The sequence below is a fragment of the Lithobates pipiens genome, unplaced genomic scaffold (assembly GCF_037356315.1).
Source record: "Lithobates pipiens isolate NorthernLeopardFrog02 unplaced genomic scaffold, aLitPip1_a1.2 Scaffold_19, whole genome shotgun sequence".
Lineage (NCBI taxonomy): Eukaryota > Metazoa > Chordata > Amphibia > Anura > Ranidae > Lithobates > Lithobates pipiens.
Genome location: NW_027507764.1, coordinates 294962864 through 295107042, shown reverse-complemented (window position 1 = coordinate 295107042; position 144179 = coordinate 294962864). Strand labels below are relative to the sequence as shown.

The 144179-nt window shown below is 45.4% G+C and overlaps 1 protein-coding gene across 1 annotated transcript; it reads left to right on the top strand.

The window, feature by feature from the left end:
- Positions 1-34075: 34075 nt before the first annotated feature.
- Positions 34076-83365, top strand: MED10 (mediator complex subunit 10). Its single transcript, XM_077492009.1, has 4 exons — positions 34076-34347; positions 55049-55132; positions 81687-81789; positions 82663-83365. The coding sequence occupies exons 1-4, from the start codon at positions 34226-34228 to the stop codon at positions 82759-82761; spliced, it is 408 nt and encodes a 135-aa protein (XP_077348135.1). The 5' UTR covers positions 34076-34225; the 3' UTR covers positions 82762-83365.
- Positions 83366-144179: the final 60814 nt, after the last annotated feature.

Sequence of the window (144179 nt, the reverse complement as noted above, 5' to 3'; positions counted from 1 at the left end):
ACACCCGATGCCACCCAAAAGGCCAACACAGCGGACAGGGTGTGTCCGCCTGAGTGGCAAGATGGCGCCCGGGCGCCGCGCGCAGCCACACCCCCGGCGCACACGCCAGAGGACCATGACGCCAGAGCGGGCCCCGCCCACTCCCCCCACCGACACACAGTGACTGGTCTGGCGGACAGCGCATGTCTGCTGGAGCAGCAAGATGGAGGACAGACGGCATTAGAGATGCCAGTCAACGTTCCCATCCCACAAGCCGCCCAGAGAGGTAATCTCAGGCGGCTTGGTGTGCCGGGCGAACCCTGCCAAATGGCGCCCAGATGTAATCCACATATAAACCGACAAAATAATCCATATAAACCATGGGAATACCATGGATTTGGGGGTGACAAATAATGAAAAATAAAAAATGGTCATGTAATAGAGTTGCACAAAATGCTCGAGGCCTCCCTTGCCCTTAAAAGGTACAGAACAAAAAAAAAAATTATTAGCCTCAAACACTGGCAAAATAGAACAATAATCAGTTATTATAGTGCAATATAACTCTACTGCTTAGTTTAACAATAACACAGTCATACAACAGTTCATTTAGCAATAACCCCATTAAAATAAATAATAGTACATATTGGGTGACTTATATGTATAAAGCGCAAAAGATGACAAAAAAGATAGTGGTATAAATATCATAAGCATAAGTAAGTAGCTAATTCCCTATTGTTCTATACCCCCTGAGACGAACCCTTCCAAAAACGGTTTGAACCAAATAGTGTCGTTAGGACCCGTAGACTGAGTAGCTTTCAAGGAGTGAATGCATCTGGATTCCATCTGCAGGAGAATTTTGTTCCAATCACCCCCCCTGTGGTTTGAGTGAACTCTGTCCAAGATGAGGAACTTGATTTTGGGGAGTTTCCCCCCATGGACTAAGGTGGTGTGGCGGCCTAGGGGGAGATCCGGATCACAGGTGCGCATACTAGTAATATGCCTATATGCACGTTTCCAAAATTCCTGTTTGGTTTTGCCAACGAAAAAACAACTGCACTCATACAGGAGCAAATAAATTACTCTGAATGTGCGGCAGTTGGCAAAGTGTTTTGGGTGAAAGATTTTTCCATTGGGCAAAAGTGGATTTTTTTGTGTCAACATAAATTTGCAGTTATGACATTTACCGCACATAAAAGTGCCTTTGTATTTGCAGTGTGTAAAACTTGTAGCGTCTCGAAATTCACTTTTCAAAAGGGTGTCAGCAATGGATGTGGCTCGTTTGAAAGTAAAGGAGGGTTTTGATGTCACAAATTTGCCTAGAGACGGATCGCATGTAAGAAGGTGCCAGTATTTTTCAATAATTTTCTTAACCTGCTCTTGTTGGTTGCTAAATTTAGTTAGAATTCTGATATCCTCAGTTTCCTTTTTAGATTTGTTGCGATGTATAAGGTCGATTCTATTGTGAAGGCAAGCTCGTTTGAAGGCGCGCTTCAGGGAGGTATGGGAATAGCCCTGCAAAAGCAATCTCTAGCAGAGCTGATTGGCCTCCTCCCGAAAAACGACGTCATCTGAGCAATTACGCCTAACTCGAAGGTACTGGCTGGAATTTATTAGGGGTTTGGGATGAAAGCTTGACGCGTAGAGAATAGAGTTGCCTGCAGTTGGCTTCCTAAATGGTTTATTTAACACTGTGCCAGATTCACCCCTGTAAATCTCCACATCAAGGAAGGTGATGCGATCAGGATCGGAGTTCATAGTAAAATGTAGATTAAAGTTATTCTTGTGAATTCTCAGGAGCCACTGTTCTAACGGGTCATGGGGGCCGTCCCAGATGATGAAGATGTCGTTGATGTACCGGTACCAACAAATGTGGTATGTGGTCCGAGTACATCGACAAGTCCTCATCATCCAGAACCATTGCCTCCCACTCCCCCAGGTACAGGTTGGCGTAGGATGGGGCACAGCATGTCCCCATCGCTACCCCCTGCACCTGGAAGAAGTAGGAGCCGTTGAAGGTGAATATATTGTATTGTAAAATGAAATCTAAAATTGACACGATAAACTCCCCGTATCTCGGGTCGATCTCGGGGTTCTTGGATAGAAAGTGTTGAACAACTGCTATCCCCTCGTCATGAGGGATTGAGTTGTAAAGGGATTCTGCATCCACTGCTACAAAGATGGCGTCGTCCAGAATGATTAAGGAATCAATGATTTGAAGAAACTGAAGAGTATCCTTAACAAAGGAAGGCAAGGAGGAAACTAATGGTTTCAAAAATTCATCCACCAATTTGCTAGAGTTGTCACTGACTGAGCCAACTCCTGAGATAATTGGCCTACCAGGGGGGTTGTTTGCATTCTTGTGAATTTTTGGCAAAGCATAAAAAACGGGAACACGTGGAAATTTATTTTTAACAAATTCCCAAATTTGTTGGGTGATAATTTGATTAGAGAAGGCCGAATCAATAATAGCATAAAACTCAAGGGTGTACTTCTTCACAATGTTGGCAGGGACACAACGGTACCAGTCAGTGTTGCTGAGTATTTTAGTGCACATTTCGATGTATGTTGTATTGTCAAGAAGGACAATATTTCCTCCCTTATCTGATGTTTTAATTGTGATATTTTTGTTAAGTGAGAGTTGTTTAAGGGCTATGTGTTCCTGTCTACTGAGGTTGGCCGGGACCTGCGTTTCCGGATTTTTAACGCTTCCAAATCATTGTAGATGAGCTTCAAAAATGCTGCAGCATTAGGGCATGTACTGGGGGCAGGGCAAAAGTCAGATTTCTTCTTAAGATTGGATTTAGTTGACCTTAAAAGGGATATCCTGTGGATCTACTGTGTCCTCCAACAAGGAGGTCAAATCCAGTTGATCAATTGGATTATTTTCTTCCAAAGGGCCACTAGTTGTTCCAGGGCTTGTGTTTCTTGGGGGGGGGGGGGGGTGTAGTTTGAACTTCCTTATTGGAGAAAAGTTTCTTTAGAAGTAATTTAAGAACAAATAATTGAAGGTCTTTATACGTCGAATACATCAATATCTTGGTTAGGGCAAAAATTGAGGCCTTTCCTCAGGACGTTAATTTCATCAACAGAGAGCTTGTAAGAAGGAAGATTAACTATGGTTAAATCAGATAATAACTCGTGAGGGGGTGCTAAAGGGCTAGTGGAGTGTAAGTGTTGAGACAATTATGGGGGGGTGCCCGCAAGGATTCGTTCTAAAAATGAAGGATCATTGGAAATGGTGTCAATAGAAGTAATAGTAATTGGATTTTGATTTACAGTGCTAGTGAGGGTGTTAGGAGCGCCTTCCGGAAGGTGTAACCAACTGCCCAGGAAGTGATGTAGATGGAGGTGCAGATTGTGGATGTGTAGTCATATAGAGTGTGAGTTTTTTAGCTTGTTGCTTTTCAGTGGAATCGCCGGAATATAAATGTTTAGTACTCGGTGTGGTCTTGGATTTTTGATTAGGTTGGGAATGTGAGGGGTGCGACTGATACGAGGAGTTAGATGTAGAACGGGGAAAAGAGGAAGTGTTTCTAATTGGTTGAGTAGAATTAACCGAGGGGTGTGGTAGATTTAAAGGGCCTTTACTTAAATTGGGTTTGTTGGAGGTAAAGGTCCATGTATGTATATTGTATGTTACTTCCTTGTTTGTTTTATGTAATAAAATATTTTTGATTGTTTTTCAATCAAGTTGTATGTGCCTTTAAAATCCACCCCCAGGGGATTCCTTTTTATAAACCATTTTTTCCGGATGTGGCACAACTAAAACCGAAATGGGATCAGGAGATCAAGTCGTAGTCAAACATAATAACACATGGGGATTCATTTTGGATTTTCATATGCAATACAAAGAGGTAGAAGATAACTTCAAGCAGCATTGGCATGTCCTTTTGCTAGATAAAAAAATGAAATCCTGCATTACCATCTCAACCTCAATTTATTTATAGGAAGGCCCCAAATTTCGGTGACAAAATTATAAAAAAAGTGGTTGAACCCCCGAAATCTCCACCTACTCTTTGGGATCTAAATGGCTTTTTTGCTTGCTGGAGATGCAAAGCTTGCTGAGAAATCTCTAGGCCAGTTAGATCCTTAGACAATTTTTCCTCTCCATCAAATAATCAAGTGTTCAACATCAGTTTATTACATGTAACAGCACTCACGTTGTATATGCTTTAAAATGCCCTTGTGGGTTGATGTATATTGGAAGGACAAAAATAAAATTAAGAGTGAGAATCGCTGAACACATTCATAATATTAAAATTGGATTCAAAGATCATAATGTGTCATTACATTTCAAACTAAAACATAATATGGATGCCACTGGTCTCCAATTTTGGGGAATTGAACAAATCAAACCCTATTGGAGAGGAATCAATATGGTACGGGAATTGTCAAAACACGAGACTCAATGGATATATTTAGTTGATGTTTTGAGTCCTAGGGGCCTGAATATCGAATTGGACATCAATTGCTTTGTAAGTGACACTTAATCAGATTATATCAATTACATGGATGCGCCCCCTGTGGTGAATTAGATAACTTACGCTCTACTATTCATGCATTGTTAGAAGAGGTTGGATACATAGAATTATCTATATAAAGGAAAACCAGAGACGATCCTGTATAAAAGAACCACATCCGAGTACACACATAAGATCAATGATGATCGTAGAGTAGTGTGCATAAAAGTAATTACATAAGAACAATCATATAAAAAGAATGACACACGTACGGATGGACTTACTATAGATGCTTCTGTGAAATATATACACAGATTTTCATTTTAATTAAAAATCATTTTCCAGTTAAAAATAATTTTTAAACTATAATTTATTTCTTAAACTAAAATCAATTTAGGAGCGGCCAAAACCTCTGAATTATGGTACGAAATAAATGGTGTTGATTAGAGTATCTTGTAACAATGCGTACTTTATCCTCTATATTTTTGGATTTATTAGAAAAAAGAAGAGAGGTCCTGTCTTTACTTTTTACTCTGTTATATGACTTCTTCAAAGATGCATGACTATATCCTCGTGCTCTAAGCCGTCTGTATAAATCATCAGCTGCTACCTTAAAGTCTGAGACAGGTTGTGAGCACGCAATCCCGCAAGGGATAGAAGCCCAAGGCGCCGTTTTTACATCTGCTCCTGCAATGGCTTTTCCCTTTCCCGCCCCCTTCTTGGGCGGAGAGCCTCTACAGCCCCATCTCCGTAGCTGTCCATCAAAGCTAACATTCACGTCAGCACTGGGGAATTGTGGGGATTGTAGTATGGAGGCCGACGCTGCGGACCCTACGCGTGCGCACTGGCCTCCCCCCTATTTGTCCGCATCGAGCCGGTGACGTCAGACGCCGGCTCGATGGATGGAGGAAATAAAAGGCGGCGCTGTCGTTTTCACACATAGACTACAGACACTATACAGGCAGCGTATCCACGCCGGATCTCTTGGCTCAGGTATATACTAATACATTTTCTCAATAGGATTTTATGCTTACCATATGTCCCAATACTTCTATTCATTCTCTTTGCATTCGTTCTTAGGTTCAGTAGGCTCTGAGGGGTAGTAGTAAGCTGCACTCTGCAGCTTATAAAAGGCAGTCCAACGAATTGGCTAACCTGCCTTTGGCGATTCACTGCATATGTACAGCACTTTATTATCAAACAAACAATCCCTTGATTCTTCATTTCCTCTGCAGGTAAAATTATTTGAAACAATGTATTCACTTTTCTTTTATACATCGGTTCTATACAATATAAAATACATGCTTAATTTAAAATTTAAAATTCAAAAATCATATGTATAGCTGGTTTCATTTAACCATAATGCTAATTTAAAGGCGCATTTCATAAACTATCAGAAATATGTATTCCCAAAAAGGAGGCTTTTCAGCCCCGACCTTCTTATGTCATAAAGGACTTCTTTATTATTATTATAGTAGAATTAAATATTAATTATTATTTTTTTTAAATTGTTGTATTATTTTTGTAGCGTCCGCTTTCCTCCATCTGTGCCCTGCATTGGGCCTGGGAGGTCTTCAATTGATCCTACTCCAATTATTTCGCCATTTTTTACCATACTTTGGAACGGCCTCTGTATTGCGTTGCCTATATTCCTCCATTTGGGTAAGCATTGCTCCTTATTGGCCCAAGCATACTGAGAACATCATGTATTATAAATTTTGTATAGCATTGACTTATGTATTTGTATATTTTATATGCACATATAAAAATGCTCTTTTTTGTATGTTATTGCTAGCTGCACACTCCCCTGAAGAAGCACACAGCGAAACATGTCGGGAAGAAGTGCAACCAACTAATATTTTTAGGATCCCTTATACCTTGTAGCTATGAATGTGCAAATTTTGTACTATCCGTGTAGTCGTGTTTAATGTATTGATATAATATTTTTAATATATCTGAAATAAAATTCAATGAATTTTTATAAATATTTTGCTTTTTTGTAAATTGTACCGCACAAAAATCCCCTGCTGCATTTTTCCCTCTCTTTCCTTCCCCTTTCCCGAATATAGTATTTTCAAAATATTAGGGGATGAGGTACCTATAACATGAATGTGTCTCTAGGATAGTGTGGACCATCAATCTCTAAAATCAATTTAGATTTGAATTTGTTCTTAGATTTTTTGATTATAGATGGGTTATTTACTAATCAAAATAAAAGGGCATAATCTATCATGGTGTTAAATCCCCATAATTTCTAAACCAGTTCCGGATTTATTCATTTCATTCTTAAGGTACTCTAATTTTAAATGTTTTTTTAATAAATTAATTAGTGTAATTCATTAAATAATAGTGTGCTTGCTCTTACATTCACAGCGATACCTCACATGTGTGGTGCCATGGGCATAGCATAAGGGGTTGCAGGGGTCACAATGGCAACCCTGTCCCTAGCTTCAGGGGGCCCCAGCAGCCTCCCTGCCATATTATCATATCCTCCACAAAGTCCAGCTCTGATCTGCCATAGGGCCCCACAGCCACGCTCCAGTACTGGGTTTCCATTTTGCCTTCCACAATTGACACCCCTCCAATCTCATTGGCTGTGAAGCATTTCCTGAATGGAGAGGAGCATGAGGTAAGAACAATCCCAGGATGGGGAAGTGTCTGTGTTGTGTGCTGGCAACATGGAATGGTAACCGTGCTTAGCGAGGCAAGAGGAGGAGACTGCTGCTGTCCTATAGCCATGATGGGACCTTCATGTGTCTTCTAGTCACCAGCTGGGATACTCTGTATGCCCCCACTCGGGGATGTCTGCTTACCCCCACTTCCCCGACAACTGGGGAAAAGATATACACCTCCGGGAGGTGACCTTCCCCCAACACCTTCCAACACTCACAGAGAAACCTTCAGAAATTGCTAAAACAAATCCCTTAACACCTCATCAGGGGGCCCCTGAAGGGCTACAGGCTCCAGATTTTATGTCACATGGCTTTGCCCTCCCAGATCTAAGTTGCACCCCCCCAAAGCCCCCTGACCACCCCTCTGCCCTGGATACTATGCCTGGCTGCTGAGCTCCTTTCCCATTACAGCATTCTATACTGCTCCTCCTCTGCAGGGCTGAAATCACATTCCTTTACAACACAGCCAGTCAGCCATGATCTGCACAGGGTGTATCTGCCTACTGCAACTACACTGCCGTTCTGACCAGAGAATTTCGCAAGTCAGAAGGACAACATAAAAGCCAGAAACACCCTGTGAAGACTGAGAGACTGCGTGTAAAGGAATGTGAATTCAGACCTGTGTAGTGTGGGGGCCGAGGAACTGTATACAGTGCTGAGATGGGAAAGGAGCAATGTCAAGTGACCTGCCAGGGGTCCCTGTCCTCTGATTCTCCAACGGTAATCACTGTCCTCTCATGTAAAGAGGAACTCAAAACTCTTAAGCCACTTTGGGTATCTTGGCATGCAGTGGGTGTTTCTGCACGCACGGTTGAAGTGGTGGGTGGTAATGAGGGGGGGGGGTCCAGGCCAACCTTTGCATCGGGGCCCACAAGCTTCAAGCTATGCCTTGTGTGGTGCGATCACTATTTACATAAGTATGCAGGACCTACATGCATGTTTACATTTGTGCATGAGCATGGGTGTATGGGGCACTTACATTTTTTTTTTTTGGATCAACTTTATTGCTATCACAAGGGATTAACAACATTCATGGGCTGTGACATATCCAGTTTTTAAGCCCATATCTCTCCTTTTGCCTCCAAAGAATGTGATCAAAGCAAGATCAGTTTGATCAGATGCTGTACAAACCAGTAATGGCTTCTAATCAAAACAAAAGTAATGTAACAGAAGAGGGGAAGAAACTCTTTCACAGTGATTGCGATTAGAGCGGTTATATCGGTAGTGGGCTCCCGATGGGACAGGAGAGCCCAGTAAAGGTCGAGGGAGTCCCCCTTGCTCCATCTGTAAAAATGACCGAGAGGCTGTAGAGCCACTTGGACCATTTTTCCCCAAATAGCGAAACGCTCAGAGAAAAAGAATAATACCAAGACCATTGTTGTAGCTGCACTGATCCTGATCCTTGCTGAACTTGAATCCATGTATGACTGGCTTTAGTTTGCCTCTGTAAATACCCTGTGCTGTTATTCCAGGTATAACAGGCCCCTGTGCACAAATGGCATCCCACACTGTGTATTTTTGGCCCAGGGATGACATCTAGCACCGTGTGTCACGGGCCCACAGATCAGGTGGCAGGTTCGCATGAAAGGAGGATGGGAAAAGGGAAGTCTATTATAAAACATTTTCAGATGGGCATTCCAATCAGGTCCACCTATCAGTTTTTATGGCTGACTTGATTGGAAGGTCCATTCATCCCTATGGACAAGCAGCTGTACACAGACTTGTGTCCATTTACACCCGTCTACCTCTGGGTTCTATCGGGCCCTTAAAAATAAAAGGGTAGAGGACTCTCTCTTCAGTTTAAGGTGAAGCGGTTCCTACTGAACTGTCCGAGATTCAAACCATGTATGGGCAGGCTGATTGCACCCAAGCTTATTGAATGATCCACTTGGGTACAACTAGCCTGTTGGATTTTTCATGAGATCATTGCTAGAGGTTAAGCAATAATCACTGTGGCTCTCCTCATGAAGAGAACACGATAGCTCCATGGGATGGATTCCCCATCAACATCAGTGTTGATGGGGGAATGCACCTATTTTCTTTCCTGCAACCACTGGTTTTAAATCTAACCATCTATGGCTGGCTTAACAGTCATCGGAGGTGCACCTGCTCTGACTAGATGCTACAAGGTTGGAATCAGACCTGTGTTCTGGTGCATTGTGTTTAGAACGAATAAAAGAAAAAAATAATTCTTACACACACTATTTATTTTTATTTAATTTTATTAAATGTTTTGCACAATATAACAATAAAGTATATACATAATTTCTTCTGCCATGATGCACCACAATGCATTGTAGTGCGTTAAACTGGATTGTGTTGAATTGCACTGCATGTGTGTTGGAAGTGCGTTGGGTCAATGTGTTGGGGTACCATTGACGATGGATGGCACTGCAACACACTGATGCTTGTAACGTGAATTAAAAAAACATAGGTTGTGGTAATGCACATTTACCACAACACAATGGTGTGATTTGGCACTAAAGCATGGCAGTTCACAGAACAATCCAAAACACAAATTTCCCCAGCATACTTACCAGCTAGCCAGCTTAATATAAAGAAAAAAAGGCTAAACTGTTTCCGCAATTTACATTGGATGCAAATATATGTGAAGCCGCACTGTCACGTCAAGGCCCCTCTGCAAAGTGCGGTCCCTAATAGTGATGGCCGAACGGTTCGCCCGGCGGTCGTTTCGCGGCGAATTTCCGACTTTCGCCGTCCGCGGGTTCGAACGCCTTTTTCCGTCGTTCGCCCCGGCGGACTTACGTGTTTAATGTATACAAGAACTTTAACCTTTCGTGACACGTTTATCATGTGTTACAGGACAACCAATTGAGACATGACAGCTCATGGACACTTGGACATTCCCCCTAACCTATAAATACACCCGATCCGGTGGCCATTTTACATTCTTTCTTCTGTCACTGTAGGGAAAGGATCCTGTGTGGAGTAGGGACAGAGAAAACGCTAGCTATTTGGTACACAAAAGTTCTTTTCAGGACTGGTATAGGTGTTAGGTCAGCAGCCTGAGTTTCTTTTGTCAGTTTAGATAAAGGGACAGAGCGCTGTATGCTGCTATTTTAGGGACAGCTCAGCCAGATTAGTCTTTCTTCATCATCATCATCATCATCATCATTAGCTGTTACTATCAGGTCCACAAAAGAGCTGTTCCAGCTAATCGTTCCAGCCTACTCTTTTTTGCCAATTTGTATAGGGACAGGCAGGAAGCAGTGTGTCAGGCAGTGAGGATAATTTTAAAGACTTGCTGTTACTATTAGTTCCACAAAGGTTCTTTTCAGGACTGGTATCAGTGGTACGGTAATAGGCTTGTACACGTATAATATTCTTTCTTCCAAATATAGAAAGAATATTATACTTGACTGCTGCCCTTCTGCTGCAGTCTGCTAATCATTCACAACTCACTTGTTCCACAAAAGTTCTTATAAGGACTGGTAACTTGGTCTGTCTAGGGTGCTACGGTACATAGGCTTGGGTGCGGTACAGTCTGCTGTTCTGTAAGGACCGCTATCGGTCCACAATAGATAGGGTTGCCGTGCACTACTGCTGACCGCTGCCCTATACTGCAGCAGTCCTTCAGCGGTATAGGGACTGACGCACAGTCTGCTAAACACTAATACACAACCTGCTTGGTCCACAAAAGTTCTTATAAGGACTGGTAACTTGGTATAGGGTGCTACGGTACATAGGCCTGAGTGCGTTACAGTCTGCTGTTCTGTAAGGACCGCTATCGGTCCACAATACATAGGGTTGACGTGCACTACTGCTGACCGCTGCCCTATACTGCAGCAGTCCTTCAGCGGTATAGGGACTGACGCACAGTCTGCTAAACACTAACACACAACCTGCTTGGTCCACAAAAGTTCTTATAAGGACTGGTAACTTGGTATAGGGTGCTACGGTACATAGGCCTGAGTGCGTTACAGTCTGCTGTTCTGTAAGGACCGCTATCGGTCCACAATACATAGGGTTGCCGTGCACTACTGCTGACCGCTGCCCTATACTGCAGCAGTCCTTCATTGGTATAGGGACTGACGTACAGTCTGCTAATCACTAACACACAACCTGCTTGGTCCACAAAAGTTCTTATAAGGACTGGTAACTTGGTATAGGGTGCTACGGTACATAGGCCTGAGTGCGTTACAGTCTGCTGTTCTGTAAGGACCGCTATCGGTCCACAATACATAGGGTTGCCGTGCACTACTGCTGACCGCTGCCCTATACTGCAGCAGTCCTTCATTGGTATAGGGACTGACGTACAGTCTGCTAATCACTAACACACAACCTGCTTGGTCCACAAAAGTTCTTATAAGGACTGGTAACTTGGTATAGGGTGCTACGGTACATAGGCCTGAGTGCGTTACAGTCTGCTGTTCTGTAAGGACCGCTATCGGTCCACAATACATAGGGTTGCCGTGCACTACTGCTGACCGCTGCCCTATACTGCAGCAGTCCTTCAGCGGTATAGGGACTGACGCACAGTCTGCTAAACACTAACACACAACCTGCTTGGTCCACAAAAGTTCTTATAAGGACTGGTAACTTGGTATAGGGTGCTACGGTACATAGGCCTGAGTGCAGTACAGTCTGCTGTTCTGTAAGGACCGCTATCGGTCCACAATACATAGGGTTGCCGTGCACTACTGCTGACCGCTGCCCTATACTGCAGCAGTCCTTCATTGGTATAGGGACTGACGTACAGTCTGCTAATCACTAACACACAACCTGCTTGGTCCACAAAAGTTCTTATAAGGACTGGTAACTTGGTATAGGGTGCTACGGTACATAGGCCTGAGTGCGTTACAGTCTGCTGTTCTGTAAGGACCGCTATCGGTCCACAATACATAGGGTTGCCGTGCACTACTGCTGACCGCTGCCCTATACTGCAGCAGTCCTTCATTGGTATAGGGACTGACGTACAGTCTGCTAATCACTAACACACAACCTGCTTGGTCCACAAAAGTTTTTATAAGGACTGGTAACTTGGTATAGGGTGCTACGGTACATAGGCCTGAGTGCAGTACAGTCTGCTGTTCTGTAAGGACCGCTATCGGTCCACAATACATAGGGTTGACGTGCACTACTGCTGACCGCTGCCCTATACTGCAGCAGTCCTTCAGCGGTATAGGGACTGACGCACAGTCTGCTAAACACTAACACACAACCTGCTTGGTCCACAAAAGTTCTTATAAGGACTGGTAACTTGGTATAGGGTGCTACGGTACATAGGCCTGAGTGCAGTACAGTCTGCTGTTCTGTAAGGACCGCTATCGGTCCACAATACATAGGGTTGCCGTGCACTACTGCTGACCGCTGCCCTATACTGCAGCAGTCCTTCATTGGTATAGGGACTGACGTACAGTCTGCTAATCACTAACACACAACCTGCTTGGTCCACAAAAGTTCTTATAAGGACTGGTAACTTGGTATAGGGTGCTACGGTACATAGGCCTGAGTGCGTTACAGTCTGCTGTTCTGTAAGGACCGCTATCGGTCCACAATACATAGGGTTGCCGTGCACTACTGCTGACCGCTGCCCTATACTGCAGCAGTCCTTCAGCGGTATAGGGACTGACGCACAGTCTGCTAAACACTAACACACAACCTGCTTGGTCCACAAAAGTTCTTATAAGGACTGGTAACTTGGTATAGGGTGCTACGGTACATAGGCCTGAGTGCAGTACAGTCTGCTGTTCTGTAAGGACCGCTATCGGTCCACAATACATAGGGTTGCCGTGCACTACTGCTGACCGCTGCCCTATACTGCAGCAGTCCTTCATTGGTATAGGGACTGACGTACAGTCTGCTAATCACTAACACACAACCTGCTTGGTCCACAAAAGTTCTTATAAGGACTGGTAACTTGGTATAGGGTGCTACGGTACATAGGCCTGAGTGCAGTACAGTCTGCTGTTCTGTAAGGACCGCTATCGGTCCACAATACATAGGGTTGCCGTGCACTACTGCTGACCGCTGCCCTATACTGCAGCAGTCCTTCATTGGTATAGGGACTGACGTACAGTCTGCTAATCACTAACACACAACCTGCTTGGTCCACAAAAGTTCTTATAAGGACTGGTAACTTGGTATAGGGTGCTACGGTACATAGGCCTGAGTGCGTTACAGTCTGCTGTTCTGTAAGGACCGCTATCGGTCCACAATACATAGGGTTGCCGTGCACTACTGCTGACCGCTGCCCTATACTGCAGCAGTCCTTCAGCGGTATAGGGACTGACGCACAGTCTGCTAAACACTAACACACAACCTGCTTGGTCCACAAAAGTTCTTATAAGGACTGGTAACTTGGTATAGGGTGCTACGGTACATAGGCCTGAGTGCAGTACAGTCTGCTGTTCTGTAAGGACCGCTATCGGTCCACAATACATAGGGTTGCCGTGCACTACTGCTGACCGCTGCCCTATACTGCAGCAGTCCTTCATTGGTATAGGGACTGACGTACAGTCTGCTAATCACTAACACACAACCTGCTTGGTCCACAAAAGTTCTTATAAGGACTGGTAACTTGGTATAGGGTGCTACGGTACATAGGCCTGAGTGCAGTACAGTCTGCTGTTCTGTAAGGACCGCTATCGGTCCACAATACATAGGGTTGCCGTGCACTACTGCTGACCGCTGCCCTATACTGCAGCAGTCCTTCATTGGTATAGGGACTGACGTACAGTCTGCTAATCACTAACACACAACCTGCTTGGTCCACAAAAGTTCTTATAAGGACTGGTAACTTGGTATAGGGTGCTACGGTACATAGGCCTGAGTGCAGTACAGTCTGCTGTTCTGTAAGGACCGCTATCGGTCCACAATACATAGGGTTGCCGTGCACTACTGCTGACCGCTGCCCTATACTGCAGCAGTCCTTCATTGGTATAGGGACTGACGTACAGTCTGCTAATCACTAACACACAACCTGCTTGGTCCACAAAAGTTCTTATAAGGACTGGTAACTTGGTATAGGGTGCTACGGTACATAGGCCTGAGTGCGTTACAGTCTGCTGTTCTGTAAGGACCGCTATCGGTCCACAATACATAGGGTTGCCGTGCACTACTGCTGACCGCTGCCCTATACTGCAGCAGTCCTTCAGCGGTATAGGGACTGACGCACAGTCTGCTAAACACTAACACACAACCTGCTTGGTCCACAAAAGTTCTTATAAGGACTGGTAACTTGGTATAGGGTGCTACGGTACATAGGCCTGAGTGCAGTACAGTCTGCTGTTCTGTAAGGACCGCTATCGGTCCACAATACATAGGGTTGCCGTGCACTACTGCTGACCGCTGCCCTATACTGCAGCAGTCCTTCATTGGTATAGGGACTGACGTACAGTCTGCTAATCACTAACACACAACCTGCTTGGTCCACAAAAGTTCTTATAAGGACTGGTAACTTGGTATAGGGTGCTACGGTACATAGGCCTGAGTGCGTTACAGTCTGCTGTTCTGTAAGGACCGCTATCGGTCCACAATACATAGGGTTGCCGTGCACTACTGCTGACCGCTGCCCTATACTGCAGCAGTCCTTCAGCGGTATAGGGACTGACGCACAGTCTGCTAAACACTAACACACAACCTGCTTGGTCCACAAAAGTTCTTATAAGGACTGGTAACTTGGTATAGGGTGCTACGGTACATAGGCCTGAGTGCAGTACAGTCTGCTGTTCTGTAAGGACCGCTATCGGTCCACAATACATAGGGTTGCCGTGCACTACTGCTGACCGCTGCCCTATACTGCAGCAGTCCTTCATTGGTATAGGGACTGACGTACAGTCTGCTAATCACTAACACACAACCTGCTTGGTCCACAAAAGTTCTTATAAGGACTGGTAACTTGGTATAGGGTGCTACGGTACATAGGCCTGAGTGCAGTACAGTCTGCTGTTCTGTAAGGACCGCTATCGGTCCACAATACATAGGGTTGCCGTGCACTACTGCTGACCGCTGCCCTATACTGCAGCAGTCCTTCATTGGTATAGGGACTGACGTACAGTCTGCTAATCACTAACACACAACCTGCTTGGTCCACAAAAGTTTTTATAAGGACTGGTAACTTGGTATAGGGTGCTACGGTACATAGGCCTGAGTGCAGTACAGTCTGCTGTTCTGTAAGGACCGCTATCGGTCCACAATACATAGGGTTGACGTGCACTACTGCTGACCGCTGCCCTATACTGCAGCAGTCCTTCATTGGTATAGGGACTGACGTACAGTCTGCTAATCACTAACACACAACCTGCTTGGTCCACAAAAGTTCTTATAAGGACTGGTAACTTGGTATAGGGTGCTACGGTACATAGGCCTGAGTGCGTTACAGTCTGCTGTTCTGTAAGGACCGCTATCGGTCCACAATACATAGGGTTGCCGTGCACTACTGCTGACCGCTGCCCTATACTGCAGCAGTCCTTCATTGGTATAGGGACTGACGTACAGTCTGCTAATCACTAACACACAACCTGCTTGGTCCACAAAAGTTTTTATAAGGACTGGTAACTTGGTATAGGGTGCTACGGTACATAGGCTTGAGTGCGGTACAGTCTGCTGTTCTGTAAGGACCGCTATCGGTCCACAATAGATAGGGTTGACGTGCACCACTGCTGACCGCTGCCCTATACTGCAGCAGTCCTTCAGCGGTATAGGGACTGACGTACAGTCTGCTAAACACTAATACACAACCTGCTTGGTCCACAAAAGTTCTTATAAGGACTGGTAACTTGGTATAGGGTGCTACGGTACATAGGCTTGAGTGCGGTACAGTCTGCTGTTCTGTAAGGACCGCTATAGGTCCACAATAGATAGGGTTGACGTGCACCACTGCTGACCGCTCACCTATACTGCAGCAGTCCTTCAGCGGTATAGGGACTAAGAGTTTTGTCACAGGGTCATTTAAAAAATGACATGCAGAGGAAGAGGCAGGCCCTTCCGCAGGGGTGGTAGGGGTAGGGCAGGAGCAACAGGCTTGAGCCAAAGTGGGAAGTTGCAGAAGGTGCGTTCAATTACTTTAAAGGATGCACCAGACTTGGTTGAGTGGCTCGCTCAGCCTTACTCTTCTGCACCCTCCTCATCCTCTCGATCTGCACCCTCTTCTTCACTCTCTGCTATGTGCACCCCCAAAGACACTACCACCAACAACACGACCACCACCACCACCACCACATACCTTCCGCTTGAGTCACTGGAATTATTTTCCGATCCATATCAAGAGGACATTTCTGATGCGCAGCCACTCTTGGTATTGGATCAGGAAGAGGAGGTAGCAACAAGCGCTACTCAGCAGTCTGACGCCAGTACCCAGATCAGCCCAAGGAGGAGGTTGGTCCCCGGTGTTGCTGCCTACTCTACTTATAGCGGTGGGGAAGGTGACGTTGATGATGACGTGTCTAGTGATGTCACGTGGGTGCCCACAAGAGAGGAAGAGGAGGGGAGTTCAGAGGGAGATATGGACCAGCAGATAGGGAGGAGAAGCAGCAATGACTTACATTGCACAGCAGGGACAAAGCAGACTGCAAATGTATCAGGAGCGAGTCATCGACCATGTACGGTCACATCTGGCGCTCCCAGGACACCGGCACATGGCTCCGCAGTGTGGGCTTTTTTTAACGTGTCCGCTGCTGACAATAGCGTTGCCATCTGCAATCTTTGCAGTCAACGCGTTAGTCGCGGTAAGCCCAATACTCACCTAGGGACGACCGCCTTAAGAAGGCACATGAGCAGCCATCACCGAGCCCAGTGGGAGCAACGGAACACACAAAGCCACACTGCAGGCTCTCACCGTCCAGCCTCGTCTTCTACTTCTCCTTCTCCTCTCTCCTCACAATTGTCCTCCACTCCACCTTCCATCACGCCAAGCTCACATTTTTCTGCAAAAAGGCAGGCTTCCGTGGGCCTAATGTTTGAGCGTAAAAAAATGATGACGCCGGATAACCCTCTTGCCCAACGGTTGGCGGCTGGCTTGTCAGAACTCATAGCCCGCCAACTACTGCCATATAAACTGGTGGACTCGGAGGCCTTTCGCAAATTTGTGGCCATTGGAACACCACAATGGAAGGTCCCAGGAAGGAAGTATTTCTCAGAGAAGGGCATCCCAGAGCTATATGGCCATGTTCAGCGGCAAGTGAATGTATCTCTGGCACACAGTGTCGGTGCCAAGATACATCTGACCACAGACACGTGGTCTAGCAAACACGGGCAGGGAAGGTATATCAGTTTTACTGCCCACTGGGTGAACCTTCTGACGGCCGTCAAGCATGTAACCCGTGGCACCCGTGTAGATTTGGTTTTACCGCCACGGATTGCATGCAGGCCTGACTCTTCTTCTCCTCCTCCTACTCCATCCTCCTCCCTCTCCTCCTCAGCTGCCTCCTCCTTTTCCGCTGCTAGCGTCTCTTCCACTGCACCGCCCAAGCTCCCCAGAACCTATTCCACATGCCAGGTGAGACGTTGCCATGCCGTGCTGCGTCTGTTGTGCCTGGAAGCAAAGAGCCACACTGGCCCGGCACTCCTTTCAGCTTTGCGTTCACAGGCAGATGAGTGGCTAACACCGCTCAATTTGACAGTTGGTAAAGTGGTGTGTGACAACGGTGCCAATCTGCTTAGCGCATTGAAACAGGGCAAAATCACGCACGTGCCGTGCATGGCACACGTCTTAAACTTGGTCGTGCAGCGATTCCTTGTCAAATACCCTGGGGTCCAGGACATCTTGCGGCAGGCAAGGAAAATCTCGGCCCATTTCAGAAGATCTTACACGGCCATGGCTCGCCTTGCTGACATTCAGCGGCGACACCATCTGCCGGTCAGACGTCTTATTTGCGATTGCCCGACGCGATGGAACTCAACCTTCTATATGCTTGATAGGCTGCTCCAGCAGAAACGTGCAGTTAACGTCTACCTGTATGAACTCTGCGAAAGAAACGGTTCTGGGGAGCTGGGTTTTTTTTCACCGCGCCAGTGGCTGCTCATGCGCGACACATGCAGACTTCTGCGGCCATTTGAGGAGATCACCAAACTGGTCAGTCGCAGCCATGGCGCCATCAGTGACATGGTACCTTATGCCTTCTTTCTGGAGCGTGCATTGCGTCGTGTCATTGATCAGGCTGTGGAGGAGCAGGAGCGGGAAGATGAGGAAGTCGCAATGCTGGATGAATTCCCAGGGGGGGCTACTCTATCTGAGACAAGTCAACAACAGGAGTCTGATGAGGAGTCAGAGGAGGATGGTGCCGGGGCGGATGAGCAGGAGCAAGAAGAGCATGCTTTAAACCTTTCTGGGATCCCTGTTGTGCGAGGATGGGGAGAGGAGAATGAAGAGGACGACATTATCCTGGATGATGAGCAGGAGCCAGGCCACCACACCGCTTCCACTTTAGTGCAAATGGGGGCCTTCATGCTCCAGTGTTTTAATAGGGACCCCCGTATAAAAAGCATGAGGGTCAAGGACCAGTACTGGGTGGCAACGTACTTAGACCCCCGGTACAAACACAAAATGGCGGAAATGTTACCGCCGTCGCAGAGGGCTGTCAGAATGCAGCACTTCCAGGCCTTGCTTCGAGAAATGCTGCATTCTGCTTTTGCGTGCGCTGGCAGAGGAGCAATTCCCACTCCCAGAGAAGGATTTGCGGGTACCAATCCAACAGCGCCTGCAAGAAGAGGCCGGTTTGAAGATGTGTTGGTGACTTCGGATATGAGGTCATTCTTTCAGCCGACCCATCGACAGGTGTCATCCGGATCCAGCATCAGGGAACGCCTAGACCGTCAGGTGTCCGACTACATTGGGTTAACGGCCGATGTGGACGCTCTGAGGAGTGATGAACCCCTAGACTACTGGGTGGGCAGGCTTGACCTCTGGCCAGAGCTTGCCCAATTTGCAATCGAACTGTTGGCTTGCCCCTCATCCAGTGTCCTGTCCGAAAGGACGTTCAGCGCAGCAGGGGGGATTGTGACCGATAAGCGTACTCGCCTAGCTCACCACAGTGTTAACTACCTCACATTTCTAAAAATGAATGAGGCATGGATCTCGGAGGAATTCAACACATGTGATCAGTAGACCATGTATATGTCTATAAACAATTTTTGGAATCAAGCACACAGACCTTCTTAATTCATTTGGCTCACTTCCCTGACCCAAAAAAGCACACCGTACTATATGCCCCTACCCTCCTCTTTGAAGAGGTTGAGCGGTGTCATATTTCTACTGGGGCTGCTTATTATGAGGGGTTCCCACCATCCCTGTGCTGTGCTGACTTCCTCCTGGGTGTTCTTATTATGAGGGGCTCCCACCATCCCTGTGCTGTGCTGACTTCCTCCTGGGGGTTCTTATTATGAGGGGATCACACCATCCCTGTGCTGTGCTGACTTCCTCCTGGGGCTGCTTACGGTGCTGCTGTCAGCGCTGTATGTCACGGAGCTGCTGTCAGCGCTGTATGTCACGGAGCTGCTGTCAGCGCTGTATGTCACGGAGCTGCTGTCAGCGCTGTATGTCACGGAGCTGCTGTCAGCGCTGTATGTCACGGAGCTGCTGTCAGCGCTGTATGTCACGGAGCTGCTGTCAGCGCTGTATGTCACGGAGCTGCTGTCAGCGCTGTATGTCACGGTGCTGCTGTCAGCGCTGTATGTCACGGAGCTGCTGTCAGCGCTGTATGTCACGGAGCTGCTGTCAGTGCTGTATGTCACGGAGCTGCTGTCAGCGCTGTATGTCACGGAGCTGCTGTCAGCGCTGTATGTCACGGAGCTGCTGTCAGCGCTGTATGTCACGGTGCTGCTGTCAGCGCTGTATGTCACGGAGCTGCTGTCAGCGCTGTATGTCACGGAGCTGCTGTCAGTGCTGTATGTCACGGAGCTGCTGTCAGCGCTGTATGTCACGGAGCTGCTGTCAGCGCTGTATGTCACGGAGCTGCTGTCAGCGCTGTATGTCACGGTGCTGCTGTCAGCGCTGTATGTCACGGAGCTGCTGTCAGCGCTGTATGTCACGGAGCTGCTGTCAGCGCTGTATGTCACGGAGCTGCTGTCAGCGCTGTATGTCACGGAGCTGCTGTCAGCGCTGTATGTCACGGAGCTGCTGTCAGCGCTGTATGTCACGGTGCTGATGTCAGTGCTCTGTATTACGGTGCTGCTGTCAGTGCTCTGTATCTCCTGCACCCTCTTGTTTGCCTACCCTGGTCCCTGACCTTCCCTCTCCTCCATTGCCTTCATTAGCTCCATAGTCCTGAATTGTCAGAACAATTTCCCAAATAAAAAAAAAATGCTTGTAGTTATCGATCCCAAATTCACCTCATACATGTATTATGCTATTGTCCAGGTGGTGGGACTACGTGCTACCCCCTAATAATTACCCCGTGGCCGCAAATTCGACCTAAAGGTTTGCGAAATTCGCCTCCCATTGAAGTCAATGGAGCCCGCGGCGAACGGTCGTTTTCGCGAACGTTTGTGCCCGTTCGCGTTTCGCGTTCGCGAAACGTCCCGTCGGAAGTTCGTCCATCACTAGTCCCTAACTCTAATGTTTCCAAATTGAGAAATATATAGCAAGAAATAAATTGAGTGTCTAAACTAGTTAAAAAAATTGAAAAACAGAGGTTTTTATATATTTGCATTCATAAGTGAAGCTACATAGAGCTCCCAGGGATCCCATTAGATCTTCCTTATGGCTTGTGCTTTTTCACAGTGAGACCTCATATGATTGGGATTTCTGTGTCCCCCTAATGTAATGTTTCCAGGGTATATGCCTGTTAACCCTCTAAGTCTTAGGTGCTCGCAGTGATACTGGTGTTAGATTTAGAAAGTCTCTAGCACTCAAAAAGATTATTTCCACTTATTGTGAAAAAATTTCATATTATTCCAGACACTGTTTTATTGCTGGTTTGATAGTACCAGAAAAAAAAAAAAAAAAAAAAAACTGGCCTCCAACCTCCCCTTATAGCCAGTCCAACACACACCTAAAAAGTATCAGCCTCCCGCCTGCAAAAAAAAACCCCTGTGTCACTCCTTCTGGAGCCTGAACGGCCCACTCTTCTGGAGCCTGAAAAGGCCCATTCTTCTGGAGCCAAACTGGCCCATTCTTCTAGAGCCTGAACGGCCCATTCTTCTAGAGCCTGAACAGGGGTGTCACACTCTGATGGAGCCTGAACGGGGGTGTCACACTCTGATGGAGCCTGAACGGGGGTGTCACACTCTGATGGAGCCTGAACGGGGGTGTCACACTCTGATGGAGCCTGAACGGGGATGTCACACTCTGATGGAGCCTGAATGGGAGTGTCACACTCTCCTGGAGCCTGAAAAGGCCCAGTCTTCTGGAGCCAAACTGGCCCATTCTTCTAGAGCCAGAGCAGCCCACTCTTCTGGAGCCTGAATCTCCCACTCTTCTGGAACCTGATCGGCCCAATCTCCCGGAGCCTGAATCTCCCACTCTTCTGAAACCTGATCGGCCCAATCTCCTGGAGCCTGAGACTCGCACTCTGATGGAGCCTGATCGGCCCAATCTCCTGGAGCCTGAGACTCGCACTCTGATGGAGCCTGAGACTCGCACTCTGATGGAGCCTGAGACTCGCACTCTGATGGAGCCTGAACCTCGCACTCTGATGGAGCCTGAACCTCGCACTCTGATGGAGCCTGAATGGGGGTGTCGCACTCTTCTGGAGTCTGAACGTGGGCGACACACTTTGCTGGAGTCTGAACAATTTCTTCCAACTTGTTGGCAATCTTCACTCCCAAAAATGCTGCACCCCTCCCATTTAAGTGCAGTCTATCCCTTCTATAGAACCGGGAAGCGACCGCAAAGTCAGACCAGTTCTCCATGAAGCCAAACTCCTTTTCTCTGCACCAGTTCTTCAGCCACTTGTTAAGCTCTCTAAGCTCCTGCTGCCTTTCTGGTGTGGCTTTAGGTACAGGCAGTATTTCTGAAAATACTGCTTTGGAGGTCCTTTTTTTCAACATAATCCCTATGTCCTTGAAATCATTTTGTAGACTGCTCCATCTTCCTCTAACTTGGTCATGGGTACCAATATGTACCAAAACAGCTGGGTCCTCTCCAGCCCCACGCAACAATCTTTCCATCCGATCTGTAATGTCCCGAACCCGAGCGCCTGGTAAACAACATACTGTTCGTAGTTGAGGGTCTTTGTGACAGATTGCCCTCTCTGTCCCTCTAATAATTGAATCCCCTACCACCAGTATCTGCTTATCCTTTCTTGTAGCCTTGCCCCCATCTTTACCGGAGGAAATGTTCCCATGGTTCACCTGCCATTTTGGTTGAGTCTCAACGTCGGGTACAGTCCCAATATGCACATCACACTCTTCTGGAGTCTGAGCGGCGGCGGCGCGCTCTTCTGGAGTCTGAGCGGCGGCGGCCTCTTCTGGAGTGTGAGCGGCGCCGCGCTCTTCTGGAGTCTGAGCGGCGGCGGCGCGCTCTTCTGGAGTCTGAGCGGCGGCGGCGCGCTCTTCTGGAGTCTGAGCGGCGGCGGCGCGCTCTTCTGGATTCTGAGCGGCGGCGGCGCGCTCTTCTGGAGTCTGAGCGGCGGCGGCGCGCTCTTCTGGAGTCTGAGCGGCGGCGGCACGCTCTTCTGGAGTCTGAGCGGCGGCGGCGGCACGCTCTTTTGCAGTCTGAGCGTGGGCGGCACGCTCTTCTGCAGTCTGAGCGCGGGCGGCACGCTCTTCTGCAGTCTGAGCGCGGGCGGCGCGCTCTTCTGCAGTCTGAACGCGGGCAACGCGCTCTTCTGCAGTCTGAACGCGGGCGACGCGCTCTTCTGCAGTCTGAACGCGGGCGACGCTCTCTTCTGCAGTCTGAACGCGGGTGACACACTCTTCTGCAGTCTGAATGTCCCTTTCAATACTGCTCACTGGGGCAGGCCTGCCGTGTGAGCTGTGTCTGCAGTAAATCTCACCTTCATCTGCAATAAAACCAGAGGAATTGGATTTTGCATCTTTACCTACATTTCATACATTTTTCTTTATACAACATCAAATTGTGAAGAAAAAAATTCAAAGCTCCACTGACAAATAGTAAGGGCCGGTTCACACTGCGAGCCGCGGCGAGGCGTCTCCGACTTCCTCGCCGCGACTTGCAGGGGGGGTCAGCGGCGACTTGCAGAGGACTTCTGCATAGAAGTCAATGCAAGTCGCCCCCGAAGTCGCCCCAAAGTAGTACAGGAACCTTTTTTCTGAGTCGGAGCGACTCGAGTCGCTCCTCTCAGAACGGTTCCATAGCACTGAATGGGGGCGACTTGCGGGAGCGAGGCGAGGCGAGCCGTGTCGCCTCGCCTCGCGTCGCAGTGTGAACCGGCCCTTAACCCGACATGACAGTGACATAGGAAAAACTGCTGTTGGCTTTTGTATAAAAATGCTGATTGCCTGGCAGTTATGCTGACCGACTAAAATTTCATGATTGGAAGTTTAGAAGCCAACAACAAGTATTTTTAGCAGTATAATAAAAAAGCATTTCCCAAACATAGGTAATTGCTTTTTGCACATTGTGTGGGCGGCTAAGCAATTACATGGTGTTGATCACGTGGTGGAGTGTCAGATCATTTTATCAACTGAATATCTATCATAGAGATACTACCCAATATTAATATCACAGCTTATAGGCTCTCTCTGTTTTTTCGTATTTATTGTTTGCACATTGCTACTTACTGGGTGTGTAATATATATGTGTATTGTTTATGTTATCGCATTACCTAGCGCCACTATTTACTTTTAACCTATGTTTGGTAGATGCTGTTTTATTATATCATTTCTTTTAAAGTGGCTGCTCTATATGTATCAGGTTTGTCTTTGGCGCAGTGATAAGATCTTAGGTAGCGGCTCATTGTGATCTGGTTGTGTATTATTTTTAGCAGTATGATGATGCACTTTCATAGTTAAATGAGTGGGCAGGTCACAAAGGAAATTGTGACAGGAAGTAGTGGTGTCACCTGCCTGGCTGTACATTGTGGCAGGGGTTTGTGAAACATCAGACCAGCTAAGCAGGGGCTTTGTTGAGTGGCAGTTTTGTCAAGAAAGTGTGTCATTATCAGCCCTGAGATCAGAACACCACAGCAGCAAATGGAACTCCCTACATCTGAAAGAAATCTGGAGACATTAAAAGAAAAACTTTCCCTTACCCCATTAGTTCAGCGGGGAGGGGAGTGTGTGTGTGTTGGGGGGGGGGGGGGGGGGGGGGGGGGGGTGGGGCACTGCAGAAAGGAGACAATTTCTTCACATTCAGGCTGAGAGCTCTGCTGTTTCTTATAATTGAGCTAAAATCCCAGCCTCTTTTATATCAATCTACCGGATTGCTCTGGTGAATTTATAAACAAGAGGCTGGGATTGAAGAATCGGCTCAGGTGAGGACAGCTGTGGATGTTTGGACAGGTAAGTGTCTCTATATTAAAAGTTAGCAGCTATAGTATTTGTAGCTGCTGACTTAAAAATGTTTTGGGGTAGACTGGAGCGCCTCTTTAAAGTCCCACACCTTGCAAAACCTTGGGATCAGTGGACATGCGTCCTACAAGTGTGTTTTTTTATTTTCTTTAGCCATGACAACTTCAGTTCTCTTATATGGGTTCAATTAAAGTGCTTATAAAGGCAGAGGGATTTTATCTTGCTGCATTTCTAAAAAAAAAAAAATGTATGCATGCATCCCCCCCCCCCCCCAGCCCCCCTAGGCTCTCTTGCTCCTCACTGGCTCAGTAAAAAAATAATAATAATAAGCCAAAAAAGCCAATGCTGTAAAAAAACACTATTGCAAAAATGTTGAAAAACTCACTGCAAAGCTACTGCCATTTTTATAAAATTATTATAACGTCCAGTGTGCATGAGGAAACTTTACCATCACTAATGTATGGCATTGGTTTAACCACTTAAGCCCAGGACCAATTGTCAGCCTAAGGACCAGAGGTCTTTTTACAATTTTGCTCTGCACTGTTTAACCACTTAAGGACCAGGCCTCTTTTTCAGACTTGGTGTTTACATGTTTAAAACAGTTTTTTTTTGCTAGAAAATTACTTAGAACCCCCAAACATTGTATATTGTTTTTTTGAAATACTTTTTTTCACACCGTATTTGCGCAGCGGTCTTACAAGCGCACTTTTTTTGGAAAAAAATTCACTTTTTTGAATAAAAAAATAAGACAACAGTAAAATTAGCCCAATTTTTTTTTATATTGTGAAAGATGATGGTACGCCGAGTAAATTGATACCCAACATGTCACGCTTCAAAATTGCGCCCGCTCGTGGAATGGCGTCAAACTTTTAGCCTCAAAAATCTCCATAAGCGACATTTAAAAAATTCTACAGGTTGCATTTTTTGCGTTACAGAGGAGGTCTAGGGCTAGAATTATTGCTCTCGCTCTACCGATCGCGGCGATACCTCACATGTGTGGTTTTACCACCATTTTCATATGCGGGCGCTACTCACGTATGCGCTCGCTTCTGTGCGCAAGCTCGTCGTGACGGGGTGTTTTTAAAAAACTTTTTTTTTTTCTTATTTATTTTAATTGATTTTATTTATTCTTACACTGTTTTTTTTTTTTTTTTAAATGGATCACTTTTATTCCTATTACAAGGAATGTAAATAATAAGGGCTTTTGTTGCCATGGTTACCAAAGCTTCCTATACACAGTGATGGGCTGTGGGGGAGAGCACAGACACACCAATAGAGGACTATGATGGGGCAGTTTTGATGAGGCAATTCTGATGGGGCTGTTTTAATGGCGGCAATATGATGGGGCAGTTTTGATGGTAGCAATATGATGGGGCAGTTTTGATGGTGGCAATATGATGAGGCAATTTTGATGGGGCAGTTTTTTTTATATGTATAGAGGACTGTGAAACTGGATTAAAGTTATTATTATAAAGCCCTCTATTTTAAGGCATAGTGATAGGTTGAGTGGTCAGAATTGATATTGATGCAAATGTTATGATTACACACTTAAAAATTTATCATAATAGTGAGAAACATACCACTCAAAGTTTAACCCAAGTGGGATTCTGGTGTTCAAAGTGAATATCCAGTAGACCTTGCATTTACATAATAAACAAAATTTATCTCCTACTCTCTTGGGAGAAAAAGATTTTTTCAACTCCCTGTATAAATAAGCTTGATACATTTTTAGAGTGGACCAGGTTCCAATGTTTTGCAATGTTAGTTGATCTATTATTTTCAATGTCATACAAGTGATCGTATAATCGATCTTTTAACCACTTGCCGACCACCGCACGACGATATACGTCGACAGAATGGCACGGGCAGGCATATGGGCGTATATATACGTCCCTGCCTTCCCACGGGTGGGGGGCCCGATCGGGCCCCCCCCCCCGGTGCCTGCGGCGGTCGGTATTTGTTCGGGAGCGATCCGGGATGAGGGGGCGGCCATTCATTCATGGCCACCCCCTCGCGATCGCTCCCGACGAATGGAAATGCTCCGTGACATCACTTCCTCTCCTGTAATGTAAACACAGGAGAGGAAGTGATGTAATCTCTCCTCCGTTTCGGTATTTTTCGTTCCGACACCGAGGAGAGAGGATCGGTGAGTTGCACCAACACGACACTACACAGTAGAACATGCCAGGCACACTCACACCCCCCCAATTACCCCTGCCCCCCAGTCACAGTGACACCAATGTCATTTTTATTTTTTTTGCATTGGTGTAATTTGTGACTGTAATAACTGTTAGGGCAGTTAGGGTTAGCCCCCTTTAGTTCTAATGTACCCCCCTAACCCCCCCAATAAAGGTTTAACCCCCGTGATCACCCCCCGTCGCCAGTGTCACTAAGGCTGGGTTCACATTGCAGCTGTTTATGAGAAGGAATGTGATTCGCACCGCACTGCAGTGCAAATCACATCCGATCTCTGTGCGATTCGAGTTCAGCCATACAGATAGTATGGCTGAATTCGCACCGCACCCGCCGCAAATTCGCACGGGACCCTTTTTTTGGTCCGCAGCAGAATCGGATCGCATGGGTGTTCACATCGCACTGCGATATGCGAACTGATCTGGGGGTGTCATTAACATTTCACTGACACTCCCAGCAGTTCGCATAGGGCAGTGTGAACTGCCGCCGGGAGGCATGCGATGCGGGAACCCACCGTGGATTTGTGGCGTTCCTGCATCGCTCCAGTGTGAACCCAGCCTAATAAGCGATCATTTTTCTGATCGCTGTATTAGTGTCACAGGTGACGCTAGTTAGGCAGGTAGGTATTTAGGTTCGCGGCAGCTTTTTATAGCGCCAGGGACCCCCATATACTACCGCATAAAGCCCCCTGATTGCCCCCTAGTTAACCCTTTCACCAGTGATCACCATATAACTGTTACAGGTGACGCTGGTTGGTTAGTTATTTTTTTATAGTTTCAGGGCACCCGCCATTTATTACCTAATAAAGGTTTAACCCCCTGATCACCCGGCGGGTGTCATTTGTGACTGTAATAACTGTTAGGGCAGTTAGGGTTAGCCCCCTTTAGTTCTAAGGTACCCCCCTAACCCCCCCAATAAAGGTTTAACCCCGTGATCACCCCCCGTCGCCAGTGTCACTAAGGCTGGGTTCACATTGCAGCGGTTTATGAGAACGGATGTGATTCGCACCACACTGCAGTGCAAATCACATCCGATCTCTGTGCGATTCGAGTTCAGCCATACAGATAGTATGGCTGAATTTGCGCCGCACCCGCCGCAAATTCGCACGGGACCCTTTTTTTGGTCCGCAGCAGAATCGGATCGCATGGGTGTTCACACCATGCGATCCGAGTTTGCAGATCGCACTGCGATATGCGAACTGATCTGGGGGTGTCATTAACATTTCACTGACACTCCCAGCAGTTCGCATAGGGCAGTGTGAACTGCCGCCGGGAGGCATGCGATGCGGGAACCCGCCGCGGATTAGTGGCGTTCCCGCATCGCTCCAGTGTGAACCCAGCCTAATAAGTGATCGTTTTTCTGATCGCTGTATTAGTGTCACAGGTGACGCTAGTTAGGCAGGTAGGTATTTTAGGTTCGCCGCAGCTTTTTATAGCGCCAGGGACCCCCATATACTACCGCATAAAGCCCCCTGATTGCCCCCTAGTTAACCCTTTCACCAGTGATCACCATATAACTGTTACAGGTGACGCTGGTTGGTTAGTTATTTTTTTATAGTTTCAGGGCACCCGCCATTTATTACCTAGTCTCACTAGTGTACCCCTAAATTTAGGGGTGTCTACTTTCCAAAATGGGGTCATTTGGGGGGGTTTGTGCCATCTTGGCATTTTATGGCCTTCAAAACTGTAAAGCCCTTAGAAAGCCTGAAGGCGGTGCTTGGTTTTCTGGGCCCCGTACGCGGCTAGGCTCCCAAAAAGTCCCACATATGTGGTATCCCCGTACTCAGGAGAAGCAGCAGAATTTATTTTGGGGTGTCATTTCACATATGCCCATGGCATGCGTGAGCAATATATCATTTAGTGACAACTTTGGGAAAAAAAAAAAAAAAGTTTGTAATTTTCCCGCAACTTGTGGCAAAATATAAAATATTCCATGGACTCAACATGCCTCTCAGCAAATAGCTTGGGGTGTCTACTTTCTAAAATGGGGTAATTTGTGGGGGTTTTGTGCCATCTTGGCATTTTATGGCCTTCAAAACTGTAATAGGTAGTGAGGAGTGAAGTCAAATATTTACGCCCTTAGAAAACCTGAAGGCGGTTCTTGGCTTTCGGGGCCCCGTACGCGGCTAGGCTCCCAAAAAATCCCACACATGTGGTATCCCCGTACTCAGGAGAAGCAGCAGAATTTATTTTGGGGTCTCATTTCACATATGCCCATGGCATGTGTGAGCAATATATCATTTAGTGACAACTTTGTGAAAAAAAAAATAAAAAAAAATTAAAGTTTGTAATTTTCCCGCAACTTGTGGCAAAATATAAAATATTCCATGGACTCAACATGCCTCTCAGCAAATAGCTTGGGGTGTCTACTTTCTAAAATGGGGTCATTTGTGGGGGTTTTGTGCCATCTTGGCATTTTATGGCCTTCAAAACTGTAATAGGTAGTGAGAAGTGAAATCAAAAATTTACGCCCTTAGAAAGCCTGAAGGCGGTGCTTGGTTTTCGGGGCCCCGTACGCGGCTAGGCTCCCAAAAAGTCCCACATATGTGGTATCCCCGTACTCAGGAGAAGCAGCAGAATTTATTTTGGGGTGTCATTTCACATATGCCCATAGCATGTGTGAGCAATATATCATTTAGTGACAACTTTGTGTAAAAAAAAAAAAAAACATTTTTTTTTGTCATTATTCAATCGCTTGAGGCAAAAAAATAAAATATTCAATGGGCTCAACATGCCACTTATCAATTTCCTTAGGGGGTCTACTTTCCAAAATGGGGTCATTTGGGGGGGTTTTGTACTGCCCTGCCATTTTAGCACCTCAAGAAATGAGATAGGCAGTCGTAAACTAAAAGCTGCGTAAATTCCAGAAAACGTACCTTAGTTTGTAGATGTGACAACTTTTGCGCAAACCAATAAATATACAGTTATTGACTTTTTTTTACCAAAGACATGTGGCTGAATACATTTTGGCCTAAATGTATGACTAAAATTGAGTTTATTGGATTTTTCTAATAACAAAAAGTAGAAAATATCATTTTTTTCAAAATTTGCGGTCTTTTTACGTTTATATCGCAAAAAATAAAAATCGCAGAGGCAATCAAATACCATCAAAAGAAAGCTCTATTTGTGGGAAGAAAAGGACGCAAATTTTGTTTGGGTACAACATTGCATGACCGCGCAATTACCAGTTAAAGCAGCGCAGTGCCAAATTGTAAAAAGACCTCTGGTCATTGACCAGCAAAATGGTCCGGTCTGAAAGTGGTTAAACGGCGTGTAGTACACCCTACATACTGGATTTGGCAACTAGTGCATGTAATCACGTACACTATAATAAATGTTCCCTAGGAATGGCACTGGCAACTGCCAGTTTTAGACTGGTGGGAATACACACACATATATACTAAGGTATATAATACACACTGGTGGGAAGTTCTCCTTTCTAGACAGCTGTCACCAGAACAGGTTTGCTTCTTGGAAGATTTTCTCTCACCTCCTCTCTTTACAACTCAAATACTTTAAATTTTTCCATTACTTTCTGTATTTGAGAAAATGTTCACCAGGGCCAATAGTGGGGTTCAGTCTTCTGAGCAGGAGTTGGGAACAGACAGCAACAAAAAATAAAAAAATGACAAAGGGCCTAAAGCTTCATCACTTTATCCCCCGAAAAGTTTGGGCTTTACATATTTATTAGGTTCAGGTGTTTCTCTACACAAAAGTTCTCGCAAGACAAAATACATCCTCAACTCAAACCTGGTAGATAAACCCAGAGTCTGACTGCAGTTCCCTTTTCCAACCAAGGAACATTGAAGATACCTCAGGAGGAGGATGATCTAGAGCAGGTGCCTCCAAACTTTCAAAACACAAAGGGTCAGTTTACTGCCTTTTAGATCATTGAGGAGGTGGACTGCGACCTGTGGGAGTAGAAAATGGTACTGGTGAAAAGAATGCCCAACGTCAGCAAGAAGAACATTGGCCAATCTTTGATGCCAGGAGGAATCGTGCCTCATCATTGGTGTCAGTGAAGGAATCCATTTGCATTGTAGTGTCAGTGGGAGGAATAGTGCCTCATATCAGTGGGAAAAAATAGTCCCCCAAGAGCAGAATAAAGGGAAGCAAAGGGCCACATCTGGCCACACGTTGGTGACCACTAATCTAGAGTGGCCTTTCTAACCTTTTAACTTTAGAAAAGCCAAGGATTTTTTTTATGTCTTGGGGGACCCTTACTTCTATCAATTTATCAGAAGTCAGTCAATGGGTAAAATGCCCCTTGCCTTGGTGGTCAGTAGGAAGAATACAACCCTTTCAATGGTGGTCAGAATGCCCCAAAAGGATTACTAACCTGAGAGCCAGGAATTATTTTTTTAAAGGAAGCCCAAGAGCCCTTTGAAGATACCCTAGGGTTCTCTTTATTGAATCAAACAGGTTTTTATTAATAACACAACCAATTACAAGGCATTGACATTGAGGTAGAATTGACATCAACATATTATTTAACAATTGACAAAATCATAGGATAAAGTATAGTATATATTATTACATTAGCATTTACCTTGCCAATACAAACAGTGTGGTAGACACATTAGAACACCATGCAGTATGTTGCAGTCAGATAAAACACCCTAGGGTTCTTTGGAACTTGGTTGAGGGCAGATTATCTAGAGCAGCCATTCTAAACTTTTTTTAAACCCCAGAGAGACCCTTAAAATATTTTTAAGCCTCTGAGAACTTGCCAAAATCAATTTATCAGGAATCAATGTGTAAAATGCCCCTTACATTAGTGGTCTGAACACCCTAAAGGGTAACTAATATGAGAGGGAAAAAAAATTGTTCATTGCCCAAGCAACATTTGAAAATACCCTAGGGCTCTACCGAACCTTGGTTGAGAGAAGGTGATCCAAAGCAGCCTTTCACAATGTTTTTACCCCAGAAGAGTCCCTAAAATAATTTTCAGTTTTCTGGAACCCATACTAAAACCAATTCATGGAGCGAAGTAGGAAGAATGCAATCCTTACAGTTGTGGTCAGATACCCGAAAGGGTTACAAATCTGCAAAAGGCATGACCTGCCCATTGCCCAAAGAATCCCTAAGAAGTGTGAAGAAATGCTAGGGTTCCATAGAGCCCTGGTTAAGAATGATTTGAGCAGCTTTTCACAAATTTCATACCCTAGTTGAACCCTGAAAATGTTCACGTTGCAGAAAACCCTTACTAAAGCCAATTTTTCAGGGGTCACTAGGACAAATGCTCCTTGCACTTGTCAGTAGGAGGGATCCAACCCTTGCAGTGGTGACCACAGTGCCCCAAAGGGTTACTAATCTGAGAGGCATAAACTGCTCATTGTACAAACAATCATTTAAGATACCTTGACTTTCCCAATTATTTTACCCAGAGAAAACTAAAATAATTTTCAGGCCTCCAGGACCCCTAAGCAACCTCTGGAGGCACTCTAGGATTCCAAGGAACCCTGGCTTAGAAAGGATGATCTACAACAGCTCTTCCAAACCTTTTTACCCCTGTAAAGTACAGGAATTTGGTGATGTGAACTCCTGGAACCCCAGTAAGTTATCATCACTAATAACTTAGAATAACCTTTTTGGGGCTTTAAATCTGACATTAGCAGATAGACCCCTAAAATAATTGTCAGGTCTCGTGGAACCCTTGCCCATTTATCAGGTGTCAATGAGACAAAATCACCTAACGATAGTGGGTTGTAGGAAGAACACAACTATTACAGTGGGGCACAAAAGGCCATCTAAAAAACATTATGTGTCAACCTCTGATTTATGTGGGCACCAGGCCCAGGGAGGTCAATCAGTTCCAGTTCAAGGAACCCCAGTAACCTCTGGCTGAAAAAGGTTTATCTAGAGAAGCCCAAGAGGAAACATGAAAATAATTTTCAGCTCCATGGAAAGTGGAACACCCAGCAACCTCGGGAGGAACTCTAGGATTCTAAGGAACACTGGCTTAGAAATTATGATCTAAAAAAGCCTTTCATGCTTTTAACTTAACAGAAACACGTAAAATAATATCTAGGTCTCTGGGAACCCCCAGCAATATTTGGAGGAGCCCTGGTTGATAAAGGATGATCTAGGGAACCCTTTCTCAACCTTTTCACCCCAGAGGAAATCCTAACAATTTTTTGCTCTCCGGGAAACCCTCTGCAAATTTTGGGAGAACTCTACTACTCCACATAGCCCTTGAGAAGGGATGCTCAAAAGAAGCCATTCTTAACCTTTTTAACCCAGAGAAACCCCTAAAATAAATTTTCAGGCCCCGGTAAACCTCAGTAACTTCTGAAGGAACCCTGGCTGAATAATTTTGTGTCTCCGACAAGAGGAACACTCAGCAACCTCTGGAAAACTCCATGTAGCCCTGGCATTGCCAGGATGATCTAGAGAAACCTTTTTCAACCTTTTCACCCCCAGCGGAAACCCTAAAAATTTCCAGGTTTCAACCATTTTACCCCCAGAGGAACACCTAAAACAATCATTTTCCGATCTTGAACCCCAGCAACCTCTGGAGGAACTCTAGGACTCCACAGAACCCTGGTTGAGAAAGGTTGGTCTAGAGAAGCCTCTCTCAAACCTTTCCACCCCTGTAGACTACAGGAATTGGCTGTTGTGTACTCCTGGGAACCCAGTAGTTCACAGTAACTTATAACCTGGACTTGGATGGAATGACCCTTTTTGGGGTGTTAAATAGCAGATTATCCGATAGTACAAAGAACTACATCTGGTAGATCACTTCTCTGAGGAACAGCAGACAATCAAAGGTATTTCCTTGGGGGTCAGACATATTGGTAGAGGGAATTGTGGTACCCGATTTGGGGCACCTACCACCCTGGGCTGTGTGCTGATGGCACCAGTGTGATCCGGGGTGTTAGTGCCCTGGCACCTCCACCCATGATGAATGGAGTGCCACCGTGAATTGTAGGGTGAGGCAGAGCAGCAGAGAGGGGGGTGTAAGCAGCACTGAGCACGGAGGGATGCTGGCACCGCAGAAAGAGGGTGGTACATACAGCCAGAAGGCACACCGCCCGGGTGCCGCAGCCGTTCCTCCGCCGGGTAGCCGCCATGGCTAGGCTGTCAGGCGGTCCAGGAGCTGGCTCATGCCCTGGGCACCTCTCATCAGCAGAAGCCTCGGCAGGGCGGGCTGGGTGCGGGGAGGGACGTCGGGCTGTGTCTGGAAGGAGCTCGGGCTACCGGCCATCGCTGAGCCGAAATACACACAACACTACCAGCCACCGGCTCACTCTGCGGATGGAGAATGAGCTGACAAGCAGGCAACGCATGCGCAAGAACGATGCTTCGTCGGCTCCAGAGGGCGCATGCGCTGAGTGTTGCAGTGTGACGTTGCTGGTTGTCGTCTTGTGTCTCCCCTTCTTAGTGTAGAATCCGGGGGAGGAGTATAAACAGGAAGACTAGGAGGACACGGAAGTGGAATAAAGCTGCTCTCTGTGTGTGCGATTCTAATATGTAATGGTGGAGGAGGACAGAGGAGAGCACATAGAGTTATGACTGGTCATTAGAGCGGCTGACCAGGGCAGACAACATGGCGGAAAAGTTTGATAACCTAGAAGAACACCTGGAAAAGTTTGTAGAGAACATCCGGCAGCTGGGGATCATAGTCAGTGATTTCCAACCGAGCAGCCAGGCTGGCCTCAACCAGAAGCTGTGAGTATCCATCACTTTACTGTCCATGGAAAAGGGGGTGAAATAAACATAGCCAGGTGGAACTGCATTGCACACAAATTGCTACTCATGCCTGAGCCATTTCCTAACACTTGTTGCTTACAAGGTAAAGTTTGTGTGTATATGTATGTATGTGTGTGTATATATATATATATATATATATATATATATATATAATTTAAAGAGAGATATAGCGCAGAGACCCTAGAGAATAAAATTGCGATTGTTGCAATTTTATGTCACACGGTATTTACACTAGGGATGCACCAAATGGGTTTTTTTGGTGCCGAAACTGATACCGAAAATGAAAAATACACTAGGCCGAAACCGTAACAGCACCGATACCGAAAATGACTGTTTTTAAAAAATATTTTTATACAGGAGGTGGTCATGGACTGGGGACATGATACAGGAGGTGGTCAGGGACTGGGGACATGGTACAGGAGGTGGTCAGGGACTGGGGACATGGTACAGGAGGTGGTCAGGGACTGGGGGACATGGTACAGGAGGTGGTCAGGGACTGGGGGACATGGTACAGGAGGTGGTCAGGGACTGGGGGACATGGTACAGGAGGTGGTCAGGGACTGGGGGACATGGTACAGGAGGTGGTCAGGGACTGGGGGACATGGTACAGGAGGTGGTCAGGGACTGGGGGACATGGTACAGGAAGTGGTCAGGGACTGGGGGACATGGTACAGGAAGTGGTCAGGGACTGGGGGACATGGTACAGGAGGTGGTCAGGGACTGGGGGACATGGTACAGGAGGTGGTCAGGGACTGGGGGACATGGTACAGGAAGTGGTCAGGGACTGGGGGACATGGTACAGGAAGTGGTCAGGGACTGGGGGACATGGTACAGGAGGTGGTCAGGGACTGGGGGACATGGTACAGGAGGTGGTCAGGGACTGGGGGACATGGTACAGGAGGTGGTCAGGGACTGGGGGACATGGTACAGGAGGTGGTCAGGGACTGGGGGACATGGTACAGGAGGTGGTCAGGGACTGGGGGACATGGTACAGGAGGTGGTCAGGGACTGGGGGACATGGTACAGGAGGTGGTCAGGGACTGGGGGACATGGTACAGGAGGTGGTCAGGGACTGGGGGACATGGTACAGGAGGTGGTCAGGGACTGGGGGACATGGTACAGGAGGTGGTCAGGGACTGGGGGACATGGTACAGGAGGTGGTCAGGGACTGGGGGACATGGTACAGGAGGTGGTCAGGGACTGGGGGACATGGTACAGGAGGTGGTCAGGGACTGGGGGACATGGTACAGGAGGTGGTCAGGGACTGGGGGACATGGTACAGGAGGTGGTCAGGGACTGGGGGACATGGTACAGGAGGTGGTCAGGGACTGGGGGACATGGTACAGGAGGTGGTCAGGGACTGGGGGACATGGTACAGGAGGTGGTCAGGGACTGGGGGACATGGTTCAGGAGGTGGTCAGGGACTGGCGGCATGATAAAAGAGATAAGTGTGTTGTCCCCAGTGCAGCCAGTATTGTGACCCCTGTGTAGTCAGTGATGCCCTCGTGCAGCCAGTGATGCAGCAAAGAGAGAGGAGAGCCGCCTCCGCCGTCTGGTTCAGTAGAGCACCGGGAACATCACAGCTTTAATTTCAATAGCTGTGTGTTCCCCCGTCGCGCGCCATCGCATACAGCCCCTCCCCCTTGTTCGGGGAACTTTGATAGACAGATCACCCGTCCAGATTGGACGGGATATCTGTCTATCACAGTTCCCCGGACAAGGGGGAGGGGCTGTATGCGATGGCGCGCGACAGGGGAACACGCAGCTATTGAAATTAAAGCTGCGATGTTCCCGGCACTCTATTGAACCAGACGGCGGAGGCGGCTCTCCTGCGCTATACACCTCCCATGATGGGCGGCACTGGGGGCGGTGCTCTGCCCCCGCCCAGGCCCCGCCCCATTTTTGGCTCAATTATCGGCCGTTTTTTCCTTTCGGCAAATTGCCGAAAGGGCCATTTTCGGCCGATAAATCTCTGTGCATCCCTAATTTACACAGCGGTCTTTCAAATGCATTTTTTTGGTAAAAAAAAAATACTTTCATAAACTTAAAAAAAAAATAAACAATAAAGTTAGAATGTATGTGTGTGTGTACTATAAATATATATTGTAGACATGTCACTGGAGAAGTGATCGAGGGGGTGTACATCTCACCTAGGTTGCTACACAGTGTGAGATGGTAAATCCAGGATGGATCAGTTTCTCAGCAGCGATATGCTGCTGAGTTGTTATTTAATTTTGCCGGGCCTGGGTTTATATGGAATGGCAGGTAGGTTTGGTAGAGGGACCTGTCATTCCACATCCCCCGATCCAGTTCTGGGTTTGGGATCAGGTGAGCTTGGATCCTAATTAGCCTGGGAAGCTAAAGGCTCTGTAGGGTCTGCAGGTGATTGCTTCTCAGCCAGGGAATGAACAATCTGTGTGTTGAAGGAAGCTGCAAGCACAGCCACTGCTGGAGCTAAAACTCACCCTGCGATGTCCAGGCGAAAGACGCTGTGTTTGTAAGTGTCAGATAGGTGAGCAGAACCTGTTAGTAAGCGCCCAGCCGGGCTAGGACTTTTATTTTTGTTGTACTTAGAAAGCACGGTGTTGCTGTATATTTTGTTTGCTGGACTGTTTGTACCACGAATAAACGCCAAGATCTGCTTTATCAAATTCCAAGTCTGCTGTGAACTGTGTCCAAACACACCCTACCCCGGGAAGATCCCTTACAATTGGTGGAGGTAGCGGGCAACGCGGTTGCTAGGGGCAACGGTGTGGACAGACTTGGCTACAGCTGCTGATGTCCTGGGTGAAAGCTGCAACTACACTCCAAAAACAGTCCAGCAACATGGAGGAGATGCTGAAGCAGTTTATGCAAGTGAGTTTGCAACAACAGCAGGCTCAGACAGAGGCCAATAGACGACATGAACAGTCCATGGCTGAACAACAGCAGATGATGGCTGCACAACAGCAGGCTCAGATAGAGGCCAATAGACGACATGAACAGTCCATGGCTGCACAACAACAACTTATTGAGCACCTGATAGCAAATCGAGAGGCGCCTGTGGTGATGGGAGCCGCTCCAGAGATTTTTTCTGGGAGAAGGACTGTGCAGAAAGCGCTGCAAAAGATGACTGCTGAGGACGATGTTGAGGCCTATCTAACAGTATTTGAGCGCGTGGCTGAGCGAGAGAAGTTACCAGCCGCTGAGTGGGCAGAGGTAATTGCGCCCTATTTAACAGGTGAACCTCAAAAGGCCTACTATGACCTCAGTGAGCAAGAGGTTAAGGACTATACTCGGCTAAAAGAGGAGATACTTGCCCGACTAGGAGTTACTACTGCAGTCCGTGCCCGGAGGGTACGCAACTGGAGCTACAGTCTGGACAAATCAGCGAGGTCCCAGATGTATGAACAATCCATTTGGCAAGAAAGTGGTTGGAGCCAGACACTTCTACTCCTGCACAAATCCTAGAGAAGGTCGTGATGGATCGCTACCTCCGAGCGCTTCCTACTGACTTGCAACGCTGGGTGGGACAAGGTGATCCTAAGAATGCAAACGAACTTGTCAACCTTGTGGAGAGGTTCCAGGCGACTGAGGACTACCTCCGTGATGTTCCTGCAGCATCTTCACCTCCCCGGAGCGCCAGATCTGTGCCGTCAGCTGGTAAGAGACTTCCATCTATTGGGGGAGTGTGGAAGGGTGCTGATGGGGGGAAAAGGGCTCAAGTGGTGTCTCAGGGACAAAAGACTGGTGATGGTCCCGGGTGGCTAAGGGGCTCTGAAAAGGACTCCTTGCCAAAGAGACCAGGCCCTATCCAGTGTTGGAGATGCCATGAGGCGGGACACGTGTCGGCCCATTGCCCTCTTACCTCTGAACCCATGGAATGTGACGCTAGCCGGCGTCAGTCGCTATTTGCGGAACCATCTTGTGCTGCAGTTCCTGGACTAGAGACTGAACCGCAAATCTGCGATATTACAATCAATGACTTTCCTGTTAAAGCGTTAATGGACTCAGGAAGCCTTGTAACCTTGGTGCATGCTAGCCTGGTGACTGGGGTCTTAGAGTCTAAAAAGCATATGAGTGTTGTGTGCATACATGGTGATACAAAACTGTACCCTATAGTGCTGGCTAAAGTCGGGACTGAACAAGGCACCGTACAATATGAAGTGGGTGTGGTTAAAAACCTCATGCATAATGTAATATTGGGGCGCGATTTTCCATTATTCTGGGCTCTCTGGGAAAAAAGAAAAATCCCCAAAAGGAGTGAGGATACCTCTAAGGGGGTTGCCTTGTCCACTGTGAATGATAAAAGTATGCAGGATGAAAATGATTGTTTTCCTTTACAGGTCCTGGCTGGGGAGGAGGAGGCTCCTCCCACTGAGCAAAATATACTAGACTTAGAGGTGTCTAGAGATAATTTTGGGGCTGCACAATTACAGGACCCCACTCTCAAAAATGCGAGAGAGCAGGTTGCTGTAATGAATGGGGTACCTCAGGAACCAGATGCTGAAAAAAGATTTCCCAAGTGTTCTTCCAGGACAGCCCTTGAGAGATGGAGCTCCTCCCATCGACCCAGGAAACACATTGCCACAGTTCAAAAGGCGGTCCCTCAGGTCCCTGGTCAGTCATTTGTGTTTCCTCCGTCGGAGGAACATGTTGCCAGGAACCTGAAGGCCCCTCTCAGGGGCTGCCTGAGAACCTGTAGCCATGAGGGACCGGGTCCTATTCCTTGGCTGCAGTTTTGGGTCCATACCTTTTTTTAAACGGCTCGGGTACCGTCCAGCTGATTCGGAGCAGACCCGTTACCCTCCTCCTTCCAGTGCCGAGGTGGCCAGGGGCAGAATGGCGCTGGTTTCCCCCAGGAGCGGTGAGTGGAACCTCCATCTCAGCTCCTTGTTGCGGTGGGGTCGGAGACGCCGAGCGTCACTTCCGGCGGAACCGCGTCATCACTGCGTGCCGAGACTTCCGGTTCCGGGTCTCTAAAGGTACAAGGAGGAGAGGGAGAGCCAGCGCTGTGCCTGTGAAGCCCGACCAGCGTCCAGCAATACCGGACTAGCGGCGGGATCGGGAGCATCAGAGGGGGACCATGGAGGCTATTCCCCAGGATACTCCGGCGGAGACAGGCACCAGCCAATCCCAGGTAGGCTGCTGGGCATGCTATTACTCTGGTGGAGTGGTGGTGTTTGTAGGCTGGGTCCTGTAGTGCCCCACGGTGGCGGTTTACTCACAGTGAGATTGTTTGCACTTGGTGATTGAAGGAGGGACATGGGGCTGACGCTAAGAAATCCTTTGTCTTCTTATTTCAGGCTAAAGATATCCCAAGGGAAGACAAGACAGGCCGCAAAAAGTGTCCTAATTGTGGGAATAGGTTGTCCTCTGGCTCTAACAAAGCCCTATGCAAGCAATGCATTGCAAGCTTGCTTAAATCTGAGGCAGATTCCCCTTTAGCAAAGTTTTTGGGCTCCTTTAAAGAGGAAATGGCGTCGACCTTTAAGTCCCTCCGGGAGTTAATCACTGACGTGGGATCAGCTGCAGCTGCCTCCACGAGTAAAGCAACTATAATCTCTTCCTCACCATGCCTTACAACACCCAGCTCAGGGGAGCCCCGTATGATCAGGGAGCCTAGCCCCACGTTGATTAGCCCCGATTCCTCTGACACTGACTCGGGTCAGGAAGAGGATCAAGTAACATCCAAAGCCTCAAAGTATAGATTGTCTCTTGAGGAAGTAGATGAGCTAATGGGGGCTATCTATGATACGCTGGAAATTGAGGAGGAAGAAACTCAGTTATCTAGACATGATCAAATGTATGAGGCTCTGGGGAAAAAGAAAGCAAGGGTTTTCCCTATACATAAGGTGCTTTCTGACCTTGTCCTTAAGGAGTGGTCTGAACCAGATAAAAAGGTTTTCTTTCCTAAATCCCTTAAGAGAAGGTTCCCTTTTGATGAGAGCCCAGAGGCGGTCTGGAATAAAAATCCTAAACTAGACGCCCCTTTGTCCAAAATCTCAAAACAAGCTGATCTGGCTTTTGAAGATATGGGTCACCTGAAAGATCCAATGGACAGGAGAACTGACATTGTCTTAAAGAGGGCCTGGGATGCCTCTATGGCAGGCTTAAAACCAGCTCTAGCCACTTCTTGTGTAGCTAGAAACCTGGAGTTCTGGTTGTCGCAACTTCAAGAACATTTAAAAGCAGGCACTCCTAGGGGGGAGCTTCTGAAATCCTTCCCTATGCTTTTTAAGGCCACCAGTTTCATCTCTGACGCCTCCACGGACTCCGTAAAATTTGCGGCTAAGTCAGCAGCACTTTCAGTGGCAGCAAGGAGGTCAGTATGGATGAAAACCTGGGGGGGAGACACGGCGTCTAAGACCCGCCTGTGCAGCGTCCCTTTTACAGGAGACTTAGTCTTCGGGCCTGAATTAGACTCCGCCTTAGAAAGGACGGCGGATAAAAAGAAAACCTTTCCCGCAAAAAAGAAAAATTTTCAAAGAAAAATTTTTCGTCCCTTTAAAGAACCCTCTAAACCAGAGAAGAGTTCAATCCCCAAAAAACATTGGTCGGGGCATAAAGGGAAAGGAAAAGGGGGCATACTGTTTAGCCGCCCCAATCAGGATCCCAAACCCCAGTGATGCCAGGGTCCCTGTGGGAGGAAGATTAAGCCAATTCCTTCCACAATGGGAAGAGACAACTTCAAACGAATTTGTCTTAAACATAATAAAAAGGGGTCATGCGCTGGAGTTTCACAGCCGCCCTCCTTCAAAGTTTGTAGTGACAAAACTTCCAAGTCACTCAGAAAAGGCCAGGGCCTTACCCTTACTGATAGGGGAGATGGTGGATCAAGAAGTATTGACACCAGTCCCTATACAGGAACAAGGAGACGGTTTTTACTCTCACATTTTTGTAGTAAAAAAGCCGTCAGGAAGATTCAGATTAATTATGAATCTCCGACCATTGAATCACTCCATCCGTTACAAGAGATTTCGGATGGAGTCCATTTACTCCATAAAGAATCTCCTGCAGAAAGAGATGTTTATGGCTACCCTGGATTTAAGGGATGCTTATCTGCATATTCCAATAAAGGAGGAATGCCAGAAATTCCTTCGAATGGCAGTACAGATAGACACAAGGGTTTACCACTTTCAGTGCCGAGCGCTTCCCTTCGGGCTGTCATCCTCCCCAAGAATCTTTACCAAAGTTCTCGGAGAGGCTTTAGTTCCACTGAGGCTTCAGTCAGTCTCAATTATTCCCTACCTAGACGATCTACTCCTAACAGCACGCTCGGAGAGTCGTCTTTCTCAGGATCTGGAGTTGACTCAACTCAGCCTGAGTCGGTTAGGGTGGATTGTCAGCCAGGAGAAATCCAAGACAACCCCAACACAGGAGATCCTGTATCTGGGTTACTGGATCAAGTCAGTAGATCAAAAAATTATACTGCCGGAAGAAAAGATTTTGAATCTGTGGCAGAGAATATCTTTTCTTCAATGCAGCCCCAAATGTACAGTGAGGGAAGTAATGTCGGTCTTAGGTCTTATGACAGCAGCCATTCCAGCCGTACAATGGGCCAGGTTCCACCAAAGAGACCTTCAGGGGTTTCTGCTAGAACAATTAAGGGGCAGAGATCTGGAGGAGGAAGTTTTGATCCCCTCAAGGATAAAACGCTCCCTCTGGTGGTGGAAGGACAGGGAGAACCTGAACAAAGGGGTTCATTGGGTCCTTCCTATCACTTCAACACTGACAACAGATGCGAGCAGTTGGGGCTGGGGAGCCCACCTCGGCTCAAGCTGGGTCCAGGACAAGTGGACCCCGGAAGAGAAATGTTTCTCTTCCAACTGGAAAGAGCTAACAGCAATCCTGAGAGCGGTCTTAGCCTTTCACCCCACAATACAGGGTCACCATCTACAAGTCCGTTCAGACAATATGACGGCTGTAGCATACATAAACAAACAGGGAGGTACCAAAAGTCCTCGTTTGATGGTAGTAGCCAGACGCATTTTCCAGTGGGCAGAAGCCAATCTGGAATCCATTTCTGCAGTCCACCTGAAAGGGGAGCTGAACAACACGGCGGACTTCTTGAGTCGACAAAAGATTTCGAACCAAGAATGGTCCTTACACCCAGAGGCATTCAATCTCATAACAAATCACTGGGGAAAACCAGAGGTAGACCTTTTTGCGAACAAAAACAATGCAAAGGTTCCAAATTTTTTCTCGCTAAACCCAGGAGATCGGCCCCTGGCTGTAGATGCCTTGCAAGCTCCATGGTCTTTCAGTCTGGCGTATGCTTTTCCCCCTCTTCATCTCATTCCGAGGGTCCTAGCAAGATTCCTCAAGGAAAAAACCTGTTTGATTCTAGTAGCACCGTTTTGGCCCAGGAGACCATGGTTCACAACGTTGCTACAATTGACAGATTGTCCACCTCTAAGGCTTCCCTACAGACAGGACCTCCTGTCGCAGGGACCTCTTTACCATCCACAGGTCGCCACACTGAAGCTTTCGGCGTGGTTACTGAGGAGGAAATCTTAAAGAGTAAGGGCCTGACAGATGAGGTAATTGCGACCTTACTACAGAGTCGCAAACCAGTCACGAGGGCTATTTACAAAAAAGTCTGGCAAAAATTTAATAGCTGGTTGAATAGCCGTGACATAAACACGGCTAATATTCTACAGTTTTTTCAGGAAGGTGTAAACAAGGGTTTAACCCTAAGTACCATTAAGGTACAGATAGCTGCCTTAAGTGTGTACCTAGATGAACGTTTACAGGAAAATCCTTTTGTCGCTAGATTCTGTAAGGCAGTCGCTAGACGCAAGCCAGTCAGAGTCACCAAAGTCCCATCCTGGGATTTAGCAGTTGTACTAAAAGCTTTCTTGGGGTCACCCTTTGAGCCTATCTCGGAGGCCTCCTTAAGGCTTGTTACATTTAAGACAGTACTCCTGGTGGCAATCACTTCAGCCCGTAGGGTCAGTGAAATCCAAGCCCTTTCCATCAGGGAACCTTTTCTACAGATCCTAGAAGACAGAGTCATTCTAAAGACAGACCCTGGGTTCTTACCAAAGGTAGCATCTAGCTTCCATAGGTCCCAAGATATTGTCCTTCCCTCATTTTGTCAAAATGCAGCAAATGAGAAAGAGGAACGTTTTCATTTATTGGATGTGAGGAGGTGTATTCTAGAATACCTTAAAGTAACAAATCCATTCAGAATTTCAGACTCCCTTTTTGTCCTTTTCTCCGGACAGCGTAGGGGACAGAAAGCTTCAAAAGTAACCATAGCTAGATGGATTAGGCTAGCTATAGCAGAGGGGTATAAGGCCTTGAATAGAGATCCTCCTGAGGGTGTTAAAGCTCACTCCACAAGAGCGTTGTCTGCATCCTGGGCAGAAAGAGCTGGTGCCACCCCGGAGCAGGTATGTAAAGCAGCCACATGGTCAAGCTTTTCCACCTTTACAAGGCATTACCGACTGGACTTAATGTCTAGTCAGGATCAGGCCTTTGGGAGGAAAGTCCTCCAGGCCGTGGTCCCCCCCTAATCTGGTAAGTACTTGGGGATCCTCTCAAGGGCTGTCCTGGAAGAACACTTGGGAAAACTGGAGTTAGTACTTACCGGTAACTCCTTTTCCGGTGGTCTTCCAGGACAGCACGATCCCACCCTTTATTTGATTATAATGATGTACTAATGTTATTACCTGTTATGGTTTATATGTTTTTCAGTTCCATCCTTCGGTTCTTGGTGAATGACTGACCAGGGACCTGAGGGACCGCCTTTTGAACTGTGGCAATGTGTTTCCTGGGTCGATGGGAGGAGCTCCATCTCTCAAGGGCTGTCCTGGAAGACCACCGGAAAAGGAGTTACCGGTAAGTACTAACTCCAGTTTTCCACATTTTTCGGTGACTAATGATCTTTTCTATAGGGTTAATAAGGTTAAGGATGAGATTGTGGAACAGCTTCTGGTACCTAAGCCGTACCGGCGTCAGGTGCTTGACATGGCACATAACCATGTTCTTGGGGGACACTTGGGGACTGACAAAACGCGAGAGAGGGTTCTCCAGAGGTTTTTTTGGCCGGCCATATATGATGACATTAAAAAATACTGTGAGTCGTGCCCCACATGTCAGGTTAGTGCCCCAGTGTCACATTTTCGCAGTCCTTTGGTTTCGCTCCCTATTATAGAGGTGCCTTTTGAGCGTATTGCCATGGATTTAGTGGGTCCCATTGTAAAGTCAGCTAGAGGACACCAGTATATTTTGGTAGTCCTGGATTATGCGACCCGCTATCCTGAGGCTGTACCCTTAAGAAACACTGCATCTAAAACAATTGCACGTGAGTTGTTTTATATGTTCTCTAGGACTGGGATCCCCAAAGAAATCCTAACTGACCAAGGTACGCCATTTATGTCGAAAGTAATGAAGGAATTATGCAGACTATTTAAAATCTCACACATCCGTACCTCTGTGTACCACCCCCAGACGGACGGATTGGTGGAGAGATTTAATAAAACTTTGAAACATATGTTGAAGAAAGTGGTGGCAAAAGATGGTCGTGACTGGGATCATTTTTTACCCTACCTCATGTTTGCTATTAGGGAGGTGCCCCAAGCGTCCACAGGGTTCTCACCATTCGAGTTGGTCTATGGTCATCACCCTAGGGGTCTACTAGACATTGCAAAAGAGACATGGGAGAATGAGTCCACCCCATACAAGAGTGTTATTGAGCATGTAGCACAAATGCAGGACCGTATAGCCACTGTAATGCCCCTGGTAAGGGAACACCTCCAGAGAGCTCAAGAGGCCCAAAGTAGAATTTACAACCGGTCCGCAAGAATCAGGACATTCAACCCAGGCGATAGGGTCCTTATACTAGTCCCCACTGTTGAGAGTAAATTCTTGGCGAAGTGGCAAGGTCCTTATGAAATTGTTGAAAAGATCAGTGAGGTGAACTACAAGGTGCACCAACCAGGTAGAAGGAAGCCTTTCCAAGTTTATCACATAAACTTGATCAAGCCCTGGAAAGACAGGGAATCCTTGGGGGCGACAAATACTGTTAATAATTTGTCACAACCAATCCCTCCAGTCAAGGTAGGTGATACTCTATCAGTGTCACAGAAACAGGAGGCTCAGGAATTTTTACAGAAAAACAAAAACAAGTTCTCTGACCTCCCAGGGCGTACACACCTCATCCATCATCACATTGAAACTGAGCCTAGAAGCAGAGTAAACCTTAAGCCCTATAGGATACCCGAGGCACGTAGGGAAGCCGTATCTGCCGAGGTAAAACGTATGCTTGCTCTGGGGGTAATTGAGGTGTCACAGAGTGAATGGTCCAGCCCAATTGTGCTAATCCCAAAGCCCAATGGAACTTGGAGGTTCTGTAACGATTTCAGAAAGTTGAATGAGATCTCCAAGTTCGATGCGTATCCTATGCCCAGGGTAGATGAGTTGATTGAGAAGTTGGGTAACGCCAGGTACATAACCACCCTCGATCTCACAAAGGGCTATTGGCAGATTCCACTTTCTGACGAGGCTAAAGAGAAAACTGCTTTCTCCACCCCTGATGGGCTATTCCAGTATGTAGTGATGCCGTTCGGGTTACATGGAGCGCCTGCAACTTTCCAGAGGTTGATGGACTTGATTCTGCGACCACATCGTGATTACTCAGCCGCCTACCTCGATGATGTGGTCATTTTTAGCCCTGATTGGGAAAGTCACCTCTGTAAGGTACAGGCCGTGTTGGATGCCATAAGTGATGCAGGGTTGACCATAAATGCCGAGAAGTGTGCTCTAGCCCTAGAAGAGGCCAAATATCTGGGCTACATTGTTGGAAGAGGATTGGTTAGGCCACAGCTAAATAAAATTGAGGCAATACAGAATTGGCCTAGACCCCTGACAAGGAAACAGGTTAGAGCTTTCCTGGGTATTACGGGTTATTACCGTAGATTTGTGCCGAACTTTGCCTCAGTTGCTGCTCCGCTAACTGACTTGACAAAGGGCGGAAAGACAGCAATGGTCACGTGGACCCCAGAGGCCGAGGAGGCTTTCCAAAGCCTTAAGTCTGCCTTGTGCCAACCACCTGTGTTAGTCACCCCCGATTTCAGGCGAGAATTTCTGGTCCAGACAGATGCCTCTAGCACAGGCTTAGGTGCAGTACTCTCACAAGTAGTGAATGGTGAGGAGCATCCGGTGACGTACTTGAGTAGAAAACTAACCCCGGCCGAGAAAAATTATGCCATTGTGGAGCGAGAATGTTTGGCAGTGAAGTGGGCCCTAGAATCTTTAAAGTATTACTTGCTAGGCAGGAAATTCAAGTTGGTGACAGACCATGCCCCCCTAACATGGATGAAGTTAAACAAGGAGAGAAATGCAAGAGTGACTAGATGGTTTCTCTCCCTACAAAACTTTAATTTCACTGTGGAACACAGGCCAGGGAAATTACAGGCAAATGCTGACGCATTGTCAAGGGTAAGTTGTCTGTGGGGACAAAAGGCTCAGCCCTCCGGTCTGAAAAAGAGGGGGGGGATATGTAGACATGTCACTGGAGAAGTGATCGAGGGGGTGTACATCTCACCTAGGTTGCTACACAGTGTGAGATGGTAAATCCAGGATGGATCAGTTTCTCAGCAGCGATATGCTGCTGAGTTGTTATTTAATTTTGCCGGGCCTGGGTTTATATGGAATGGCAGGTAGGTTTGGTAGAGGGACCTGTCATTCCACATCCCCCGATCCAGTTCTGGGTTTGGGATCAGGTGAGCTTGGATCCTAATTAGCCTGGGAAGCTAAAGGCTCTGTAGGGTCTGCAGGTGATTGCTTCTCAGCCAGGGAATGAACAATCTGTGTGTTGAAGGAATCTGCAAGCACAGCCACTGCTGGAGCTAAAACTCACCCTGCGATGTCCAGGCGAAAGACGCTGTGTTTGTAAGTGTCAGATAGGTGAGCAGAACCTGTTAGTAAGCGCCCAGCCGGGCTAGGACTTTTATTTTTGTTGTACTTAGAAAGCACGGTGTTGCTGTATATTTTGTTTGCTGGACTGTTTGTACCACGAATAAACGCCAAGATCTGCTTTATCAAATTCCAAGTCTGCTGTGAACTGTGTCCAAACACACCCTACCCCGGGAAGATCCCTTACAATATATATATATATATATATATATATATATATATATATATATATATATATTCGTGAAAAACAATGTTACGCCAAGTAAATACATACCTAACAACATGCTACGCTTGTGGAATGGCGACAAACTACAGTACCAAAAAAATCTCCATAGGCGGCACTTTCAAAATTTCTACAGGTTACCAGTTTAGAGGTACAGAGGATGTCTTGTGTTAGAAATATTGCTCTCACTCTAATGATTTGTGGCGAGAACCTCGCGTGTGGTTTGAACATCACTTTAAATTTGGGGCCGCTACTTGCGTATGTGTTCACTTCGACGTGCAAGCACGGAAGGACAGGGTGCTTTAAAGTGTGTGTGTGTGTGTGTGTGTGTGTGTGTGTGTGTGTGTGTGTTTTTTATATTTTTTTAATTTTTTTTCACTCTCTTAAAAGCATTTTTATTGCTGTCACAATCCCTTGTGACAGGTACTCTTTAGGGAGGTATCTGGGGTCTATAAGACCCAAAATCCCTCCTTTGCACTTTAAAAGTATTCAAAGCACCAAAATTGGCATTTTGGAATACTAGGAATTTTTTAAAATCTGCATCGTTGGCGGGAGAGTAATATACGGTTTAGGAAATATTTACAAAAAGAAAGGCACCGCTGTCTATGGCGATAAGGCGCACTGACCAGGCAGCAGATCACTGTGATATGCCGCTCGTGTCGACTCCTGTGCGCATGCACGGGAGTGACGTCATCGCGGCTCTGGCAGCGAAGATGAAGACGGAGGACCGCTTCGGGGGCTTCGTTCTCAGTTAAGTTATTCATAATGAGCTAGTATGCTCCCCCCCCCCCAGATCCTTCTCCCCTATGGATTTCCCCAGTTTTACTCCCCCTAGCATGTATGATTCATGCATATTCTTAGCCCCCAAGTGCATAACTTTACATTTCTCAACATTAAACCTCATCTGCCACATAGTCGCCCAATTAGACAGAGCATTGAGGTCGGCTTGTAAATTGGAGACATCCTGTAAGGACGTTATTGCACTGCATAGCTTGGTGTCATCTGCAAACACGGAAATGTTACTTTTGATCCCAGACCCAATATCATTTATAAAGATATTAAAAAGTAAGGGTACCAGCACTGAACCTTGGGGTACACCACCAATAACCTTAGACCATTCAGAGTAAGAATCATTAACCACTACTATCTGAATTCTGTCTTTTAGCCAGTTTTCTATCCATTTACAAACTGATATTTCCAAACCTGTAGACTTTACCTTACACATGAGCCGTGTGTGGAAAAGTATCGAACGCTTTTGCAAAATCCAAGTATATCACGTCCACCGCCACCCCTCTGTCCAAGTTTTACTTACCGCCTCATAAAAAGAAATTAGGTTTGTCTGACAACTTCTGTCTTTCATGAATCCATGCTGTCTGTTGCTTTAAAATATTTTTTTCCTGCAAGAACTCGTCTATGTAGTCTTTTATTAATCCCTCCAGTATCTTCCCAACTATAGAAGTTAAACTAACGCATCTATAGTTACTTGGTAAAGACTTTGTTCCCTTTTTAAATATAGGCACCACATTGGCCCTGCGCCAATCTAGTGGTACTATTCCTGTCATTAATGAGTCCCTAAAAATTAGATACAATGGCTTTGAAATTACAGAGCTCAATTCTTTTAGGATCAGTGGGTGGATGCCATCAGGTCCAGGTGCTTTATCCACCTTTATTCTGTCCAAATATTTCTGGACCATATCACTTTTGAGCCATTGTGGATTTGGGGGCTGCGTCACTACCACCCCCATTATGGACATGAGCTCCCTCATGCTCCTTTGTATACACAGAGCTGAAGAAAGTATTTAAGAAGTTAGCCTTCTCTTTGTCCCCAGTCACCCACTCCAGATTATTTTGCAAAGGGCGTACATGCTCAGACTTAACCTTTTTACTATTCATATATTTGAAGATTTTTTGGGGGTTTGTCATATCTTTTGCAATCTTTCATTTTGAATTTTTGCATCCTTGATTTCCTTTTTACGTATTCTGTTATATTCCTTGTAACATTTAAATTACACTAGCGTTCCTTCATTTTTATATTTTTAAAAAGCTCTTTTTTTAACTTTGGCCATGAGCCACATCGGTTTTATTTTTAGCCTTTTAAACTTATTGCCCATGGGAATATACTTTGCCGTGAGATCACAGTCTTTTTTGAAGAATTCCCATTTCTGTTTTGTGCCCATTGATGCCAATATTCTCTCCCAGTCTAAGTCCTGGAGAGCAGCCCTCATCCTTGGAAAATTTGCTCTCTTGAAATTAAGTGTTTTTCTTTCCCGTATGTGATTTTTGCTTACAGCTAACATCAAATTTAATCATACTATGGTCACTGCTACCCAGATGTTCCTTTATCTGAACATTAGTAATACGTTCTGCATGGTTTGAGATTACCAGGTCCAACAGAGCATCATTCCTAGTTGGGGCCTCAATAAACTGGACCATAAAATTGTCCTGTAATAGGTTTATAAATTTTTGCCCTTTAACTGTCCCAGCAGTGCCATTACCCCAGTCAATTTCTGGGTAGTTAAAATCCCCCATTATTATCATTGTCCCAGCCCTTGCAGCCCTTTCTATCTGCAAGGAGCTGAGTCTCCACCTTCTCATTAACATTGGGTGGTCTATAACAAACTCCAATGATTAACTTTGAACTACGCACATTTGTATGCAGTTCCACCCATAATGCTTCGATACTCAATAATCTTTGCTCAGGAAGCAGTCAATTTCAGGGGTTCCTTCGATTTATTTTTCTGCAGGAGGAAGCTGTGTTTAGGTTCGGAGGACATTTCCTACATACAGTCCTACTCAAGGTCTTGGCAGAGGTTCTCTGCCTGTAAAAATGTAATATTCAGGCATTGGATTGCCGGAGGGCTCTGTTCCTGTGGTGTTGCACAGCTAAAGATTGGTGGTCGATGGTTGGGAATCTAGAAAGGTTGAATTCTTCCTTTCAGGTATTAGAAGATAATGGGCACTAAGGCCAGTTTCTCCATTTGGTTTGAGGGTGGCTACAGTTCTTGGTCTCCACAGGAGCGTATACTGCCCATAAATATCTTGGAGCTTTTGGCCAGTACGCCCTGCTCTGAATTATGGTACAAACCAGTTGTAGGTTCTATCTGGAAAAGCCTCTGCAGGGGCATATATATCAACCACCAGGGTGGCACCAGGAGTCATGTGGCTCAAGATGGTGAACCACATTCTGTCTGGGGAAAGCACAAGTGCTGTCTATCGTTAGTACATAGTCCAGTTATAGAATAGTGGTGGGGGAACTTTGCAAGTGAATCTACTGGATTCCAAGTTCTACAAAAGGTTGGAACAGGTTGTGTCTGGGACGAGGGTCCCACTAGCAATAGTGGTAGATGCACTGGTAACACCTTAGAGACCAGTTCTCCCTTATTTCATGCTTTCCCTCTGTTTTGACTTCTGCCACATCTTTTGCAAAGAATCTGGAAGGGTTTAACCCTGACAATAATTGTGTGGCAATTGCTGCACAACACACATTAGGTCCCTTTTTAGCCTTTCAGGGCACCCCAAATGAGATGTGATTCTGCTGATTTGTCATGTGGGAGAATGCGCCTTTAAAAACATTGTGTGAAGCTGGTCGCCCCTAAATAGAAGCAGGGGCATCTTTTTGCACACGTACACCCAAGTGAATGGGCCGCCCCCCAATGCGAGTTGCAATATTGCGTACAAATCACTCCTTGAAAATCGCATAGCAGGACACTTGTCCACTCTACGTGATATCAAATGCCTCTGAAAAGTGACCTAAACACAGATTGCTTTTCAGTTCGATAGCAGAGCCTGCTGCAAGTGTGAACAAGTCTTTGGGTTCCTCTTAAGACCGAAATAAGAGACCTGTTTCAGGAGGAATGGGAAAGTGGGGAGGGAAAATCCTCCTCAACCAATAGGTTGCAGAAGTTGTATCCACTAACGGAGGAGGATGCGACTCCTTTATCTAACCCACCAACGGTGGATGTGGCAGTCACCAGACTGGTCAAGAATGTGTGCACGGTCTATGATTGAGTTGTGTGGAGATAAATTGGGATCATCGTAGTAAAAAGCTGTTGTTGTAGGTATTTTTTGAGCTCTTTAGGTGGGACTGTCTCAGGAATCCATCTGAATTTGATGTTTCTTCTGGCCCTGTCCTCGGTCTACTGTGGTTTTTTTTTTTTTTTTTTTTTTTCTTTCCTGGATTTCATCTGAATGGTGCTCGTGGGCATCCAGAAGCTCATTGTGTGCTTTACCCATTTCTGACATGTTCCTCTGCTGTATCTACCCTGTCTTCTAGGCAATCAACCCTGTCATGCACTTGTGAGAGAGACGGCTGTAATTCTCTATGCAGGTCTTTTTGTAATGTGAGCAACATCGATTTCAGCATGCTTTCTGAAACTGGATTGTCAGTGAGGGGTATGTTGGCTCGGGAGGACATGTGAGCTGTGCTGTGAGACAGGGCTCGACAAACCCCAAGTCGCCAATGCGACCAGAAATCGCAACCTGGCGCCTAAGCTGCCACCAGCCCACTCACTATCGATGCCCCAAACATGCAGCAGCATTAACACTGACTGCCGTCCTCCTCACTCCTCCACACTCAGCAGCGCCCTGAGTGTGTGAAACTGACAAGCAATGGAGAGAGGAGGATCTGTCAGCCTGATGCCGGGGTGGGCGGGACCCGGCCGAGGTGGGGGCGGGACCCAGCAGCTATCAAACACCAGCCAATGGGATCTGGGCAGGCCGCTACGTGTATGTGGCCCGCCCCTTTTCTTAAGCAGCCCAATGGTTGGCTGGTGTTTGATAGCTGCTGAGTCCTGCCCACCCCGGCCTGGTCCCGCCCACCCCGACATCAGGCTGAAATCTGAAATATCCGCCTCTGTTACTTGTCGGTTTCACACCCCGGCTGGGTCCCGCCCATTCCGACCTTAAAGCAGAGGTCCACCCTAAAGTGGACCTTCCGCTCATTGGAATCCTCCCTCCCACCCCCCCCCCCCCCCCCCTCCGGTGCCACAATTGGCACCTTTCAGGCGGGTGCAGGTACCTGTACAGTACAGGTATCTGCACCCACTTCCGGCGTAGATTCTGCATTAGGTACGCCCCTTTCCGCAGAATCTACGCCCCTTTCCGAAAGTCCCCCGCTGCCTGCTGGGAAACACACGGATCCCAGAGACAGCGGGGACCATCCTTATTGCGCAGCGCTACTCGCGCATGAGCAGTAGGGAACCGGGAAATGAAGCCGAAAGGCTCCACTTCCTGATTCCCATACCCAAGATGACGGCGGCAGCACCCGAGAGACGATCGAGAGATCGGCTTCGGGTGCCGACATTGCGGGCGTGCTGGGCGGGTAAGTGTCATTATTTTAAAAGTCAGCAGCTGCAGTATTTGTAACTGCTGGCTTTAAAAAAAATAAAATAAAATAAAAATAAACGGCGGACTCCCGCTTTAAGCTCAATTCTGACAGCTCCTCTGTTACATTTTAGTAACAGTGCTCCATGTGAAACCTGCCAGTGCCAATCAGTGCCACCGCCAATCAGTGCCACCTGCCAGTGTCAGTGCCAACCAGTGCCACCTCCAATCCATACCACCTGCAACCACCAACCAGTGCCACCTGCCACTGCCAATCAGTGCCAGTGCCACCTGCCACCACCAATCGGTGCTACCTGCTAGTGCCAACCAGTGCCACCGCCAATCAATACCACCTGCAACCACCTGCCAGTCAGTGCCACCTGCCAGTGCCGAGTGTCACCGCCAATCAGTGCAACCTGCCAGTGCCATCTGCCACCGCCAACCAGTGCCACATGCCACCACCTACCAATGCCACCGCCAATCGGTGCCACCGCCAATCGGCGCCAAACCAGGGCCACCTGCCAGCGCCAAACCAGGGCCACCTGCCGGTGCCATCTGGCAGTTCCACGTGCCTTCCAGTGCCACCTGCCAGTGCCAGCCAGTTCCATCTGTTGCCAGCCTTACTCTTTCTGGTCAGCCCATACCCCTGATGTAACAGTGTTTCAATGGAGTTATTGACTGGGTGCTCCATTGTGAGTTAGGGATAGGGGGTGAAACTGAGTGGCCTTACCCCGGGAGCTGAAAAAAAAAACTGGCTCCTAAATTCAAAGCAAATTTGTCAACCCCTGCTGTGAGAGACCACTTTTGAGGTATTGCCATGGTGCTTTTTAGCCTGGTGTGATTTATTGGGAGAGTTGCAGGGGGATGAGGCAAGCCTCTTACCTCTATTCTGATGGGTTTCTGTGGGATCTGTTTCTGGAGGAGGGAGGCTGTCCATGTCCTCTGGCTCTCTCTCCCTGCCTTTCCGCAGCATCTTGTGGCTGTGAGTGGGGTTTTCCTCATTCAGCCGTGATGTTCTCCTGCCGGCGATGTGTGGCCGGTGGCATCTCGGCTGTCCCTCTGCTCCATGCGGCTGAAATATTCTGTCAGGCGGCGCGGTTGTGACGGAGGGTTTCAGCCTGCCTGACATGCCCGCTTGTGTCACACTGATCTCCTCTCCCTTTTCGATGAGGGGAGATGTCTGTCGCTGCTTTCTTGTGGATTTTCATAAAAAAAAATCATAAAAAAAACCCTCCCTGTATGTAGCAAAGTCTAAACACAACAACTTAATGGAGCTCCAGACTCTCTCTCCCAAAATACTAGGGGAGATGGTCAGGGACTGCAGACATGGTACAGAAGATCAGAAGATATATATATTTATATTAGTTGAAAGAAAAATTTTAATACCCTTCAGCATCCCTTTTTTTTTTTTTTTTTTTTTTTTTTAACAAATCCATTGAGTCTTTTGGCAGCAACTTGGATAGTAAACGGGTCAACATCACTGCAAAAAGACATTCCAATCAGCAAGAAATATACTGCTTGCATGGATGTGACACTTCTATACACTCACCCTGCACATATATCAAGCATGACAGACTGATCTCTCACCTCCGGAGTACTCCTATTCCTACCAACCCCCCCTCCTCTCACAGCTCGTTTCCTGAAGCCGACTCTGTGCCTTATCCCAAGGATGTTAACACAGATGCCATGATCTCTGTGTGTCCCCGCTCCGTGCAGTGATCTGTGTGTCTCGGTGCCCCCCCCCCATCGGGGAGATGACCAGTGTCACTGTCCAGCACTACAAATCCCAGAGGAGGGGGAGAGCATGGGTGGGGGCAGCACTCTGAGGCTAGATTGTCCTTTGAGGAGGGAACAGAGGCAGGCGCAGCCAGCCGATCAGCGGCTTGTCATTCCAGCAAAGACACTGCTGTGTGGGGGGAGGTGGAGGAGCCGGAATGACGTCATGCATAATCAATTATGCTGGATACCGCATCGATGCCAAATCGGGAAGGGTATAATTGTGATGCATCGATGCGCCAGTCATTTTCAACACCCCTAGTATCTATGTAAGGGTTTATAACCACTTTAAATATAGTGGGCTGTAGTGAATTTTGTCTTGAAAAATCAGATGGTAATTGTTCTCAATTTTACATTGAGATTGTAATTTAATAATGCTAGCTTCTTGTGTTGTCACTAATTTTTTTTTTTTTTTTTTTTTTGCTTTTTCTCTAGGAATTTCATGATTACTGGATTGGCAGATATAGACAAGTGTCGGCAACAGCTTCATGACATCACTGTCCCCTTGGAAGTATTTGAGTGAGTTTCCAACTAATTTGACTGGCATAAATCTGTGGAACAAATATATTTTCTTTTGTATATGTGTGGGTTAAAAAATAGAAATCATTATTTCATCATAAGCAAATTGACACACCGGTTTAGAATGTGGTGGTTTATGGTAAAATTGGTAGGCAATAGGGATGAGCTCAGGCATGTTTGCATGCTCCACGTACAGAGCCCGCCAGGAAGTTGGCGCTGCGCTAAACACAGGCAGTGAGATATTGTCCGATCTCTGCAGCCACGCATCAGGGCAATGTCTCACTGCCTATGATTAGCGCAGCACTGCGCCGACTTCCTGGCATGCTCTGCGCCTAGAGCATGCGAACACGCCGGAGCTCATCCTTAGTAGGCAATACTATGGGGTTGATTGACTAAAACTGGAGAGTGCAAAATCTGGTGCAGCTCTGCATAGGAACCAATCGGCTTTTACATTTTTTGTCAACTTAATTGAACAATCTGAAGTTGCTGCTACAGTACACTGCTCTGTAGCAAAACTGCTGTGTGAATTTGCTGGGTTTCAGATGTGTTTCTGGTGCATTTTTGGGCCACCTGTAAAGAATGTTCATGTGATTCTAAAGCCTCATACACACAATTGCACTTTATACAAACTTTCCTGTGGACTTTTGTACAAAGGGCGTTGGCCCTGAACTTGTTAAGCATACACACAATCTGACTTTTTCAGCCAACTTTCACAAATCGCGTGGTTTTTCTGCTCTTTACCGCCACCTTTTGGTCAACTTCTGTATTGTTGTCTGATCTTTTGCATTGATTCTGAGCATGTGTGTTTGTAAAGTCCGATGAGCTTCTGTACACACGATTGGACTTCACTCCATCGGACTTATGTTGTCAAAGTTTGCCCTGTTCGTACAGCCAACAAAAGTCAGATGAAAACGTTTGTCCGATGGAGCCAACTCCTGGTCGGATGTTGCCTTAAAACGGCTAATTTGCATGTTTGTTTCCAAAAAGTCAGATCGTGTGTACGGGCCTTTAAAACTCACCAAAAACTACACACGATCCGAATATCGTATGACCGATCTCACAACAGTTTTCCGTTAATAATCGCAAGTAGAAATTGAATAGCTAAATAAAGTCACAAATTCTCGTACGATAGTAAAAAAAATCGTTAGTGATGTCTAGAGGTCGACCGATATGGGTTTTTCTCTGGCCGATGCCGATATTTAGAAATCATGGCGGCCGATAGCCGATATATGATGCCGATTTTCTTTGGGCCGATATGTTAGGCCGATTTTATTTATTTATTTTTTTCCTTTTTTATTTTTTATTTTTTAATCCCCCTTGATCTAACACACCTTTCCCACTGGGGCGTTTTTCAGACGCTTTTGGGCTAAAAATAGCGCCTGTAAAATGGCTCCCCTGCAGTCTGTGTGAAAGACAGAGTGCTTTCACACTGAGGCAATGCGCTGGCAGGATCTTAAAAAAAAAAGTCCTGCAAGCAGCATGTTTGGAGTGGTGTATACCGCTCCTCCACCACTCCTGCCCATTGATATGAATGGGCACCACTGCCAAAGCGCATGCAATGCGATTTGGCAGCAGTGCTTCATGGGCGCATTTAACCTCTTCCTTGGCCGCTAGCTGGGTTATATGTGCCCCACTAGCAGCCAAATAGCACCGCTAAAATGATGGTAAAGAGCCGCTAAAACTTGCGTTTTACCATCAACGCCTGCCCGCTCCAGTGTGAAAGCAGTCTTCATAAGTGATACAGAAAATTTCTTACATTTAAACATTTATTAAACAAAACAAACCTCCAATCAGTTTACTTGTATGTATGATTTAGATAAAAAAAAAAAAAACAAACCTATATATTAAATAAAAACAGGTAGTCAAAACTTTTGGACGAAAAAAAAAATGGGCTAACTTTACTGTTTTTACTTTAAAAAATAAAAATAAATAGTGTATTTTTTTCCTAAAAAAAAATGCATTTGAAAGACCTCTGTGCAAATGCCGTGTGACATAAAATATTGCAACAACCGCTATTTTATTCCCTAGGATCTCTGCTAAAAAAATATATATCATTTTTGGGGGGTCTAAGTGATTTTCTGGCAGAAAATACAAGATTTTTACTTGTAAGCAACAAGTGTCAGAAAAGATTTAGTCTTTAAATGGTTAAACTGAGAACTCTTCACACAGAGATGACTTCATTCATTCAAGTGTAAACATTGTATCATTTAGTTCTTTTCTTGGCAGCCTGCCCAGAGAGGAGGAAAGGGTTGCTATGACGACTCAGGCAACTTACACTGACTGAAATGACTTCTGTAAGGCCTCTTTCACACTAACGTCCCGTTCAGGCCCGCCTGTCAGTTTTTCAGGCGGACCTGAACGGGTGCTCCATAGAGCTCTATGGAGCGTCGGATGTCAGCGGTGACATGTCCGCTGACATCCGACCCGCTCCGATCCGAAAAAGTGTAACGGAGGAAAAAGCTATTTTTGCATCCGTCTGCGGATCGGATCGGGTGACGACGGGCACTGCGGTCCGTCGTCATCCGATCTCCCATAGGGGAGAGCGGCGCTGTGACAGGTCCGTCCCTGCGCAGTGTGCAGAGACGGAGCTGTCATCTCCCTGCTCAGCGGGGATCGGCGGAGTGATCCCCGCTGAGCAAACAGACATCCACGGGGCGGATCAGAACTGATCCGCCCCGTGTGAAAGGACCCTTATAGAAAAGTCCCGCTGTAGTTCTAAATCGGCTTTTTATCAGCTCAAATCGGCCGATGCCGATTATTTAAAAAACGGCAAATATCGGCCGATATTTCGGCCGATATATCGGTCGACCTCTAGTGATGTCATGTGTTGTAATGTATTTGTGTTGTATTTTCGGACGACAATTAAACGAAAATCGTACGATCTGGAATCGTACGAGGAAAATTTCCGTGCATGTCTGATCGAATAATATCGGATGAACAGTTGTGATCGGCTGTCGAAAGTAGTGTACACACGATCCGAAAATCGTATGATCCTTCCTCGGACGACCGTTTTCGTACGATATTCGGATCGTGTGTACGGGCCATTAGGAGCTAATTGGCTACCATGCACAGCTGCATCAGATTTTGCACTCTAGTTTTAGTTAATCAACCTTTTTTAATGGAGAAGTTTGGGGGTTTGCAAAAAATGAAATGTATATTTATATTATTTCAGGTACAAATAAGTATTGAACAAATCACTTTTTTTAGGGAAATCTATTTCTAAAGATGCTATTGACATGAAATTAGATTGTGTAATAAAATGGGATGACGCTCAGAAAATGTATTGAACACGGTAACTGAAATGTATTTAATACCAACAAAGGATTTTGTACGAAGTAATGACAGCTTCAAGACACCTCCTGTATGGAGAAACTAGCCACATGCACTGCTCAGAGATGGAGAGAGAGAGAGAGAGAGAGATATATATATATATATATATATATATATATATATATATATATATATATATATATATATATATATATATATATATATATATATATATATATCTCTCTCTAAGAGAGAGATAATTTGGCCTAGTCTTCCTTACCATCTTCATATCTTGAAGACTCCATGGGCCTCTTCTATGAACTCTGATCTTTTAGTTCTTTCTATAGATTTTTCGAATTTTTTTTTTTTTTTTTTTTTTTTTTTCTTTTGGATTCAAGCTGGATGATTGGGCCATTCTAGCAGCCATATTTTCTTTCTTTGAAACCAATTGAGTTTCCTTGGCTTTGTGTTTGGGATTTTTGTCTTTCTGAAATGTCCACCCTAGTTTTCATCTTCATCTTCATCATCTTGGTTGATGGCAGCAGATTTTTTAACAAGAATGTCTTTGTACATTTTTTACAATCTTCCTTCAATGATATGAAGTTTGCCTTTACGATATGCTGAAAAACAGCCTTGATGTTCCCACCTTCCAAACTTCACTGTCGGTATGATGTTCTTGGGTTGATGCGCAGTGCCATTTGACCTCCAAACATTGTGTGTATTATGGCATCCAACAAGTTAAATTTTTATCTCATCTGGCCAGAGTAGTATATTCTCCCTATATATCACAGGCTTATCTGAATGTTGTGCAGTGAACTTTAGACAAGCGTCATCATGGAGTCTTGTGTGGTGAACATGCATTACTTATTATTTTCTTTGAAATAATTGGGCCTGCTAATTCCAGGTCTTTCTGAAGCTCTCCACAAGTGGTCCTTGGCTCTTGGACTACTCTTCCAATAATTCTTTTCACTCTGTCAGAAATCTTGTGACGAGCACCTGGTTGTGACCAGATTATTGTGAAATGTTATTTCCACTTTCAGGTTTTGGACCCAACAGTGCTCACTGGAACATACAGAAGTTTAGAAATCCTTCTGTAGCCAATGCCATTAGTATGTTTTGCAACAATAAGGTTGTGAAGGCCTTGAGGGAACTTTTTGCTTTTATCCATCATGAGATGGATGTTGTGTAACACCTTGGAATTGAGACTTTTTATTTTTTTAATAGGTCATCGGTTGAGACTGAAGCAGCTGATAGTAATTTGCACTGACAAGGGGCCCGTCTGTCAGTTTTTCAGGCGGACCTGAACGGGTGCTCCATAGAGCTCTATGGAGCGTCGGATGTCAGAGGTGACATGTCCGCTGACATCCGACGCGCTCCGATCCGAAAAAGTGTAACGTAGGAAAAAGCTATTTTTCCATCCGTCATCGGATCGGGGGACGACGGGCACTGCGGTCCGTCGTCATCCGATCTCCCATAGGGGAGAGCGGCGCTGTGACAGGTCCGTCCCTGCACAGTGTGCAGAGACGGACCTGTCATCTCCCTGCTCAGCGGGGATCGGCGGAGTGATCCCCGCTGAGCAAACGGATATCCACGGGGCGGATCAGAACTGATCCGCCCCGTGTGAAAGGACCCTTACTGATAGATTTCAGTTGGTGTTTTGGTTTTCCTTGCCTTTTTTTTTGCACCGCCTTTCTTCATGTGTTCACTACTGAAATCCCTTGTTTAATGCCACACGCCAATTTTTAGTAGTGTGGTGATTACCTATTATGCTATTTACAGTTAACTACTGGAGGTAAAATATCAGTAAAAGGCTTGCTGCTAAGCACTGTTACGTGCACCCACACCACAAAAAAAGTACAGCGCTAATTTAATAATGAATAACCATAATGGTGAAGCCCTCTAACGTATGGGAATCTCAATCTTCCATATTCCCACAATACCGGTCCCTGTGATACGCAACTTCACATATAGTACTCATAAAACTGAAACCAAGACATAACAAAGAAAACAGGGATGGTGGAAATACCTCTACAGATAATTGCAATACAAATGTGCAACAACTTTAGTTGGGAGGTTCACATCATTAAAGCACTTTGGAATTAAATTTTTTAGATTGTTACACTTAATGTATGTTTTAGTTACTATTATAATGTGAATTATTGCACTTGAAGTAAATTTTCTACCACCCCTGCTAAGTCCATGTCTTATGGACCTTGCTTTGTGCATTGGTGTACAGTCATATTGGAACAGGAAGGGGCCATCCCCAAACTGTTCCCACAAGGTTGGGAGCATGAAATTGTCTGAAATGTCTTGGTATGCTGACGCCTTAAACAGTTGTATACCAGCAAAACAACCCCAAAAAACCTGTACGGCAAAGGCACAATGAGCTAGTATGCTGTGCATACTAGCTCATTATGAAATTCTTACCTTAGAATGAAGCGTCTGCATCACATCCCGGTCACCACTGGGGAGCTGACATTTTTCCCCTCTGCGTTTCTTCGTGGCTCCAGCGCTGTGAGTGGCTGGAGCCATGATGACGCCACTCCACCTAAATGCGCCCGAGTGTAATTTACGGCAAGGAGCTCTGTTTTTCTGGCAGCATCCGCTGGGCCATCAGAACGCATGCAGGTTTAGGAGATATTCAACTTGCCTACAGGTAAGCCTCATTATAGGCTTACCTGTAGGTAAAAATGTTCCAAAATGGGTATACAACCACTTTAAGAGTTCCCTTCACTGGAAATAAGAAACCAAGCCCCACCCCTGAAAAATAACCCCACACCATAATCCCCCGCCACAAAGTAAGGTCCATAAAGATGTGGATGAGTGAGTTTGAGGTGGAGGAACTTGACTGGCTTGCAGAGTCCTGACCTGAACCCGATTGAACACCTTTTGGGATGAGTTGGAGCAGAGACTGCGAGCCAGGCCTTTTTGGCCAACATCAGTGCCTGACCTCGCAAACGTGCTTCTGAAAGAATGGTCAAACATTTCCATAGACACACTCCTCTGTTTGAGCTTTGGGGTGCACACCCTAATGCAATAGGCTGCACACACCTATGATTGATTGGTTTGCGCAAAAGTATAGCGTCTATAAACTAGGATTTTTATTCATTTTATTACTAGTAGTGGCGGCGATCAGCGATTTTATTATTTTTTATTTTTTTTGGGACTGCGACAAAGGACACCTAATTGGCACTTGACACATTTTGGGGACCACTGTACTAATGACACCAGATGGTAAGGGGGTTAATAACATCAGGGGTGATAAAAGGGTTAATTGTTCCCTGGGAGTGCTTTCTAACTGTGGGGGGGGGGGGGTGTTACTGGAGGAACAGAGAGATCAGCAATTCTGCTTAGAAGAAACGCAAGATCTCCTCCATCTTCCTCACAGAGCGGTGGTTTGCCTTGTTTACATAGACCACCATTTTCCCCTCCTGTGAATGATCGGGGGTGCTGGCGGCCATCACAGTGGGAGCAGGTCTCCAGCGGCGTGCACTCATGCCCCAGACCCACTTCACTAAATTGTGTAGGTGATTTTGCGCATGAGGGCAGCCCTGCCACAGTATATCTGCATGGAGCGATCTTTTAAGTGATAGAATATATATATATTCTATTATATTAGGTTAGATTTATATGTCTGGGCTATGGGGTAGAGTGGCAAGACGGAAGATTTTTCTTAAGAAAAACATCCAGGCCTGGCTAAATTGTGCAAAAACACATCTGAAGTCTCCCAAAAGCATGTGGAAAAATGTGTCATGGTCTGATGGAGCCAAGGTTTAACTTTTTGGCACATCGTTCCAAAAAATGTTTGGCACAAAAACACTGCACATCGCTGTTCTTTTGGTGAAGCGTGGTGGTAGCATTATGCTTTTGGGGCTGTTTTTCTTCAGCTGGAACAGGGGCCTTAGTCAAGGTAGTGGGAATTACGAACAGTTTCAAATACCAGTCAATATTGGCACTAAACCTTCAGGCTTTTGCTAGAATGCTGAACACTAAGAGGAACTTCATCTTTCAGCATAATGACCCAAAGCATATATCCAAATCCAACAAAGGAACGGCTTCACCAGAAGATTCAAGTTTTGGAATGGCCCTGAATCCAATGAAAATCTGTGGGGTGATTTATGAAGAGGGCTGTGCAGAGGGGATGCCCTCGTAATTTGACAGATTTGGTGTGTTTTTTGCAAAGTTTGGGCAAATATTGCCAAGTCAAGATGTGCCATGCTGATAGACTCATACCCAAAAAGACTGAATACTGTAATAAAATTAGGGCTGCAACTAACGATTATTTTCATAATCGATTAGTTGGCCGATTATTGTTTTGAAAAGTGGGTCAAATTGATGTTCGTTTTCAACCACAGTGACAGGAAAATTTGGAAATAGAAAACTTCAGTGTATGTGGTTTTCGTTTTAGAAATTACATTCATTTTAAAAACAGAATGTTAAAAACAAGTGAAAATTTCAAACAAAATTCTTTCATTCAGCGAATGTCCAAAGATTTTTCGTCTAAATATTCTCATCTGAAAATTGATCTGTGTGACCAACCTAAGCCTCGGTACACACCTATGCAGTTTGCTTTTGATCTGTTTCTGCTGTGCGTTTGTTTTGTTTTTTTGATTTTTGCACATGTGATTTTACTGCAATTTGCATCTTTGAATTTTTTTTTTGGGCAGATTAAATACAAATTGCTGCAACAACTCATTACATGCTTATCTGCAGCTTCTCCATTGAAGTATATTGAACCAATGAGGCTGGATTCACACCTATGCATTTTTAGTGCTAGAAAAAAGAAAAAAAAAAAAAAACAGTAACACCCCAATGAAGGGTCAGAGGGCGCTGATCACCCCTAGTATGTATAAAAAACACAAAAAACAAAGAAATATCCCCTAAATGGGGTTTTTAACAGCATATATTACCTGTAAGAGCTGATGTATATACACAGTAGAAATAACTACTGAAATACAGCGGATAGTTTGTAATACAAATATTTATTAATAAAAAAAGGGAAGATTAAATGGGTGACACAATGGTCAAGGATTGAACTCCACTTGGTGAATAAAATGTATAATAGTACATATATAGACAGAAGGTAATTACATCATATGAACCCTTATATATCTGTATACACAGTAAAAAATGGATAATTATAGCCCTTTATGTGTTTCGACCCTCTCAGGGGTCTTCTTCAGAAGGTTTATCTATTATAAAAGAGAAGACAAACATAAATATATATCCATACATTGTACATTATGGTATACTAGAAATAACCTGCTGTAAGCAGAGTATATATCTGATATAATGATATTATATAATTACCAGTTAATATACATCACAGGTAAATACCTGTATGGTCCACAGTGGAAATCCTCTTTAAAAGACAAGAATACACTCAACCACTTCTCTCATATCCTTCATGGATGTGCCAAGACTCGTATAGCTGGTATTAGTCGCTGTGCCCTACCATCAAGGGAGGGCAGGGAAACTGAGTCCAAAAAACGGGATGGCTTACGAGGGATCACATCCCTAGTTCCACCTCCAGTGTGTAATATGGAGGGGAATATAGACGTAGACAGCCAAGGGTCAAAGGAGACACCCTGCAGTAGGATAAAATATAAAGACAATAAGAAGATAATAAATATCTATCTCTATCTCTAATCTCTAATCTCTAATCTCATATTTAGTACGCTAATTGGGTACTGCCCACTCTATAGATGGAGACAAGGGCCCCACCCGAATGGTGTATAAAAGAAAGGGGTACTAGGAGACTTATACATGAGTGCTTGAGAGGGAAATGTGCTGATCAATACACAGTGATGCATGAGAGTGAAAGGACACGGTTAACAAAGTGAAAAAACCTATGAATGTAGCAGCACAGTGGGAAACGAGAGCAAAAGCAAAAAACGTGAAAGAAAGAAAAAAGAGGACCCAATATACCACGTGCAACAATAACCACAGACCAGAAGGGGCTATGCTAAGTATAAAAGTGAAGCTGTATCTATATTACCTATGTGTATCTTCCAGTGAGTGCACGTTTGTTGAGAGAACCCAAAAGGGCAATGTTACTGGGATGAGTAAATGAGGGCTTGCAGACTTTGCAAGCCCCCCCCCCCCCTTTATTTCCTTTTCAGGAACCTTGCAATAAAATATAGGAGACTTTCGTCTGCAAATAAAGAATGGTAACAAGTGAGCTCAAACAAACACACATGTACTAGAGGTTAAAGGTTACAGTGCCAGTGAAGGCAAACCAGTAGCTTACCCTTCAACACAGTATCAGTGTAACTGGTATCCTGTCACAAACGGGATAGGTTACCTGTCTATGAAGGTGGGGTATAAATACCTTGTACCCAATTTGCTCAGCTGAATCGATTGTAATCCCAGCTGAATCGATTGTAATCCCCATCAAAGGGTCCCGCCCGTCTGTCCGTCTAATTGCTCTGGTCACCATGTTGGTCGACCGGATGTGGTCCCCCCCGGCGTTCCGGAAATGACCTTCCCAAGATGGCGGAAAGGTACGCAGCTTCGTCGCACCGGCGTGACGTCGGCACGTCATGTCGCACGCGTAAAACGCCGCGTCCGAAGCTGTCCCGGAATGCCGCCGGCCAGATATGTTCTCCCAGGGGGGCGGGTGGTACCTTTTTTTTTTTTATTAATATTTGTATTTGTTTTTTGTGTTATGCATTTTTAGTGCTTTTTGCATTTTGCAGATTTGCACTACAGAAAGTGTTCCATAGGAAACCATGTTAAATGGACTGTAGTGTAAATCTGCAAAATGCAAAAAGTACTTAAAGCTTCATCGGAACCCTCCCCCCCCCCCCTCCGGCGCCACAATTTGCACCTTTCAGGGGGGAGGGGGGTGCAGATACCTGTACAGTACAGGTATTCTGCACCCACTTCTGGGATAGCTCTCTGCGGAAAGGGGCGTAGATTACGCCCCTTTCCGCAAGTGCCCGCCCCTTTCCGCAAGTGCCCCGCTGCCTGCTGGGAAACACACAGATCCCAGAGGCAGCGGGGACCGTCCTTATTGCGCAGCGCGATTCGCGCATGCGCAGTAGGGAACCGGGAAATGAAGCCGAAAGGCTCCATTTCCTGATTCCCATGCCCAAGATGGCGGCGGCAGCACCTTACAGACGATCTAGAGATCGGCTTCGGGTGCCGACATCGCGGGCGCGCTGGACAGGTAAGTGTCACTATTTTAAAAGTCAGCAGCTGCAGTATTTGTAGCTGCTGGCTTAAAAAAAAAAAAAAAAACGCGGAGTCCCGGTGGACTCCCGCTTTAAAATGCATAGGTGTGAATCCAGTCTTAACCACTTGCCGCCCACCCTATAGGGAATTGACGGTGGCAAAGTGGTTGCATAATCCTGATCGGACGTCATATGACGTGATCAGGATTATGAGCCTGACACCCGGCAACTACAATCTCGGTAAAGAGTCTCCGACTGAGACTCTACCACGTGTTCAGCCATGTCCAATCACGGCTGATCACAGTGTAAATAGGAAGAGCCGGTGATCGGCTTTTCCTCACTTGCGTCTGTCAGACGCGAGTAGAGGAGAGCCAATCGGCTGCTCCTCTGACAGGGGGAGTCTGTGCTGATCGATTATCAGCACAGCCCCCCCGAGGATGCCCACACTGGACCACCAGGGATGCCACCAGACCACCAGGGATGCCCAGCAAAAGGTAATCCTCCCTAGACAACCAGGGATGCCAGTCAGTGCCCATAATGGATGCCAATCAGTGCCCACAATGGGCATCACTGATTGGCATGCATTATTGTTTGGCACTGATTGGCATCCATTAGTACAGTATAACAATACAATGCCGCCTATGAGTGCCCACCTGTGCCGCCCTGTGCCCACGCATGCCGCCCAAAAATGTGGTATTCTTTTATTTGTAGCGCAAAAAATAAAAACCGTAGAGGTGATCAAATACTGCCAAAAGAAAGCTTTGTGGGAAAAAAATTATAAAAATTTCATTTGGGTACCATGTAGCATGACCGCGCAATTGTCATTCAAAGTGCGACAGCGCTGAAAGCTCAAAATTGGTCTGGGAAGGAAGGTGTTTAAGTGCCTGGTATTGAAGTGGTTAAACACCATTTTGCGTGAAAAGTCCCTGACCCTTTCAGATGTGAATGTGTCCCATAGGAAACCATGTAAATGAACTGTAGTGCATTTCTGCAAAAAGCACCATAAAACACATAGATGTGAACCAGGTCTAAGACACTTCGTAACATAATGGGGTTAAAAAAAACAAAACTGAGCCCTTTTTATAGTAGAAAAAAGCAGATAATCATTACTGTAAGGGGTTCATTTTTGTACTGTAGAACAGTGAAAGTAATATTTTGTACTATAAAGGGCTAATTCTAGTTTTTTTTTTTTTTTTTTTTTTAACCCCATTATGTCACTGAAAATAGTAATCGATTAATTTCATAATCAATTAGTTGTCGATTAATCGATTAGTTGTTTCAGCCCTAAATAAAATCAAAAGGTGCTTCAACAAAGGTTTTAGTTTAAGGGTGTGCACTTATGCAACCATTTTTTATTTTTACTTCCCTCCAACGAAAAGTTTTCCCTTTGTTCAATTGAATAGAAAGGGTTGCCGCGATCAATTAAAGTGGTTGTATAGTAAAAATTTTTTACTTTTACCCACAGGAAAGCCTATAATGAGGCTTACCTGTAGGTAAAAAAAAATCTCCTAAACCTGTATGGTTTAGGAGATATTCCCCTCGATATGCGCCGCTGACTGCAGCGGCGCATGCGCACAAGGGGATTCTCCGCTGAAAGCCCGGCAGTCGCCGACCCTGCCGGGATGAAATCTCCCACGCGCATGCGCGGGAGTGACGATATCGTGGCTCCGGCCACTCGCAGTGCCGGAGCCGCGATACCCAGAAGAAACGCCAAGGGAGCATGTCAGCTCCCTCGGCGTGGATCGGGCCAGATGTCGGGGCCTCGTTCTAAGGTAAGAATTTCATAATGAGCTAGTATGCAGGTGGCAAAAAAAAAAAAAAACATTAGCGGGTATACAACCGCTTTAAGTACCATGATCCTTTGAAATGGACTATTGGAAAGAAATACCTGTGACTGCTCCAAACATGCCCCTGGCATAGGAAAAGATTAGGACTATCGCGGTACCCATGGATAAGGCAGAGGTAATGATAGAATTAACAGTTTTTAAGAAAGGGACATGATGAAAACAATTATACATAAATTGATAGGTCAAAAGGGGTCGCATCAATGGGTAAACATTAATCGTCCCAAAATAATATATGAAGGAAAAAAAAAAAGCTCAAAAGAGGGTATTACTCCAGAAAAAATCCTAAGAGCATAGGGGACACTAGGGATTGTTGCGGTACCAAAATATAGTATACAAAAACCTTCAAATTTCATTTAAACTTATTAGAAAAAATAAAAAATAAAAATAAAAAAACAAATACAAACAGTTGCCACAGACATATTGATAATGGTCAATATGTACAAGAATAATAGTTTTACAATATTTGCTAAGAACCCCACACGGGGGGGGGGGTGTTACATTGGTGTAGAGTAGACTTGTAGCTCGACCGGTTTCGCGGCTAAAAGCCGCTTCCTCAGGAGACTTTTTTTTTTTTTAAAAAGAGAAGAGACATCCTATTCATTCATCACAAAACAGAGAAGTTAATTACATTATGACTGGAGTATTAACATAAGGTACCCGAGACTCCCCCCAAAGCTTCCAACCCTTAGCCACAGAGACGGCAAACTTTGAGACACCCTTGTATGGGTTACCCCCCACCCCCCCCCCCCGGGAGCGGATACGGGTGGTAAAGCGTAAAGGAGCACAATTTGCACTACAGATGAAAAAATAACAATAAAATCAATTCGAATAGCGGTAAGTACAACACCATAGTGGCCCATGGACGAAATGCATATATCGCAAACAAACATAGATGGGGAGTAGGTAAAGAGATCCCCATACCAAACAGTAAACCAAGGGGTCCATGGGTCACACACATATTGTTTGTGATATAGTGGGATAGGGTGGTAATAACATACCCACTTATTGCCATATACTAGCATAAGACCAGGGCAGAAAAAATATTTTTGCGAAAAGAATCCTCAACGGAGAACCCAGAAGGGATCCAAAAGGGTGGTCTATAAAAGATGGTAAAAATGGACAAAACCCCAAAAGGGATTAACAGTCCTCTTAGGTAAACGCAATAAAAAGAAAAAAAGGAAAATTGTATAGGTTCCCATAGTTGGAACAGGCTTGCATTTAATCAGATCAATGACGTGTGCCTCTCTTACTGGCCCTGCTCTGATTTCTATGTTCAAAGCGGCGCCTTAAGAACCTCCAACCCGGAAATGGAAGGCGTGTCATTGACGCTCCCCAACATCATCCGTGGGTTGTGTGCATGCACCAAGGTGGAGGATGCGCACGCATCGTCTCAGTAACCCCCGCTGATGGGACAGTGTTGGAGACTGTAAGAACACGGACGGGCATAACTGATGGAAACGCCAGTCCGCCGTAGATCCGCCCATGGTAACACACCGCAAGGTCAGGTGACCAATTCCGTGCGTCATCAGCGTCACACTCTGCACACGCATCCTCCCTGTAGACACAAGTGTCCGCAATGGAAGACAGAGAATGGGTCTGGCCCTATAGCGGGAGCCGGGTCCATCCTACCGAGGTCACCACATATCTGCCCCAGGGGGGGAGAGTAAACTCCTCAAGCCACTTCTGGTGGGGCCAGCCAGGGAGGGCCACGGGAACTATTAAACAATACTCAAAGAATAATCAGAAAAATCAAGGGCTAGCTCCGAATTGGGGGGGGGGGGGCAAGGGACATGGTAAATACCCATGCTCTCCACCGGGGCGAGTAAGTGATAATAAGCATACAATATTGTAAGTAATAATACACAGGACCTGCCCCAAAAATCAATGCAACAAAACCCGGATTCAAACGGGATTCGGAAATAAGTTTACAAACAATAGTGTTCAATCTATACCTAAATGACACCCAGGTAAGGTGACAAAAAAGGGGGGAAAACACTGGAATAGGGACAAAGCTAAATCAAAGAAAATATTTATAAGAATGGGCTTCATTGAGGCCCGGAGGGGTGAGAGCATTCAAACGCTCAATCCATAAGGCTTCACGCTTGAGAATTGCACGGTCCCAATACCCTCCTCTGGGATCTTGTAGGATCACCTCCAGGACCAAAAACTTCACTTTTTCATGTTGGAATCTATGGTGGATCCCAATGTGTCGACCTACAGTGGTCAGCTTACCATTTGTAGAGTAATACAAATGGTCGCCCAGGCGTTGTCGTAGTTCCCTGTTCCCTTGCCTTCATAAAATGCCTTGCTGGCACAGACCATCAGGTAAACCACCCCCCTCGTACCGCAACTAGCTTGTTGCGAGGGCGAGAATGTCTCACCGTTGGGCAGAACAAATGTCTCTCCCTCAAGTATCCAGGGACATTTGGGACATTGTCCACATTTTAAAAGTACCTCGTGGTCCTTCCATAGGCCTGGGATGAACCCTATAGTGACTACTTGTGAATTGATAGGCAGTTCATTACAACTGTACGTGGTAAATACAGATGGTTCCAAAGAAACAAACCCCATCTGTAGTATGGGGAGCTGAGATGTATGTCTTGACGTAATCCTCTACATGTTTCGCGACTATAGTCACTTCCTTTCAGTCAAGTAAGTACAATCTCATACATAATCACAATTACATTTTTAATATTTAATAACAAACCTAGTTTGGGTATTGAAGTTCCTATTCATTCATGCGTTGCTTACCAATGGGGACCAGCGGAACACAAAGGGAAACCCCCCCCCCCCCTCCTCCCCCACAGCAGACACGGGAGACAATTGAGGGCATGAATATTCTAATAGGTAGAGGTAGTCGTCTATAAACCACTACAAACAATGTAATATTCCATTAAACCCATTAGACCATTCCATTAGACCAAGAATAAACAGAATGTTAAATAATAAAAGATGAAAAGGGAAGGAAAGAGAAGAGGGGGGAGGAAAAGAGGTGGGGGGGAGAAAAAAACAGGGTACAAAAAGGAGATGGACAAGAAAGGGATAGGAGGAAAACAGACCCTAAAATAAAGGAGGTGATAAATGGTCCAAACCCAATATGTCATGGTAATGTGTGAAAACTCGGGGGGTCACAAACAAAGGACAGATGGCAGTGTCATTCCATCAGTACAAGGCTACACATTCAATTTTTTTTTTTTTTTTTTTTTAATATAAAGGCTGTATTCAATATTTAAGGTAGATCTGGTCATAACCGTATCAGAGCTCTTGGAACAACAAAAAACACATTTGCGTGTGAACAAAGCTTGTGCACAAACCTTAGCAATTCATCCAGGAGCACAGATAAACGTATATGGGGTTTGAGTCTGCAGCAGCAAACCTCTCCACCTGGGAGGTGCCGCTGACAGACATGCAAAACTCCCATCATAGTAGATGGCAAAACATTGTAGGTGATGAGATGAGCCTTACCATGGATAGCCTTGAGTCCTAGTTGACCCTGGGGTGCAGGCGTTTGGTTTGGGACAGCTGTAAGTCCCCTTAAGTAGCTTCAACCTGGCCCCTGACATCAGGCCAGCTAGCGCCGGTGTGTGACATCACCGAGTCCATTTTTTTGCGCATGCGTAATTTCCACGCACACTTGTGATCAGATGGGGAGGTGGCCTAAATTGCTGTCCCCCTGGTAGGAGGGGAGAATGCTCCCAATGGAAGTGGGGACACTCCTTTATCCCGGAGAGATGCATGCCCGCCATAAGAGGGGGGGGGGAGGAGAAATGCACCTCGCTCTGCAGTGGTCACAACTGGGTCCCCTGACAAGAATCGGGAAATAACTGGGAATAAATCAGAATGAATTGTATATAGAGCGATGACTGCGGTGTAAGCACACACTGCAGCCAGCATCCCGACACCAGCACATAGCAGAAAAAGATACAAAAGAAGAAATGCATACAGTATTTCTCCTATCATCACGCTCTCACCATGTAGGGTCACATATGGAATTGATTATGCGAATTCCAAGTAAAAAAATTTTGCAGAAATCATTGTTCAACATCCAATAAGGAATATAAAATAGACATAGTGCAATCCAAAATCGTTGCCAATACAGTTGGGTATAGAGCGATATATGGAGGGGGGGGGGGGTAGAGAAAAGGGGAAAATAAAGGAAAGGGGGAGGTAGATGTATAGGGAGAGGAAATGGTTAATGGGGGGGGTGGAATAGACTTCATTCAAGCCTAGGGGTATGTTGTGGGCATTGAGTTGTTTGATCCAGATGGTTTCACGTCTTAGGATTGATGGACACCAATCCCCCCCCCCCCCCCACAGGTCTTCTGGAATCACCACCAGAGCTATAAATGTAACCACTTCTTCTGGCTGGAATCTATAATGTAGGCCAATGTGATGACTTATCGTAGTAAGCTTGCCATTTGATGAATAGTACAGATGGTCACCTACTCTGCCATAAACTCTCTAATTGTCTTTCCTACATACATCTGCAGCCCATAAGGTATACTTCTCCCCTCATGCCACATTTTGGCATTTGTGGGAGAGGAGAAAAGTTCTCCATTTGGGAGTATGATGGTTGTGCCCTCCTGCACCCAAAGGCAACGAGAACAGTGGCCACAGCGGAAGGTGCCGTGGGGGCCAACGTGCCTGCTGGCAAGTCCATCTCTTGGTGTTCCGCAGAGCATCCACAATAATTCTGGGTTAGGTCTCGCATATTTCCTCAAAACATGGTTATCTGTTAGCAAGTGCCAGTGATCTTATAACAGATTGTGTAGTTGGTTATGGTGGGCAGAGAATTTAGTGACCATGTTGACTGTTTCAGGTTGTTTTACATGAGGGGGACCATACAAGTGGTGATCTAGTCCGTGCAAAGGCTTATTGAAGGGCTTTCTAAGGTTTGTCCTTGTGTAGCCCCATGCTAATAGGCGCTTGCATAATGCAGATGCCTGGGTGTGAAAATTGTTGTTGAACTGAGTTGTACAGTTTTATAGGTCACATTAAAGGTGAAAAATTTCTGAAATGATTTATCTTTGTCTCATTATTTATTTTTTACATCACAGAAAACTGACATTTTTAACGGGGGTGGAGATAGAGTAGGATCCTCATTAGTATTATGAATTGGAGGTTGACAGAGGATTGAACCTCCTGAAACGCATGCACTGAACCCCCCCATCTCTCACTGGACTTTCTAGGCACAATAAAACATATTCATTAAAAATATACATTTTTATTTACAAAGACACTAAAAGAAAACACAAGATCAGTACAAAAAATAATCATGAGTGATTACATAATCATCCCTATTTATGTTACCGCTATTATAAAATAATACTATATTGGTGGGAACCACCACAAGACGCTCTCAAACGTGAAATAGTAAATAATGCAAAATGGCGGAACATCAAAGGAAGTTGAAAGATATTATGCTCGACATGTTTCGCGTGTCTTCGCACTTCTTCCGGAGCTTATTTCTGACCGACTAACAAAATAAAACAAAATAAAGTATAATAAACAACAAAATATACACAGTATATGAAATTCATGGTATAGGAGTAGGACATGAATTCTACCTAGCGCAGTCTGGTTTAAAGACCCGGAGCACCGGTGCACAACAGAGCAGTAAATTGGAACACCATGGGGGCGTGTGTAACAAAATAAAAGTGATAATTAAAAAGGACCAGAAAAGTACACAGTATAAAATAGACAGTGACTTACTGAATATAAAAAATGGGGTAGAACTAGACCAGATCCCCACAAAAAAAGAATTCCCAGTATGTAGGGGCACCAACTACAATAGCAATGCACTTTATGCCAATGGCCGCCATCGAGACCTTACGCTAATATATTAGCAGATGTCAAAAGAATGCTCTGAAACATGAATGAAAATAGTTAGAAAATTGGTTAAGCATAATAATAAGACCACCAGAAATCTAATGAATATCAATGGTCCTTCAGGGTATGTAAAAGACTCGCCAACATAATATAGATGGATCAGGTGTAGGTAGAGCCGCAAAATAGATAAAGCTAAAGCAACAGGTGCACTAAATTATACCCACAATAGGATAAAATCGAGAGGTTCCTAGCAGAAAAAACGCTGCCGTCAAGCCTCAGAACCTGTAACAATATATAATATGAAGTAGCGCTAAGGAGATGCAGCCAACAGAGAGATGGCAAAATAGATGAGGCTAAAGCAACAGGTGCACTAAATTATACCCACAATAGGATAAAATCAAGAGATTCCTAACAAAAAAAACACAGCCGTCAAGCCTCAGAACCTGTAACAATATATAATAAAAAAAATAGCGCTAAGGAGATACAGCCAACAGAGAGATGACAAACAATGTAGCCACAGAAGTAAGAAAAGCCGGCAAGTAGGAGAAGAAAACATACCTAAATTGATAAACTTGTCCTTGAGACACTCCCAAACAGAGTCTATACAGATCGCCCATAAAGAATACAAAGTATCCTAACAAGACACGCTGCGAGGGTGTGTCTTATATACACACGTCCTGCCCATAGTCGCCAATTGGCGGGATAGCCGACGTGACTTCATCCAGACCGGCCAGGAGTGTTGCCGCGCATGCGCCCGCCACGAACCCCCGCGCCTGCGCAACACGGTAGCCAGTGCGAGCAGTACGCAAAGGGCGGCCAGGCAGGCAACACAACACTGATCAGAGGGGAAGCATGACAGAACCACACCTCCCAACTGAGCAGATACTACAGCGTCATACGGGCAACAAAGCCCTTGACACTGGGTGGCCACACAGTGTCTCAAACTGCCAATATGCATCGGCGTTCACGAGCCAACCAGAACTGCACTAAAAAAAACTGTTTATTGAATGATTAAACATACAAATCCAAAAATCTAAATTGTATAATCTAAGATGATTTAAATTTCCCAAAAATAAAAAAATCCTAATGCAAAGAAAACTATATTTAAAGAATATAACATAAGGTGTAACAAGGACTTGTATATCAAACTACAAAAATTCTAGCTTAGATTATCGTACACACAAAAAAAAGGAAAGCCATGGTCCTTACACAAAGACAACTATATTATTTAAATTATCTTAATACAGAATATAATATAAAATGTAACCAAAAGACTTTTATATTATACACATGATGAAAATTAGAGAAAAGCAACAGTAACAATGTATTAGTCACGCAAAAAAAAAAAAAAACAGGCATCCCTTAAATGTAGTGAGCTAATTCATAAGAAGGGTCTGTAGGATTGAGTCTTGTTAATGCCAGGTGCAAAAGTTGCATTAAGTCGCTCTATCCATAGTCTCCCTTCTAAGGGCATGTTTGTCCCAGTCGCCTCCGCGGGGGTCAGGAGGGACCAGCGCAAGAGCAATAAAGGATTTCAGAGGTATAAAATTTGTGGAATGGATCTAAATGTCTAATCACTGATGTAATCATTTTCCCACATAGAAGGCCGAACATTTGCAGAGCATTAGGTAAACACCCCGAGTTTCACAGTCTGCATAAAAATTGGGGATGGAGCGTTCTCCATTAGGTAATATAAATTGCTCCCCTATCTGAATCCAAGGACAAAATGCACATCTGCCACATCTGTGAATCCCCCTTGTTGGGCGGGTTCCAGGTGTGGCAGAAAAATGACTGGATGTCACGCAAAGAGCTTGATCTACGGAAAGTAATATTGCCACATGTATTGGCCTTACCATCCTATACCAGAGACACTCTTGACTTGCTCAAGCATATTGAAGGTATGGTCATGCCTCCTGATGCCCTGCTCATGACTTTGTATGTGGAGGCATTATACTCCAGTATACCTCACGAGCAGGGCATCAGGACAGTATGTACCTTCCTGAGAGAACAAGACCATCATCGTTGGGAATTTTGTGAGTTCATTATAGAAGAGTCCCACTACCTCCAGGTACAGGGAGTGGCTATAGGCACATGTTGTGCACCAGCTTATGCCAGCCTGTACCTGGGTGTGGGGTGGGGGCGCCTTGTCTATGTATACCAGCCACGGCTGCGATACATCGATGTATTCATTATCTGGACAGACACTTTGATTAGACTTAACTCCTTTTTTTTTTTTTTTTTTTTTTTTTTTTTATATAGAGACTCTCAATCAGAATTCACTTAATCTTAAGTTTACAGAATCCAGTCATATATCTCGGATTACTTTTCTTGATCTTACTATCTTTAAAGATCAAGCGGGATGTCTAGCTTCTACCTTTGGTAAGGAGACAGCAGGCAATACACTTTTACACGCGGCCAGTGCACACCCGGTGGGTCAGATATGCAGCATACCACTCGCACAGTATGTAAGGCTGTGTCATAATTGTACTCACACAGAGGAATTTGAGGTTCAGGCAAGCCTTCTACGTGACCGCCTGAAAGCTAGAGAATATAGTAAGTCTATTTTACGTAGAGCCTATAACAAAGCTTCACGACGGTCATGTCATTCTTTACAAGAAAAAAAAAACCCTAAACAGAATTCTACTGTTAGGTTCATAACCAGATTCTCTAACCATCATATTGAATTGCGCAATATCCTTGCATCCCATTGGCCTATTCTTTGTGAGGACCCCATTTTGGCTAAATACATTAATGTCTCTCTCAATATTACTTTACGTAGATCAAGCTCTTTGCGTGAAACTCACATCCAGTCATTTTCTGCCACACCTGGGACCCGCCCGATACGGGGGATTCACAGATTTGCATTTTGTTCTTGGATTCAGATAGGGGAGCAATTTATATTGCCTAATGAATGTTTCATCCTCAATTTTTATGCAGACTGCGAAACTCCTAATGCTCTGCAAATGTTCGGCCTTCTATGTGGGCAAAACCATTAGTTTAGGGCCCGCATAAAGGACCACGTGTATTACTCCTCAGATGGGAAAATGATTACATCAGTGAGTAGACATCTAGATCTATATCACAAATTTGATACCTAGGTGATATACTTTATTGCTCTTGCGGTGGTCCCTCCTGACCCCCTACCCCCCCGGATGTGACTGGGACAAACGGGTCCTTAGAAGGGAGACTCTATGGATAGAACGACCTAATGCAACTTTTGCACCTGCCATTAACGAGGCTCAATCCCACAGACCCCCCCCCTTGTGAATTAGCTCACTACATTTAAGGGGTGTCTACTGTGGGGTTGTTTGTTTTTATTTTTTGTGTGACTAATACGTTACTGTTGCTTTTCTCAAATTTTCATCATGTGTACAATATTCAAACCTATAATCTTTATAGTTTGATATGAGTCTTTTGGTTACATTTATAATATATTCTGTATTAAGATAACTTGTGTGTGTATGGTATGTGTGTGTGTGTGTGTGTGTGTGTGTATGTGTGTGTATATATATATATATATATATATATATGTATATGTATATATGTATGTATGTATGTATGTGTGTGTGTGTGTGTGTGTGTGTGTGTGTGTATGTATGTATGTATATATATGTGTATGTATATATATATATATATATATATATATATATATATATATATATATATATATATATATATATATATATATATATATATATATATTATAATTTGTCTTTGTATTAGGACCATGGCTTTCCTTTTTCTTTTACGATAATCTAAGCTAGAATTTTTGTAGTTTGATATGAGTCCTCGTTACACTTTATATTATATTCTTTATTAAGATAATTTAAAATGAGTTTTCTCCGTATTAGGATTTTTTTTTTTTTTTCTTTTTTGGGGAAATTTAAATTATCTTAGATCAGGGGTGCCTAACCAGTGGCCCACGGAGCCCTCTGATGTGGCCGTGACCTCCTTCTGTGGGATGGCAGATTGACAAGCCCAGGTCAAGGGTTGCAGACCTGCCATCCCAGAGCATCTGTGTTGTTAATAAAGCCGGCAAAGCAAGCAGCTGTGGAGCAGAGCTGTATAAGCTGATGCTTCCTGTATATCGCCATCTCGTGCCACAGGTGGAATGATACCAAATGCACTCTGCCGGGGACAGCAACAGCAGACGACACCTGAATGGAAGACTGTTATTAAAGGTCAGTTTATTACTAAAATTGCTGTGTGTGTGTGTGTGTGTGTGTGTGTGTGTGTGTATATGGGCATATCTGCGCAGTGGTTACTGGGCTGCTTTCAAACTGATCCGCAGGTGCAGTGAACCTTCAGGTTACCTGCACTGAGACAGAGACTTCTGTTATTACCGGCAGGTTTTGTGAGCTTTCAGAAAGTTCACCACACCTGCAGGATATAATGGAAGTCTATGACAAAGTGTAGCTAACTCGCAGGAAAAACACAGGTGCGCTGCATTAGTGTGAAAGGCCCCTTTCACACAATCGCCCTCCATTCACCTCTATGAAACGGCAAATGGATTTGTGTCCTTTTACACTCGCCTACCTCCAATCTGATTCGCTAAAAAAAAAACAGAAGGGGTTCAATCCCCTTCCGTCAGGGCAGATCGGAGGAGCCATAGAGTAGAGTGGGCTGTGTCCGTGTCCCCTCTGCACGGACCTGTCATCCGCCTGCTTAGCTCATTGTGGCCCGCGACTGGTTACCAAGTCGCTTAAGTGGCCTTCGCTCTTCAAAAGGTTGGGCACCCCTGTCTTAGATTATATAATTAATTTAGATTTTTGATTTGTATGTTTAATGAATGATTAAACCGTTTTTCTTGTGTAGGTCTGGTTGGCTCGTGAACGCCAATGCATATGGGCAGTTTGAGACACTGTGTGGCCACGCAGCTTCAAGGGCTTTGTTGCCCGTATGAAGCTTTATCTGCTCGGTTGGGAGGCATGGTTCTGTCGTGCTTCCCCCTCCGATTAGTGCTGTGTTGCCTGTCTGGCCGCCCTTTGCGTACTGCTCACACTGGCTACTGTGGTGCCCGGGGGTTCCTGGCGGGCGCATGCGCGGCAACACTCCTGGCCGGTCCAGATGACGTCACGTAGTGCTATCCCGCCGATTGGCGACTACGGGCGGGATGTTGTGTATATAAGACATGCCCTCGCAGCGTGTCTTGTTAGGATACTTTGTATTCGTTATGGGAGATCTGTATAGACTCCGGGAGTGTCTTGAGGACAAGTTTATCAATTTATGTATGTTTTCTTCTCCTACTTGCCGGCTTTTCTTACTTCTGTGGCTACATTGTTTGTCATCTCTCTGTTGGCTGTATCTCCTTAGCGCTATTTTATATTATATATTGTTACAGGTTCTGAGGCTTGACAGCTGTTTTTTTTTTTTTTTTTGTTAGGAATCTCTCTTGATTTTATCCTATTGTGGGTATAATTTAGTGCACCTGTTGCTTTAGCCTCATCTATTTTGCGTCTCTCCCTACACCTGATCCATCTATATTATGTTGGTGAGCCTTTTACATACCCTGAAGGACTTGATATTCATTAGATTTCTGGTTGTCTTTTTATTATGCTTAACCAATTTTCTAACACTATTTTCATTCATGTTTCAGAGCATTCTTTTGACATCGAATATATTAGCGTAAGGCCTCGATGGCGGCCATTAGCGTAAGCGCATTGCTATTGTAGTTGGTGACCCTGCATACTAGGAATCCTTTTTTGTGGGGATCTGGTCTAGTTATACCTATTTTTTTTTTATATTCATTAAGTCACTGTCTATTTTTATACTGGTGTATTTTTCTGGTCCTTTTTTTTTTTTTTTTTTTTTTTTTTTTTTACAATCAGGATTGCTTTATTGAAGGATAAAATAATAGAACATACAGAAAGTAAAACCGAAATGATCAACTTGATATGGCAGTACAATAGAAACAGGTTGTGCATCTATAGCAGTTAACAATAAAGTAAATGAAAATGACGTAAAATGAAATAAGGGGGAACAAAAAATTACCGTTCAGCAATTTTTTAATTTTTTTTCCACAAAGAATTTTTATTCAAGCGAATACAAGGCCACAGTAAGACTTCAATCTGTACAGCGCATCATGAACGGCCAACGTGACCTTACATACTCGTCCATAAGCAACAGTTGTAATAATTAAACGCAGCAAATTCCTAACAGTAAGTTTCCAGTAATGGAACTGTATCACTTAGGTACACGCCTTCATTCCAGCTTGCTCAAGATAGCATTGCGCCCTACGTTCACTCCAAACTGTTGCGCGCCCCTGATGTCAATGGCGCGCATGTGCGCTAGTAACTCCTACAAGATAGCTGGGAGGATGGGGGATCTGGGAGCTCCAAAAAGAAAAGGGGGGGGGGGAGAGGGGGGGAGGGTGGAGATAGGAAAGGAAAGAGGGGGCCAGCTAGGACTTAGAGGGGAAAGACAATGAGTTAGAGGGAAGGGGGGAAGGCTTGGAGAAGCCCTCGGACGGGATGGGGGTGGGGCCACCCACCAGCTACCCTCTCCGTCTCAGTGAAGAACCCTCAATACACTCCAGAGCAGCAGCTATATCCAGATAGGCAGTGCATTATGCACTGCCCACTTGGGGAATGCCATTTCTGGTCCTTTTTAATTATCATTTTTATTTTGTTACACACGCCCCCATGGTGTTCCAATTTACTGCTCTGTTGTGCCCCGGGTCTTTAAACCAGACTGCACTAGGTAGAATTCATGTCCTACTCCTATACCATGAATTTCATATATTGTGTATATTTTGTTTATTATACTTTATTTTGTTAGTCAGAATAAGCTCCGGAAGAAGCGTGAAGACACGCGAAACATGTCGAGCATAATACCATCTTTCAACTTCCTTTGATGTTCCGCCATTTTGGATTATTTACTATTTCACGTGTCTTGTGGTGGTTCCCACCACTATAGTATTTTATAATAGCGGTAACATCAATAGGGGTGATTCTCTGATCGCTCATTATTTAATTTTTTTTGTACTGATCTTGTGTTTTCTTTTAGTGTCTTGGTAAATAAAAATGTATATTTTTAATGAATAAGTTGTTGTTGTATTGTGCCTAGAAAGTCCATAGCCCAATTTTTTCTTTTTGTTATCAAGTTTCAATTAAGGACGTGGCACGCTGTTGTCTTCATCTTGTATCCACTATACCACATGGTGGGTCGATACAGTCATAACTTTCCCCATCTCTCACTAACAGGGGGCTCCATGTGCCAATGTAGTATGCAAGATGCTGGGTATTGGTGGCTTCTCTGATAGCTGTCCAGAATCTGATCTTCTTGCTGGCTAGAAATTGCTGTGCTGACACGCATTGACAGCTCTGCAGTGGTGTAGTTTTTCGATCTATGCTAGATGTCAAGATTTTAACACCTTAAGTGTATTTATTTTTATTGTTGAATAAATTCAATTCATAATGCTAATGAGGATCCCATGCAGCTATCTTCTTGTTTGCACTTTTGGGATTCCCCCAGATCTACTTGGCAAGCTGCAGGACCCTTGTTTTGTGGGATTGGCCCTTGTCTAACACTTTTGGCACCATTTGGTTAACTGCTTGAGGAAGTTGGACCTTGTTGTGCGCTTTACTGGTTTGTGAATTTTAAGACCGGAGTACTGAGCAATTGCATGATTGCTCAGCTCTTGGTCCACTCAGAGCGGAGAGCACTGACTGTCAGTCACTGGTCTCCTCTGCTTCTCCAGCCCTCACAGGAGCACCAGGCACACAGCTGGCTCCAGCTCTCATGCATTAAACCTGGGACCCTGCATTCAATAGTCTCCATAGTACATGGAAATGCAATTATTTTAGTAAATAAACTGATAAATGCCTCCCCCCCCCCCTATATATTTTTTCTTTTGACTTTTATTAGTGTCCAGCTGAGCACTGATTAAAGCTTGTAGGAGGAGTTTTAATTCTCCTGACTGTCCTATGAGGCTGCATAACCTCTGAGCATGTGCAGAGTGCCACCCCCCCCCCCCCCAAACCTTACCTGAGCTCCCCTAGATCCAGCGATGTTCACGATGGCGTTGGCTGAGACGGCAAAGGGAGCCCCCATTGGCTCCCACTGCTGTCAGTCCCAACCAGTGAGCCAATGAAGCGAGGGAAGGGGCGATCCGCATCTGTGTGTTATGGACTCGTAGAGCAGCGGCTTGAGAGCAAGCATGCAGTAGTGCCCCAGGGCAAGCAGAGTTCACTGCTTGAGGGAGAGGAGCCAGGAGAGCCGGCAGGAGACCCGAAAAGAAGAGGATTGGCGCTGCTCTGTGTAAAACTGCACAGGGCTGGTATGGTTGGTTGTTTGTGTTTTTTTTTTTTTTTTTTTCTTTAACTCATTCAGTGATTATTATAACAAGCAAGCTTTACTGCATATACAAACTGATTTTACTGTTATTTCTTTTTTTCTGAAAACGTTTTATTTTACCCTTCTTTTTTGTTTTAGTTACATCGACCAGGGCCGTAATCCCCAGCTGTACACCAAGGAGTGTTTGGAGAGAGCATTAGCTAAAAATGAGCAAGTGAAGGGTAAAATTGATACAATGAAGGTAAGATTTGAATCACTCTTCAGAATGTTATGGATGGATTGCAGGCATGGACAAATTTGTTGGCACCCTTTCACCCCCAAAAAAACTAAATTTTCTCTGAAGTAACTTGTAAATGTCCAAAATCCATTATGTAATCTATTGTTATTACAAAAACACACATTGCTTTTGATGCCACCTTTATTGGGTACACCTGTTCATTGCTTGGTATCACAAATTGCTAATTGGCCAATCACATGGCAGCAGCTTAAAGTGGAAGTAAACTCCCCTATCGTTTTCAGCCAAGGAAGCCATCTTTGCCTCCGTTTTTAATCTTCAACTGCTATGGTGCTGCACATGTGATTTGTTATGACACCAGCCATTGGATGGTTTGATAGTTTGGCTAAGAGCACCGCCAATGTGCAGTTAGCATTCCCAGCATGCCTTTTTTTTTTTTTTTTTTTTTTAACTGATTAAATCCATAGGTTTACTTCCACTTTAATACAGATTTGGGCATCTAGACGTGAAGACCTCTTGATGTTCAAATCAGAATTGATGTGTTTGCAAAATTTCCCTTTTTTAATAAATGGGGATAATGTTATCAATCATTTAACAATGGAGAATAGTTACCAACTGTATTGTGGTGATGTATTACAAACAAATGTCTTCCAATGGTATACTGTGGAAATTGTAGGGGGAATTCTGGCTACTTGCACAACCTACAACATATTTTATCACTGCATTTGACAAGATCCCCTGTCTACATGACCCCTGAAGTTATAGCTCCTCATACAGCATTTGAGAGTGTGTAGTGAGTGGAAGTGGAAAGTGCCTTTATATAGTTGATACATTTTTACATATAACCTCTGAGCTTATTCATTTCACTTAATTTTTTAGAAATTCAAAAGTCTACTAATCCAAGAGCTCTCCAGGGTGTTTCCAGAAGACATGGCAAAATACAAGGCCGTCAGAGGCGAGGATCATCCACCATCTTAATATGCCAATCTAAAAACGGCAACATAATGAAGCCTTACAAAGAATATTTATATTATGGACCTTACTGTTGTAACTTATGAGAAATTTCTAAGAACCGTTCTTACGCATAACTGTAAATGGATACATGAGCCACCAATGTTTTACTGATCATGTTGTCTTCTCTAAGTAACACTTAGATCCACAAAACTTGACATCCATAAACTCTCTAATTGGCAACTGTAGTATGTATGCGTGTGTGTACACACACACACACACACACACATATACATATATATATATATATATATATATATATATATATATATATATATATATATATATATATATATATATATATATATATATATATATATATATATATATATATATATACACACACATACACATACACATGTTCTTTAAAATGCAGGAAAAGATCAAATTTATTTTACTTCCTGTGCTGCAATTTTTGTTTTAATAGTGTTCTTTAATGTTGTGTTCGGTAATTTTTAGTTTTTTTCCTCCTGTGCCATTTTTGTACATTTTTATATTTATGAAACTATCATTGGGTGTTATGAATAAATATTATTTAGAATGACTTTATTAAATGTTATGTTGTAGCATCTCTGGATATTACTCTTGAATTTTATACTATAGTAGGGTTCTACTACACTGCTGCATGAGTTTTTAGCAAACATTGAATGTGTATCATCGTCTAAAGACCATTTCAAAAGTGAACATGAAATTGAAAAATGTTTTTTTACTGTAGTTTTTTTTTTTTTTTTTAATTGGGGGGCATAAATTGGAAAGACAAAGGTTTATGTAATGTCACATTTTTCATATTCAGAGATTATTTTTTTCCATGTCTTCAGTTTGCTAAGAAAGTCAAACATAAAACCTACATTAGTATGCATATCATTTGTACACAATAGGTACATCAAACGGTGAACATGATTTTACAAAACTACCTTTCTCTTCTTATCAAACAATTGAGTTGGGTTTGTTTTTTTTTGTAATTTTAGTTCATTGTGTTTACTTAGATTTGTGTGCTATACAAAAAACACTGACAAAACCTTGAAATATTGTATGGTAATTTAATTGGACTGATTTGTGATCTGGTCAGACATGGTCTTTATGGAAGAGGTGCCCTGCACAGAGCCCTGGTCTCAGGAGACCTGTGGTTAGTTCTCCAAGATGACCAGAGCAATTGGCACTGTCGCTTTAACAATTGTGTGGTCATGCAATGCTGTACCCACATTACATTTGTGTCCTCTCCCCCCCCCCCCCCCCACAAATAGAGCTTTCTTTTAGTGGTATTTGATCACCTCTGCAGTTTATTTTTTTATTTTTTTGCGATATGAACGGAAGACCGAACATTTTGAGGAAAAAATTAGTTTCCACTTATTTTTGCAAATAAAAAAAAAAAAAAAATATATGCACACACATACAATAAACTCTATTTTAGTCGTATGTTTAGGCCAAAAAGCATTCAGCCACATGTCTCGGGTAAAAACAAAAATTCAATAAGCATATATTTATTGGTTTGCAAAAAATAAAAAATAAAAAAATAGAGTCTACAAACTAGGGTACATTGTCTGTAATTTACGCAGCTTTTAGTTTGACTGCCTTTCTCATTTCTTGAGGTTCAAAAACAGCAGGGCAGTACGATCCCCCCATGATCCCATTTTGGAAAGTAGACACCCCAAAGAATTTGCTGGGAGGCTTGTTGAGCACATTGAATTTTATTTTTTTTATTTTTACTTTTGTCATAAGTGGAAAAAAAAAAAAAAATGTACACAAGTTATCATTTCAGTGACATATTGCTCAAACATGCCACGGCTATATATTACACCCCAAAATACATTCTGCTGCTTCTCCTATTTTGGGGTGTAATATCACATATGCCCATGGCATGTTTGAGCAATATATAATTTAGTGACAACTTTGAATTTTTCTTTTTTTTTTTTTTTTACATTTTTCTGAAACTTGTGGCAAATATTCCATGGACCCAACATGCCTCTTTGGTATTATATACACAACATTAGAAGCTTGTATCACATGCTCTTCTAACCACTTGAAGACAAAACCCTTTCTGGTGGGTGTTGCGATATAATATAATATTTATTTTATTTTTACAAACGTAACTTTTTGGGAATTTTAATGCACTAAACACACTATATTGCCCAAATGTTTAGTAAAATATAAAAGATGATCTTGCGCCGCGTACATAGATGGCAAACACAACATGCTTTAAAATTGCGCACAACCATGCAGCAGCAACAAACTACATACATCTTTAAAAGCCTTAACAGGTTACCACTTTAGATTTACAGAGGTAAATGCCTCTCATGCACCCGGCTCACTGCATTTGGATTGGGAAGTTGGGTCAGAGCACTGTCTGGAAACAATCTCTTCCAGGAATTTTTAACCCCTTCCCGCCGAGCGTACGCAGATCTGCGTACTCGGCTTCCGGGGGGTATACCGGGATGATGCCCGCACCTGCAGGCATCATCCCGGTACCGTTTTTTACAGCGGGCGATTGGCTTTCCAGCCATAACAACCGATGCGGCTAAAAGCCGCTCGGCTGTTATGCCGGAGGAGCGGGAGGGGACGTCCCCCCCCTCTCGCCGCTGTTACCGGTGCTCCCGCTCGATCGGGAGCACCGATTAGCGATCCGTCGGCTTTGGCTGCTGGGGAGGAACTGGAACGAAGCCGTAATCGGCTTCGTTCCAGTCTCCTCATCGTAAACACGGAAGCGACGTCATGACGTCACTTCCCGTTTACTCGGCTGCCAATGGCGCCGGTTTTAAAAAAATATCCGGTATTCAGAATCGCTGTTTTCGGCGATCTGAATACATTGAAGTGTAAAGGAGGGGTGGGGGGGTCTTTTAGACCCCCGATCCCTCCATAAAGAGTACCTGTCACCACCTATTACTGTCACAAGGGATGTTTACATTCCTTGTGACAGCAATAAAAGTGATCAAATTTTTTATTTTTTTTTAAAAACAATTTAGTCATTTTAAAATAAATAAAAAAATAAATAAAAAAAAAAATTTGCAAAGCGCCCGCCGTCCCCGCGAGCTCGCGAAGCAAAGAAAACGCATACGGAAGTCGCGCCCGCGTATGTAAACGGTGTTCAAATCACACATGTGAGGTATCGCCGCGATCGTCAGAGCGAGAGCAATAATTCTAGCAGTAGACCTCCTCTGTAACGCTAACCTGGTAACGGTAAAATTTTTTTAAAGCATCGCCTATTGAGATTTTTAGGTACCGTACTTTGTTGTCAATCTACAAGTGCGCGCAATTATAAAGTGTGACATGTTTGGTATCTATTTACTCGGCGTAACATTATCTTTCACATTACGCAAAAAAATTGGGCTAATTTTACTGTTTTGTTTTTTTTTTATTCATGAAAGTGTCCCTTTTCCCAAAAAGTTGCGTTTAAAACACCACTGCGCAAATACCGTGTGACATAAAATATTGCAACAATCACCGTTTTATTCTCTAGAGCCTCTGCTAAAAAAAATATATATAATGTTTGGGGGTTCCAAGTAATTTTCTAGCAAAAAATATGGATTTTAACTTGTAAACACGAAATTCCAAAAATAGGCTTAGTCATGAAAGGGTTAAAGAAGGATCCAGTTCGTCCTGGTGCTTTGTATAGCACATAAGCGTTCATCAGAGGCAATAAGAAGTATACAGACCACTTTATTTTTATTTTTGTACCAGCATCTGGCCTTACTGGCAATTAAGTGTCAGCAGCAACTGGTCGTTGAGCTCCACCCCACAATTAAGGTTGTATTCATGGACAGAGGGGTTTCTCCACAACACCAGCAACTGTTGGAATTTGGAAATTGTATCTGCGTGAAGGGAGGACAGAACGAAAACATTCCGATTATCCCTCCACTTCACTGCAAGCAAATTATTACTTCTCAAGCAGGCTTTCGCCCCCAGTCTAAGACGAGACTCTACAACAGGGGTAGAGAACCTTGTCTCTCCAGCTGTTTTGAAAGTACAAATCCCATCATGCCTCTGCCTCTAGGAATCATGCCTGTGATTGTTAGGGTCTTGCAATGTCTCATGGGACTTGTAGTTTCAAAACAACTGGAGAGCCAAGGTTCCCTACCCCTGCTCTACAAGCTGCTGGGGTAAGCCCTGGTGATTATATCGCACAGTGCCAATTCCATGATCGAACAAGTGACTAAAAAGTGTCATATGTAATAATTATCCATGTACAAGTGGTACCCCTTTCCGAATAAGGGTGACACCAAGGCCCACACAATCTTGTCAGTTCTCACTATGTAGTTTGGGCAGTTCTTGGGCTCCACGTGACTATCTTTTCCCTCGTAAACCATAAAAATATATTTATAGCCTGTTGCCCTGTCACAGAGCTTATATATCTTGACCCCATATCTGACACCCATGTTGGGAAGATACTGTTTGAAAGACAAGTGGCCAAAAGAAATGTAGGGACTCATCAATGTAGACAGCTTGATCGGGAGTAAACAAGGCTGTAAACTGTTGGTTGAAATAGTTTACGGGGGCCAAATTTTGTGGAGCTCATTGTTTTCAGGGTCACTCCGATGATGACAGCGTTCATTTTCATTAAAATGCATGAGCCGCAAGATCTGCTCGTATGACCGCAACTTGTGTTTTTTTTTTTTTTTTAACTATGCCCATGAAAAAGGATAGGCCCAGGAAGGTCTTAAAGTCAGAAATTGTAATAGGTCTTCAATCTCTGGCAAGGGTCAACTGGGGATTAACGGTGATGAATTCTGAATTAACCAGCATACAAATTGCTTTGGTCCACAATAGATCTAGAGAGTTCTTCCATGAAAAACAGCGAATAGAAATCAAGTGATGTAAAATCAACTGTTTCCACCTGAATTCTGGGTTGGCTAGTGAATGGGGTAATTACAGGTGCTTCAGAAGTGGTGGGCTCCCAATTAGGATTGGCATATTTTGCAGGAAAGGCACTATGGGCTTGACGGGCCTGTGTTTGTCATCTTGGTGGCTGTGGGACACTACTTGTGCTAGCCACCGCACAGCTTGAACTGCACTTATGGGACTCTCCACATCACCACGTGACACTGTAGTGCTAGATGTATGACCAAGATGTACTAAGCCACTGGTGCTTGCCAGTTCAGAAGGATGAGAGGCAATAGTACTGGTTCTCTGCTCCATACAAGAGCCCTGTGGTTCTTGCATCTCAACGACAAGAAAAAGAAGAATGGGGTCGGGTACACCTGACCTGAGCTCTGATGACGGAGTAGTGGTCCCTGCTATCTGTCAGGTTGCCACTGCTATCTACTGGATCGTATTCTGAGCCTGACTCTGACAGATGGGTGCCTTCACCCTCATCTGTTATGCTCAAACGTGTAGGCTTCTTAACTAGTGTACCTTTGCTTGGACATTGTGGCCTCTAAATTTATTGGTGCAACTAGATTAACTCGCAGGCAAAAAGAACACCTGCTTGTCGGAGCCTGCTTCAATCACTACCAAAAAAACTGTTAGCGTTTGCAGGGATTGGGCCTGACACCTCGAACGCTGCAGTTATGTGTGTTGTGTTTTTTGTCAGTGATGGTGATCGATTGATACTGCACTTGGGTGGGTGGGACGGAGGGGCTAAACGCAGGTGCTAGCAGGTATCTGGGCTGATCTCGCTAATGCTAAGTTTTTGAGAACCCTAAACTACTGGGGATGCTAGTATAGATCTGATCAGATATTGATCCGTTCAGACACTATACTACTAAGGGAGGTGTATGGTGCGTGCGTGGGTGTTGGTGCTACTGGCACTAATCTGATGCTTCCTGGGGCTGACACAGACCCTAACTGACGCTAAAACCTAACTGGTGTCACCCACTTGGTGATCAGGGGGGATGAACCTTTGTTAGGTAATATACGGCGGGTAACCTAACGCTATAAAATAAATAACTAGAGTCACCCGTGACACTAATACAGCGATCAGAAAATAGATCTACTAGTGACAGAGGGTGAAAGGGTTAACCAGGGGCTAAACCTTTATTTAGAGGGGTACCCTAGACCTACCTGGGCCTACTACTAGCTGCCCTAACGCTTATTAGTGTCACAAGTGACACCAATGCACTGATCAGAAAAAATCTGAAAACTGCAATTGGTGACAGGGAGTGAAGGGGGAATTAGGGGGTCAAATGTGTGCCTCACTTTTAGATGTCCTCTCCCCTCTCTCTGGAATTATAGAATTCCATGAGGGGAGATGACATCACTTCCCCTGCCTGTGTTTAGACTTACAGGCAAGGGAAGCATTTCATTAGTCAGAACTGATCAGCAGGTCCAGGCCTGAAATCATTGGCCTGGACCTGAAGACTGAGCGGTTGTGCAACGAATCCAATCACAGCGGGGGCGCACGCAAAGTACGGGTACGTGTTTTTGCGCATTCTGCTGACGTATATCGGTGTGAGCCGGTCGGGAACAGTTTAACTACTTCCCTACCGCACTATAGTCAAAAGACTGCTACATAGCGGCTCTGTTCTGAGAGGGCATCCATGGACATCCTCCTGGGTGGCGCATCTAGCGTGCTCTGTGATCCCTGTTTCTTTTGGACAAGTAGTAAAGGACTAATCACAGTAGGCCTTTACCATGTGATCAGCTGTGTCCAATCACAACATGATTTACATTGGTAATCAACATCTCATTAGAAAATTCATGATTAAAAAAAAAGAACAAATAATCTTCGATTGATTGAAACATAGAACATTGTAGATAAAGTGACAACTTCAATGTTTCCTGTTTGATACTCACCTACTTTAGCTATTGGTAATTATGGGCTGTTTGGTTTAATTTTTGCTTTTCACAGTTCACACTAGTTTACTCCCCACACTCAGTGTATCCAATCTATCGGGCTGGGCTATATGCCTCCCCTCACCCCAACCACCTTAGTTATTGATTCTACCACCTTCTGCACTGTAATTTCATTTATTTCTGCACAGATATATCTACATACTTTTTTAATTGACCCCTCTACAGAGGTCCCTTGGAATTTTTCTACATGGCTACCCTGGGATTACAGTGCCTTAGAGTTGTCACCCCCAATTAACTGTGGTGCCTTGTTGGTCCTTAGGATTTCTGCCTCAGCTCCGGAGAAGATTTGTTTTCACAGCGCCCTTATTCGTTATGGTTTTTTCTCCCTAATTTACAGTCTCATTGTAGGTAAGAATGTTTGGGGGAGCTAAGTTCCTCCCCTCTATCTATTCCTTGGCCCTTCGTGCTGTTTTTGTCTGATCCTCATGCGTTCACTTATCTCTTTGTAGATAATTTTAACCCCTGGAATTGCTCCCGATGAGTGGATGAACTCCACGAAACGCGTAGAGAACTTTTATGCTACCATTTGCAAGCATGTGTCTGAAATCCCCCCCCCCCCCACTTTATCTACAATGTTCTATGTTTCAATCAATCGAAGATTATTTCTGTTCTTTTTTCTAATCATGAATTTTCTAATGAGAGGTTGATTACCAATGTAAATCATGTTGTAACGTGTTTGTATACATACTTATATGAAATATAACTTATTGATACTATTGTTTATCATGTTATTGTTTACTCTGTCAATTTTCTAATTCAGTCAATGAATTTCGGACATGTCCTTGCATACCTACTTTGCAGCTATACTTCATTTAAAGTCCCACCTCATTCTATTTGTAATACCGAATCAGGGATGGAGGTAGATGAATTTATACATTCATTGCCTCATTTAACCACTTAACAACCGCCCATGGCCGATTAACGGCTTCAGGGCGGATGTTTAACTCTGAGAGGCCGTTAATTAACGGCCTCCCTCCATTGATATTAATGGGGGATTTTAATATGGTTATTGACAAAATAATGGATAGATTCCCCAGTGGGAGGATTCAGCAAGGAGGCATAAGGGAGAACTGCTTATCGCAGTTCATGGGAGAAATGGGTCTGAAGGACCTTTGGAGAATTCAGAACCCAAAATCTCGCTCTTTCTCGTGCTTTTCCGCCACGTATTCAACCTTGTCAAGGATAGACATGATTATGGGGAACGATGAGGCGGTGGCATTAGTAAACAAAATAAACTATATGCCAAGAAGCTTATCGGATCACTCAGCAATGAAGGCCCTCTTAGATATAGGGGAGAGAAACCAACAAAGAGGATGGAGATTTAGCCCCGTATGGTTGGAGCTTATGAGAGATCCAAAGGAAGTGTTAAGCTTACTTAAAGAATATGTAAATTTGAATACAGGTTCGGCTTCGCCGGGGATAGTATGGGATACATTAAAAGCCTACCTTCGAGGTCTTTTGATACAACAGATGTCTAAAATTAAAAAACAGTTTGGGGAAAGGGAAGATTCTGCTTCAGAGAGAGTGGTAAACTCAGAAATCCAGTATATAAAAAACCCAACACCTGAGAACCAGGGACAATGGCTAAAAGCGCAGCAGGAATATTGTCACATAATGCTAGAGAAGGCTGAAAATAAATCCATATTTCAGAAACAACTAGCATTTGGGGAAGGAGAAAGGGTAGGTCGGATGTTAGCATGCTTGGTGAAAACAAATTCAACCCCGTCCATGGTATCAAGGATTAGTATGGCAGATGGTAGGATATCCACAAATAAAACAGATATTTTAGAGAGATTCAGAGCTTATTATGAGGATTTATATCAATCCAGCCAGGCCGAGTTGAGGGAGGAAATGGACACATTTTTTAGTCCACTGGCAATACCTCATCTCTCTAAAGAAGACGGGGAAATGCTAGATGGCCCTATAACGATGGAAGAGATTCAGTGTATAGTGCGGGAAATGGCAGGCCAGAAGGCTCCAGGCCCAGACGGCCTCCCGGTGGAGGTGTATCGCCATTTTGGCGAGGTGCTAATCCCGGAGCTCTTAAAAACTCTTAACTGGGCGATAGAAGTGGGAGATCTCCCGGCCTCAATGAGAGAATCAAATATAATAGTGCTACCAAAGGAAAACAAAGACCCCCTGACTCCCTCATCATATAGACCTATCTCTCTGTTGAATCTGGATGTAAAGATTCTAGCCAAGGTCTTGGCAAGGAGATTGAACGGAGTGATAGGAAAAATTATTCATCCTAATCAATCAGGATTTATTCCTGGGAGATCCACGTGTATAAATTTAAGACGGGTCTTTTTGAATCTCCAGATACCAGTGGACGGTGACGGCCAGAGAGCTGTCTTATCTTTAGATGCCGCTAAGGCTTTTGACTCGCTAGAGTGGAGCTATCTGTGGAGAGTCTTGAGGGAATATAAGGTGGGTCCGGTATTTATAAAATGGGTTAAAATGCTATATAGATCCCCAGAAGCAAGGATTAGAATAAATAATGAGAGTTCGGCCGGGATCCGACTGAAGAGAGGCACGAGGCAGGGGTGTCCCCTGTCCCCCCTCTTGTTTGCTATGGCAATTGAACCCCTGGCTATATCCCTGAGATCAAATATGAGGATAAAAGGCTTTAAGAGAGGGGAGGAAGAAGAGAAAGTAGTATTATTTGCAGATGACCTCCTTCTGCTTCTCGGTGATGTCCAGCACTCAATAGGGGAAGTGATGTACAGAATAACTAATTTTGGACATCTTGCAGGCCTAAAAATAAACTGGGATAAATCCTGTATACTGCCTATAGACCCATTGGATAGTCCCCTACCGTGTGAAGCTGCACATATCCAGATAGTGAGTGAGATCTATCTGGGTATTTGCAATCCTAAAGATCTCAAACAATATGTGGTAAATAACTTGGTCCCACTGCTATCTAAATTTAAACAAAAAACTAATATTTGGAAATGATACTTCTGCCGCAACTTTTGTATGTTTTACACAATTCGCCAGTATGGATACACAAGGACTGGTTCTATAAGATGGACTCCATATTTAGAGAACTGATGTGGAAGGGGGGACAAGCACGCATTGGGTTAAAGACTCTGCAGCTTCCAAGTAAAGAGGGGGGAGTCGCACTCCCGCACCCATTTAACTACTTCCTAGCAGCTCAGTTACAGCATTTGGCAGGAGAGGAGGTAGAGGGGGGGGGGGGGGGGTTGGAAAAAGAGAACTCCCCTTGAACAACTGCTCGGAAGACCACTGGTAGTGGCGTTAGAGGCAGGGATGGTTGTACGGGAGGTCCCTACTCTAGGGTTAATGACAAAGGTGTGGGAGATAGCGAAAAGAATACTGGGATATAGGGGATATACAGAATACTCCCCCCTATGGGCAAATAATAAGTTAGACGAGGTTCTAAAAATAGGACAAGTAAGGGAATGGGAAAGAAGGGGTATAAATTTTGTTCACCAAATCTATCAGAATGGTAAAATGAAGCAATTCCAAGAATTAAGGGATCAGTTTCTAATTCCGAAAAAGTCCTTTTTTAGATATATGCAGATTAGGCATGCCCTGGAAAAGCAGTTTGAGGGGGCAGCAATAGTATGGAGCGAGATGCCAGTAATTAAGGACCTACTCCGAGCAGAATCGGGGAAAGGATTAATATCTAAAGTGTATGGAGAGTTGTGTAAGGAATCCCATGGGAAAAAACAGGGTCAAATAAATAGGAAAAAATGGGAGATGGATGTGGGTAACATTTCGGAAAGGTCAATGGGAGAGGATTCTTGAGGTGGCACCTTGGGTGTCCATTTCCCCATCTCAAAAGTTCTCACATTTACTCTTATTGTATAGAGCATATTATACCCCTAAGAGGATGGCCCAGTTTGGCAGAAGGAGTGATGCAGTTTGTCCTAGATGTGGAAGGATAGAAGGAGACATGATCCACATGTTCTGGAGATGTCCTAAGTTACATCGGTACTGGAGGGAGGTGGTGAGGATAGTTAGTCATGTCTTTGAGAGGGTAGTAGAAATAGAACCGGTGGGATGTGTACTGGGATGGATTAAGGGGAGTAGTGAATCTAAAGATGGCAACCTAGCAAAATTAAGGTGTTTTTTTCAAGCTAGAAAACTTATAGCCCAGAAATGGCAATCCTCTACACCTCCAACGAGTGGAGAGTGGGTGCAAAATATGAACAGAGTTATCCTTAAAGAAAGAGTAGCATATATAAGACAAGGAGGTATTAAAAAATTTGATAGGATATGGAAGATATGGTGGGAGAAAATGAATGATGGTACTTTTTAATAAGATGGATGTATGAGGAGTGGGTGTGTATGAGTGGGGAGGTGATGAATGTAGGAAATGGAAGGGTGGGATGGGGATATGTAAAAATAGTACTGTGTTCCTACCCTTTTTTTTATTTTATGGAAAGTTTGTTTGTGATGTTTGTAATGAAAAAGAAATTAATAAAGATATAAAGTATAAAAAAAAAAAAAAAGATGATGCACAAAAAAAAAAAAGAAATTAACGGCCTCCCAGAACTCTTCTCTCGTGCGCCCCCTGGGGCGCGCACACGAGAGCATCTGTGACCGCCGGGTCCAGTGGACCTGGCGCATCACGGATCACGGTAAACGGTCGCTCATGATGGAGTGATCACTTGTAAACAAACCGGCGTCATGTTAAGACGCCGGTTCCTCCCTCCCCCTCTCTGTACCGATCGGTACAGCGGAGGGGAAAGAGATCGGTTTCAGCAGCGCTGTGGGCTGCATCTGCAGTGCCCACAGCGCTGCTCACCGAATTTAACCCCTCCATACCCTGGCAATACTCTGCAATACCAGCTAATACTCTGCAATACCTGCCAATACTCTGCAATACCCGCCAATACTCTGCAATACCCCGCCAATACTCTGCAATACCCCCCCATAAATTGCCATACTTGGATATACCCTGCAATACCCAGCCATACACGGAGATACCCAGCCATACTCAGAGATACCCAGCCATACTCGGTGATACCCTGCAGTACCCAGCCATAGACCCCCCCCCCCCCCTCACCACCCTCCGGTACTTCTACCAACTCACCAATACGATCAAAGCGGAATCTTTTTTTATTTTTATTTTTTTTATTTCAGGCTTCCCAGCCTAGAGGTGAGATGTGGGGTCTTATTGACTCCCAGATCTCACTGTAAAGAGGACCTGTCATCCCATATTCCTATTACAAGGGATGTTTACATTCCTTGTAATAGGAATAAAAGTGATCAAAAATTTATTTTTGGGGAAAAAAATGTCAAACTAAAATAAATAAAGTAAAATGAACAATAAAAAATCACCATGTGCTCGCATGCAAAAGCGAACGCATACGTAAGCCCCGCCCACATATGAAAATGGTGTTCAAACCACACATGTGAGGTATCGCCGTGAACGTTAGAGCGGGAGCAATAATTCTAGCCCTAGACCTCCTCTGTAACTCAAAACATGTAACCAGTAAAAAAAATTTTAAGTGTCACCTATGGGGATTTTTAAGTAGCGACGTTTGGTGCCATTCCACGAGCGTTTGCAATTTTGAAGAGTGACATGTTAGGTATCTATTTACTCAGCATAACTTAATCTTTCACTTTATGCAAAAATTGGGCTAACTTTACAGTTTTTTTTTTTTTAAGCACAAAACTGTTTTTTTCCCCCAAAAAAAGCGTTCGAAAAATTGCTGCGCAAATACCGTGTGAGATAAAAATTGGCAACGACCACCATTGTATTCTCTAGGGTCTTTGCTAAAAAAAAATATATAATATTTTGGGGTTCTATGTAATTTTCTAGCAAATAAATGATGATTTTTACATGTAGGAGAGAAATGTCAGAATTGTCCTGGGTGCTCTAGAACGCCTGATGGCGCTCCCTGCATTTTGGGCCTCTGTATGTGGCCACGCTGTGTAAAAATCTCACACATGTGGTATCGCCATACTCGGGAGTAATAGCAGAATGTGTTTTGGGGTGTAATTTGTGGTATGCATATGCTGTGTATGAGAAATAAACTGATAATATGACAATTTTGTGGAAAAAAAAAAAGGAAAATAAATCTTGATTTTGAAAAGAATTGTGGGAAAAAATGACAACTTCAAAAAACTCATCATGCCTCTTACTAAATACCTTGGAATGTCTTCTTCCCAAAAAGGGGTCATTTGGGGGTATTTGTAATTTTATGGCATGTTAAGGTCTCGAGAATTGAAATAGGCCGTCAGTACTTCAGGTGTGATCAATTTTCAGATATTGGCACCATAGCTTGTGGACTCTATAACTTTCACAAAGACCAAATAATATCCACCAATTTGTACTTATTTTTACCAAAGATATGTAGTGGTATAAATTTTGGCCAAAATTTATGAAGAAAAATTACTAATCTGCTAAATTTTATAACAGAAACAAAGAAAAATTCATTTTTTACAGAATTTTCTGTCTTTTTTCTTTTATAGCACAAAAAATAAAAAACAGAGAGGTGATTAAATGCCACCAAAAGAAAGCTCTATTTCCCTGACAGACTCCATGGCAGCCTACGTGTGGGTTGACCCCGCCTCCACTCCAATGCTATAGGACCCCATTCAAATAAAAGATCACTCACCACTCCACACGGTGTTCCTTTTTTGTCCTTCTCCATTTGGACCTACACATGCTGTTCGGTTGGATTTCGGATTTCTCTCTTTGCATACCTATGCGGTGCAAGCTCAATACCCAGCCATGGGCGGGAGAGTAGCTTTGAGGCTGGACGGTCCCCTGTATGGGGGTGGTTGCCTCGGTATGCTCCGGACGAACATTCAGGAGGAATCACTACGGCTGGCAAGGTCTGAAGAGTTTTTTCTTTCTCCATGGCAGTCATATATTTGTATTCCCTGGCATTTTGTTTATTCCCCCTGTATGGCGGCTGGAGCGCTTTGCGTTCCAGATCGCCGCATTATGTCTTCCGCGTTCTAGACACGCCTGCGCAGTAGCCTCTTTCGATATTGAGGCTTGGTGTGCGCTGTTCGTCCGAGCTGTAGCGGCCGCACAGGCGCAGTATGGCCATCCCTCCACTACGTAAGTGCAAGGTGAGGGAGCGGTGACGTCATGGGCGGGGATTTTAAAACCAGACTGCTGCCTCGGTCTCACTGGGTATGTCAGTGCATCAGAAGCAGCAAGCCTGTTCCTCCAGCCCCTCTGATTAAGGCAGTTAAGGAAGCCCTTAAGTGGGAAGACTCATCTACCCCTCCAGCCAAGCAGAAGAAATTCTTCAAACAGCTGGGGAAGGAACGTCCAAACTTTCCTTTTCTTACTGAACTGAAAGATATTTTTGAGGAAGAGTGGAGTAAAGTGGACAGGAAGTCCTCTATGACTAATAAAAATTTCCAGGTTGTATCCCTTCAAGATAGAAGACGTAAAGCACCTGGAAAATGGCCCCCTGGTGGATGCGGCTTTGATGCGCTTGGCCAAACACGTTACCCTCCCATTGGAGGATTCAGTGTCCTTTAAGGACAGTCTGGAGAGCAAGATTGACCAGGACCTTAAGAAGATTTATGGTCTGACTGGGATGGCCTGCAAACCTGCCATGGCGTTAGCGGCTATGTCTAAGGCCATGGAAGCTTGGTCTGAAAATGTGGAATCCTTCCTTAAGGGCGTTTCTGAGGATCTGGCTAAGAATTCAGCAGCAGCAGAACTGAAGCTGGCGGCAGTCTTTCTGGGGGAGGCATCCATTGATCTAATCCGTCTGTTGGCACGCATGATGCTGTCATCAGTTACGGCTAAGCGGGCCTTGTGGTTACGTCCCTGGCTAGCTGACCCGGTTTCTAAGCAGGCGTGGTGTAAGATCCCCTTCGAGGGCTCTACGTTATTTGGTAATAAGTTGGATGATGCCATTACATGTGCTACAGGTGGCAAGTCTGGTTTCCTTTCCCAGGATAGAAGACTATTGGGTCGGAAGAGACCACAGTATAAAAAACGCAGCCCAGAGCGGATAAGGGACGCACGTTCCTACAAACCAGGTCGGGACTTCAGGAGGAATTGGTACAGAGGTCAGACTTCCTTTCGTAAGCCCAGCAAGAACCAGTCATCCAGTGGTCGCGAGCAGGCTAAGTCTTTCTGAGGTTGCGCCCACCCAGGCAGGTCGGGTGGGGGCTCGGCTATCCCTCTTTCGGGCACGTTTGGGTGGCCTCAATCTTAGATTACTGGGTAGTCAGGACGGTCTCATTGGGCCACAGGTGGACCTTCTTCAGCTCCCCTCCTCCCAGATTCGTGCCCACCCTGCTCCCTCGTTCGGAGGAACAAAGTCAAGTACTGTCTTCTTATGTGGATCTGTTGAAGGCTCAAGGAGCAGTAATTCAGGTGCCAAGGGAAGAGTGGTTTCAGGGAGTCTATTCTCCTCTTTTCCTGGTTTGAAAGAAAACCGGCTCCTGGTGCCCAGTAATAGATCTCACCTATCTAAACAAATACATAGAGTATGGGAAATTCAAGATGGAAACTCTTTCGACCATTCAACAAGCCATACAGACGGGAGACTGGTTGATTTCGATCGACTTGAAGGACGCCTATTTCCTCATCCCGGTAGAAAAGGATTTTCAAAAATTCCTAAGATTTCACATAGGTCAAGACCTTCTCCACTTGAATTGCCTCCCCTTCGGGTTGACGACCTCTCCCCGAGTTTTTTCAAAGGTTCTCCTGGCTGTAGTGGCCTTTATCAGGTTAAAGGGTATTCGTCTGTACCATTATCTGGACGACCTGCTGGTTTTGTCCCAAAGCAGAGAACAATTGCTGGAACACCGGGAACAGGTAATCTCTTCTCTGTCCAGTTTCGGGTGGCTTCTAAATCTGGCAAAAAGTCATCTAGAGCTAGTCCAGTGGCTAATATATCTAGGAGCCCAATTCGACACTCTGCAGAGTACTATCTCTCTCCCGGACGAAAAAATACCAACAATACGAGAAAGAGTCTCTCGGGCCCTATACACTCAGCACCTAAAAGCTTCTCAGTGTCTCAAGATCATAGGTACGATGGTCTCGACAGCCCCGATGGTGAAATGGGCTTTGTGGAGGCTTCGCCCCTTCCAAGCAGTGGAAGTCAGGGGACAAAAATCAAACTATTTGTATAACCACAACCATGAGAGAGAGCCTCTTTTGGTGGCTACAGCGCAAGAACCTGCTGAACTGTCATTCCATCATCCCCATCTCCTGGGTCACGGTCACGACCGACACCAGTGGGACAGGTTGGGGGGCTCTCTACGGATCAAATCTTGCGCAGGGCAAGTGGGATGCTCATCTCCCCTTACCAGGGTCGAACGTCCTGGAACTTCGGGCAGCCTGGTGTGCTCTCCAGCAATTCTCTCACCTTCTGAAAGGGAAGTCAGTGTTATTACGGATGGACAACACCACGGCAGTGTCCTACGTGAAAAGGCAGGGGGGTACTCGGAGCTCTACTCTTCTACGGGAGGTCGAACCCATCCTATCATGGGCACAGAAAAACCTGATGAACATCTCAGCGGTCTTTGTGCCAGGAGTTCAGAACTCTCAGGCGGATTTTCTGTCCCGGTCTCAGCTGGACAACAACGAAACCTTCAAGTGGATCCTGTCATTAGGGGTCAGTCCAGAAGTGGATCTCCCTGCAATTTCAAAATAAAGAAATTTTACACGCGTTGCAGTCAGGCCTGCGGGACGGACGCTCTGACGGACCAGTGGAGGTTCAGGAGGGCATATGCTTTCCCTCCACTTCCCGTGATCATCAGATTCCTTCAGAGGCTCCGAGTGGAAGCAGTAGAGGTTGTGATGATAGCTCCCTATTGGCCCAACAGGCCTTGGTTTCCCCTCCTGGTCCAACTCGGTGTTCGAGATCCCATACCTCTCCCTCTCTGGCTGGACCTTCTTTCTCAGGGTACAGTTCTGCACCCTTGCCCGGCAGTTCTGAGACTGATAGTCTGGTTCTTGAGAGGAAGAGGCTAGAATCCATTGGATGTGCATCAAGTGTAATTTCCACTCTGATGAGTGCAAGGAGATCAAGTACAAACAAAGTATATGGCAGAATCTGGGACAAATTTGTTAAGCTCTGCTCTTGTTCGAATAGACCTTTTGAACATCCAGCAGTACAGGACATTCTTAGCTTCTTGCAGTCTGGCCTCAATCTTCCTTTATCGGTAAGCTCCCTCAGGGTGCAGGTGTCGGCTCTATCAGCTTTCTCAGGTACATCTTGGGCAGTGCATCCACTGATTCGTCAGTTCTTCCGAGGAGCTTCAAGACTCAAACCCCAAAGAAAGCCTAGTTTTCCCAAGTGGGATATTCCTCTGGTCCTGGACTCAATCTCCGGTCTAAGTACGGCGGAGCCATCCCCGCTCTCTGTTAAGGATTTCTCAGCAAAAGTTGTTTTCTTAGTTGCAGTCACTTCAGCCAAAAGGGTTTTGGAAATCGGATCCTTGGGTTTCAAAGAGCCTTTTTTGACGTTCTTTCCGGACCGAGTAGTCCTTATTCCCATGTTGGGATCTAATCCAAAGGTTACTTCTGTGTTTCACCAGAACCAGGAAATTGTCTTGCCTACTTTTAGGACTTCAGATTCTAATGATGTTCATCCTCTGGATGTTGGAGAAGCCTTGAAAGAATATCTTCTTATCACTTCCCCCTTCAGACGCTCGGAGCATCACTTTATCTTACCTTCAGGTAGCAACAAGGGGAAGAAAGCTTCAACTAGGACGCTGGCCACCTGGATTGTAAGAACTATACAACGGGCATATAGGACGAAGGGCTTGGCTCCTCCAGAGGCGGTGATGGCTCACTCTACCAGGGGAATGGCAGCCTCATGGGCAGCGGCTCGGCATGTGGCTCCTGACACAATCTGCAAGGCAGCCTCCTGGTCTTCTATTAATACGTTCATGTCACATTACTGTATCGAGCCTGCTTCTCTATCCTCTGTAAATTTTGGTCTAAAGATTTTAACGCTTGATAAATCAAATTATATGTTTTCTGTTTAAAGCATACCCACCCGTGTGGTCGGCTAGTTATTTTCCACATGTAGGCTGCCATGGAGTCTGTCAGGGAAAAAGGAAAATTTATTGTCAAATACTTACCATAATTTTCCTTTCCTGATGGACTCCATGGCAGACGGAGTTCCCACCCATAAGTCTTATGAGGAGGCTAGTTACCGAACACCGTGTGGAGTGGTGAGTGCTCTTTTATTTGAATGGGGTCCTATAGCATTGGAGTGGAGGCGGGGTCAACCCACACGTAGGCTGCCATGGAGTCCAGCAGGAAAGGAAAATTACGGTAAGTATTTGACAATAAATTTTCCTTTTTGTGTGAAAAAAAAGGACAAAAATTTCATATGGGTACAGTGTTGCATGACTGAGTAATTGTCATTCAAAATGTGAGAGCACCAAAAGCTGAAAATTGGTCTGGTTATTAAGGGTGTTTAAGTGCCCAGTGGTCAAGTGGTTAAAGTCCCAACTTCCCCCCTCCCCCCACTTTTTGTCTAGATATTAGGGATGGAAGCATAATACTGCGGTAGCATTTAATTATTATTTTTAGTATTATTGACTGCATTCGGATCGGGTCAGCACCCTGGGTTTTTATGTATACATATCATATATATTCTTTTTTTTTTTTCTTTGTTCTGGCTGCTAGTGCGCAATTCTATTTCCGGAGCTGTGATGCGCCTAGGGGCCCTCCCTCTTCTCTCCACCCCTGTGGGCGCAGGGTCGTGGGGGGGTCCCTCATCGCATCAACGCCCCGCCCCGCACACCGTGCGCGTGACGTCACTTGTTGACGTCAGGCGGCGGTTCGGCCAGTGTCCATCTGCTATCAATACGGGGTAGGTTTGGTTGTTGGCCGTCGAATGCTGTCAGCTGTTCGAACGCTGACGCCGCCTCCCCCTTGGATTTTGCAGTGTGACGTAGGTGGTATTTGTGGCTATATTACACCACCAGTTATTACACGCCCGTTGAGCTGTCCCCCTCACATCTTCAATGTTTTCTGCTTGATACTCACCTACTTTAGCTATTGGTAATTATGGGCTGTTTGGTTTAATTTTTGCTTTTCACAGTTCACACTAGTTTACTCCCCACACTCAGTGTATCCAATCTATCGGGCTGGGCTATATGCCTCCCCTCACCCCAACCACCTTAGTTATTGATTCTACCACCTTCTGCACTGTAATTTCATTTATTTATTTCTGCACAGATATATCTACATACTTTTTTAATTTACCCCTCTACAGAGGTCCCTTGGAAGTCCCACTGGCTATAACCCCTCACTCTGTTCGTGCATCTCAGTTTTTATCTGCCTAGTGTAGAAGGACCTGGCTCCCTGAGGGGGACCATTGCTCCTGGGAATTTTTTTTTCTTTTTCTAGAACAGCCGGTGGCCGTTTTCTTGTAGCCTCAGCGCGGTTTACCTCTAGTGCTGGTGACTGTATGCTTCCAGAACAGCGCGGTTTTCACTCAGAACACCTTGTGACTGACACAGGGCAGAGAGGACAGCAGCAACACAGCGCAGTACCCGATCAGGGTGGTGAGTCCTGCGGGGGGCCCCTCATTCTGCAAGCAGCTAGGAGGGTGGGATTTTGTGTACCTTGCCTTAAGTCCCTGAGTAGTGACAGGCAATTGCGGGTCAGCATAGCGCCAGTAGCTGGTGCTTCTTCCCCAGACATCCCTGCTATTGCAACCGGCTCACCTGCACAAAATGTGATGCCTATGGATGCTTTGTCGGTGGTCCTGGAGTCCTTTTTTGCCAGGGTGGAGGCGACGTGCAGGCGCAAGGAGGGTAAAAAACACCCCCTACCCCCCTCTTCTTGGGACAGCTATGGTTCAGACTCTGGTCCCGCTGTGACAGGTGGCCCCTGTTCTGACGTGTCAGAGGATGCGGACCAGGACCGTTCGGACAATGAGGATGACTCTGTGTCCGGGTTATTTTGATAAGTTTATTTACAAGAAATGGGGAAGCCCGCAACAGACCTTTTCAGACCAGAGAAGAATGGTGGTGCGTTATCCTTTTGAGGAGGGCCTCCTGAAAAAATGGGCATCTCCTCCGGTTATTGACCCCCCCGGTATCCAGGTTGAATAAAGTAACCACGATTCTGATAGAAGGGACTCCTGCCTTCAAGGACCCTGCTGACAGGAGGGCCGAGGCAGTGGCCCGATCCATGTTTACGGTTGTGGGGTTAGCGTTACAGCCTGTGTTGGCCACGGCCTTGGTGTTGCAGATGCTTACTGAATGGGCAAAGTTGTTGCACCATGAATTGGAGAAGCAACAGACTTCCCCCGGTCTGCGTAGAACTGGCAGATCAGTTGGTGCATGGCCTTAAGTATGTCTGTGATGCTGCCCTGGATAGAGCATCAGTATCAGCAGTGGTGCTACGGCAGCTGATTTGGCTGAAATGCTGGTCTGCGGACCAGGCATCTAAAAAAAAGCACTGGTGGATTTGGTGAGAAGCTATTTGGAGCCTCGCTGGATGACATTATTAAAAATGTTGCCGGTGGGAAGAGCACGTTGTTCCCACAGTCCAGGAGGGGTAAGGAGCCACGCCATAGGCAAGGGCCCTCTTTTTCTGCTCAGAAGCAGCTTTTTCACCTGCCCAGGTCAGCGGGAAAGTGTTCCCAGTCCGACAAGGCGCCTGCAGAAGGACTAAAGCTTCCCTGGTTTCACGAGCCGAACAAGTCTGCAAGCAAAAATGTTACCGCATGAAGGTTTGCCCCCCACCAGATTCTCGGGTGGGGGGTCGCCTTCGGGAGTTTGCAGCTCGGTGGACCTCCCTACGGTCTGACGAATGGGTCTGTGAACTGGTTTCATCGGGATACAAGATAGAGTTTCTTGTCCCCCAAACGGATTCTTTCCCTCCAACCTTCATCTGCTTCCGGCTTGTCAGGAGGCCTTGCTTGGGGCAGTACAGCACCTGCTACTGCATGGGGTGATAGTACTTGTACCGACGCTGAAAAGGTTTCAGGGATTCTGCTCCAATCTGTAGTACCAAAGAAGGAATGGGTTCGTCCAATCCTGGACCTCAAGGCCCTCAACAGCTTTGTGAAAGTTCAAAGGTTCAGAATCAGTTTGCTCCGTGGTCGCTGCACTCCATCAGGGGGACTTCCTGGCGTCCTTGGACATCAAGGACGCATACTTACATGTGCCCATATGCCTCAGGCATCAGAGGTTTCTGCGATTTGCAGTAGGGGAAGAGCACTACCTATTTGTGGCTCTCCCTTTTGGCCTGGCGTCAGCACCCCAAGGTGTTAGCCCCAATTCTGGTGTTGTTGAGGCAAAGTGGGATCACAATTGTGGGTTACCTAGACGACCTCCTTCTGAGAGCAGCTTCCACCTCAGAATTAAGGGAGGATGTGGCGATCTCCATGCAAACTCTCTGGGAGTTTGGTTGGGTACTGAACCTAAAAAAGTCGGTGTTGGTGCCGACTCAACGCCTGGAGTACCTGGGCTTACTGCTGGACTCCTCAGAAGCGAGAGTCTTAGTTCCTTCAGACAAGCTGCAGACTCTTCAAGCTGCAGTGAGGTTATTGGTGAACCGCAGGTGGTCGTCACTGTGTTTCTGCATGTGAGTCCTGGGTCTCATGGTAGCCACTTTTGAGGCAAGACCATACACTCAATTTCACACTCGAGTCTTGCAGAAAGAGATTTTGTCAAAATGGGACAAATCTCTGTTATCCCTGGATTATCAAATTCGGGTGAGCCAGTTAGTCAGGGATTCCCTGCTCTGGTGGCTGAGGTCTCCAGTTGGACGCTACGGCCTATATCAAGCATCAAGGGGGGAACAAGGAGTTCAGCTACAGCACGGGAGGTCACTCACGTCTTACAGTGGGCAGATCGGCTCGTGTCGGCCCTGTCAGCCATATACATTCCGTGCGCAGAAAACTGGCAAGTGGACTACCTAAGTCATCAGATGCTGGACCAAGCGGAATGGTCGTTGCATCCGGATGTATTCCGGCTCATTTGCCTAAGGTGGGGCACACCAGATGTAGATCTCTTGGCCTCTTGACTCAATCGGAAGGTGCAGAGGTTTGTGTCCAGGACAAGAGACCACTGGGCGGATGCGTTGGTGGCTCCATGGGGGCATTATCGGCTGATTTATGCCTTCCCCCACTAAAACTCCTGCTACGCAGTGTGGAGGCCGAGGGGATTCCGGTGATTCTGATTGCCCCGGATTGGCCTCGGCGTCCTTGGTGCGCCAACCTAGTATGACTGGTGGCGGATGTTCCTTGGCTGCCGATGCGAGAGGACCTTCTATCACAAGGTCCGATACTTCATCCTGCTTTACCGTTGCTGGTTTTAACAGGATGGCTGTTGAAAGCCAGGTGCTAAGGGGCTGAGGTCTGTCAGACTCAGTAATTTCCACTATGCTGAGGGCACGGAAGTCATCTTCGTGGAATATTTATCATCGTATGTGGAAGGCCTACATCTCCATGTGTAAGGAGATGGGGTATCCACGCACATACTCAGTTTCCAGGATCCTGCTGCTTTTGCAGCGAGGAGTGGATCAGAAATTGACTTTAACCACCTCAATACAGTGCACTTACACCCCCTTCCTGACCAGAGCAATTTTCAGCTTTCAGGGCTCTCACAGTTTGAATGACAATTATTCAGTCATGAAACTTGCGTCCTTTTTTCCACACAAATAGAGCTTTCTTTTAGTGGTATTTAATCACTAGTGGGTTTTTTATTTTTTGTGCTATAAATAAAAAAATTACGAAATTTTGTGAAAAAAAATGCCGTTTTCTTTGTTTCTGTCATAAAATGTTGCTAATTAGTAGTTTTTCTTCATACATTTTTGCCAAAATGTATACTGCTACATATCTTTGGTAAAAATAACTCACATTAGTGTACAGTGCCTTGAACTTTTCAACCTTTTGCCACATTTCAGGCTTCAAACATAAAGATATAACATATTTAATTTTTTGTGAAGAATCACCAACAAGTGGGACACAATTGTGAAGTGGAACGAAATCTATTGGATAATTTAAACTTTTTTAGCAAATAAAAAACTGAAAAGTGGTGCGTGCCCCTTTACTTTCAGTGCAGCAAACTCACTCCAGAAGTTCAGCGAGGATCTCTGAATGATCCAATGTTGTCCTAAATGACTGATGGTGATAAATAGAATCCACCTGTGTGTAATCAAGTCTCTGTATAAATGCACCTGCTCTGTGATAGTCTCAGGGTTCTGTTGAAAGCGCAGAGAGCATCATGAAGACCAAGGAACACACCAGGCAGGTCCGTAATACTGTTGTGGAGAAGTTTAAAGCCGGATTTGGATACAAAAAGATTTCCCAAGCTTTAAACATCCCAAGGAGCACTGTGCAAGCGATCATTTTGAAATGGAAGGAGTATCAGACCACTGCAAATCTACCAAGACCTGGCCGTCCCTCTAAACTTTCAGTTCAGACAAGGAGAAGACTGATCAGAGATGCAGCCAAGAGGCCCATGATCACTCTGGATGAACTGCAGAGAACTACAGCTGAGGTGGGAGAGTCTGTCCATAGGACAACAATCAGTCGTACACTGCACAAATCTGGCCTTTATGGAAGAGTGGCAAGAAGAAAGCCATTTCTCAAAGATATCCATAAAAAGTCTCGTCTAAAGTTTGCCACAAGCCACCTGGGAGACACACCAAACATGTGGAAGAAGGTGCTCTGGTCAGATGAAACCAAAATCGAACTTTTTGCCCACAATGCAAAATGATATGTTTGGCGTAAAAGCAACACAGCTCATCACCCTCAACACACCATCCCCACTGTCAAACATGGTGGTGGCAGCATCATGGTTTGGGCCTGCTTTTCTTCAGTAGGGACAGGGAAGATGGTTAAAATTGAGGGGAAGATGGATGCAGCCAAATACAGGACCACTCTGGATGAAAACCTGTTGGAGTCTGCAAAAGACCTGAAACTGGGACAGAGATTTATCTTCCAACAAGACAATGATCCCAAACATACAGCAAAATCTACAAAGGAATGGTTCACAAATAAACGTATCTAGGTGTTAGAATGGCCAAGTCAAAGTCCAGACCTGAATCCAATCGAGAATCTGTGGAAAGAGCTGAAAACTGCTGTTCACAAACGCTCTCCATCCAACCTCACTGAGCTTGAGCTGCTTTGCAAGGAAGAATGGGCAAGAATTTCAGTCTCTCGATGTGCAAAACTGATAGAGACATACGCCAATCGACTTGCAGCTGTAATCGCAGCAAAAGGTGGCTCTACAAAGTATTAACGCAAGGGGGCTGAATAATTTTGCACGCCCCACTTTTCATTTTTTTATTAGTTAAAAAAGTTTCAAAAATCCAATAGATTTCGTTCCACTTCACAATTGTGTCCCACTTGTTGGTGATTCTTCACAAAAAATAAAAATTTTATATCTTTATGTTTGAAGCCTGAAATGTGGCAAAAGGTTGAAAAGTTCAAGGGGGCCGAATACTTTCGCAAGGCACTGTATATTATTTGGACTTTGTGAAAGTTATAGAGTCTACTAATTATGGTGCCAATCACTGAAAATTGATCACAGCTGATCAGGCCTTTCAGTACATAAGGTGTATCTCATTTCTTGAGACACTAATAAGTCAGGATAGTACAAATACCCCCCAAATGACCCATTTTTAGAAAGTAGACATTCCAAGGTATTAAGTAAGTAGCATGGTGAGTTTTTTTAAGTTGTAATTTTTTCCCACAATTCTTTGCAAAATGAAGATTTTTATTTTTTTCACAAAATTGTCATATTATCAGGTTATTTCTCACACACAGCATATGCATACAACAAATTACACCCTAAAATACATTCTGCTACTCTTCCCGAGTATGGCGATACCACATGTGTGAGACTTTTACACAGCATGGCCACATACAGAGCACCAACATTGAAGTGGCACTTTCAGACGTTCTACGAGCAAAAATGACACATCTCATTTCACAACCATCTATTACAATTTTGAAGGCCCTGAAGTACCAGGACAATGGAATTGCCCATAAAATGACCCCATTTTGGAATGCTAACACCCCAACGTATAATCTGTGAGGCATAATGAGTCTTTTGAAAGGTTCATTTTTTTTCCAAAAGTTTTTGGAAAATGTGGAAAAAAATTAAAACGCATTTTTTTTACACAAAGTTGTCAATTTATAAGATATTTCTAACACATAGCATGTATATAGCAAAAATTACACCCCAAAACACATTCTGCTACTCCTCCTGAGTATGGCGATACCACATGTGTAGGACTTTTACACAGTCTGGCCACATACAGAGGCCGAACATTGAAGTAGTACCTTCAAGCGTTCTAGGAGCATAAACGACACGTCATTTCATTGCTACCCATCACAATTTGAAGGTCTTGGAGCACCAGGACAATGGAATTACCCCCAAAATTACCCCATTTTGGAAAGCAGACACCCCAACGTATATACTATGGGGCATGGGCTGCAAATAGGTACTCGGGTACTCTGATGGGCTACAGATAGGTACTCTGGTACTCTGATGGGCTGGTGACAGGTACTTGAGTACTCTGATGGCCTGGTGACAGGTACCCGGGTACTCTGAAGGCCTGGTGACAGGTACTCGGGTACTCTGATGGCCTGGTGTCAGGTACTTGGGTACTCTGATGGCCTGGTGACAGGTTTTCTGATGGGCTGGTGACAGGTACTTGAGTACTCTGATGGCCTGGTGACAAGTACTTGAGTACTCTGATGGCCTGGTGACAGGTACTCGGGTACTCTGATGGCCTGGTGACAGGTTCTCTGACAGCCTGGTGACTGGTATTTGGGTACTCTGAAGGGCGGTGATAGGTACTCAGGTACTCATATGGACTGTAACAGGTGTTCAGGTACTCTGATGGACTGGGGCAGGTATTTGGGTACTCTGATGGGCTGTGACAGGTACTCAGGTACTTTGATGGACTGTGACAGGTACTCGGGTACTCTGATGGACTGTGACAGGTACTCGGGTACTTTTATGGACTGTGACAGGTACTCGGGTACTCTGATGAGCTGTGACAGGTACTCGGGTACTCGGATGGACTGTGACAGGTACTCGGATACTCTGATGGGCTGCGACAGGTACTCGGGTACTCTGATGGACTGTGACAGGCACTCGGGTACTCTGATGGACTGTAGACATGGGCGCCGTCAATAAATTTGTTTTGTTCTGTTCCGTTTCGATTCGTAATAAAATTAATTCGTACTTCGTATTTGGTGTCCGAAATTCTGTTCTGTTTCGTACGAAATACGAATTGTCATTAGGTTCGTTAACGTGTACGAACGTTCTTTACGATGAATTTAAAGGCAAAAATATACCTTAATATGACAGTCGATGCTGATGGAAGTTTGGTTTTTATCCGAAATACAAAATTCCGTTGAAGAATTTCCTATTCGAAATACGAAGTTTCATTAGATGAGAAAGAGAGAAGCGGATTGTCTGCCATGCACCGCTGGTCCAGTTTGGGGCTGCTTATATGAGGGGCTCCCACCATCCCTGTGCTATGCTGAATTCCTCCTGGGGCTGCTTATTATGAGGGGCTCCCACTATCCCTGTGCTATGCTGACTTCCTCCTGGGGCTATACTGACCGCTGTGCATATTATGAGGGGCTCCCACCATCCCTGTGCTGTACTGACTTTCTCCTGGGGCTGCTTATTATGAGGGCCTCCCACCATCCCTGTGCTATGCTGACTTCCTCCTGGGGCTGTACCTCTGCTGTGCATATTATGAGGGGCTCCCACCATCTCTGTGCTGTGCTGACTTCCTCCAGGGGCTGCTTATTATGAGGGGCTCCCACCATCCCTGTGCTGTGCTGACTTCCTCCTGGGGCTGCTTATTATGAGGGGCTCCCACCATCCCTGTGCTATACTGACTTCCTCCTGGGGCTGTACCTCTGCTGTGCATATTATGAGGGGCTCCCACCATCCCTGTGCTGTGCTGACTTCCTCCTGGGGCTGCTTATTATGAGGGGCTCCCACCATCCCTGTGCTATGCTGACTTCCTCCTGGGGCTGTACCTCTGCTGTGCATATTATGAGGGGCTCCCACCATCCCTGTGCTGTGCTGACTTCCTCCAGGGGCTGCTTATTATGAGGGGCTCCCACCATCCCTGTGCTGTGCTGACTTCCTCCTGGGGCTGTACCTCTGCTGTACATATTATAAGGGGCTCCCACCATCCCTGTGCTATGCTGACTTCCTCCTGGGGCTGCTTATTATGAGGGGCTCCCACCATCCCTGTGCTATGCTGACTTCCTCCTGGGGCTGTACCTCTGCTGTGCATATTATGAGGGGCTCCCACCATTTTGTGCTGTGCTGACTTCCTCCTGGGGCTGCTTATTATGAGGGGCTCCCACCATCCCTGTGCTATGCTGACTTCCTCCTGGCGCTATACCTCTGCTGTGCATATTATGAGGGGCTCCCACCATCCCTGTGCTGTGCTGACTTCCTCCTGGGGCTGCTTATTATGAGGGGCTCCCACCATCCCTGTGCTATGCTGATTTCTTCCGGGTGCTGTACCTCTGCTGTGCATATTATGAGGGGCTCCCACCATCCCTGTGCTATGCTGACTTCCTCCTGGGGCTGTACCTCTGCTGTGCATATTATGAGGGGCTCCCACCATCCCTGTGCTGTGCTGACTTCCTCCTGGGGCTGCTTATTATGAGAGGCTCCCACCATCCCTGTGCTATGCTGACTTCCTCCTGGGGCTATACCTCTGCTGTGCATATTATGAGGGGCTCCCACCATCCCTGTGCTGTGCTGACTTCCTCCTGGGGCTGCTTATTATGAGGGGCTCCCACCATCCCTGTGCTATGCTGATTTCTTCCGGGTGCTGTACCTCTGCTGTGCATATTATGAGGGGCCAGTGGTCAGCTACTAGTTAAGCACCATCAAGGGGCAGATCTCAGCCTTGGCTGTCTTCTTTCAACGTCCCTTGGCGACTCACTCATTGGTGAGTACATTTGTGCAAGGGCTTCGACACGCAGCCCCTCCGGTTTGACCACCGCTGCCTTTGTGGGATCTGAATTTGGTGCTATCGGTTCTTCAGAAACCACCGTTTGAAAATATTAGGAGGGATTCCCTTGTTGACTCTTTCTCTGAAAGTAGTCTTTCTAGTGGCAATTGCATCTGCCAGGAGAGTTTCTGAATTGGCGGCCTTGTCGTGCAAGTCTCCCTACCTGGTTCTCCACGAGGATAAGGCGGTGCTACGTCCGCAGCCATCTTTTTTTTCCGAAGGTGGTTTTGACTTTTCATCTAAATGAGGACATCGGGCTGCCATCCCTATGTCCTAAGCCGACACATCTGAAGGAAGTTGCCTTACATTCCCTGGACGTGATCCGGGCTCTACGGGTGTATCTATCTGCTACAGCTCCTTTCCAGAGGTCAGACTCTCTGTATCGGTGGGTGGTCCAAAAAAGGGTCTGGTGGTCTCGTCGGCCACTATCTCTTGGTGAATCAGACAGATTGTGGTTCAGGCTTATGCCTTAAAGGGCCGGGTGCCCCCCTTTCCTGTCACGGCACGTTCCACCAGAGTGATTGGAACCTCCTGGGCTTTCCGGCATCAAGCGTTTGTCTCCCAGGTGTGTAAGGCGGCGACTTGGTCGTCCGTTCACACTTTCAAAAAATTTTACAAAGTTGACGTGAGCGCATCTTCAGATGCTTGCGTTGGCCGCAAGGTTTTGCAGGCAGCTGTGTAAGGTTGCAATTCACACTTTAATTTAAGTTACAAGGTTGTTGTGAACGCATTTTCGAATGATCAATTGGCCGCAGGTTTTGCTGGCGGCCGTTTAAGTTGGCAGCTCCTCTGTTGAGGAGTTCCTCTTTTTTTGTGGGTGAAGTTATTTATTGCTGTTTCCACCCCTCGTTTTTTGACACTGCTTGGGGACGTCCCTAAGGTCAAGATTTAAAGGAGCTGTGTCCGCAAATGAATGAAAGAGAAAATAGGATTTTTGTACTCACCGTAAAATCCTTTTCTCTGAAGTTCATTGACGGACACAGCACCCACCCCTCCTATTTATGTTTGTCCTGCTTTTTGACAAACTGAGCTCCAGGAAGCAGAGAGAGGGGATATAGCCAGTGGGGGTTTGCTGTTTTTTTTGTTTTGTTTTTTTAGCAAACAATAAACCCGGTTGTGACTAAATAATGCCAAACTAAAGCTCCTAGCTGCCTCAAAAAATGTATACAAATTTAGTTTGGGTAGTGGTGCATGACCAAGCAATTGTCATTCAAAGTGCGACAGCACTGCAAGCTAAAAATTGGCCTGTTCAGGAAGGGATATAAGTGTTCGGTAAGCAAATGGTTTAATTTACAGCATTTTCACACCTGCCTAAAACTTTTGCACAGTAGTGTGGTGTTTTTTTTTCTCCCCTCAAAGCGTCTTTCAGGACAGCACCTGGAGAGAGCCTACCATGGCCTCAGTTGTAGTGTTTTCTCCGCCATGGTGGAAGCGATGTGTGGAACTGTGGGTGGGCTGCTCTCTCTCCAGGAAGAGGTCCTGAGTGTGGGTGCATGGTTCACCTTATCTCTTTCCTTTGGACGTTGCGGTCCACTGGGCCATTCCAGCATCCTTCCAGATGTGTGGGGGATGCTCTGGAGCTCCGCCCTTCTTCCCCGCTCAGTGAAAGCTTGGGACAGCTGGGAGAGTCTGTTCCATTTCCAGAACGTGGACCCAGGGGCTTTCCGGGTCTCCATTCATGACATCATTTCCAGGAAGAAGCAGGGCATGTGGCTTCCAGTTCCGGCCTGTGGAATGCAGGAAGGCGGGGGCGGGCCCTGGCTAGAGTAGACTTCCGGTCCTCGCAGCGGCGATGAGACTGGGAGTTAAAAAAAAAGGACAGCAGAGCTGCTACCCTCAGCGGCATGGAGTTGTCAGAGCTAGCAGTAATGGCAGGAAAGGGAGCCACAAGCGCCAGCCCAGGTAAGCTGGAGCAGAGGCTTCAGATCTTTTACCTTGGGGCTTTTCTTTTCCCTCCACCCTTTCCCTGGTGTCCCAGTAATTTGATAAGGGGGGAGCCTGTTCCATGCCCCTTCAATTACCTCATAAGGGGGCATGGTTTGGATGGTCCCTCCATCCCTTTTTTTTTTTTTGAGGTGGGGTACGGGCAGATAATTTTTTGGGGGGTGGGAGTGAGGAGGGTAATGCTTAGGTCCTAAGTGGGTGATTTTATGTTCTAATTACAGAAGGCACAGGAAAAGACAAAGCATACCCTCCCCTCTTCTAAGAAACGATGCCCTTCCATGCCCTTCCTGCAAAACGTCACTTAAAGAGAGCTGGACCAAGACCCTGTGCAAGGGCTGGTTGGCCAACCTAGTGAGTGCCCTTAGTCAAAAAGAATTATTGTCCTGTTCAGAAAACCCAGGCCCCCGAGGAAACGGGCTATAAGAAGCCCTGGTCAGCAACCCCACCACCTAGCTCTAATAGGTCACTCAGGATAAAATAGACAGTCCACCGAACACTGGTTTATTTGGTTCCATCAGCTCCAACCAAAATATAATGATATCCTTCTCTCTGTACCCACCCCATTTTAATAGAACTCCAGACATCTGGTTCAGTCTTGTTTTCCCTTAAATTTACCGAACAAAGAATTTATCAGCTAAGAGCACTTGCAAGGGAGTCAGAGACAAACACTCCCATCTTCCCCCCCTGGTCCCCTTTCCCCCTTATATTTTGTTTTTTTTTCTCCCACCCTCCCCTCTTCCCCCTCTTCTCACTCCTCTCCCCCCCATTCCAACTGAACTGTCGACTCACCACTTTCCCCCCTATCCACTTTACCAAATTACTTACACACCATTTTATATGTAGAGCTTGTCACACGAGCCTTCAACGTAGCCATCTCCACTTACAACAAAACACTTTACTTCTCCAGCTAGCTCTGCAGAACGCATACTCGAGGCTCTACACCACGATTATGCACAATATGAGAGACCATTTGTTCCTCGAGTCCACACCCTTCAGTTATAGGAGGTGGGCTTACTGATCAGTTTGTGCTATGTTTTATTAATTGTACTTATATAAGGCTGAACAAAACTTTTAGTCTATGTACTCGTGTCACTTTTTCGCATCTGTTGTCTTTTGTATTAACTGTTTATATAAATAAAAGACATTTTCTGGAAAAAAAAAAAAAGAAGCCCTGGGGTGCACAGAGAGGGCGAGGTAAGGCTGCTGTTCTGTTCAAACATCCCGAACAGCCAGCGACAGTGGTCCTGCTGAGAGGGAGACTTCTAGCCTTCCTCCCTCAGTGGAGGGCAGTAACGTCCAGTCCATTTGTCCTGAATGTCATCTCCCAGAGATACGGACTGGAGTTTTAGGAGAGACCTCCAAACAATTTTTTTGTGATTCGGATCCCCAGAGCGCAGGACAAGGCTCTAGCACTGATATCCCTTTTAGAGGATCTCAGGCAACAGGGAGTAATTATTCCAGTGCCTCAAGAGGAGGAAGGTCTAGGGTTCTATTCTCACATTTAAAAAACAAACACCTCTGGAAAATTGTGCTTAATTTTGAACCTAAAACTCCTGAATCGGCCTATTCGCTACAAAAAGCTCCACTACTCAGTAAGGAAACTGCTTGGGGGGGAGGTTTATGGCTTCCATCAATCTCAGGGACGTCTACCTTCACATCCCAATAGTAGCATCCCAGAGGTTTTTGTGTTGGCAGTAGGGATGCAGTGGGGAACATCGGCTGTTCACGCGTTCGGTAAATTCGTGTGGCGCTCACGGCCTACAATGCACTGCACCATCGCAGTGCATTACTGGCTCATGATTGGCCAAGCATGCACTGTGACCCCGCATGCTTGGCCAATCACAGCGCCGGCAGCGAGGAGAGCCATGATTGGCCACAGGCAGGATGCCTGTGGCCAATCATAGCTCAGGCTGTGTAGTACACGCCCCACACTATATAAGGCCGCCAGCGCGGCGGCCTTGTGTAGTGTGTTAGCGTCTGCAGGAGTTAGTGGGTGTTCTCTGTGTACCTTCAACACAGTATACACGTTATCGGCCGATTTAGCGTTCTTGCTCTTCTGTAATTGAGCTTTTAGCAATCTGCAGGAGTTTGTGGGTGTTGTCTGCTTGCCCTGACCGCAGTATACACCATTATATCCACCTATATAGCTAGCTATATTGCTCTTCTGTAATAGAGCTTTCAGTCAGTTGTAGGAGATTGTGGGTGTTGTCTGCGTGCCCTGACCGCAGTATACACCATTATATCCACCTATATAGCTAGCTATATTGCTCTTCTGTAATAGAGCTTTCAGTCAGTTGTAGGAGATTGTGGGTGTTGTCTGCGTGCCCTGACCGCAGTATACACCATTATATCCAACTATATAGCTAGCTATATTGCTATTTTGTAATAGAGCTTTCAGTCAACTGTAGGAGATTGTGGGTGTTGTCTGCGTGCCCTGACCGCAGTATACACCATTATATCCACCTATATAGTTAGCTATATTGCTCTTCTGTAATAGAACTTTCAGTCAGTTGTAGGAGATTGTGGGTGTTGTCTGCGTGCCCTGACCGCAGTATACACCATTATATCCACCTATATAGTTAGCTATATTGCTCTTCTGTAATAGAGCTTTCAGTCAGTTGTAGGAGATTGTGGGTGTTGTCTTCGTGCCCTGACCGCAATATACACCATTATATCCACCTATATAGTTAGCTATATTGCTCTTCTGTAATAGAGCTTTCAGTCAGTTGTAGGAGATTGTGGGTGTTGTCTGCGTGCCCTGACCGCAGTATACACCATTATATCCACCTATATAGCTAGCTATATTGCTATTTTGTAATAGAGCTTTCAGTCAGCTGTAGGAGATTGTGGGTGTTGTCTGTGTGCCCTGACCGCAGTATACACCATTATATCCACCTATATAGCTAGCTATATTGCTCTTCTGTAATAGAGCTTTCAGTCAGTTGTAGGAGATTGTGGGTGTTGTCTGCGTGCCCTGACCTCAGTATACACCATTATATCCACCTATATAGCTAGCTATATTGCTATTTTGTAATAGAGCTTTCAGTCAACTGTAGGAGACTGTGGATGTTGTCTGCGTGCCCTGACAGCAGTATACACCATTATATCCACCTATATAGCTAGCTATATTTCTCTTCTGTAATAGAGCTTTCAGTCAGTTGTAGGAGATTGTGGGTGTTGTCTGCTTGCCCTGACCTCAGTATACACCATTATATCTATTTATATAGCTAGCTATATTGCTCTTCTGTTATAGAGCTTTCAGTCAGTTGTAGGAGATTGTGGGTGTTGTCTGCGTGCCCTGACCACAGTATAAACCATTATATCCACCTATATAGCTAGCTATATTGCTATTTTGTAATAGAGCTTTCAGTCAGCTGTAGGAGATTGTGGGTGTTGTCTGTGTGCCCTGACCGCAGTATACACCATTATATCCACCTATATAGCTAGCTATATTGCTCTTCTGTAATAGAGCTTTCAGTCAGTTGTAGGAGATTGTGGGTGTTGTCTGCGTGCCCTGACCGCAATATACACCATTATATCCACCTATATAGCTAGCTATATTGCTCTTCTGTAATAGAGCTTTCAGTCAGTTGTAGGAGATTGTGGGTGTTGTCTGCGTGCCCTGACCTCAGTATACACCATTATATCCACCTATATAGCTAGCTATATTTCTATTTTGTAATAGAGTTTCAGTCAGCTGTAGGAGACTGTGGATGTTGTCTGCGTGCCCTGACAGCAGTATACACCATTATATCCACCTATATAGCTAGCTATATTGCTCTTCTGTAATAGAGCTTTCAGTCAGCTGTAGGAGATTGTGGGTGTTGTCTGCGTGCCCTGACCGCAGTATACACCATTATATCCACCTATATAGCTAGCTATATTGCTATTCTGTAATAGAGCTTTCAGTCAGCTGTAGGAGATTGTGGGTGTTGTCTGCGTGCCCTGACCGCAGTATACACCATTATATCCACCTATATAGCTAGCTATATTGCTCTTCTGTAATAGAGCTTTCAGTCAGCTGTAGGAGATTGTGGGTGTTGTCTGCGTGCCCTGACCGCAGTATACACCATTATATCCACCTATATAGCTCTTCTCTAATTGAGCCATCTGCCATCTGCAGGAGTTAGTTGGTGTTGTGTGCCTCCAGCACAGCACAGTACAGTATACACCGGTATCTACCCTTTAATTCCTGTTCTATAATAAAGGCATCTGCAGGAGTTAGTGGGTGTTGTGTGCCTCCAGCACAATATACACTACCCAATTGCTGGTTTTCCCATCTCCCTTCAGGCCATTACCATGTCTGGAAGGCCAACAGGGAGAGACAGACAAGCACAAGCCAATAAAAGAGGGCAAGCAGGCTCTGTGTCTAGAGACAACATTGCTGGTCGTGGACTCGGTGCATCGTCATCATCAGCACATGGCCATGGGACTCGCTTGTCCTTATTTTTGGCAGCTGGACGTGTTGAGCCGCATCATGCCGAAGACTTGGTAGAGTGGATGACCAAGCCCTCTTCATCCTCCTCATCCTCTCTCACCCAGGCTCAGGGTACTAGCAAAGCAGCTGCCAATGCATCCTCTTCCCTCGTCTCAATGTCATCATCAGTTTCCCTAGACCCACCACGTCCTCCTGAGGAGTCCCCTGAACTCTTTGAGCACAGTGTTGGGTACATGCTCCAGGGGGATGCCCAGTGTTTTGTAGGCTCTGATGATGATACTCAGCTAGCGGAAGGCAGTAGCGTTAGCGCAGAGAGAGGGGATGCTCAAGAAGGACAGCAATCTGGCAGGTTTGCTCCAGCGATGAAGAGGGGGGGGATGATGAGGGCACTGACTCCACGTGGGTGCCTGGTAGGAGGAGGAGGAGGCACATGTTCAACGAGGCAGGATGCCCTCCGGGAGCCAGCACACCGACTGAATCACACCGCAGAGCTCCGCCTGTGCAGGGCGCTGCCTCTGCGCGTTATTCTAAAAGTTCTTTGGTGTGGGCATTTTTTGAGACGAGTGCATCTCAACATATGTCTCAAGCGTATCTCACGTGGCCAAAACATCAGCTGCTTGGGCATCACATGCTTGACCAGACATATGTTGACCTGCCATGCAGCTCGTTGGCAAGCGTACCTCAAAGACCCACACCAAAGAACAAAGCAGACCTCTCCTTGCTCCTCATCAGCTGGGATCTCCAACCCCACTAGACCTTCAGTCCTCTCTGAAACCTGCTCTGAGAGGAATGAAGGTGTAGAATTAGGTGTGTCACAGCCAAGTGCTTGCGGGCACTCTGCTAGCAGTACAACCACGTCCGATTATAGCAGGCAAATTTCCCTGCCCCAGCTGCTGGACCTTCGAAAGAAGTTCACTCCCAGCCATCCACATGCCCAGCGGTTGAATGCTAGCTTGGCTAAATTGCTAGCACTTCAACTGCTGCCTTTTCAGTTGGTAGACTCGGCCCCCTTCCGTGAGTTTGTGCAATGTGCGGTTCCTCAGTGGCAGGTCCCCAAACGCCACTTTTTCTCACGGAAGGCGATTCCGGCTCTCTACCGGCATGTGGAAGGCAATGTCCTTGCCTCGCTGGACAGGGCGGTCAGCGGTAAGGTGCATATTACAGCTGACTCATGGTCCAGCAGCCATGGACAGGGACGTTACCTGTCTTTCACGGCCCATTGGGTCACTCTTCTGGCAGCTGGGAAGGATGCAGGACAAGGTGCAGTAGTGTTGGAGGTTGTTCCGCCACCACGCCTCCAAAATGCTACTACTGGTTGTGACACACCTCTCTCTTCCACCCCCTCCTCTTCTTCTTCCTCCATGGCCTCTTCCAGTGCTCTGTCCTCAGAACCAGCTGTGCTCCGTAGGCATTCAAGGGGGTACGCAAGTACGCAGGCAAAATGATGCCATGCCATGCTTGCGCTGGTTTGTTTGGGGGACAGGAGCCACACTGGGGCAGATATTTTGTCAGCTCTGCAGGGGCAGGCCGAGAGGTGGTTGACACCATGCCAGCTTAAGCCAGGAATTGTGGTTTGCGACAATGGCGCCAACCTCCTCTCCGCCCTCCGACAGGGACAACTGACCCATGTGCCCTGTGTGGCTCATGTCCTTAACCTGGTGGTGCAGCGGTTCTTGGCTTACAGGATGTCCTGAAGCAGGCCAGGAAAGTCTGTGTGCATTTCCGCCGATCATTTAATGCCTGTGCTCAGCTGGCTGAGCTCCAAAAGGAGTTGAACCTGCCCAAGAACCGCCTTATATGTGACATGCCCACCAGTCAATGAGTACCTGTGCGACTACGGCACCAGGACAAGGTCAAGGGAGCTCGGTTTTTTCTCACCACGCCGGTGGGGCATGATCAGGGATGCATGCACTGTCTTGTCACCGTTTGAGGAGGCCACAAGGATGGTGAGCAGTGACAGTGCATGCATCAGGGACACTGTGCCTCTTGTTCACCTGTTGGAGCATACGCTGCGTGGAATAATGGACAGGGCACTTGAGGCAGAACAGAGGCAGGAAGAGGAGGACTTCCTTGCCTCTCAAGGCCCCCTTTATCCAGACAGTGTTCCTGCTGTCCCACCCATCACACAGGAAGAGGACGAGGAGGAGGAGGATGATTGTGTCAGCATGGAGGTGGAGGCTGGCACTCAGCAGCAGCAGCAGTCTTGTAGGGATGATTTACAGTCCCAAGAAACCCGTGGACTTGTACATGGCTGGGAGGAGGTAGCTGCGGATCATGTTGTCCTTAGTGACCCAGAGGACTCCGGACCGAATGCCTCAGCTAACCTACACTGCATGGTCTCCCTGATCCTGCAAAGCCTGCGGAAGGATCCTGGTATTCTTCGGATCAAGGAGAGGGACCATTACTGGCTGGCCACTCTCCTTGATCCACGGTACAGGGGTAAGGTTGCCGACCTTATCTTGCCATTGCAGAGGGAGCAGAGGATGAGACATCTCCAGGAGGCCTTGCAGAAAGGTCTGTGCAACGCGTTCCCGGAGACTGGGAGGTTACAAACTCCTGGTCCTGGACAACGTGTTGCTGAGGCATCAGTCAGAAGTAGCGGTGGAGAAGGTGACCGTCTGACCGATGCGTTCAGACAATTTTTTAGTCCACAGCCCCAAGGTATGATCGGTTCCAGCAACCATCGCCAGCGTCTGATTTACATGGTGCAGGAATACCTAGGGGCAAGGTCAGACTTGGACACCTTTCCCACCGAAAATCCTCTGGCTTACTGGGTCTTGAGGATGAATCACTGGCCAGAGCTTGCACAGTATGCAATTGAGCTACTGGTCTGTCCTGCATCCAGCGTTCTTTCGGAACGCACCTTCAGTGCTGCTGGTGGCTTTGTTACCGATCACAGGGTGTGCCTGTCCACTGACTCGGTTGATCAACTGACCTTCATAAAGATGAATCATTCTTGGATCACCCACACCTACCAAGCACCTGAAGCTGATGTAACCGAATAATTTTTTTTTTAAATATCACATCCCTTCAAGACTGCCTATGCTGATGCTGAGTGACTGTCCTGTTATGTTGATTGTCTATCCTCTTCCTCCTCCGCTGATATGTTGGAAGAACATTTTTGGTTCTGGGTGATGCCACCAGCCCAATTTTTAAGCCCCTGTTTAACAGGGGCGTTTAATTACAATTTTTGATGCAATGCTTTGCAGCAGGGCTCATTCCTGCACCACAACTAGAGTATATGGGAGAGGTTGCAGTGTCGTGGCACCAGTGCCTAAGGCCCAATTTTTCAGCCCCTGTTTAACAGGGGCATTTAATTACAATTTTTGATGCAATGCTTTGCAGCAGGGCTCATTCCTGCACCACAACTAGAGTATATGGGAGAGGTTGCAGTGTCGTGGCACCAGTGCCTAAGGCCCAATTTTTACTCTATGCCTAAGGCAGAGTAACTGTGGGGACTTATAATGTTGTGGCACCAGCACCAGCACCACAACCACCAAAGCCCAATTTTTCTACCACTGTTCTACAATGGAATGTAATTACAATTCTATATATAATCGTTCACAGCAGGGCGCCCACCAAGAGTCACTTTAAGGGCTTACAATGTTGTGGCAACACCTTGTTCCGCCATTTCTGCAGAGCATATAGGGCAGGCCCCTACTTTCAAACATCCAACATACAAACGTCTGCTACTTGCAAACGGAAGTAGACAACAGGAAGTGAGATGAAAAAAGATGGACGGCAAAACAAATTATACAGGGGTGATAACCATTCCCTATGTTTTCCAAAAAGCTTAAAAATAGATTTTTGGACTGGAGTTAAAAATGTACCAGTTCAAAATGACATACAGATTCTACTTAACACAGCAAACCTACACAGTCCCTGTCTTGTTTGCACCGCCTGTATACTGCTGTTCTGAGTATATAGGGCCCAGGGGCCCCACGTCTTTCCTTTTTTTAATATGGGTACGGGGTTCCCCTTAATATCCGTACGAGACCCAAAGGGGCTGGTAATGGGCAGGGGGGGCTACTTATGCCATTTTTCTCAATGATTTTCATCCATATTGCCGGAACCAGATATTACATTAAAACCGCAAGCAGTTTTGAATGACTTTTTTTCCGTTAAATGTCATTTTGTGCAGGGACTGTTCTAAACACGTGGCACTTCACAGGCATACTATAGACACCCCCCAGGCACGATATTTAACCACTTAAGGACCGCCGCATGGCAATGTACGTCGGCAGAATGGCATCGACAGGCACAAGTACATATACGTATGAAGCAGAAAGGTGTATAAAAAAGGCCTACAATACACCACTCAGTGCCTTTCAGCAGACCAAAATTTCCAAAGAATAATAGTAATAAATAAATAAATAAATGTGACCTATCGAATTAATCAAAGTAATCGCAACGGTCTATAGAGCAGCAGCCGTTTAAAAATAAATCAATCATAAAACAAGTAGTACACAAATAAATAACAGTCCAAGTCCTGTAAATATCAGTACTAAAACAGCGCTAAAAAGTAGTCCAAAATAGCAGCATAGAAAAAATCGTTAAAATGTGCAGAAAGGGTGACAATGGTGGTTTGATTAGCATTGTAAGGTGATAGATCATCCTCATGAACTCGGTACTACTATGCATGTAATTCAACTATATTATAATTTTGGAGTTTATTTAAGGGACTCAAAAAATAGTCTTCTCTCATTTCATTTTTTGCATCCGGCTTAGTTCTCTCTGTGGTATCATGATAAGCAGAAATTGCTATATTGTTTACTTTTATTGCTTGTTTACATTATAATGTTTTCCCTCTTCTTATTAGAGTAATTTTGAGGGAGATGGGCACATATATTATTATTTTAACTTTGGGACCTTGAAACCTCCCACTCTAATTTTGGAGGAAAATTTGAAATTTTTATAAACACTTCATCCGTTGCGATTTAGATCGTATTGAAGTTGCTGTGCTTCATATATGGTTTTAAATTATGTCCAATTTCTACTATTAATACGCTGCGATTTAAGTCGCATTGTAGTTGCTGGGCTTCATATATGGTTTAAAACTATGTCTAAGTTTTATTGGTATGCTGCGATTTAAGTCGCATTGAAGTTGCTGGGCTTCATATATGGTTTTAACTTTGAATAAGTATGCACCCATACTCCTCATTATGCTCTTACCCTCTTTTTTCTTAAACTGCCACACTGTTATTTATATGTGACAAGCGCAGTTTAGAATGAATGTGCACTCTGAATATGTAATGCATTGCCTTTTACTAATTTGGCTGTTTTTATAATTTTAATTGCTTTTTAAGTGGAGTCAGGTCCTTCCCTTCTTTTTATTTCTTAAATGATGTTACTTTGTGTTCTGCTTCTGTGTGTGGATATCTGATGTTCGCCATAGTATAGACCTAGTTGTGCACTTCATATCTGGCCAGTATTGTTTCCCTGCTTCGCCGCTGTACATTGAGCTGGATTAGCCTGGTTCCCATGGCAGCGGATGTGTTTGTGTGGGAGCCAGGCGTTCCGTGATTGGCTCTTGCGGCGGAGGACGGGGATATTTTAATTCGCCCTTCAGTTGTGTAGCCACGCCCTCTGTCGAAGTCGGAAGTGATGAAACGCGTCAGTGCGTGGCTTACACAACGTTCACCGGAAGTGACAGCTGCGTTCCACCACTAACCAGACCCAGGAAGTGACACGCAGTGTCAGCAAAGAAACACATGGGGAAAGTTCCTGGCGTCCATACAATACGGTGACAGAACACACTGTTGTTCATATGCTTTTTCTTTTATATCAAATGTACGCAGATTACTATAGGGGTTTTACATGTGTGTGACTATTAACTAAATAAAATAGAATTACGCTATGTGCAAACCTTTCTTTATTCTATGATGTTTTTGGAAGCACTTATGGCATTCGGACCCTGGAGGATGATAATGAATTGTGGTAAACAAGAGAGGGACTATTCCCTTAAAGGCGTTTGTTTCAGATTTGTCTGGTGAGTTTAACCCCCTAAGGGGGTACGAGTTACACGTGGTGAAATACTGGTACAATCCTGGTGGATGGAGTATCTACAGCACTTATGATGAATACCACTATCACCTTACAACGCTGATCAAACCACCATTGTCACCCTTTCTGCACATTTTAACGATTTTTTTCTATGCTGCTATTATGGACTACTTTTTAGCGCTGTTTTAGTACTGATATTTACAGGACTTGGACTGTTATTTATTTGTGTACTACTTGTTTTACGTACATATATGTGCTTGCCTTCCAGCAGGTGGGGGGTCCGATCGGACCCCCTCCCGCTGGCTGCGGCGGTCCGTTTCGCTTCAAGAGGGATCCGGGATGAGGGGATGGCCGTTGGTTTCTGGCCATCCCCTCTCGATCGCTCCTGGCGAATGAGAAGCTTCCCCCGCATGTGTAGTATAAAGACAGGCAGGGAGGAAGTGATGTCATTCTCCTCGGGGCGGTCTTTTTGACCGGACTGCGAGGAGAACACATAGTAAGTGCACCAAACACTACACTGACATGTAGGTACACATAGGCACACAAATCACCCCCCGATCACCTCCCCATTGCCCCCCGCCCCCCTCCCAGTCACAGTGTCACTGATTGCAGTGATCATTTATTTACTGATCACTGCATTTAGTGTCAGTTGTGACAGTAAAAACTGTCAGGGCGGTTAGTGTTAGGTCCAGGGTAGCCCCCTACCCCCCCAATAAAGGTGTAACCCCCTGATTGCCCCTAGAGTTAACCCTTTCACCCCCTTTTGCCAGTGTCAATAAGCAATCGTTTTTCTGATCGCTGCATTAGTGTCACTGGTGCCGCTAGGTAGCTAGTTATTTTTTTAGGTTCACCGTCAGGTTTTTATAGCGCTAGGTACCCCCATATACTACCCAATAAAGGTTTTAACCCCCTGATTGCCCCTAGTTAACCCTTTCACCCCCTTTTGCCAATGTCACTAAGCAATCGTTTTTCTGATCGCTGCATTAGTGTCACTGGTGCCGCTAGGTAGCTAGTTATTTTTTATGTTCACCGCCAGGTTTTTATAGCGTTAGGTACCCCCATATACTACCTAATAAAGATTTTAACCCCCTGATTGCCCCTAGAGTTAACCCTTTCACCAGCGATCACCGTATAAGAGCCACTGGTGACGATGGTTAGCCAGTTAGTAATTTAGGTTCCCCGTCAGGTTTTTATATAGCGTCAGGGACCCCCATATACTACCTAATAAAGATTTTAACCCCCTGATTGCCCCTAGTTAACTCTTTCACCAGTGATCACCGTATAAGTGTTACAGGTGACTCTGGTTAGTTAGTTTGCTTTTTATAGCATCAGGGCACCCACCATTTATTACCCAATAAAGGTTTAACCCCCTGATCCCTGTGATCGCTAACAGTTTTTTTTGGTAGCGTTTTATATTTAAATCCTGAAGGCGGTGCTTGGTTTTCGGGGTCCCGTACGCGGCTAGGCTCCCAAAAAGTCCCACACATGTGGTATCCCCGTACTTGGGAGAAGCAGCAGAATTTATTTTGGGGTGTAATTTCACTTATGCCCACAGCATGTGTGAGCAATATATCATTTAGTGACAACTTTTTGCAAAAAAAATTAATTGTAATATTCCTGCAACTTGTGGCAAAATATAAAATATTTCATGGACTCAACATGCCTCTCAGTAAATAGCTTGGGGTGTCTACTTTCCAAAATGGGGTCATTTGGGGGGGTTTTGCACTATTTTGGCATTTTATGGCCTTCGAAACTGTGATAGGTAGTGAGGAGTGAAATCAAAAATTTGCACCTTTAGAAATCCTGAAGGCAGTGATTGGTTTTCGGGGTCCCGTACGCGGCTAGACTCCCAAAAAGTCCCACATATGTGGTATCCCCGTACTCAGGATAAGCAGCAGAATATATTTTGGGGTGCAATTCCACATATAACTATGGCATGTGTGAGCAATGTAAAATTTAGTGACAACTTTTTGTAAACTTTTTTTTTTTGTCATTATTCAATCATTTGGGACAAAAAAAAAATATTCAGTGGGCTCAACATACCCCTCAGCAATTTCCTTGGGGTGTCTACTTTCCAAAATGGGGTCATTTGGGGGGGGGGGGGGGGTTGTACTGCCCTGCCATTTTAGCACCTCAAGAAATGAGATAGGCAGTCATAAATTAAAAGCTATAAATTAAGGGGAAGCCTCTAATTTAAGCATGTTACCATTGTCCCAATTAATGTATACAGAACAAAAAGGAGCATAAAGCTCACCAATAGGAAAAAGACTCAGAGAGAAGATTTCCTAAGGTCAGTGGGAACAGTAGGGACTATTGCGGTATCAGATAATATTCAAAAATGAAAATTAACATAAAAATTCAATGACATTTTATTTTAAGTAACTACACAAAAGTAGTAAAAAGAAAACATACAGACATAATTCAAGACAAACAACAAAATAATCGATCCATTAATTGGACAATGTTGTACAAAAGGTGGTTAAAAACCCCAAACAAGAGGTTTTTTTTACATGGATGTAGAGTAGAAGTATAATTCGACTGGTTTCGCGGCACAGAAAATGTCGCTTCCTCAGGAAACGTCACCTACAAATCTAACATATACAGAAAGATAATATTTCAGTTTCAGAGTACAGAGTTTACACAATTATATGAAAATTCATAGTGGTTAACAGATAAGTACAATAGGACCAGAAATAATAATCATACAAAAGTCATGACTCACCCCAGGACTTTTGTACCCCTCAACACAGAGACAACCAACTGCAAGACACCCAAAGTTTGGGTGCCCCCCCTAGGGGCGGGCACGGGGGGTGAAATATGTGGGAAGACACACTTTGCGCTACAGGTGGAAATTAATAATAATATAAAAATTGGTCCTTATGACACACTTACAATACCAGACTATGTGCAACTTGGTTTTGCACAATGCTTCTTGGTACTCTCCTATTGAACCCATTATGATAGAGTCCTTTGTTGCCGAATTTCGTCAATTGGTGACTAGCGCATTTTGGGAGGGCCTTATCGATGAGGAGACCCTGAAATACATTAACATCACTACTCCACGAACACCCAACTTTTTACACGCTACCTAAAACTCACAAGAATATTTCAATCCCTCCAGGCCGACCAATTGTTTCAGGCCTGGGTTCTCTGACTGAGAATGCCAGCCGCTTTGTCGATACTTTTCTCATGCCCTATGTTCTAGGACTGCCTTCTTATATCAAAGATACCACTAATTTACTCAAACATATTGAGGACATCCAGATCCCTCCGGACGCCCTCCTCGTGGCAGTTGATGTGGAGGCTTTATACTCGAGCATCCCCCACGAGCAGGGCGTACGGATGGTAGAGACCTTCCTGAAGGAACAGGACCATACATCCTGGCCTTTAAATAGCTTTATTTTGAAATTACTTAAATTCATCCTAACTAGGAACTATTTTTTGTTTATAGATCGGTTATATCTACAAGTTCAGGGCGTGGCCATGGGCACTTCATGTGCTCCCTCCTACGCAAATCTTTATTTAGGTGCATGGGAGAGATATATCTTTAGTGAGGACACCTTACAACATTTTTTGAATTCGGTACTATGCTGGTATAGGTACATTGACGATTTGTTCATTGTATGGACCGGCACCAAACAAGACCTCAAAACCTTTATTGACATTTTCAATAGGAACTAATTCAACTTACAGTTCACCTACATGGTGGACCATACTAACATTTCATTTTTGGACCTAAATATTTTTAAACATCCATCAGGTGCCCTCATTACAGATCTATATCGCAAACCAACAGCTGGCAACACGATCTTACATGCTTCCAGTGCACATCTCCGTCCTCTGGTCCGCAGTATCCCTTATGCTCAATACTTGAGACTAAGGCGAAACTGCTCAGAGGGCGGAGACTTTCATGCGCAAGCTAATTTACTACGTAATCGCCTCTTGGCTAGAAGCTATAGTCATACAAACCTCAGGAAAGCCTTTAATAAGGCTTTTTCTCTGAGCCGTCAGTCGCTACTTTATGGCCCTCCACGTGAACAACACCCCCCTACTGTTAAAATAATCACTAAATATTCCTCACACCATCAACAACTTCGTCACATTTTATCTGAACATTGGCATCTCTTGGCGGAACATCATGTGATAGGGAATTATGTCAAATCTACTCCTGAACTGGTCTTTAGGAAAGCTGTCTCTCTTCGAGACAGGCTGACGAGCAGCCACTATAGAGCCCATCCCAGGCCTTTGGAAGGACCAAGAGGTACTTACAAATGTGGACACTGTCCTAAGTGTCCGTGGATTCAGGAGGGGGGGACAGTGATCCTACCTAACGGTGAGATCTTCTCACCCCCACACCACACCGATTGTGGCACCAGGGGGTTAGTTTACCTGATGGTCTGTGCCTGCCAGGCCTTCTACGTAGGAAAGACCATCAGGGAACTGCATCAACGTTTGGGGGACCACCTATGCTACTCAACTAATGGCAAGATGACTACGGTAGGTCGCCATGTCGGCATACATCACAGATTCCAATTTGAAAAGGTAAAATTCCTAGTTCTAGAGGTTATTCCACAGGACCCTAGAGGGGGGATTGGGATAGGGCTATCCTTAGACAAGAAGCTCTATGGATAGAGTGGTTAAATGCCCTTACTCCCCCTGGCTTAAATGAAGCCCACTCTTATAAGTGCTTCCTTTGAAAAACACAAAAACAAAGGGGGTGCCAACTAATACTTTCTTGTCAACGCTACTGCTCACAGATGTGTGCTTTCTCCTTACAGGAATGTCAAAGCAAAAGTTCTGTTCCCATTTCCTTTTTCTTCTTTTCCTTCTCTTGCCTTTTTGGTTCTCTCCCCTCTATACATTTATTTCAATCACTTATTCTTTACTACTTTTTGTCTCCTGCTTTTTCCTCCTTCTTTTTCCTTTATATTCAATTAATTTTTTCATTTATATATATATATATATATATATATATCTTTTATTTTTTTATAATTTTTTTATTATTTATAATTTTTTATAATTTTTCATTTCTCTGCATCTCAATAACTTCATCAATTTCATCTTTCCTCACCGGGGCTCAAACCCTTCGGGATATACCCGGTATCCTAATTGTAATTTATTCTATTTATTACTATTATCTTTGACCCCTCCTCCTCTTTCTTTGGATCGAGAGGTTATTAGTAACTAAGTATACTTTATTACGGATATTTTTCTGGTGCCATCGGCTGCTGGCCCTGGTTACCTATGTGGGACTTTGGTACGATCTGTCCCCTTGGTGCCCGAGTTGGCCGTTGATTGACTCCTGTTATTTTGTTGTACTCTGCACTCTTTATCTCCCATTGTACTTGTCTTGGCTCCCCCCAGGCCTCTCCCCTACTCGAGCGACTTGAGGAGTTTGTTCTCCCCCCCATGGGCGGACATGTGGTGACCATAGGAGGACGTCTGCTTGGCTATTTGCATAAGCCACGCCCTCCTCATTCCATTGCGGACACTTTGTCTGACAGGGAGGAGGAGCGCGCACGAAGATACGTGCTGCGCTGGTCACCTGACCCGGAAACACCTCACTCTAGGTCAAAGTGACGGCGGACGGGCGCCGATTGGTGTTCAAGCGCCCGCCCTGCCCTGCTTCCTAGCTCCTCCTCCATACCATCTTTTCATGGGGAGCTCATCTATGCCCACACGCGTATTTCGCGCCTGGGCAGTACCTGGGGATGATGAGAGGGAGCGTCCACTGACGCTCTGATTACTTCCGGGTTGGGGGTGTATAAGGCGCCGCTGTTTGAATGTCACTCTCAGAGCGGCGCCTATGGAGAGAGACGCACATGCACTCTGCTATCGTTATGAAGGTAAGATGGCTGCCATATCAGGGGGAGAGGATGAGGGGAGGTTTCCCTCCTACCCTTTTCCTCTCTCCCCCCCCCCCCTTCCCCTCCCTTCAAACCTTTTTACTTTTAATGCACTGATTCCCCTCAGCTGTATTTATGGTTTTATTTTTATATCAATTTCACCCATAGAGTAATTCTTCTGGAATTCGCTGGGGTTCTGTGTTGAAGATATGTCTGGCCATACAAAGCTTAGTGAAGTGTGATGCTTCATATTTAACCTTATACTTACCTTGGCAAATCTGGGGTAGGTTTTGTTTATCAGTTAATCTTCCCTGTTCCTTGTATTCACCACTTTTTTGTATGGACCATGGACCACTGGGTGCTCTGTTTGGTATGATAGAATTTCTTTGCTTATTCTAAGCTATCTTCTAATATCTTAACTTCTGGATACTAGACCTCTCTGTCCATGGGCTACAAATTTCTTTGGCAGCAATCTTAAACGGGTCATTTTATTTTATATTATTATTCATTTCCACCTGTAGCGCAAAGTGTGTCCTCCCACATATTTCACCCCCCTGTGCCCACCCCAGGGGGGGCACCCAAACTTTGGGTGTCTCGCAGTTGGTCGTCTCTGTGTTGAAGGGTACAAAAGTCCTGGGGTGATTCATGACTTTTGTATGATTATTGTTTCTGGTCCTATTGTACTTATCTGTTAACCGCTATGAATTTTCATATAATTGTGTAAACTCTGTACTCATTGAAATATTATCTTTTGGTATATGTTAGATTTGTAGGAGACGTTTCCTGAGGAAGCAGCGTTTTCTGTGCCGCAAAACCGGTCGAATTATACGTCTACTCTACATCCATGTAAAAAAAAACTCTTGTTTGGGGTTTTCAACCACCTTTTGTACAACATTGTCCAATTAATGGATCGATTATTTTGTTGTTTGTCTTGAATTATGTCTGTATGTTTTCTTTTTACTACATTTGTGTAGTTACTTAAAATAAAATGTCATTGAATTTTTATCTTAATTTTCATTTTTAAATATTATCTGATACCGCAATAGTCCCTACTGTTCCCACTGACCTTAGGAAATCTTCTCTCTGAGTCTTTTTCCTATTGTTGAGCTTTATGCTCCTTTTTGTTTTGTATAAATTAAAAGCTGTGTAAATTCCAGAAAACGTACTCTAATTTGTAGACGCTATAGCTTTTGCGCAAACCAATAAATATACGCTTATTGACATTTTTTTTACTAAAGACATGTGGCTGAATTCATTTTGGCCAAAATGTATGACTAAAATTTAGATCATTCGATTTTTCTTATAACAAAAAGAAGAAAATATCTTTTCCTGACAGGCTCCATGGCAGCATACGTGTGGGTTAGCCCCGCCTCCATAATTACCCAATAGGACCCATACTCCCATAAATCTTTGCTCCAAGCTGCTATCCGTGTTCCTTTTTTGTCCTCCTCCATAGGACAGGTGTTTCCTATCTGAAGAGATCTTCACTACGATCAAGTCGGCCGACTATCAAGCTATTTTTCCTCTGATAGGCCCTGTCTGTTAAGCATGGGTATGGAGTGTATGGCAGAGTAGCGCTGAAGGCTTGGTTTGTTCGAAGATAAGTGCGCACGGCTTATTACCTGCAATGTAAGGTGGTCATTATCTGCCCGGTGGATTGGTGGTGTGTGCTTGAACCTATTCGGCCAGATGATCGTTGGTGGAGTGGTGAGCTGTAAAAATTCAGTTTTTCATGGCAGCAGTGTTTATGTGTTTTTTCTACCTGTGTCTCTTTCATATGTCAGCTGGTTCTTGTGCATAGGCGCTGACGCTTCCGCGTTCCAGCAGCCTTTCTTCGCCTGTTTTCCGGGTCCAGCGCTGCGTTCTGCGCATGCGCGGACCCAAGCCAAAGCGAGGCTTGGTTCCCGCGCATGCGCGTGGGCATCTCGCGTCTGACGACGCTGATGATGTCATGAGCGCCATATTTAAAACACAGTGAGAGCTGTCAGAACTTGGGAATGATTGCAGGAAATTCAGCGACTTCCCGGGGCCATTCTCTGGTTGGTGTAAGGTAGGTTATGATCTGCTCTGATGTATTGTTGCTCCTGTGTTTTGTGTGGCTGCTTATGAGGGTCTATTGTTGTTACAGTCAGCGATCTTTAGTCATGGATGCCTCACTGCCTACTAGTGACCTTCCCGCTTGTAACAGGTATGTACATGGCTGGATTGCTGTGTATATGTGGAGTATTCTTTAGCATTTGATACCAGCTGGTCTGTGTCTTTATCTTTTTTTTGTATATTTCCTTATAGCCCTTCTAGGTCCGAACCGCATTACAGTGCGCATAGTCGCAGTGGATCGTCAAAATCGCACCACCGTAAATCATCGTCAAAGTCTGGTTACCATAGGTCTTCCAGATCTGAACAACGCAGTGGTCACTCGCACTCAAGCAGAGGACCAGATAATTCATGTTGGAGCTGTAAGATGCCCATCCCAACAGACAAATCGCTCTGTGATCATTGCTTTTCTAAAGTCGCAGATGAAAGAGATGGTGCGGATCGCTTGGAATCTATGGTGAGAAGGGTGGTAAAGGAATCCCTGCAGCAGAGGGAAGCTCATCACTCTATGGAATTCCCTTCAGACCCATTATGTCCTTCAGGAGGTGAAGGGCTCTTACAAGAGACTGGGGAATCTTCTCAATCAAGCCACCACTCTGTTCTCTTGTCTGACAGCGATTCGGATCCAGAGGATCCAGGAGTAGGATTTGATTACGCTTTAGTACCTGCTCTAGTCAAGGCAGTGAAAGAAGCTTTAAAATGGGAAGAACCCACTACTTCCCCCCTCCCCAATCAAAGAAAGTTTTTCAAACAACTCAAAAAGGAAAGGCAATATTTTCCTTTCCTATCTGAATTGGGAGAAATCATTACTGAAGTGTGGAGCAAGATTGATAGGAAGAGCTCCATGCAATCAAAAGTGTCTAAACTGTATCCCTTTAAGGAGGATGATGTGAAGCACCTTGAATCAGCTCCTCTGGTAGATGCAGCACTTATGCGTTTAGTCAAATACGTGACTCTCCCTTTGGAAGACACGGTATCTTTTAAAGATCCGTTAGAGAGAAGAATTGACTCAGATCTGAAAAGAATTTATCTGACTTCAGGGATGGCTTGTAAACCAACTTTGGCTTTAGCCGCAGTCTCAAAGGCTATTGAAACATGGGCCGACACCGTTGAGAAGTTCTTGAGAGGTATCTCGGTGAATACGGCTAAAGACTCTCCCATTCAGAAGATCAGAATGGCATCAGCCTTTTTGGGGAAGGCATCTATTGACATTACCCGCCTTCTGTCTCGGGCTATGTTGGCAGCAGTCTCGGCACGCCGTGCTTTGTGGCTCCGTCCTTGGTTGGCGGATCCAACATCTAAGCAGGCATGGTGTCGTATACCATTTGAGGGAACCTCCTTATTTGGTAATAAACTAGATAGCGCCATATCCCGGGCCAGGGGTGGGAGGTCTGGGGGGTTCCTCCCTCAAGACAGACGTCTTCAAAACCAAAAACATATTTTTCCAAGAAGGCAGACCTCGGATCGCGCTAGAGAAGCGCGCAGTTATAGAGTTCTCTAGATCTTGGAGGTCCAGACAATCCTCCCTTAAGAAAACCTCAAAGGGGAGTTCCGCAGGTAACCAAGATTCTACTAAATCTTTTTGAAATTGGGCCCACTCAAACATGTCAGGTGGGGGCTCGCCTTCTTCACTACCGACATGTTTGGGCGGCCTCAATTCAAGATTATTGGACCGTCAAGACGGTTTCCTCGGGTCACAAATGGACTTTCATCAACACTCCGAGGTTAAGGTTCATTCCCACAACAATTACAGGCTCAGAGGAAAAGAAACAGGTCCTATTGACCTACGTAAGTTGTTTACTGGATCAAGGCGCAGCCGTGCCCATGCCGGAAGACGAACGTGGTGAAGGCATGTATTCTCCTCTGTTTATGGTTCAGAAAAGAAATGGCGCATGGAGGCCGGTGATAGATTTGACCCACCTCAATTCCTTCATTTGCAAGGAAAAGTTCAAGATGGAATCTCTTCTTACAATCCAACAGTCGGTGCAGCTAGGGGATTGGTTAATCTCAATCGATTTGAAGGATGCATACTTTCACGTGCCAGTAGCAAGGGATTTCCAGCAATTTCTCAGTTTCGCAGTTGGCGAGCAACACTTCCAGTTTACCTGTCTCCCATTCGGGTTGACAACATCTCCTCGGGTCTTCTCCAAGGTACTCCTAGCGATAGTAGCTCTTTTACGAGTCAAAGGAGTTTGTCTCCATCATTATCTGGACGATTTGCTCCTATTATCTCAGGACAGAGATCAAATTCTGGAACACAAGAGTTTAGTCATCTCCACTCTGCAGACGTTTGGTTGGCTCCTGAACCTGGAGAAGAGCCATCTGGTTCCAACTCAAGTTATCGTGTTTCTAGGGGCTCAGTTCGACACATTAAAAGGCACTATCTCCCTACCGGAGGAGAAAATCAGTGTGATCCGAGACAGAATTCACAAGGCTTGGGAATCATCTCATCTTTCGGCTCTACAATGTTTGAAGGTGATTGTCACAATGACAGCCACCATCCCTATGGTGAAGTGGGCCCAGTGGCACACTCGTCCCTTCCAGAAAGGGTTTCTGCAACAGTGGGACTCGTCCAGTCAAACACAACGCATACTCCTTACACCAGCGATGAGGATGTCTCTCCTCTGGTGGCTTCAAGGGAAGAATCTACGCAACCATCATTCGATAGTCCCCATTTCCTGGGTAATAGTAACTTCAGATGCCAGCAACAAAGGTTGGGGCGCTCATTGCCTTACGGAAGTAGCTCAAGGAAGGTGGTCGTTCCCGTCGCTGTGTGTGGTCTCCAACATCCTGGAGTTGAGAGCAGCCTTTCAAGCGTTCATAGCATTTCGCCATCTGGTGACAGGGTCGTCAGTAATGTTAAGATTGGACAACACAACTGCGGTGGCCTATATAAAGAAACAAGGAGGGACTCGCAGTTGGTCTCTATTACGAGAAGTAGAACCGATAATGAGCTGGGCTCAGAAGAATGTGGTCAACATTTCTGCTGTATACATCCCAGGGGTCCAGAATGTTCAAGCAGATTTTCTGTCACGGGTCAGAATAGACAACAACGAGTGGTCACTTCACAGGGATGTCTTCGAGTGGCTTCTGACTCTGGGAGTATCTCCAGAGGTCGATCTGTTCGCTTCGCCATACAATCGCAAGATGCACAGATACTACTCGAGGTTCAGGGATCCTCAGGCGTTCGGGACAGATGCTCTCACGGACTGTTGGAAGTTTCAGAGGGCCTATGCCTTCCCTCCAGTTCCTGTAATCCTACAGTTTCTTCGGAGGCTCAGAGGGAAGAAAGCGGAGATCATTGCGATAATACCATTCTGGCCCAACAGGCCTTGGTTTCCTCTGCTGTTGCTTCTCAGCTATCAGGATCCAGTTCCCCTGCCTCTCAGGCCAGATCTACTGTCCCAGGGCACACTATTACACCCGTGCCCGTCCTGTCTATACCTCAGGGCGTGGTTCTTGAGAGGGGAAGGCTAGAAGCTCTGGGTTGCCCAGAAGAAGTGATTCCAACCCTTCTTAGTGCCAGACGGAAGAGTACCAATAAAGTATACGAACGCATATGGGCCAGGTTTATGGTCCACATGTCTTCTAGGCCAAATTCATATAATTCTCCGGCAGTTCAAGATATCTTGTCCTTCCTTCAGTCAGGGTTAGACTTGTCTCTGGCAGTTAGTTCTTTAAGAGTACAAGTTTCAGCGATTTCAGCCTTTACAGGAGTTTCGTGGGCGAATCATACCTTAATACGACAATTCTTTAAAGGAGCCATCAGGCTTAGGCCTCAAAAAAGGCCCAGGTTTCCCAAATGGGACCTTCCTTTAGTACTGGACTTTCTTTCTGATCTTGGAAGAAGTTTGGACGCTCCCCTGTCTTTAGGAGTTCTCACTATCAAGACGGTGTTTTTGGTGGCAATAACTTCAGCCAAAAGAGTGTCGGAAATTAGGAATCTTGGGTCTGTGGAACCATTTCTAACCTTCTTTCCGGACAGAGTGGTCCTGATCCCTATGCTTTGGTCAAATCCAAAAGTTACATCAATATTTCATGAAAATCAGGAGATTGTGCTACCTACGTTTAGAATGTCAGACAACCAAGAGATTCACCCCTTGGATGTTGGTCGCATCTTGAAGCAATATTTGGGTGCTACAGCCTCGTTCAGACGAACAGACTTTCTTTTTGTCCTTCCCCATGGCAAAAATAAAGGGATGTGAGCATCAGTAAGATCAATCTCATATTGGGTGGTCCAAACGATTCAAAGGGCATACAAGGCAAAGGGCATGGTTCCTCCTGAGGCAGTGACGGCTCATTCAACTTTGGGCATCTCGACCTCTTGGGCAGCAGTTCAACATGTCGCACCAGAAGTGATCTGTAGAGCAGCTTCCTGGTCTTCAATAAATACTTTTGTTTCCCATTATTGTGTAGAGCCAGCTGCGCTTTCTTCTGTTAATTTTGGTTTACAAGTATTGTCAGTGGACAATGAAAAATAAAATTCTAGTTTCTTTGCTCACCATTTTTAGCCCACTCGGGTGTGTTTGGCGAGTTATTTCCCACACGTATGCTGCCATGGAGCCTGTCAGGAAAATGGAAAATTTATATCAAATACTTACCGTAATTTTCCTTTCCTGATGGGCTCCATGGCAGCAGGAGTCCCCTCCCAAATGTTGGAGTAGGCTAGTTACGGAACATGGTTAGCAGCTTGGAGCAAAGATTTATGGGAGTAGGGGTCCTATTGGGTAATTATGGAGGCGGGGCTAACCCACACATATGCTGCCATGGAGCCCATCAGGAAAGGAAAATTACGTTAATTATTTGATATAAATTTTCCATTTTTTTTTAATTTTCAGTATTTTTCCTTTTATATTGTAAAAAATAAATATCGCAGAGGCAATCAAATACCATCAAAAGAAAGCTCTATTTGTTGGAAGAAAAGGACGGAAATTTTGTTTGGGTACAACATTGCATGACCGCGCAATTACCAGTTAAAGCAGTGCAGTGCGAAATTGTAAAAAGACCTCTGGTCCTTAGGCTGACAATTGGTTCACGGCTGAAGTGGTTAAAGGAATATTTCACTTTGTTTTTTCACTTTAATCGTCATTAAAATCAGTGCTCCCGCAAAAACTGCCATTTTTAAAAACATTTTAGGCATTGACCCATGTCCCCTGGGGCAGGAGCCAGGTCCCCAAACCCTTTTTTTTAGGACAGTATCTTGCATATTAGCCATTAAAATTAGCACTTTTTATTTCAAACGTTCGAGTCCCATAGACTTCAATGGGGTTCTAAAGTTTGCACAAATTTTCGGTCCGTTCAAAAGTTCTGGTGCGAACTGAACCGGGGGGGTGTTCGGCTCATCCCTAGTTGGCAGTCAGTTCAGAGGGCAGGATATCCCACCTGCAGTTCTGTAAGGCAGGCTATAAAGACCATAACCTTTATGCTGGGTTCACACTGGAGCGATGCGGGAACGCCGCGAATCCGCGGCGTTTTCCCGCATCGCATGCCTCCCGCCGGCAGTTCACACTGCCCTATGCGGACTGCTGGGAGTGTCAGTGAAATGTTAATGACACCCCCAGATCAGTTCGCACGTCGCAGTGCGATCTGCAAACTCGGACAGGAATCGGATTGCATGGTGTGAACACCCATGCGATCCGATTCTGCTGCGGACCAAAAAAAGGGTCCCGTGCGAGTTTGCGGCGGGTGCGATACGAATTCAGCCATACTATCTGTATGGCTGAACTCGCATCGCACGGAGATCGGATGTGATTTGCACTGCTGTGCGGTGCGAATCACATCCGGTTCTCGCTGCCGCAGCGGTGTGAACCCAGCCTCAATCTTCTGATCACTATTAACATTTTTTTCTTTCCCGCTTACATAGTCTTTATAGTCCTAGCTCTATTATATCCATTATGCTTCATTATGTTTTATGTGTCTGATTAGGTTTTCTTTATCACATTTCTAGTACTCATTTGAAACATTAGGAGCCTCTGCTGATGAAAGAAAATTATTTCTACAGTTTTCTTCAGAATACATTCTCATTCAGCTCCACATGAAGCTGTCTTTTAAAAGGATCCTACATTTTGAGCAATTCAAGCTTCAAAATATATTAAGGACAAACTAAGATTTTAGACTTCAAAACATGTTGTGTACCTCACAGATAACAGAACAAGTAATATATGTTATCATAAGAGCAATGAAAAGTCAGAAAGTCAGTGTTCCTAAGTTCAAAATATTTTTTGATCTGGTCTCACACACAGAAAATATATATGATAATGTCTTTTTCTTGGCTATGAATTCTGCCATTAGCCTGGAGAAATTGATGGCTCAAACAATGGTCTAGCTTGCAGAATATAGAACTTGTCTTGCGGATAGTTGAACTAGTGAGGCTGGACATGGTAATCATAATGTTACTTTAACCGATTGCCGACCGGCTCACACTGATATATGTCGGCAGAAGGGCTACGTACAGGCATACAGGTGCGCCGCGAGTTCCGTGAGTGTGATTGCGGGTCATACGGACTCTATGTCTGTGGGGATATCCACAATTGTCTCACGGAGAGGAAGAACGGGGACATGCTGAAGTAGACAGGCATTTCCCCATTCTGCCTAGTGACACTGATCAAAACTCCCTGTAATCGGGAGCGGTGATCAGTGTTGTGTCACACATAGCCCCCCCCCCCCCAGTTAGAATCACTCCCTAGGACACACTTAACCCCTACAGCGCCACCTAGTGGTTAACCCCTTCACTGCCAGTCACATTTACACAGTAATCAATGCATTTTTAATCGCACTGATTGGTCCCAAAATAGCACCAAAACTGTCCGCCATAATGTCGCAGTCATGATAAAATAAAATAAAACGATGATCGCCGCCATTACTAGTAAAAAAAAAAAAATTACAAAAATATCCCCTATTTTGCAGACGCTATAACTTTTGTGCAAACAAATCAATAAATGCTTATTGATTTTTTTTTTTTTACCAAAAATATGTAGAAGAATAGGTATCGGCCTAAACTGAGGAAAAAAGTTTTATATATATATTTTTTGGGGGTATTTATTATAGCAAAAAATAAAACATAATGCATTTTTTCAATTCATTTTTTTCAAAATTTTCAATTTTTTTCAATTTATTGCGCAAAAAATAAAAACCGCAGAGGTGATCAAACACTACCAAAAGAAAGCTGTATTTGTGGGGAAAAAAGGACATAAATTTTGTTTGGGAGCCATGTCGCACAACCGCGCAATTATCAGTTAAAGCGTCAGTGCCGAATTGCAAAAAGTGCTCTGGTCTTTTGCCAGTCAAATGATCCGGGGCTTAAGTGGTTAATGATTATTTTCAGCCTTACAGCTTTGCTGTTATAAAGCAAAATACAATTTTGACATTATCATGCTGTTTTGCAGACTTTGTAGGGCAGCATTTAGTACAGGAATCACCAGCCCTGCCAAATTTAGAGTTGAATTCTAAATGAAGCAAGTTCAACGGGGCTGAATAAAAACATATTAAATCATTATTAAACGCTACAAAAAGAAAATAAATAAAATGGTCTCCCTGCAGGTTTATGCCATAATGTGCTAGTATGCATTGCATATTAGCACATTATGAAAGATTTACCTTTGAAATGGAGCCCTCCAGCTGAGCTGGTACTGCTGCAGGTGCTTCCATCTTTGCCTGGTCTTCCTTCTGGGTTCACGCACTCCAGGCACTTGAACAGCCAGGTCGCGATGTTGTCACTCCCTTGCATGCAATCACAGCATGCTCAGCATTCCATGAACGCAGACAGCTGAAGCTGATGTTAATATCTACTAAAAAGTTAAAGTTTGTGACTTTAATACTACTACAATATGTGTAGTGACCTCTTGTGCATGGTTCCTTATTATTATAGTTTCATCACAAAATAGCAGGTAGCGCAATAGAGCCTTCATAGAGTAGAAGGTGTTCACATGTCTTTTTCCATTACATATCCAAAAATAAGGGGTTGAGTATTTATTTTAGAATAGTGAGTGGAGCCATGCAAATTATTTTTTATAATATAATAATCACACAGTGCAGTTATCATACAGTGCTAACCAGGGGCGGATCCAGGGGGGGGGCAAAGGGTCAATTGCCCCCTCCGAGAATACCGTCAGCTGATGACAGCACGGCCGGTTCCGCGGGTACCCGCGCGGCCGGTTCCGCGGCCGGTTCCGCTGGTGGCAGCACGGCCGGTTCCGCGGGTACCCGCACTGAGTGGACGGGTGAGGGGGGGCAGCTGGGCAGCTTAGGAGAGCTGCTGGCCAATCAGGAAGCCAGCAGGCAGGGGAGCAGGGAGATTACATCATCTCTCACTGCCCTGCATCCCTCCAGTTCAGCCCTCACTGTGCAGGAAGCTGTGCGCAGCAGAGAGATTACATCATCTCTCTGCTGCCTATCTTCACTCTGGTCTCAACAAAAGACCACCTTAGCAGAAAAGTGACACAGTAGGTGACAATACGCAATGTGTGGCAGGCTACGTGGCAATCCGATATGTATGGCAGACTACGTGGCAAGTGGCAATCCGCAATGTGTGGCAGACTACGTGGCAAGTGGCAATCCATAATGTGCGGCAGACTACGTGGCAAGTGGCAATCCGCAATGTGTGTCAGACTACGTGGCAAGTGGCAATCCGCAATGTGTGGCAGACTACGTGGCAAGTGGCAATCCGCAATGTGTGGCAGACTATGTGGCAAGTGGCAATCCGCAATGTGTGGCAGGCTGCGTGGCAAGGAGAAATCCACAATGTGTGGCAGGTGACGTGGCAAGTGACAATCTGCAATGTGTGGCAGGCTACGTGGCAAGTGGCAATCCACAATGTGTGGCAGGCAACATGGCAAGTGACAATCCGCAATGTGTGGCAGTTGACGTGGCAAGTGACAATCCCCAATGTGTGGCAGGTGATGTGGCAAGTGGCAATGTGTGGCAGGCTATGTGGCAATCCACATCTGGTGGCAGGTGACGTGGCAAGTGACAATCCGCAATGTGTGGCAGGTGACGTGACAAGTGACAATCCGCAATGTGTGGCAGGCTACGTTGCAAGTGGAAATCCGCAATGTGTGGCAGGCTACGTGGCAAGTGACAATCCGCAATGTGTGGCAGGCTACGTGGCAAGTGACAATCCGCAATGTGTGGCAGGTGACGTGGCAAATAACAATCTGCATTTGGTGACAAGTGACGTGGCAAGTGACAATCCGCATTTGGTGGCAGGCGACATGGCAAATGACACCCTTAGGGCTCCCACTGATTCTGCATTATGGCGAGTTGAACCATTTAATTTTATATTACAATATATTAATAGAAATAATGCGCTTCAATCATCCTGACACCATAACAACCATGGTGCCGTAATGATTGAAACGCCAATACCAGCCATTTCCCATATAAATTGCCCCCAAAAAAACATATTTTATAGCAGTGCCCCTCCCAAGACTAGACTCTGGATCCGCCCCTGGTGCTAACAAAAACAGTCAAATGTGTGTTGCACAGCACAGCCCAACACTGTACAGTGATTCCACAGCACCAAAATGCAATATTCAAATTAAAATCAGTGTAGTGCAACACCTAAACAAATAACACATGTATATAAAAAAAAGTCCAATGTGTCAAAATTTTATATTTGGAAGATTATATCATGCAACTTGAAATATTTTGAAATATTTATCCAAAAATTGTGACACCCCGTGTCTTCTATTTTCATGCATAGTGCACATCCATCACCAGGTGAAGGGCCTGCTCACCTCAATTAAATTGACAACACACTCATCAATAATTGACCAAGGTACACTTCTCGTATCCACCTCGGTTTACACAGGTCATCTGTCCCATCCATTTTCTGGAAGCACTCCACAAGCTCAGCTCACATACCGTACAAGGCAGAAAAGCACATGACTAGTGTAACCCAGATAAACTTCCTTCTAACTGTTACAGACCCATCATATCCCTTTTTCACCTTCTTTGAATAAGAGACCACACCGTTCTTATGGAGTATAAATGGCCATAACAGCCTTTTATTAACCAAATAACATAAAACTCCAAAATAACTTTATAAAAAAAAGTAATTACAACCATGAGAAACAACATGTTTCAACCCGCTTTTATTGGTCAGTGACGTAGCTATCTCCTCTTTCACCGGATATATATATATATCCATATAAATCACACCAGTACACTGCGGGACCTTTACCAACCATCATAGGCCTCCAGCTGTGCCTCTCGGAGAGAAACCCCTTTTCCCGCAGTGCAACCACCAGTATTCACCAACCATTTGATGAATACACCGGAGGGGCCATACTACAGATGAGCCCCCCACCCCATTTAGTCACATCCGTTACCGCTCCCGTCACTGACCAACAAACAAAACACCGCCAAAACTCCCCTCCAGCTGTCATGACGACCTTCTGTACTTGTACCTGTAATGACAATATAAAAACATAAAGGTTAAACAGCCTATCACAAGGGAGGGTGGGTGGGAAAACTGCCTCCTCGCACACAGTAATGCCGACTGGCTCCTCTTCGGCTCCGCCCCTCTTTTGTACTGCCGCTCCCACACCCTGAGCTCCTCCCAAAACTCCTCCCCTGGGCGTAACTGGGCACCCCGTCATGCCCAGCCCTGCTCTCGAGTTCCCCTGCGTGTCACCACCCTCTGGGCTTCTCCTGACTAGTGTAACCCAGATAAACTTCCTTCTAACTGTTACAGACCCATCATACCCCTTTTTCGCCTTCTTTGAATAAGAGACCACACCGTTCTTATGGAGTATAAATGGCCATAACAGTCTTTTATTAACCAAATAACATAAAACTCCAAAATAACTTTATAAAACAAAGTAATTACAACCATGAGAAACAACATGTTTCAACCCCCGTTTATTGGTCAGTGACGTAGCTATCTCCTCTTTCACCGGATATATATATATATCCATATAAATCACACCAGTACACTGCGGGACCTTTACCAACCATCATAGGCCTCCAGCTGTGCCGCTCGGAGACACCCCCTTTTCCCGCAGTGCAACCACCAGTATTCACCAACCATTTGATGAATACACCGGAGGGGCCATACTACCAATGAGCCCCCCACCCCATTTAGTCACATCCGTTACCGCTCCCGTCACTGACCAACAAACAAAACACCGCCACAGCCTGATAGGATGACACCTCAACCTAGAGGGCCCCTCCACACCCGCAGGGCCTGCTGTATCCCCTCCTGCAATCCCAGGGACCATAAATCAATTCCCACATCAGTAAGGTGCACTCCATCCCTCCTTAGGTAAAGGCCGCCATTCTTCTCCAGTTCCCAGTGACGTACCACCAAGCCCCCCTCACGAACCATAAACCTCCCGACCACCTTGTTCACCCGAATCCTAGCTTTGTTGAGCCTGTCTACTGACCTGGCCATGCGCCATGCAGTCCTAGCCACCATATCTGACCATACCAGCAACGTGTTTGGAAATGCCGAACGCAGATACCCCAGATCCGACTTTACGTCCACGATCAGATCCCTGACTGTCCTCACCCCTAAATCATTACCCCCTGCATGTATCACCAACACGTCTGGTGGCCCGTCAAACCTCACATACCTTTCAACCTCCGGGACCACCCCTCCCCACATCATCCCAGGCCTACCCAGCCACCTTATCTGAGCCTCCTTCCGGGATATCCCCAACTGTCTCCCCTCAGGTCTGGCGTCCCCTCTCCTGGCTCCCCAGGATACATAAGAATGTCCCACAATCCAGACAAGGCGTGGGTAACCTCCATCTGAAACGAAAAACCAAACAAAATAACAGACAACCCAAAATGAACACAACAAGTCAATTCCCCCACCACAGTAAATGTTCCCTTTTTTTTTTTTTTCTTAAAACAGAAAATTCATTCCCAAACCAAACCTGGCCTAACGTAACTGCGGAATCATTTTGATTCCCATCTCCCCATCGTACGCACTGCCGCCTTGTCCAACCCGCACCTGGCAGCCTCCGTGGCTGCCCTACTCCGGAAGGAGTGCGAGGCTTATGCCGAACCGTCCATCCACAGGTTACCAAAACATTTTCGCAAGACCGCTACGAATTGAAATCTAGACAAATAAGACCTATCCACGTGCACCAACAGAGGCCCTCCACCAGCCACCCTCCTTTTGAGAAAATGCCCCACCACCTTCCCGGGCACGCTGCACACCCTGGCAATGCAAACAACCACACCTGCACCCCCTTCCCTTGTTGATCCGTTTTCGATTTCCGTAGCGTAACCGACAACCTATCTTCCCAGAGGTTTACATCCTCCATCAAAACACCCCCCCGCCACAGCCCTAGATGGGCTAACCAGTTCCCCTACCTGAAACGCCCCAAAAAATGCTAACGAAAAAGCCGCCGAAAACAGCGACACCTCATAAGAGGATGAACACATGACCCCAGTTGTTGCAGCAAGGCCAGCAAATTAGCAAACGTAATAGGCCTGCGCGTATCCTGCCTCCGATGCACCTTCCGGTAACCTTTGAGCGCTTGCCGTACCCAAAAACACTTCGTCCAATCCTCCTGCCCGCTCAATTTAAACAAAAACGCCAAACCTGCCATCTTCTTCTCGATAGACGACACGAGCGCCCCTCTTCCATGTTTCTGGACACAAAATACAAAACCAACAACTGCGCAGCTGACCCATCCTGCTCCACTCCCGCCTCCTGTACCAAATCTGACCATTCCTTCCACACCTTCCTATATGCCCCCCCACATCACGCCACTCACCGACCTCCTGATCGATCCTGCGGCGATTCCAATACCAGTTCCCACATCCAGCCCGGGCAAGACATGCCTTCTTCGTCCGCCTCCAGAGCCAAGGCCCTGAACTTGTCCCACTGAAAGCGAGACAAAGCATCAGCCAGTGTGTTATCCACTCCTGGGATGTGCACAGCGTAAAGAAACACATTCAATCGCAAGCAACGCAACACCAACTGCCGCATCAGCCGAACGACAGGTTGTGAAGATGCCGACATGCTATTGATGACCTGCAACACCCCCATATTGTCACAGTTCAGCCTAAGCTTCAGGTTCCGACACGCCTCCCCCCACAGTTCCAGCGCCAGCACCACCGGAAACAGTTCCAGCAGTACCAGATTCCGCACGAGGCCTGCTGTGACCCAGGACTGAGACCAGGGTTCAGCACTCCACCGTCCTTGGAAAAAGGCCCCGTACCCCGTGGACCCTGCTGCATTGGTGACCAATTCCACGTCGAAATTGCTCACCGGGCCCGACATCCACACTGCCCTGCCATTGTACTCTGCTAGGAACTGATATCACACCCTCAGATCCTCCCTATGTTCCTTGGTGAGGCGAATGAAATGAGCTGGGGA

What these genes read in the sequence shown, in the direction of transcription:
- MED10 (XM_077492009.1), top strand. Translation starts at nt 34,226, where the DNA reads ATGGCGGAAAAGTTTGATAACCTAGAAGAACACCTGGAAAAGTTTGTA. An exon ending in GCTGGCCTCAACCAGAAGCT is followed by an intron (nt 34,348 to 55,048) that starts GTGAGTATCCAT and finishes CTTTTTCTCTAG; the next exon opens with GAATTTCATGATTACTGGAT. An exon ending in GTAAAATTGATACAATGAAG is followed by an intron (nt 81,790 to 82,662) that starts GTAAGATTTGAA and finishes TTAATTTTTTAG; the next exon opens with AAATTCAAAAGTCTACTAAT.